The 127525-nt window shown below is 47.3% G+C and overlaps 3 protein-coding genes across 6 annotated transcripts; 1 reads left to right on the forward strand and 2 right to left on the reverse strand.

Moving 5' to 3' along the window:
- Window positions 1-17275: 17275 nt before the first annotated feature.
- Window positions 17276-51907, forward strand: Ncoa5 (nuclear receptor coactivator 5). Of its 2 annotated transcripts, XM_004858117.4 has the most exons (8): window positions 17276-17410; window positions 29791-29857; window positions 39331-39657; window positions 41076-41206; window positions 42533-42659; window positions 47549-47748; window positions 49203-49523; window positions 50007-51907. In XM_004858117.4, the coding sequence occupies exons 2-8, from the start codon at window positions 29820-29822 to the stop codon at window positions 50594-50596; spliced, it is 1734 nt and encodes a 577-aa protein (XP_004858174.1). In that variant the 5' UTR covers window positions 17276-17410; window positions 29791-29819; the 3' UTR covers window positions 50597-51907. The 2 variants fall into 2 exon arrangements, with proteins under 2 accessions (XP_004858174.1, XP_021094568.1); XM_021238909.2 differs by lacking the exon at window positions 29791-29857 and having other exon boundaries at window positions 17278-17410.
- Window positions 51908-52768: 861 nt separating this feature from the next.
- Slc12a5 (solute carrier family 12 member 5) lies at window positions 52769-90511 on the reverse strand. 3 transcript variants are annotated; one of them, XM_004858118.4, is made up of 26 exons: window positions 90326-90511; window positions 77411-77505; window positions 76936-77067; window positions 76456-76602; window positions 75607-75661; window positions 74984-75114; window positions 72565-72806; window positions 71520-71731; window positions 69734-69904; window positions 69352-69450; window positions 69115-69172; window positions 66782-66956; window positions 66075-66193; window positions 65676-65774; window positions 64631-64750; window positions 64187-64291; window positions 62865-63033; window positions 60539-60734; window positions 59421-59590; window positions 58877-59008; window positions 57882-57989; window positions 56579-56701; window positions 56291-56490; window positions 55955-55969; window positions 55570-55703; window positions 52769-55358 (listed from the first exon to the last, which is right to left on the reverse strand). In XM_004858118.4, the coding sequence occupies exons 1-26, from the start codon at window positions 90444-90446 to the stop codon at window positions 55267-55269; spliced, it is 3420 nt and encodes a 1139-aa protein (XP_004858175.2). In that variant the 5' UTR covers window positions 90447-90511; the 3' UTR covers window positions 52769-55266. The 3 variants fall into 3 exon arrangements, with proteins under 3 accessions (XP_004858175.2, XP_004858176.1, XP_087053936.1); XM_004858119.4 differs by lacking the exon at window positions 90326-90511 and adding an exon at window positions 82764-83225; XM_087197810.1 differs by lacking the exon at window positions 55955-55969.
- A 7490-nt stretch (window positions 90512-98001) lies between these two features.
- On the reverse strand, window positions 98002-105431 carry Mmp9 (matrix metallopeptidase 9). Its single transcript, XM_004858120.4, has 13 exons — window positions 105177-105431; window positions 104466-104698; window positions 103995-104143; window positions 103612-103740; window positions 103323-103496; window positions 102927-103100; window positions 102432-102608; window positions 102191-102346; window positions 101172-101427; window positions 100914-101053; window positions 100471-100621; window positions 100277-100380; window positions 98002-98310 (listed from the first exon to the last, which is right to left on the reverse strand). Exons 1-13 carry the CDS (start codon window positions 105312-105314, stop codon window positions 98192-98194), a joined length of 2100 nt encoding a protein of 699 aa, XP_004858177.2. The 5' UTR covers window positions 105315-105431; the 3' UTR covers window positions 98002-98191.
- Window positions 105432-127525: the final 22094 nt, after the last annotated feature.

Consider the following 127525-nt stretch of genomic DNA (forward strand, 5'->3'; position numbering starts at 1 on the left):
TGAAGAAGCGTTTCAAGGAAACGGCGCTCCCAATACAGTCTCGCTCTGTTTCAAAGGAAATTCCCTCTTGGGAGCCCAGCGCCTCGGCCTCTCCATCTTCTCACCCTTGGATCCCAGTCAGGTTCTATCCCATCCCGGCTCCCATCCAGCTCTTGCTTGGAGGCAGGCATTTATCGGATACACCAGCCTTTCGTGGGCTCACAGGACCCATAAAAATGTTAGCCTCGAGGCCCTTCCTTGAGCCTGCTGCTCCCGCATCCTGCCCCCTTCTCCAAGGCACTCTCAACCAGTGTTAGCCTGTGCTCTGCAGCGTGGATCGCCTGGGTTCATGTCCAGGGTCTGCCGCGAGTGCACGGAGTTGCCTTGAACCTCGTTTTTCTTCCGGGAAACCTGAGGCGCTAAAGTGCTCGGGCTGATGCCCTCAAAGCTCTGAACTTGTAGGCCAGGCTACGAGGCTAGGCTGCAAAGACGGCGGGGGGCGGGGGGGGGGGACCCACTGACCTCATCTTTATGCTGCAGAGGACACACTTACAGGTCTCATAGCTTCTACCTCTGGAATCCATGCCTTGTCTTCCATCACCTCTGCCACTGTCCTAATTCAGAAGCTCATCATTATCTCTCATCTAGACCATGCCAGTAGCTTCACTCATTCTCTCTCCCCCCCTAACACACCCCTGTGCTGATTCCGATGGGGCCTTTTCCTGTGTAAACACCTCTTTGGGCTCTCTATGCCCTCAGGATGACCCAAACCCCTTATGCTGGGGAGAAGCTATTTCCCACTCAGCCCTGCCCTCTCCAGCCACGATCACTTCCTGACATGTCCTCCCATGTATGCTGGCTCCAACCATGTTCACACTCTCCCCAATTCTCAGGCCAATGATTGGTTGTTTTTTTTTTTCTCTCTGACTTGCTAATTCCTTCCTTTCCTTGTCCTTCCGAAAAGGAGCTTTGCCTTCCCCAACACCCTGAAACAGAGGTAGTGCTCCACCCTGCCTCCTCCCCGGATGCCTGGTCCCATTTGATTGTGAGGTCCTTGAGGGTAGGGCTGGATCTATCCCAGTCCTGGGCACATAACAGAACACAAATACACCATTTTTCAATGAGTAAATATATGAGCTATTGAGTTCAGTAGCTTCTGATCTGCAGCTCAGCCTTGAACACAAAAGGAGTTAGAGGAAGGTGGACACGAAGCTGGCCGCCTCAATGCAGACTTCAAGCTTCAGTGACCCATGGATAAAAGGGATGGTGGTCAGATACAAAAAGGCCAGAAACAGGAGTTGGATCCAGGAGTCTTCATTAAAGCCACCCAATCATGCCTAGGATGAAGAGAAGATTAAAATAGCTTTTCTCTTTTTAACCCCCTTTGAAAACACAAGCACAGTTTTAATTCCTTTGGGAAGGGGGCGTTACTATAATATTTTCAGTCATTATTTATTCCTTATTTGCTTGATTCCAAAATTGGACCTTTCACGAAACTGCCTGGGGAAGCAAGTACACAGAATTAAAACATTAATTATATTTTATAAAACATATCATAGCAGCAATTAAAGCAGCTTAAATTAATGTGTGAAAGAACAAATAGTAGCCTTTGGGTTGCCCCATGGGGTGCAGACCAAACAAGACAAAGGGAAGCTATTTCAGTACATGCACATCCCAAAGAGACATGCACCGGCACCAAGGCCCAGAGAGAGCGTAGAACCTTGTTGGGCTGAGAAGAGTGTGCTGGAGGAAGAGAGCAAGGAGATGATTTAAGGGGAGGCAGCCGTAGTCAGAAGCCCATTAAAGAGGGAAACAAGGAAGGCTTCAGCAACAGAAATGGGGCAAAGGACATTCAGAAGAGCAAGGAGCCAGGACTTTGGAATCAAAGTCAATGGCTTTGGGGAAGGGGTCACAGGCCGGGTGAATGAATGAAAAACATACTTGGAAGTCAAGGGTCTACAGTGCTGCCACAATCTGGTGACCAAGGGGACCTAGCTAATATGTGAACCTGACTGTGTCCTCCCAGATCTGAAATGACCTTCAAGGGCCCTCACTTTTAAGCTCACAGGGCTGCAAGGCCTTGCTGCCTACATCTCTAACTAAACTTCCAGCCTTCCACCTAATGCTCCCGCCCCACCCTATTCCCAGATGCTTTGTGTTCCCACCCCTGCTGGAAAGCTATGCTCCTGCTCTTCCTTAATCTCGTCCTTCAAGGCTGGGCTTGGGTGACCCTCCCCAGGAAGTCCTCCCAGCAGCCAACCCAGGCTACCTCCCCAGGCTCTCAGAACCCAGTGACTGCTTACCTGAGTGAGACTACAGCTGAGCCTTATCATCTTTCAATTATTCTGTTTATTTATGGAACCAGTGTACAAAGGTGAGTCAACTCCATGGGACATAATAATGAAGCGTTTTCCCCTAAACTGCCTTTGGCCATGCTGTGTTGAATTTCCCTTTTCCATCCCTTAATGACATTGTGGGCAGATTATATTACTTTTGGATTACATTCTGCTGTTAATTAAGTGTCCATCCTATGAAGCTTTAGTCTCACCCAAAGGTTGACTGGACCCAGGACTCTGTCACTAAAAGTAAAAAGCAAGAGAAAGGAGATGGCCTAGTTGACAGATGTACCCTAGCACCCTCCCCATTGTTGAAATGGGGAGGAAGGTGTAGAAAGAGGAAATATCCCTGTAAATATGTCCATTCCTGCAAGAGCCCCGTCTCTGCTGGTCAAACCTCCTTTCCTAGAGTGGCAAGTGTCCATTTATAGTTTCTCATGGGGCACATGGATAAGTTTTATAGGGCCTACCCCACTGCACAGTTCCCTGACGGGGGGTATCCAGCTCAGGCATTAGCTCTCCTACCTGGCTGTCCCCTGTCTGGGTCCTGCCCAGCAGTCAGCCTGCTTGTGTGGGACATCAGAAAGGTGCTCTAGTGTGGCTAATTACTTCAGTGTGCACTTAACCCACAGGAACACAGGCGTCCTTGGCCGCTGCTCCACAGTGCCCTCTCTCTCTCTGTCCGTGTTCTTCCTGCTCAGATAGGCACAGCCCACTGCCAAGTCCCCATCAGGGAACACCATCCCTGTCTCATAGTCACTCTCAAACTCCTTGAAGGGCTCCCTTTGAGGTCCCCCCAACACACACACACACACACACACACACACACACACACTCACACCTTTAATTAGGAGGGAAGAAAATTGCCTCCCACTATACACACTACCCTCCTCAATAAAACCAAAACAATCCCCAGGATTGTTATATGGGCAAGGAAGAAGAAATTGGGGCTTTGGCTAGTGGACATTGGACCAGTTCTGACTCCTTTAGTAGATCCTGAAGAGAAATCATCTGTTTCCCTAGAATACAGGGTATCTAGGGCTTGTTGTCATTGGCCATGGGCCATGGTTCCAATTTCTAAGTAACAGAGCTGAACGACCTTTGGATTGGGCCATTCCTTACATCTAACTTGATTCCTAGAGAGGAGGAACAGTGTCACAGTCATCTTTGTAAACTGATGCCCAACTAGATCCCAGACATCCCAGATACTGATTGGGTTTTTGGTAAATGAATTCAGGAGGATAAAGCATAAAGTAATGAGAACTGAAGGGATCCATCAGCAGCCACCCGCTCCTTCTCCTACTGTCCTGGGTACCTGCCCATCACCACCAGATGACCAGACTCTCTAGCTGGGATTCCCAGGCTTAAAAGTGAACAAAAGTCTTTCCCTTTAGCTCAGCAGATCTACGTTGGGATTTATCAAAAGGAACTAAGAAACTTTGAAAAGAACCCCAACCAGAAACTTGGAAAATCCGAGAGCTAACAAAACATATGGTGAGGGGAGAGGTCAGAATATATTCAAAGTACAGAATTTCTTTGTTATGACCTGGTTAAAGCTACTTATTTGACTTGGTTAATTCTCATCCCTAGAGAAGGAGCCCTTGGATCTGGTCTTCGGCCTTCTCAGACTCTGATATCTGGAATAAGAGACAGCTTTAGTTCCAGCAAAGGGGATCCAGTATCTGTACTGTGACCTTAAGGTCCTATGTGACTTGGCTTCCGATGATCTCTCCCGCCAGTGTTCACTTGCTTGCTACCTCAGCCGTTCAGCCATCTGAACTCCTACCTCAGAACATTGTCTATGGCCCTCCTTCCACCCTTCCTCCACTGGCTCTTCCTTCCTGATCAGCTCTAGGGCAAACTGCACCTTCTTAGGGAGGCCTTGCCTGACCACCTGGTCTAGAAGGAGCCCCTGCCACTACTGGCTGAGGTCTACCACTGCCCTTTCTCAAGAGAAAACAGAGCTTGTGAACTTAAATAAACAAATATCATTAGAAAGGCAGCAGGCAGCTCATGGGGTTAACAGGAAAGCCTTCAGGCCAGGACCTCAAGAACCAGGCCGTAGCCAAGATTCCCAGAGAAATGTTCTTACAACCATCTTTGTGTTAGCCAGCCTCCAAGACAGCCCCTGAGGAGCACTGAGTCCTGGTCTTCACACCTGTGCCTAGTCCCTCCCTCCTTTTACAGGGTTGGTCTGTGTGCAGCCAGCAGAAACCAGCAAGAGTGATAGTAGGTTATGTCTGAATTCAGGTTATAAAAGCCCTGAAGCTTTCACACCTTCCTCCACCCTTAAGGGTGAAGTCAGCTTCCTGCCGTGGCATGGGGACATTCAAGCAGCTTATGCAGAGTCCTGTGTGTCAAAGAACCAAAAATTCCAGCCATTGGCCGCACAGGAGACCTTAGAAATGCCTTCAGCCAAGACAAGCTTGATATTGTATCAGTCCCAGCTGGTACCTTGATTACGCCTGGTACTTTGTAAATGCTTGTCGATTTTTCAAAATACTTCCACAAAAACTTGGGAAACTCACACTAAAGGTTATCATTCATTTTAATATTTGACAATTTGATGGGTAAGATATCTCATTGCTGCTTTAATTTACATGTCCTCATTTATTAGTGAAGTTGAACATCTGATCAAATGTTTATCAACCACTTGGATTTCTTCTTCTATGAACTAATTGCATTGTCCAACTGTCTTTTGAATTGTCTTTTTCATATTGACTTCATTCAACCATGTGTTCATTCGACTAATATTCATTGAGCATCTACTATATGTGACATGGTGGGGTTATAGTATTTAACTAGGCAAAAATCCCAGCACTAATTAAAAACACTTCCTCTGTTGTCCATGTTGCAAATCAGTGCAAGTGTCTAATTGTACCTCTAGGCTCTGTTATAAACATGTTGTGGCACACTGTAATCATTATGGTTGCAGCTTTTATGACGTAAAAATACTTAGCAGTAGTACCAGGCACCTGTATATCAGCCACTAATTACTTCATACAAGTCCCAATTTGTTAAATCAGAAAGATCACTTAGTCCAAGCCTCTGTATAGCTCCTTGCTGGCACCCCACCCTCACATGTTCACTCTTGAACCCTCTATGTTCACTCTTCCATTCCCTACTTCAAGCACTTGTGACTGCTCTGGCCCTTTTATGACTATACCTAATAGCATGTTTAGCCTTTGATATGGGCAGGCCAGAAGTGCCAGAGAGCAGCCTTCTACCAGTGACAGAGGAGGAGTTGGTGGGAAATGCTTTCTACCCCCCTTAGATGGGATGACTAAGAGATGTGCACCTCTCGCTGGTTCTCCACTCATGATGAAGTCCCAGTTGCCCACAGTGTAACCATGTTCATTAACTCAACCTGTAAGGACTTCCTCATGCTCCCACCAGTGGTACCTGGGGTTGTCACACAAATTACTTGCACTTATCTCTGTGTCTGTTTCTGGGAGGAACCAGCCAAGATACACTGATTTACAAATGAACTAGCCATAGGAAGCAGTGTAGCTTGGTAGATAGGAGTGTGAACTCTGACGTCAGAGATCTGGGTCCAAAATATGCTATGCTACTGACTCTGTACAGTCAGTACACATACATTCTTAACTTCTGGTTTCTCCCCTGTGACAGGAGCTCAAGAGCTCACATGGTTATTAGGTAATTTTCTCATCATAATGCCTAGTAAAAATGATATTATTAATATTAGAAAAACTGAGAACTAGAGAGTACCAGTAGCTCACCTACTGGTCACATGGGCACCTGGAACTCTTATGTCCTTTTTCAGAAGACTCAACTCTCCTGCATCCCCAATGGTAAGGGACAATATGGGTTTTCCTTTTCCTGGGCTTTACTCCTAGACATACTGATGGATTGGGGTGTTTATTGGTGCTGTTCAATAAAACATTCTGTATTTACAACATTCACTATGGTAGCCACTAGCTATATATATGCCTGGTGAATACTTGGAATCTGCTGGTGTAACCAAGGAAGTGGATTTATAATGGTATTTACTTTTAACAAATGTAAATAGCCACATATCGCTAGTCACTACCCTATTAGGCAGCTCAGGTCTAGAGAAAGGGGGTTGGGCCATGATAGAAAGAATCTTAGTTCTTTCTTCTCCCCATTCTCTCTTGCCTCCTGTTTCCTCGCTCAACCAGAGCTATTCATCCCCTCATCACAGCTCTCTGCCTTTCCCTCCTTTGTATGTGCTAAGTTCCATGGGAGGAAGCAGCAGGAACTGTGACAACCGTTGTATTTTCATACACCCAGCAAGGTGAGACAAGCTCCTTTGTGATCCTTGAGCTGAAAGACAAGACGAATACCTGCTATAAATACAGCTGAATAAAGATCTTTTTCCAGATGGCTTCCATTGTTCCCTCTTCCCTTAGTATTCACACTGAGATAATTTCCAGCTTCTTGGATTCTCCATCGTTATAAAACATACCATTACCTCATTTTCATTTCCTTAGATTTACAGGTCACAAGACTACTTTGATCCTTACCAAGTTCATCATTAATGGTTTCAAAATAGTAGTTCTTTCTGTTTCAGCATGAACCCAACACAGAACTTCCTACTTGTGAATTCTTTTATCTCCTGCTTCCTACTTTTGACTCTCTAGTCTAGACAATGGGGGCTAATGGAGCTTTCCAAATGCTAGTGTGCATTTCACTCCATGAAGACACTCCCCATACAGTTCTGTAACTCCACAGAAAAAAACAATAAAAGTAGTAATTTCTTTCCAAACCATCTAATCCTGATGAATGGCATGGAAAGTTTTGCCAAGTCACATAGATGCTCAACCATCAGCTTTCCCAGGCTACATTTCAGTGGTATCTTTAATTAACTCTGCACGGTACAGCAGACCACATGGGCTTTTGAGTCTCACAGGCATGGGGCATGGGTTTAAATCTGACTAAGTCACTTTACAATAGGGGGGAACGACCTTATCTATTTGGGTCTCAATTTCCTCATCTGTAGAATGGAGGAAAGAGGTATTGGAAAGGACTCAAGAGGATTTATACAGAAAGCAGTACACTGAAGTCATTAAGAACAAGGTCTAAGGGGCCAGGGATTTAGCTCAGTGGTTTTGCTGCCTGCTGTGCAAGCGTAAGAACCCGAGTTCAAACCCTGGTACCAAAAAAAAAAAAAAGAACAAGGACTAAGGCCGGGGATTTAGCTCAGTTGTTCCACCACCTGCCTCACAGGCACAAGGTCCCAAGTACTTTTTTTTTTTGGTACCAGGGATCAAACTCCAGACCTTGCACTTGCAAGGCAGGCGGCGGAACCACTTACCTAAATCCCCAGGCCCCCAAGTTCAATCCCTGGTACCAAAAAAAAAAAAAAAGGACTAGCCCAGCGTGGTGGTGCATGCCTATAATCCCAGTGCTCAGGAGGCTGAGGCCAAAGGATAGCTGCAAGTTCAAGGACAGCCTGGGCTATGTAGTGGGCTCAAGGCCAGCCTGAACTACATAGCAAGACCCTGTCTTGAAAAAAAAAAGAAAATGAAAAAGCAAGGACTATACCACAAGTCTATTACCCTGTGAGCTTGGATAATTTACCTATTCCAGTGAGCCTCAATTTTCTCATTATAAAATGGAAATAATAACACCTACTGTTTAGGCTTTGGGGAGGATTAGCCAAGGATAGATATAAATACATAGAGACATTGATAGACACACAAGGTGTGATCAAAACATACAGTAATTTTTTAATTTTTAGAAAAATTTATTACAGTAAATGATACACTGCCATTAATTCCCCTCAAAATACTTCAAGCTTATCCTACCAGTCTTGCCACTTTCTGAAGCAGTTCTGGACAGCCACTTTTGGGAGTGTCTTTTTGCACTGCCATGGCTGCAATTCTAAAGGTTTTGCCAAGTAAAAGCATTTCAGTGGGTCCTCACCCACCTTATTCACTGCATTTGGCACAGTGTGACTTCTGCCTCTTCCCCAAAGTCAAAAAGACCACAAAAGGTAAATGTTTCAACTTGATTAATTTTAATATTCACCATATTTATTGATCACATCACGCGCGTGTGTGTGTGTGTGTGTGTGTGTGTCTGTGTCTGTGTCTGTGTGTGTGAATTCTTTCTCCCCAGTCATTGACAACTTTCTTTAGAACAGGGTTCTTAAGTGTTTTGTGTATTGTGGACTCCTCACTAGCTATCTGGAGAGTTCTATGGGTCCTTTTCAGGAAAATACGCATGAATGGATAAAATATGATAGAGTCACAAAGAAAACCAATTATACTGAAATACAGTTATCAAAATATTAAGACAAATGTGTGATATAGCACTATATAGGCTTCTTTATTAATGGATTAAATAAGAGGAAATAGTGGCAAGTTTAAAACCTCCATAGTCTCAAACTAATGATGAGTGCAAAGAGGAATTCAAGACATCTGCAGTATCTGCACTGTGATCTGAAATAGAAACATCTGTGGTTTCTACTGGTGGCAATGTAGCAGGTCCTGCCAATCTTTTCATCTATATTGCCTTATATATGTCTTATTGCTTATATTTATAATCAAAAGAAATGCTTAATTTCAGTTAATTAAAATAAGGAAGAGAGTTTTCCCACCTAGGTTCATGAACCTCCTGGTAAAGGGCCCTTGCCTTATATTATATTTAGCAAGGCTTTGTCCTCAATTGTGGGACCAAAGTCACAGTTTAGGGAATAGCATGAAACATCTCCTTACATCCCATTACATGGCCCCTGATTAGACAAGTTATTAGCAAAGAAATCTACACAACCCAATGTATGGGTTTAGGAGATGGACAAACTACTGCTGGCTGTACTTATTGAGCACTTTGTGGCAAGCACTGTTCTAAACATAGTACCTATGGTATCTCATTATGGTTAACAATTACCATCTTTGTTTTAAAAAGGGGGAAACTGAGACACAAAGATGTTAGGTAACATGCCCAAGGTCATTCAGCTAATAAATGAGAGAGCCGGGATTTGGTGACCTGCAATTGTCTACCATGCCATATACCACCTCTCTATTCTGAAAGCCAGAGTGAGATTGAAACTAAAACCTTCAGGATGAGTAGGATTTAGTTAGATAGAGTGAAAGAGAATAGAGGATGGAGGAAGGAGAGGTCGGGAAGGAGCTGGGAAAATAGTTTAAGAAGAGGGAATGGGAGGTGATAGGGTTTAAGGAGGAAAGAACATGGTGAATGTAGGGCCTGAAAGAACTGATGGGATTGCAAATTGGAAGCAAGGAGACAGTGGCCTAAAAGTAAGCTGGAAGACAGAAAGGGGGAAGATCTTCCAAGGCCTTGAAAGTGGCTTTATCTTTATCCTGAGGACAATGGAGGAGTGACAATCAGATTCCTTTTACAAAAATATCTCTCTAGCTGTAGAAGAAAAAGAATTGGAGGGAAGAAAAAAATGGAAGCAGGAAATTTAGTTTGGAGGTGATTGAAGCAGTCCGAGCTAGGAATGACAATGGCTTGGACTAGGTAGTGGTCATGGGTACACAGAAAAGTGGAGAGACTTGAGGGAGATTTGGAGGAAAGGATCTCTCACAGTGGAGGTGGGCATGAGGGATGATCCTGCTGAGGCAGATTATACTTCCCAGCGATGGCGATAACTATACCTCTCATCCCACATACCTTTTTAAGAGTGGGACCTTGACATTTCTTCCATTCAGAGACAGAGGTTCCTGTGCTCCTCCCCTGAATCTGGCCACACTTACGTGATTTCTGGGGCTATGTCATAGAAAACAATGCAAGTCCTATCTGGTTCTTTTAGCCACTCTCTCAGAGCCCTGAGCTCCATGTAAGAGCATAATGCTTTGAGCTACCATGAAGCCCAAACTAGCCTTGTAGAGAGACTGAAACTATGTGACGAGAGATATCCAGCCAGCCTCCAGCTTCCCCAGCCACTTACTGTCCCAGAGGCAATGTCTAACTAACAAGCTAGAACTGCCCACCCAAGCTCTTCCAGAAATCCTGATTTCCAGAGACTGTGAAAAAAAAAAAGAAAAAAATTGTTGCTTTATGCCACTAAGTCATGAATCTGAAAAATTCATCTTTACATTCAGTCTCCACCAACTCTGCCAGTTAGCCAGTTGTAACTTTCATAAGGAAGATTTAATATTCTCAGTTTAGGTTGTTTATGAGGGACCCTGAAAGTTGGTGACACACGGCAAATGGCTCTGCAATATGTTATCTCTGCGATTTTAATTACCCAGCCCAGTGGTTTGCAAACCTGAGAGGGATTTTGAAAAAAAAAAATAGATTCTCAAGTTCTATCCTAGACTCACAGAACCAGAATCTTCTGGAAATGGTAATCCACTGACCTGTCCTACTCTCTGACATTATCCTTTACCTTTTTATATGATGATTATATTTATATTCTATTTATGTACCCCAACACATCAAGGCAAATTAGAAGATAGATCTTTTGAGAATTTCAAATTTCATTAATCAGACTGACTTGGTCATCTAGAGCAAAAACATTTATTAAAGATCATTCTCTTTAAATGTTCTCACAAGTATATTACACCTGGCTAAAAACAGAATGACCAAATATGATATTCCGTCAATTGTGACAATAATCAAAACAATGTGAATCTCCTAAGACAGAGTTATTATGGCAACAATGGGTAGGCCTGAATTTGATCCTCTTATAGAAAAGCATGTTATATGATAAAGTGTTCTCGAAATTGCAGGTAGAAATACACAGAGATACAGAATTCGGGTAAAATAATAAAAGTTTACTTGCAAGGAGGCGGGACCAGTCTGGTCAGTGTCCACCCTCCTGCTCTTTGTTAAATCTTCTCTTTTATACCTTTGTTAGTCATTATCTCATCCCTAGTGGTCTTTGTTAAGTAAATAAAATTCCAATTCCTGTTTAGTGGTTAGACACAGGTGGTTTCTGTTACTGATTACAGTCCTAAACACGTGACAGTTAAAGCACATATAGCACAAGTTTGCCCAAGTATTGCAACTTTGTTCTTCAGAATTAGGATGTTATCTGTAGAAAGGCTACAGATCAAAAGAGTCATATAACCTTCACTTTAAACAACCAGAGCAATGGGCTAAGGCAAGTTTTAAAGGGATACACTATCAATTTTTCTTCTATAACTACTTTAATAATTAATCTGCTAAGCTGTCTCAAACTTTTTCCCTACCAAAAGAAGAGATGCAAAATGGTTTGGAGGGGTTATATAGTATTGAGATACCTTAGGGAGAGAGGGGATCTAATTATACCTACCTTGACATCATGTGTCAAAATCAATGTTAATTAGAGATTTAATTATTAAAAAGGGAAACCATAGCCATGTTGAAACTAGATTTTAAAAAACTGTATTTGTTAAGTTTCTGCAGAGAAGAAAATACAAAGTAAAAAAAATGTCAAAAGGGCTGTGATCTTCTGAGGGCTCTAAGGAAAATCTGTTTTCTTGTATTTTCTAGCTTCTAGAGCCATGATGGCAAACCTTTTGGAGCTTTCAGTGACACTAACATCCTGTTGTGGCACATGTGCCATAGCTTCACTACCACTGCTCTAGATGCTGCTTGCTTTCCTCAGTCACCTTCAAAGCCAGTCTCCATCCTCTCCCTCTCCCTCTCCCTCTCTCTCTCTTTTCCTTTCCCCCTTCCCCCTTGCTGTTCCTCTCCCTCTTCTTCTCCCACTCCTTCTCTCTCCTTTTTTCCCTTCCCTCTCTCCCTTCCTCCATCTGTCTCTCTCCCTCCCTCCTCTGCTTCTATATCACATCTCCTTCCTACCTCCCTCTTATGAGGACTCTTGTAATTACATTGTATCTACCTGGATAATCTAGGGATGTTTACCATGGCGAGAGCAATAACATCTGTGAAGTCCTTTTTACCATGTAAGGTAGCATAGTCACAAGGTCCAGAGATTAGGACATGGACATCTTTGAGGGGTCACTATTCTAACTACTAAAATTGTACAAAGCTGTACTGACATAGGTGGGTGTGGCCAAAGGCTGAGTTCCTAAGCAGGTAACCCTGACAAAGGGGTCCCTAATGGCTGGGAGAAAATTCAGGGTGGCTATTTAGCAGTTCCCCAAGCCACTCCTTTCAACATACAACACAGCTTGCCAAGTGAGGACAGCCCCACTCTGATCCACTTTGTTTACATAATCCTGCTTCAAGGCATCATTAGCTTAGCAGGAACTACATATCATCACATGAAAGTCCCTCTCATGATTCCAACATCTGTGTGGGGCCAAGACTAAATGATTGACTTTCAGTGACATTTATTCCACCAATAGACAGAGAAGCCCATGAAGACCCATGAGGCTCTGCTTTCTTGGAATGGCCTAAAAAATAACCCAAGCAAATCTACAGAAAGTCACCAACCATGATGTCATTAAATGAACCTAGAGAAGATGAGATCTATAAGTTAATGGACCCACATGATGAGACAGGCATGATTCTAAGTTATTTCCTTTGAGATACATGCTACCACATTTTATTTACCCGACTTCATACTGAACTTACAAGCTTTACAGATGAAGAATATGAAGTGCAAAGAAGTTAAAGAATAAGCCCAAGTGGGCCGGGGATTTAGCTCAGTGGTTCCGTAGCCTGCTGCGCAAGCGCAAGGACCTGAGTTCGATCCCCGGTACCAAAATAAAATAACCCCAAGTTTGCTCAGCTATGAAGTGGTGGAGCAGAGAGCTAAATTTAGATCATTCTGATTCCCCAGCTTCAAAAATAGTCAATCCTTTAAACTTGAATGTAGAAATTTGGAACCATGGAGATTTTTTTGCTTGACTCGCTAAGTAAATTCCCTGGGGCATTACAAGCAGGTCCTGGAGGCTTGTGCAGCCTGTAAGTTCAAGCTGCAGCCCTTCTGTCCTCATTCTCTAGGCTTCTATCTTCACCTCTTTAATACAGCCCTTTTGGTCAAGGATTCCCACCAAGACCAGCAAGAAGAAATATGGAATATCTTGACTTCTGTTAGGTCATGAGAAGTGGATACAAGACGTATTAATCCCTTGAATTTATGTACATAACATCACAGGGGGTCCTAGTCAAAAGGTTTTTCAGGAAAAAAAATACTGGCTGAAAATCAAAACCACAATGAGCCACTCAAGTCAGAATGGCTATTATCAAAAAGACAAAAGATAAATGTTGGTGAGGATACAGAGAAAAGAAAATTCTCTTATACTGTTGGTGGTACTAAACTAGTACAGCCATTATAGAAAACAGTATAGAGGTTCCTCAAAAACTAGAACTACCAGAAATCCCACTATTGGGTATATATTCAAGGGAACTGAAATCAAAGCTCTGTCTGATAGAAATCAGGTAGCTTCCATAGTAGAAGACTTTCATTTTATTCACTGGTCAAACTCTGGAGTACCCAGTGAAGGGTTAGAGGCTATACACCAATCAGGAAGGAATTTGGAAGGGAATTTTTCCCCACATTTTTTATACCTTTTCTTTTGAGACAGGGTTCTCACTTTGTAGTGGAGGTTGGCCTTGAACTCCCTATGTAGCCCAGGCTGGCCTCAAACTTGTGGTGATCCTCCTGCCTCAGCTTCCCGAGTTCTGGGATTACAGGCGTATACCACACTCAGCTCCATATTTTATTAGTACATATTGGTTATACAGATTAAACCTTTTATTTTGGTAGGTTTTATATGTATATAATATACTTTAATCATTTCCCCTATCATTCTCTTACCCTGCATAACTAGTTTTACATGTTCTTGTAGGGTGCTGATGTGTAAAATGTATTTTGATCACATTCATGCCCTATTGACTGCTATTACACCCATCTTCCTCCTCCTTCTTCCCTTCCTCTTGCCTAACAGTAGTTTCCTTTCTGCTTTCTTATCTTTTTTAGATTCCACATACTAGGGAGAATATGTAATATTGGTTTTTTCTGAGTCTGGCTTATGTTGCTAGACATGATGATCTCCAGATCTATCCATTTTTCTTCAGACGACAAAACTTCATTCCAGAATAATATTCCATTGTATTCATTCCATTCATCCTAGGTGTTGATGGGCACCTAGGCTGTTTCTGTATCTTGGCTGTTGTGTATTATGCTACAATAAACATGGGTACCCAAGTATCCCTATGGAATGCCAACTTTAATTCTTTCAGATATATACCAAGGTATACCTGGATCACTAGTAGTTCTCTGTTTAGTTTTTAGCTTTTGTTTTTTAGGAAATTCCATAGTGACTATACTAATTTACATTCTCACTAGCAGTGTAAAACAATTCCTTTTCCCCCACATCTTTACCAGCATTTATTGTTTTGTGCATTCTTGCTGATAGCCAATCTGACAAGTAAGATGGAATTTCAATGTAGTTTTGATTTGCATTTCCCTAATGGCCAAAGATGTTGAACATTTTTTTCACATACTTACTGGTCACCTGTACTTCGAGAAATGTCCAATTCTTTTGTCATTTTTATTGATTAGGCTATTTGATTTTTTGGTGTTAACTTCTTTGAGTTCTTTACATATTCTAGATGTCAATCCTCTGGTGGAAGAGTAACTGGCAAAGATTTTCTCCCATTTTGTAGGCTGTCTCTTCACTCTGTTGATTGTTTCCCTTACTATGCAGAAACTTTTTCGTTTGATGTAGTCCCATTTGTTGATTCTTGCTATTATTCCCTGTGCTATTGGAGTTGGAAAGGAATTTCTTATCCCAAAGAACAACATCCATCACTCATGGAGAAAAGAGCATTTTTGAGTGCAAGTCTGCAAAAGTTTCATCTGGGGAATGGCACATACTCTCTGTAGGACTGCAAACAAAAGAATAAACTGACCTCCACTGCCACATCTGCAAAATGGGCACACTGTGCCAATATTATAGAGCTGTTGTGAGGATTAAGTGAGATTTGTAAAGGACTTAGCACCTGGTAGGCATAAAATAGAAGGTACCTATTATGTAAGGCAAATATCTAGAGGTGAAGACACAAAGTTTTGAGTACTTGCTTTCATATAAGACTCTCTTTCCTTATAGAATTAACTTGCTCCTCTATCATAAAATTACTCATACACTGTATCATTATAATTGGTTGTGACTGTCTTGAAGACAAAGATCTTGCCGAACATTCTCCATTTTCCAAAAAACCAAGCACATAGTAAACTCCTTAAATGTTTGCTAAATGGTTCAATGGATGCATCTTTTGGCTTAACTTTCCTCAAGCGTAGGATTAAGAAACTGCCATTAAGATACCTTTACATCTATAAATGTGCTGGGTGTGGTGGCGCACACCTGTAGTCCCAGCACTCGAGGCTGAAGGAGGATGGCCACAAGTTTGAGGCCAGCCTGGGCTACATAGTGAGTTCAAAGTCAACCTGAATTACATAGTGAGACCCTGTCTCAAAGAAAAAAAAAAAAAGTGCAAAGGGCTGGGAGTATAGCTCAGTGGTAAAGTGCTTGCGTAACATTCAAAAGCCCTAGATTCCATCCCTCCCACTGGAAAAAAAAACCCCCAAATTTATCAATGTTTGGCCTTAAATTTGATTATGTTAATAATCTAGTGAGCACAATACTTAAATTTTTATATTTTTAGGACCTATATTAGAGAGGAAAGACTAAGAAAGAACATCTGTGGGGTTTTTTTGGTTTTGGTTTTGGTTTTTTGAGACGGGGTCTTGCTATGTAGGTCAGCCTGGCCTTGAACTCACTGTGTGGCCCAGGGTGGCCTCAAACTCATGGTGATCCTCCTGCCTCAGCCTCCTGAGTGCTGGGATTACAGATGTGCGCCACCACACCCGGTGGGGTATCTGTTATTTTGCAAACTTTGTGCCTTTATCTCTAATTTCATATGATCTTACAAAGTAGGAACTTTAATAATTTTGTCTGTGAATAAACTAAGGTTCCAGTTATACTCTCTGAGAATCCCTATTTCTTTCCATTACAGCATTTATCACAGTTTGCAATTATACACTCAAGTGTGATTTTTTTTGGCCTAAATTCTGTCTTTCCATTACACTGTAATCTCCAAGAGAGCAGAGATGAGTCTTCATTTTCTCAGGATAATGCTAGCAAATCGGTATATAACAAGTATTTGGGCCATCTAGTAGGTGTATAGTAACATTCAATGAGTAGAAGAGTGAGGAATGAACATACCAGCAGATGCCAAAGAAACTGGGCTTTTCACAGTGTTTAAATTCCACAGCCACCACTTTTACTTAGCATGAACTCTATACAAGGAGGAAAACTAGACCCTGTGGGAGTCTGTGAAGTTTCCTATGTAATAAAAAAGCCTACCTTAGTCGTATTGCTGTGGTTATGATTAATAGAGTGTATTTACAATTGTATGAACAAATCCCATTCCCTGTGACAAATATAGTCTATAGATTAGATGGGGAAAAAATGCAACATTTTACACGCTTCACGGTTGACAGTTACATTCTTGGAAATATGCTTTTGACAATGAATGAATATTCCAAGAAGAAATAACTCAAGAAGAACCTGTGACTCCAGAAGCCTTTTGCCTTTTGTCAGTGGAATGAATAGGGTACACAACCTATTTAAATGTAAATTTAAATAAATCGTTTTCTCCGCCTCTCTGATCTCTTTGTTCCTTGGGATCCAGAGGGTGCACGCTTGTAAATACTATTCTCCAACTCACACATCTACAGGTGCTTAGGATATTTTGGATATTGTTTTGGATTTTGTTTTTAGCTTTACGCAAGCCTAAACCAAAGTATTTGGGGATTTAAATATTCTATTTTCACAACTAAGGAGGAGGGAATGCACTCTGGAAACAAAATTAAAAAGGCTTGACTGAAGTCCTTAGCAAGGAACAGGCAGGGGGCCCATCCTCAACAGAGGACGCCGTTACTAGGCAACCCCTGACGGTCTAAACTGCAGCCCAAGAGCCACTTCCCCGCCCTAGTTGCCAAGGAGAACGACGCCCCAACTCAGCACTACCGTAAACCTGCGCGCTCTTGCGACACCGCCGCGCCTGCCGCTGCGTGCGCGCCCTCTGCCCCTATCTTTACTCTCCGCCCCGGCCGCCATTGCCTCGTGCCCGCGCCGGTCGGTTGGTGGCGCCTTTGTCCTACGGCGAGCAGGTGGGCTGAAGCGGAGGCGGCGACGGGCCTGAGGCGAAGGAGCGGCCAGGAGCCCGCTGCGCGGGTAGCGGTGAGTGCCCTGAAGCGGTGGCCATCCGCCGAGGCGTAGGGCTGACGGGCAGGCGGTTGAGGGGAGGCTGAGGCGAGGGCCCACTCGACGCTCGGCCGCGGCCTCTCTCCTCGGGTGCGCGCGGGGCTGCGCATGCCCGCTGCGGGGCGCGGCCGCCTCCGGCTCTCGTCAGGCCCAGACTTGGCCGGGCGAGCGGCCGTTGGTGGGCCGGGGTCGGCAGCGCTTGCTGTCTGTGCGCGAACCGTCGAATAGAGCCCCGAGGCTTTTCTCTAGGGTAGAGTCGCGCACCCCGCGCCCCTTTCTCGAGTCGGTGAAGTTGCTGTCCTGCGGGTTCTCAGCAAGTCGGTGGCGCATTCGCGTTGGATTCGAACCCGCGCTGAGGCGGCCGGTCTCGCGGGCGATCGGGGAGGTGTACGGAGCGCTGTTCCCAGTCGCCGCTGCCTCGCGACCCCCTGACTATGTCCTCGAGATGTCCCCTGCTCCCGTGACATCCCACCCCTGTAACTGACGCGGACTCCGGGCCCAGAGGACACGGAGAGAATCCGGGTCCGAGGTTGCCTGGAAATGAGTGACCGAGCCAGCGCCCGAGTCAGCTGGCTTTCCAGGGTCCTGACGCGGCCACTTTCCGCTTCCCGGTTACGGGCCAGGAGCATTTCTTAGTGCGGCGTTTCCTCAGTTTCCAGTCGCAAGCGTTGCACCTTTATGTCCGTGGATCATGTGTACTGTTTACCAGGGTTTTTTATTTTATTTTATTTTCTGTCTCCTTAAATACATTTGTTTAAAGCGGAAGCCTCAGTCACGAGCCTTATCATGGAAAGCCAATTACTTTTCTAATGATAATAAAAAATAAATACGTATCTATTGAAATAAACTGCGTCCTTGTTCCTCCTGAAGTTATTCTGTGTTCCACACTTTGGGAAACGCTGCCCTAGGAGTACGGGGTTAAATGTCCATCTGGCTTTCACTCTGTACACAGAATTTTTCTCTGTGGCATAGCAGATCCCGTGAAATGACCTGGGATCTTCACGGGTGATAAATGCATATGTATGCTTTCTCGTGGTCGACCGTTCTCGTTATCGACTTACAAGCATTAGTCCTGGGAAACTGCAAAAACTACTCAATTGCGTCCGGTGTGCCTTCTCAGTTTTCTTATAGTTTTGTGATGTGTTATCCACCTGACAGTTCATAAAAAGATATTTCTGAAAACGCTAATGGAGCCTCTTTGGATTTTAAGAACTCTAATGTTTTCTGGTATGAGTCAGTCTGAGTGTGAAAACTACCTTTGTGCCAATTTTTTGGAACCCAGTAAAGGCCAACCTTTGCATTGTGGGGATTGATGATCACTTGGGTGTTTGCTACTGTCGATTTTTTCCTTCATTCTAGTTTCTCTGCCTTTCCTTTAACTCATGTGTTGTCCTCCAGATAGATAGTCTTTGAAACCTCTGGCATTGAGACACTGATTTTCCTTCTGGAATGTGGTAGAGAAACCATATTGCAAGGCTCAATGGAAAGAATTTTTTGAGGTACAGGTTGCTCATTGTTGCATGCCTGTAAACACCCCATGTTTAAAGGAAGCTTAATGTATTTATAAATTAGTAGTAGTCTCTTCACAAGTTCTGTTTTTTAAGTGTGAAAAGATTTACTTAATTCATTGAAAGGAAACTCAGAAAGGTCAGCTAAGGCCATTCAGGCCTCCTCACCACCACCACCACAACTAAAAACTGTAAAACAACACAAAAAATATGTTTTTTTAAAGGAATAATCTATATTCTGCCTTGGTAATATAACAGTGTAGAGCTTACTTAAGGTTTAGGTTGTTCAAATTTCTAAGCCTATGTAGAGAAGATAGGAAAATTTGATTTTACTCAGGTGTCAATTTCATAATTTCATCAAATGGAACCTCATCTACTAGTGCTCAAAGGCTAAAAATAAACATCTTTTGGAAAGATTTTAGAAGTCTCATGAGACTGATGGTTTGAAACTTCCATTTTCAAATAACTATTGCATGTCTATTCCTGTAGATGGCAGTGCCTTTGTAAGCTAGTTACTTCTCAGAATTATTGGAGTTTTGTTGTGCTTTTAGAAGTGGAAAACCTGAAGGTGGGGGATGTGGCCAGGCATGGTGGTACACACCCGTAATCCCAGCTACTCAAGATGCTGAAGCAGGAGGATTTTAAGTTTGGGGCTAGCCTAAGCAATTCAGCAAGACCCTGTCTCAAAACAAAACTGGAAAACCTTTGGAGGAAATATATTTATAACTTTGTTCTCCCTTCAGTTTACATTATTCTCATTTTTTTGAGTCCCCATAGGAACAGTGCAACATCTACTCCTAAACTCAGTGTTACTCTTAGTAGTAATGGTAATATACACCTAGCCATGCGTATGGTAAATACCAAGCCATTTCCTCCTACCAGTCATCTTGGGGGATAGGTACACTAGTATTACATGTTTTCTGCACATAAGGACCAACAGCTCAAAGAGATTAGATTTCTTGCCCATGAACATATATTTAGCTACTGTTGGAGTTAAAAGATATTTTGATCAAACAAAATTCGGAAATGTTGAGGTAAGTGGTGTCATCACTCTACAACTTCTGAAAGGCTTTTATGTGCTAAACATGTGCAGTGTAGATGCCAGAGAGGACCAGTTCTTATGCTTTCTTACGCTTTCTCACACTATCCTCTCATGAACATCTTGAGGTGATAGTATGCCCCCAAACTGACTACTCTTTCTCCTGCACTGTTTCCTCTTTGTACCATGTGTTTTATTGACAAAGTTAACTGTGAAGGAGTTAAAAGGACAGTACCGAACAGAAAATAATCCTTGTTAATGAGAGGCATTAATTAAAGGAGCTGGGTAAGGCTACTGTCCAAAGCAGCAGAACATTCGGGAAGTATGCTGACAGATAAATGTATAATACCAGCATGCCTGCTGCTTTTGAAATGATAGCTTTATTACCACTAGATATGAATATTTATAGGGATGGTCATTTTCAGTCTTTATCCTATCACTAAAAAGAGCTAATAGGCCAGCTGGACCAATTTTATGTTGAGAAAATAAATTCTTTCATAAGAATCAGAACTTTTTGAGACCATAGGACTGGACTCTTTTTTCCATTTATTTCATTTTCAAAATACTGTTGACTTATATAAAAACTAGGCAACTTTAGTCAAAAATTGTACATCTTCAGCTTTACTGTCCAAGATTTGGCTGTGGAATGCTTGAACTACTGAAGATTAGGTTGGTCCTGCAGCTAGTGGGCAAAATACTGAGAATTTCAAATTAGAAGTAATTTGATTTTGAGTACACTTAATTATGCAATTGGAGAGAGAAGTAGTAATAACATACTTAGGGTGGAGTGATGTGTTTGTTTTTAATCTTTCTTTCTAAATTACTTTTGATATCCACAAGGAAAAATTAGGAAAACAAGATTTTAATAAAACCTTAAAACTAGCTATAAATATTTTTAACTGAATCTTTTGCAGCCTTTGGGAAACTTATCCTTAGGACAGCATTTATCAATATCTGATCCCTGGATTGGACACATATCTCAGTAGTAGAACACTTGGCTAGCAATGTGTGAAGCCCTGGGTTCAAATCCTAGCACTGGAAAAAAAAATTAAAAATTCTGATCCCAAAGAAATTCAGTCAGGGTCACTAGAACAAGTTGAAGGTACAGATTCTTGGATGCAGTTCCTTATCCTTCTCTCCCAACTGTCTAGACTCTGGAGGTGGGAATCCAGGGAATCTGAATTTCAAAAGCCAGTTAGAGGGGCCAGGGATTTAGCTCAGTGGTTCTGCCGCCAGCCCTGAAAGCACAGAGACCGAAGTTCGATCCCCAGTACAGAAAAAAAAAAAAGCCAGTTGGAGAGCCGCTGATATAGTACTTTTTTAAAAACTGAATTTTCACTGTAAATAGAAAGTTAAAGCAGATTCTAGAACTAATCTAGTTGTATCTCAAATTACTGTCAATGACAGCTGTACTTTATTGTTGAATCTGCTTTGAACAAGACCTTAACTGTAAGATGTTTTTGGCTTAATTGTTTAAACTAGCTCACTTCTTGGCCTTTTAGCTAAGACCAAGTGCATAGTTTGAAGTAGAGATATTAGAAATACTTAGAATATCTGAGGAGCTTTTAATATTTTAATTCCTTCCATTCACATCATTAGAATGTTTTTACCTCTTCAGAGCAAAGAAAGCATATCTACCAAGATCCCATGATCTGCTTATTAACTTTAGATTTGTTCCACTTTGCTTTTAGTGGTGTGAATATGAAATTATGTGTAGCCATTTTTCTCTTGTGGCAAAGATTTACATTTAGATATGAAAACAAAATGGTTCAAAGAAAAAGCAAGACTTCTGCCCCTAGGAGCAAAACACTGCTAACTTTGGCAATTTGCCCTTCAAAAAACAGTGGATAGTATGCTATCAAAAAATGATAGTCTTGGGCCAGGGATTTAGCTCAGTGGTTCTGCCGCCTGCTGTGCAAGCGCAAGGACCCGAGTTTGATCCCTGGTACCAGAAAAACAAAAACAAAAACAAAAAAATGATAGTCTCATCTGACTATCACACGCTTATAATCCCAACCATCTGGGAGGCTGAGGTGGGAGGACTGAGAAACTTGGTAAATTCCTGTCTCAGAAAATAAAAAGGAGGGCCAGGGATTTAGCTCAGTGGTTCCACCACCTGCCTCGCAAGCACAAGGTCCCGAGTTTGATCCCCAGTACCAAAAATAAAAAATGCAAGGGACTAGGGATGTAGTTCAGTGGTAGAGTGCCCAGGTTTAATTCCTAACACTGCAAGAGAAGTCACAGTAGTCTTTTTCCTGTCTTTCTATAAGCAGGTAATTGAAAGAAGCTTAACTGTTTAATTTTTTAAATGCTCAAATGAAACGAAAGAGAAGTGGTAGATGGCACACTCTTCCTGTGGAAGAATAGTGACCTTAAAATTGCATATTATTATTATTAACCTTAGAGATCTGGAAACTTGGGTTGATGATTCCATTTGCTTTGGAGGTAACACTGTAGTTTTACTTTTTATATTGTTTTCAGGGATAATATTTATATTTTAGCCATTATCATGACATTTCCTTTATAACAAATTCTTTCCTCTTTAACATGGGCTTAGGAAGATTTCTAAAATGCAGGGCGTAAGTATGTGATATGTTATGATGTATGAGCTGAAGGAATAAATAGATTTAATAGAGTAGTAGGTCCCAAATATCTGCGAACAAGTTTGTTAAAATACAGATTCCTAGACTTAGTACTTATATTCTATGTGAGTTTGAGACAGACTGGAAATTTGATTTTTAACTGTCTTCTAGGTGGTATTGATATGTCTTCATTAAGGAAATATGATACACATACACACATATACATAGAAATGGGAAGTTGTTTAATGGATATAGTTTCACTTTAGTAAAATGAAAACGTGTGGAGCACTCTTGCACAGCAGTGTGGATATACTTGACACTACTGAACTGTACACTTAAAAATATTTAAGATAGCTGGAAATGTAGCTCAGTGGTAAGATGCCTGCCTAGTATTTTTGAGGCCTTGGGTTCCATCCCTAGCTCTAGAAGGAAGGAAAAGAGGGAAAATGGTGAATTTTTTGTTAGCTGTTTTTTACTACAAGAAAATGAAGAGTTTTGTTGTCTTTATTTCTGAACAGTGAATTGGATTAACAGGTTGTTGGCTATTAATTACTGACTCTTCTGGCCACCTGTCCATTTTATAGCCCTTTATTGAAGGTAAAATTATGACCTTTCTATAATTTCCTCCAACCTGTTGCTTCAGTGTCAAACCAGCGGTCGTTGAAGAGCATTACTGTAATGGGTAATATTTTCAATGTCTTAGGCTTAAATGCTTCCCCCTTTTTAGGGTAATATATATAAAGTAAAGCTTCATTAATTTGACTTTGGTTATGGCAGTTCAGTTCATAACCTCCTAACAGGTCCTCTTACCACCAATTCGTTTTCCATAGCAAAGTGTTTTGCAGTCTAGAACTAGTCTAACTCTAACTTCATCTGTCATTCCTCTCTCTTCCTCCTATCTTTCTACATTCCCAGCACTAAACTTTCTGTAGTTTTCTAACTTACTGTGTCCTTCACACCATTCTTTTACCTTTGCATGTGCTGGAATGACTTTCTCTTTCTGATAAACTACTCATCCCTCAGGTCCCAGTTTAAATGTTATTTTCAGGCCTTCCCTGCCTCCTTCTCCACCACATACATACACACACACACACACGCACGCACGCACGCACGCACGCACATATATATATTCTTCCCAGTCCGTTTTCTGTCCTGGTCCTCTCCTGTGCCACACACAAATACAAAATTATGTCTCTATTATCTCTAGCATGATCTCACTTTATGTTGTAGTTATTGTACATGTGTTGTGATCTTCTTTATTAAACAATGAATTCCTTTAAATCAGAGGCTTAATCTATCATTTCCATATATCTAAGGCCTAATACAGTATATGATACATAGGAGGCATGTGGCAAAAGGAGAGTCACTGAAACAAGGTACTAATTTTAAGCTATTTTTTTCACATTAATTAGCTTAGTTTACTCAGAAACACTAAATTCTCTATTTGTACAATTTAGTTGAAACTTTTGTAGCTCAGGTTTTACTAGTTTTGATTAGGTTAGCCTTTGTGAATCCAAATTAGTTTTTTCTCTTAGCTGATTTTCTCCTTGAATCAACACAGATAAAACAGGTAGACTATCTGTTTTATCAAGAAGGAAATATAGGTTCAGAGAAATCATAAGATTTGACTAAATTCCCCCAAAGTAGGGATACAGCTCAGATTTGCTGATCTCTACCCAAGTGTTCTTTCCTTAAAAGATGAAAAAGTGAATTGTGTTATGAGAGATAAGCCAGGCAGAGAAAGACAAAAACTGTACGTCCTCACTTATATATGGACTCTAAAGCAATAAAATTCTTAGAATTGGAGAGTAGAATGGTGATTACTAGCAGCCTGAAGGTTGGGGAAAGGATGGGCAAAGGGTAGAAAGTTGCAGTTAGACAAGAGGAATAAATGATAAGTATGTAAAATGATGGGTGGTAATTAACTTGATTTAATTATTTCACACCCAGTGTATGTATGTATTTCATAATATCACTGGGTACCTCATAATTATATATGATTATAATTTGTCAAAAATAAATTTAAAGGGCCAGGGATTTAGCTCAGTGGCACCGTGCCTGCCTCAAAAGTGCAAGGTCATGAGTTCTATCCCTGGGACCAAAAAAAAAAAATTTTTTTTTAAATAAATAAGTTTAAAAGTTGAACTAAAAAGGGGAGGGGCTGGGAGTATATCTCAGGGTGGAGTGCTTGCTTAGCATGCTCAAGGCACTGGGTTCTATCTCCTGTATAGCAAAAGAAGAACAAGCAGAAGAAAAAGAAGCAGGAAATTAAAATAAATGTTGATAAAGAATTTTTTCAAAATAATTTTTATCTGACGAGTTAAAGTGAATAGAATTTCAATAGCCAAAATCAGAAATATTGTATTTTGAGGTGATAGAATTAGAGTGGTAATTGAATTAGTAGATCTACTCTTATTGGGTTATCTGTGAGCCATTTACTATTGAAGTGTCTAGCTTAGAGTGGCTCTTTTCCATGTTCTACGAGCATTTGGTTAGAGTCTTAGCAAGAATGTTTTGAATGGAAATCATGGCTTTGCACTCCCTGATGGAGACAACGTAGCATAATTACTTTATGTGAGAAGGACTGGGTTTGAGTACCAGCTCTCTCTCCTGGTGATAGTGTGGCCTCACTTAATTTACCTGTCAGATTTCATCATTAACAAAATACTCATAATCATACTTAACTCAGAGAGTTGTATAGTTTGGGTGAAATAACACACATAATGTTCTTAGGCCCAGGAACAGAGAAAGCATTTTGTAAATGTAAGTTATTGTCCCTCCATCCCTATTCCCAGGAATATTATTCTCATGCAGTTAAAGTTATAGTAAACATTTTATTAGAGAACTAAAGAGATAATCAAATATGAGAGAATGTGTAGCATTCAAAGTGAGTTAAGTTAAAAGGTTGATTTAGAAACCAAGCAAGCATAACATTTTCCTATCCCTGACTTGTTACAATATAATTAATTGCAATATTCTTGGCATTACGGTGTATCATCCAAGTCATCTTTATGAATATGGTTTGAGAAGTCCTGTCATCCCCCCTCATAAGTTGGGGGATTTAATTTGTGGTAGCTGCTGTCTTGTCAGGATTTTCCAAGTGACATTATCTTTATCTTCATTTAATTTCAATTTAGTCATTCCTAGGAGTTGTTTTCAGCTAAGGCTTTTGAGTGGTTTTATTTTATTTGTAAGCATTTACTGATATTGTATAGGCTTCTGGATTCCTTGAGCACTCAGTAGTGATGCTGTCACTAAGAATTGTGGTTCATAATACTTTTCTCATCCTCATTGTTTTCTATTGCTATAACAATAGAAAATTGCTGTAGCCTGTAAAGTGTAAAATCTGGTTTTAAAATGAAAAAGAGTTGTTTTATGGTGGCACACTTAAAAAAAAATAGGTAAAGCAAAGCAGTTCTTGCTACTATGAATGAAACATGTATTTTTATTTATAACATTATTCAAGGACCATTGTGTGAACCCTGTCTGGCATACTAAAATAAAATTGTAGATTAGGTACTCTGTCTGTTTGGGAGTTCTTCACCCCATTCTTTTAAGGTTTAAAAATGGCTCTGCCACTTGCTGTATTACACCATGCTTTCTAGATGACTGTATGTTCCCGGTTTTTCTCCTTGTATGTAAAATCCCTTGAGTTGATGCTATTTTACTTGATTTAAAAATCTTTAATTGGGGCCGGGGATTTAGCTCAGTGGTTCCACTGCCTGCCTTGCAAGCAGAAGGACCCGAGTTCGATCCCCGGTACCAAAAAACAAACAAACAAACAAAAATCTTTAATTGAGGTCCGGGGATTTATCTCAGTGGTTCTGCCGCCTGCCTCACAAGCGCAAGGACCCGAGTTTGATCCCCAGTACCAAAAAAAATCCTTAATTGAAAGTGCTTTTAACTTGAAGTTTTCAGAAGACCACTTAGAAATAAAAAATTTTCAGACCATGGTTAAGCATCTCATGATGGTGATGGTGATTTTGAATGGCATTCATGGGCCGGGGATTTAGTGCAGTGGTTCCACTGCCTGGCCCACAAGCGCAGGGTCCCGAGTTCTATCCCCAGTACCAAAAAAAAAAAAAAAAAAGCTAGAATGGCATTCACATCACCAGTATAATTACCAAAGTATAGAAATGCCAACGAAGTTAAAATTGAAAAGACACTGAGACTGTCTTTGGGTCTTAGAGGTAGTTGACCAGGATAAGGTCTACCAGAAGGAGAAAGAAGTACCATTTCCCCTTTATATGCAAAGGAAATATTACATCTCTTCTTGGAAAGACTCCCAAGTTGCCACTGACTTGTTGATTAACTTCTCTCCAATTACAATTCTCTATCTGATGTCCAGAAAGATCTTCAAATTGCACTCTGAAGGAAAAACTTACTCCTACCTTCAGTTAACAGGAACTCAGAGGTTCTCCAAAAGTTCTGTGTGTAGATATATTAGGATATTTTTATGTACGGGAATTTGTGGTAATGTTGGTGATTGTATGTTCACAACTCTTACTGAAAAACCCTAGGGAAGTCCTCTTGGATAAAGATGAAATTGTTAAAAATTTCCAGGTCTTGGGCTGGAGAAGTAGCTCAGTGGTAGAATGCCTACCTAGCATGTACAAGCCTGGGTTCAATCCCTAGCATTACCAAAAAAGGGCAAGGGGACCCAAGTCTCATTTTCTCCCATACCTGAGCCAAGTTTAAGGAGCTCGTAAATAAAAATAAATGGACACTCAACATACCATACTAAAAGTATGCTGATCTCTAAAATGAAGAAAATGGTCTGAAAATTCTCTTTTTTTGCATAAGAAACATAAGCCACACAATCCAAATATATAATTGTTTTAGGCTACCCAATGAAAATATGCAATCAAGTTTAGTTTACAGTACAATCTTAAATGTTCTTTAAGCTTTCAAGTAATTGCAAACATTTTTTAACCAAATTCGAAGTAAAATATTTACCTCCTACATTCTTTCTGGAACCAGTTTTATCTCAGTGGTACATAATATATGGACACTGTGATCTCTTCAGTCTTATAGGTGGGCACTCACAAAACTGGATACAATGTAATACTCTTTTTCATATACTGAAGACAAATTATAGCATTGACGTATACTTACCAATTAAAGTAGTACCATATATTCTCTATTCTTATTTAAATGCTTGCCAAATCTAGTCAGTGTTTAGTTGAGCTTTTATTCACAAGACTATTTAATAATATATGGAATCTTGCTGACAATATGATACTTATTTAAAAGAAATCTTTATACACCACACCAGTGTATTCTAGTGATACTTTTACATCACCTCTCTGAATTGCACCTATCCTATATTAGAAAGAAGTGCAAAGTAAATGGGCAGACTAGATCAGTAATGTCTTCCAAACTTGAACTGATATTCTTCATGATTATGTATAAAAGAATTAGATATTAGCAATAAGGCCTGTCATTATATAATGTATAATTCAGATATTTGTGAACTTTTAAGAGTTGTAAATGTTAAAGGCCATGTGCAAGTATTATTGGCCAAGTCTTATATAGAAAATATTTCTGGATTTTTTTAATAGGGGGATTATATTCTGTGTCTGCTTAATTGAAAAAGTAAAACATAATTTAAGTAGACTATATTTTTCTGACCTTAGATTTATGTTATCTTCAGTTTTGTCAGAGCCACCCTTCTGTGCAAGGAGCAGGAACTCAAAATTTAACAGAACAGGGTAAAGACTATGCCAGACTCTTCTAAGTTTCTTGTTATTGCTGTGGTCTTTGACATGATAGAAAATTGCTTGGGATTTTAAAAATACATAATTACTATTTTCAAGCACTCTAATTATGTGAATGTTTAATACCATCTAAGTTAGTAAATATGCTATTAATTGCTTAATATGGAACAAGAAAAACAAAAATATACTGCAGCAGGAAGCAGTTTATTTCTCCATCTAAATATGAAATTTTGATGCATGTATTTATAAGGCATATACAGATTATCAGGTAGAACTGGGTGTGATGCTACACACCTATCATCCTAGCACTTTGAGATGCTGGGGCACAAGTATGGCGAATAAGCTCAGCTTGGGCAACTGAGTGATTTAGTGAGACCCTGGTATCAAAATAAAGGGGGAAGGGGATGTAATTCAGTGCAGAGCCCCTGGGTTCAGTCCCCAGTACTGAAAAAAAAAGCCCAGTGTTATTTTGGGGCATAAGTCGGTATATTTCTTTAAATATTTCATCTCTTCTTAAAACATATCTTTTTGTTTATTTTCTGTAAGGCAGGTATGTTTTGTTTTTAGCAAAGCAGAATTTACCTGCATAAATTGGCTTTTCTGTAAGCTTGTAAGATTCCACTATGCCAGCCTTCTCTAATGAATACATCTTATGAAGAGTGTTTCATTACCTAGCCCTACTATAGCAAATGCCAATTCTTATTCTTAGGTACTTATTTATGAAGGTTATAGATATTAGCAGGTCATGTTCTTTGCAATAAAAAATTAACATTCTTTCCTACATGTCATTCTGAAAGAGTCTATACAATAGAATCCAATACAAGGCACACTAAAAGGAAGCCCCGTCTGTCCACTGTGGCACACACTTGTTAGTCTAGCTACTCAGGAGACTGAGGCAGGAGTATCACAAGTTTGAGTTCAGCCTGAGCAACATCAGAGAGACCCTAAGATAAATAAAAAGGCTGTTGATGTAGCTTAATGGTAGAGGGCCCCTGGGTGTATTCTCAAGTAGCCTCCCCCTCCAAAAGGAGGCCCTGCTTCATGGAATAATTTAGTTTTAAGACAATGGAGTCTAGCTAGTATTTCTTTGTAATATAAAATAGAATTGCCTTTAATCTCCCTCCACCAAGTCTCCTTGTCTTTCCTCTACTTCCCTTCCCACCAAAGAGGGTGGAAATCTTACAGCTGGCTCTTGTGTAGAAAACAATGTTGTCCTCCTTTTGGAGGGGGGGTATTAGGTTTAGGGTTTGGCAGAATGTTAGCATTGACAAAATCAGTTTTAAACTATGTGTTAGCTAGAAAACTGAGGGTTCTTACCCAGCTATGACAATGTATTATCTTATTTTAATAATAAAAATTGCCCAAGTGACCATGTGTCTCTGCTGAATGGATTTTCTTACACCATCTGGTTATCACTGTAATTTTTTTGTTGTTGCTTTCATTTAAAATGTGCTGATGATCTTGTTTTTATTCCATAGCATTGAACAGATGGGTTGATTATTCTTTACAGATATTAATAAGGCAGCGGAAAGAAGAAATATGAATACGGCTCCATCAAGACCCAGCCCCACACGAAGGTAAAGTACCCTGAAGCAGTGAGTTACCTTGGGAGAGTTGGGCTCTGGGGAGTTAAGCCCAACTTCATGCATCAAAGGTCTTTTCTTCCCCCCCAACAAATCAGAAACGCTCAAGCAAACAATAAGAACATGAACCTTGTATGAAGGGCCTTGCTGCTTTTTTAAAACATACATCAGGAGATGCAGAGGAAGCTTTGTGTTTTCGGTGACAAACCCAGCAAGTTCAGTTTGCAACATGAGTTGCAGGCAATTGAAGAGGATAAACCTCTGTCTTTCCCCAGCTCACGTGTCACTGGGAGCCTCCAGAGCAGAAGGAGCGCCCCAGGGTCGTTGGTGTGTGCCATACTTCATTGCAGCAGGCAGCAGAGATTCGACTCTTCATTCCAAATGGCTGCTGGTCCAGATGTTAACCCAGGTTTACGGAAAGAGCTGCTTGAGAGATTGCTGCTGTGCCTGTGCTGCAGATCCCCTGTTTGCTCGCATGCTTGGGTTTCTGTTTGAGGGTAAATAAAAAGGGCAAAACACTTCACTTCTCAAAAGTCTCCCTTTTTCTTAGCTTTCTTGGAAATAGAGGGCATTTTCCCAGTATTTTTCCTTTCACTGTCTACAAAAGAGCTAGTCCTGATGTACACCCTCAAGACGCAAATTAAATTGGTCCATTCTCTCAATGAAGAGCATTACTAATGTTACCATTTACAACAAAGATGAGGATTTTATATCCAAACTTTCTGGTTCCATAATAGCACACACGTGGATGCAGTGTGTCCAGTTTTGTCTGGAATGTGGACAGATAAGATACATTTCATATCTGGTGTCTGTTCAAAGCTCATGTGGATCCTCTATGGATTTTGCCTTTGCCTCAAGGTAAAATCCCCTATTTTCACAGAAACCACTTACCTAAACTACATCCCAAGTAAACTACATTTCCTACAGTGAACTGAACACTGCAGAGATTTCTAATTTGTATTGATAATTCCACGGGACCTGAGGATACACCCAAGTAACTGAACAATTGCGCATAACGTATAGCTATCCTGCTTTCAAACATAATTACAGGAAAGAATAGCTTCTGTGTGTTGGATTCTTTGTCCATTCTGCCTATACAGAGGAGTTGAATCCAACACCACAGCTACAGCTGCACCACGGGTCAGGCAGATGCCATGGCCATCCATTAGTTTCATTGCAGAAAAGGGTATGTACATTATTATTCTCTCTAACATCATAAAGAATGCCTGCAGTTTCCAGGTAAACACCATGTTGATTGGTTTGTTGGTATCTGTGTAGCCTGAACACAAGCAAATTCATAGAACTTCAACAGTTCCATATAACATCTGTTTCCATTCGTCTACATCTAACTATGGTGCAGATATTGGGCAGTCCCATCTGTATTGTTTTCCTAATTGTCCCAGTAAATATAACATAGGAATGACAGATTATATCTAATGGTCAGAAATATGAGGCTCCCATTGGAAGCAGTAGTTGCTAAATAGCTTGAAAAGAGACAGTGTGTGTGTCTGATTTCCAGAGAATACTAGTGTATATGTTTCTCAACCAGTTGGCTTTACCAGAAGGAGCATGGAATTTAACTGTAAAGACTTTGGACTCAACTTCTAAAACCCTCCCCATTTTCTATTATCTCGGTGATGCTTGTGATCTCTAGATAATAGCATCTGTGTTTTTGAAGGTTTAAGCACACACACACATATTGCAGAATATAAAATAGTTCTTATTTCTCTTACACATTGAGGGGTTTTTATATCATCCTAATAATGATACTTAACCAGATGAGTTAACATTTCCAGTTGATTGTAAATACTCAAGCTTTGCCGTTTTGGAGAAATCACCAGCTTCCTTGGTTAGAATCCTGTATAGCTATTGCCAGGGTATTAAAGAGGTTAATTTCATCCCAAAGTAAAATGCAGTTCCATAGTGTCATCTATAAAGGAAGAAATAGCTTTATGCTTTCTTTATAACACCCCTGTCATAAAGAGACATATAAACTGTACAAGAGAGAGCTTTTTAAAATGAACTTTTTGGGCCAGGGATTTAGCTCGGTGGCACTGTGCCTGTCTTGCAAGCGCAAGGTCCTGAGTTCGATCCCCAGTACCAAAAAAAACCCCTCTTTGCCAGATACATAAATGTACAAGTCACCTTCATATACCTCTTAAAAATATCACCTTCCTCAGAACTAAGTTCTAAAATGAGGTCGTTTGGATTTGGATAGGGTTGTGGCTTCCTGCTTTATTTACAATCAATAGAAGGGATAACTAGGTTAATTTAGTCCATCAACACTCAGTTTTCACTTTGGTAATGTGTGCCTAACTGGGTTCCTTAGCATGTTTTTTAGATGGTAAAGTCATGTTTCTTTGCTTCAGGGAAGAAGGGTGGTCATATTTAATAAATTTGTTCTAAATTCCACCTAAAATCTGAACAGAGTTGCAGATTTTTACTTTAAAAAAGAGAGGAGGGTCCAGGGAATGATTCAAAGTGAGTGCTAACATTTCAGTCATTGACCTGATCATGTCTTATCTCTTAAGATTCACCAGTAGAACAGAAGTAAAATACAAAGAGTGAGCAAGTGGTTAACCTGTCAGGGACTAATGATTTCTCTCGGGCTGAACACTGGATATCACTTTGGGTGCATGCACATCCAGTCAAAACCTTGAGGTAATTCCAAATGTATGAGTATATTGACAATTTGTGTGGCCCCAGGCACGGGAATACATTGTTCACTGGAATGATACTGTAACAAGTATTTCCTTAAGATATGCCTTTATGTCTTCAGTGCTATCTACTTTTAATAAGAAAATTGTTTTTAACCATGTTGGCAAGACCTTCATAACACTGTTTTGCTGAACGTTAACCTTGAGTGTCAAAACACCCAAGTGTCATTGGGAGTTTTCACAGGATTATCACCTCTGCAAATGTCTCTGTAAACCCCAATTTTGCTGGCTTTGTGCTGTGTTCAGTAATGTGTCTCCCCAGTGACTCTAGCTGTCAATGTATAATTCTGACAATATTGGCTCAGCCAAGCACAGAACTCTGCATGAGAGAGCCCTGCTCTGGATCACATTTCAGCCTAAATTCTTATCATTTAACCCTTGGGCCACTTCATTGGACCCTTTTAAGTACATTGCACAGTTGCCATATAAATTGTATATCATTGATACTAGGCAATGTTCCTTCTTTAAAGACTGGGTCACTGTTCTGGGTGTGCCCTAATTCTCAGTTCAGTACACCACCTTGGCAAACCAAGCCATTGAGCATACCCCTATGCAAACTATTGATCCCTGTGTTATAAAGAAGAATGTATTTTCTAAACTTTACCTTATGACCTTAAGAAGAACAAATAGAATCAACTTGTCTATGTCAAGTCTTCTTCAGAGAATTTTCCTCATATTTGTGAAGGCTGTTAAGTGTTTGGTACCACTTTGGTGAAAGTCACTGGGAATTGGCTCATCGGAAATAACCTGGCTTGGGAGATTGGCTTATCAGACATAACCTGGCTGTGGACAAGTTTCCTGTATGACCTGCAAGGCCTTCTACTTGTCCTCAAGACCTTAATTCTTTTGATAACTGCTTGCTCCTTGTGTATGAAACAGCCTCAGCTTGTGTTGGGCCTCACAATTAAAAATTACCAAGCTATGATTGCCTCTGCACTAACACCTGGAGAAGAGTCATCAGTTCTCAGCAAGTATCACCTCTACCCACAGCGAAGTCATCTTTGTGCTTGAGAAAATCATCAGCTTGCTTCCTTGGGAGAAGCATGGACACTTAGAAAATTTGGATCTGTGAGTGTGAATCTCATTGCACCCCATATTCTTCCTACATCTGATGGCAAAAGTCTGCACAACCCTTTTATTTCTAACAGTAGCATGGAGCTATCATGATGGGGGATCAACACAGCACCAAGCCATTTAGATACTATTTGTGGACAATATCTGTGACCGAAGTTTGAACTGATGAAGGATTTTCTTAGGGTCAAAAAGAGGGGGGGCCTGGCCCTCCCAAGAAATATTCCAGTGAACAGAAAGAAGATACCTCTTCAGAAAAGAAAAAGTCAGGGGCCTTTCTCCCTGACCTTCTCTACAGCTAAGGCCAAAGAACACCGTCCTGGATCTGAGATTTCATTCTCTAGCCAAAGAACAGCTCAAGGTCCATCACAGTCTACTAGGCTGATCATCATCTATTAGTTCTTGGTCTGTAGGCTTTTTGATGCCTGTTACCCTAAAGCTCCTTTAGACCTCAGCAAGAAAAGCACTTCTACCAGAAGCGTATTACTTGCCATTTGAGCCATGATTTTTCCCCTCACCTATCCCTCCCTTACCGCTTAAATGTTTTCCAATGGTATGACCTGGTTTCTCTCGAGGCAGAGAGCATTTTACCTCCCCCACATACACATCCTGGCTGAACAGATAAGAAGCTTACCGTGCAGTTTTAGTTGTGTTTGCCATGTGCTTCAGTTTGTGTACTGTAGTGGTGAAATTTGTGTAACCACTGTTCAGTTTCTTTTTAGCCTCTAGTGACATGGTACATGAGGATGTAATGCATTGGTTCTCCTTAGTAAAACATCTCTGGTGCCACGCAGTGATATTGTGAATCTTATTATGCTCCAGAAACTTACTTACCACCTAAGGTCAAGCTTCTTGTGCAGGAGGCTTTGTCCTCTTGATATTCCAAATCCTGTACACTGTACCACCCTTTTCTTAACTGTATTCTTGCTTTGAGAAAACTGGTGGGGCCAGCAACAGGAGATCTTTTGCTTGGAGGAGTTCTTTGTTTGGGTCCTAAAGTGACCCTAAAGGGTTTTTTGTTTTGTTTTTCTCTCCAAAAGAACAGCAGTCTGCCATAATGTTTATCTTATAGAGAAAGGGGGAAAAAAGCTTTGCCTTTTCATTTTGGAGAATTATTATCTTCTCTCTTCATACTTCCACTGCTCTTTTGATTCTCTTACCCCTTCTACATTTTTACCCTGAAGGAAATTGAGAGGAGATAGGTAGTTTTGTTATAGATGGACTTTAGATTCTTTGAGGAAAGAGACTTAAACTAGAAACACAGACCCAGACTTTCCTGTAAGAAGGGTAATAGTCCACCTAGAGGAATAGATTTTTACAGGTAAGTAAGGTTGTTCAGTGGATTTAAAAGAATGAGAACCATTGGGGTTGGGCGTGTAGCTCGGCAGTAGAGTGCTTTCCTAGCATGCATGAAGCTCTGGGTTCAATCCCTAGCACCACAAAAAAAGTGAGAACCAAATGTGACATTTATAATTATCCTAAGGCTGTGAATAACGTGCTGGGACATGGTGTTTTATCTACGTCCCCTGGCCCCATTTCCACCAGCCCAAGGCTTTTTGTGTGGTCTGTGGTCTGTCAGGTTCATGATATTTCAGCCCTGATTGCCAAGAACACTTGAAATCTGACTCCACCTCTTATAACTACTTTTGACTGCTCCCCAAGACAGCTTTATCCACTGATCATTAATAATCTAAAAATACTTTTGCAGTTGTCGCTTCCTATTGGGTCCTGAATGTTTGCCCACATTGTATACCACGTCAGATGTAACATATGTTAGGAGGATTATATGACATAATAGGAAAGTTGAAAAACTCATGATTAATCTGCACCTTTTTCTGATAAAGAACTAATATCTGTCTGTCCTCATTTAAATTCCCTGATTTATCATGTATTTGCTTCTACAAATCAAGAGTGCTAGTGAACCTTGAAATATATGACAAAAGTGTGCCTATAGTCCCAGCTACTCAGGAGAATGAGGTAGGAAGATCACTTGAGCCCAGGAGTTCCTCTTCAGCAATATAATGTGAGATTTCTTTTCTTTTTTTTTAAGTGTGTGTGTTTGTGTGAGAGGGGGAGGCTTTTTCATAGGAGGAAAATTGACGTTTATTTTTTGCTATATCCATGAGAATGAAATGAAATTGAGGTTTTCTATTTTCCACCAAGCTGATGGCGTAATAAAAAATGCCTGTACGTACAATCAAGGTAAAGGACCAAAATATAAACAAAACATGGTGCCAGCTCTTAAAAGGCTTGCAGTTTAGTAGAATAACTCAACTCATTAAACATTTACTGAACTCAGTACTGTGTTCTAAGGATATAAAGCCTTCAAGAGAGCGGTTTGGAATAATTTTTTTTTTTTTTTTTTTTTTGTACCGGGGATCGAATTCGGATCCTTTCAGTTGCAGGACAGGTAGCAGAACCACTGAACTAAATCCACGGCCCCTGGAATAAATTTTTTTTTTTAAGTTTTTTGATAGGGAAGCCATGTAGACAAATACAGTCATACATTGCATAACAAAGGAGATACATCCTAAGAAATGTGTTATTAGGCAGTTTTGTTTTGTAAACATCATAGAGTGTACTTACACAAGATACAACATCACTGGGCAATATAAACTTATGGGACCACTGTTGTATATGCAGTCCATCATTGGACCATTATTATGTAGCACATGACTATAATCACAGAACAGTTTGATAAGTACAGTAGTAGTATGTATGAAAGCAAGACTCATTCAGCATATTTATAGAGCATCTGCTATATGCCAGACATTGTTTTACATAGTGAATTTATAATGCAGAATCAAATTGGCATAGTCCTTGTCTTTGTGGAGCTTGCAGATTAGTATGGCAGGTATTAAACAAGTAAATATGGGGCTGGGGATTTAGCTCAGTGGTAACGCCGCCTGCCTCACAAGTGCAGGGACCTGAGTTCGATCCCTGGTACCAAAAAAACCCAAACAAACAAGTAAATATGTACTGTCAATTTCTGATAAATGACATAAGTAAAAACCACATATGAAGGCCAGGCATGGTGGTACACACTTGTAATCTCAGCACTCGGGAGGCTTAGGGAGGAGGATTGCCATGAGTTCAAGGCTGGCTTGGACTACAAAATGAGACGCTGTCTCAAAAAAAAAAAAGTACATGAGGGGTTGAGAATGTAGCTCACTGGTAGAGCATCTGCTTACCATGTTTGAGGTCTTAAGTCAGTTTGATGGTGAACCTTTTAGAGCTTTTAATCACAACAAACAGGCCACTGCTGCACACATGCCATAGGTTCTCCATCACTGCCTTGGTACCAGCACTGTAACACCAAACTGAGAATTTAGGAGCAAAAGATACAAACTTTTAAACTAACAGAATTAGGGAGTAAGGGATATTTCTGTGCTAAGACCTGGAAAACAACCATGGGTCCATTCCTGCTGCTCAAGTAAAGAGATCAGGAAAGGCCTGAGCTAATTACAGTTGAAAGACCAGTATGGCACAAAAGTGGTGAACTAGGGAGAAAGTGGAATAAGATTGGAAAAGATAGGAGCCAGCCAAGATTATGCAGGATCTTCCTAGCCTTGGTAGAGATTTTGGATTTGGATTGAATTCTAAATACTATGGGAGGGCTGGGGATTTAGCTCAGTTGCACAGCATCTACCTAGCAAGTGCAAGGTCCTGAGTTCAATCCCCGGTACCAATAAATAAATACATACATACATACATACATACATACATACATACACACACACTATAGAAAATCGGTGAAGGGTTTTACATATTTAAATGATTACTTAGAGCAGTAATGATAAACCTTTTAGAGCTTTCAGTGATACCAACAGCGTGCTACACCACATGTGCCATAGTTTCACCACCTCTAGAGTAATCTTTCTGGAGAAAGATTAAACACACATACACACAAACAAAAAATGGGCAGGTTACTTCAGAAGCCTCTTGCTGTGGGTTAGGTCTGCAGTGATTATGGGATGACCTTCAATAGTACGAGTGGATGTAAAGTGAGCAAAACCAATACCAGTTTCAGAGAAAGAATGAACAGAATTTGGAAATATGGTTGGAAGAGTGGATGAGGCTGTGAGAGAAGAATGCCATCTAATTTCCTGGCTTGAACCACTGTTAGATATGTCATTAACTGAAATGGAAGGGACTAGAGGAAGAGCCTGTTTGTTGGGGAAGATCATGAGTTCAGGGCATGTTTTATGGAGGATATAACTCTTAAAGCAAGTCAGACGTGAGACTATGTAGGAAGATAAATATCAAGTCAAGATAAGAAATAGTGCTCTGAGAGTTAAGTAGGAGAGATCCACAGTTAATGAAGGATTGGGAAGGTTTCTTTTGTGACACAGGACGTGAACTTGCTTATGAGGATTCAGTCGCAAGTACAGAAACATGAACAAAAATATTGAGACAGAGATATATGAATTAAATCATAAGGATAGCTTAAATAGAGCTGAGAAGGTTTAAGCAGGGAAGAGATAATAGGAAGGGACCTGATTTGTTAGAGGTGCCCAGGGCCATTAGAATCGATCTTAGACTGGTAACAGGTGAAAATTGATATCATAGGAAGATATTTATCTGTTGAATGAATTGAAATACAGATTGATTTGATTGTGATTTTTGGAAATTCTTACTGGCGCCAGTATAGAAATAAGGATTTACAGCTCTAGACTAGAGAATGGAAAAGAAAATGAATAGAACACATTACTTAATGGAGCTCGGGTAAGACGAATTAGAGTTAACATTCAAGAACTTAAACTTTGGTAATTAGGTGACTTTTTTGCAAAAATGAAAAAGTCAGGAATGGGACTGATAGGATTAAAAGAGGAAGTTTTGATTTTAAATATGTTAAGAGTTGAGTTTCCAGTTGGGTGAACTGTCTCGTGTAAGAACATTGAGCCAGTGTATAGATCAAGCATATCTGTGACTTCACTACTCAAAAGAAAAATAAAACCTTGGGCAAAATAAATCAAATTCTTCATAAACCCTTAGATTAAGAGAGACAACTACTCAGATAGCTCTGCAAGACAGAAACTGTTCTTGATTTTTTTATTGTGTGCATCATATGTGTTTGCTTTCTTTTTCTTGTTTTGGGGGGGACTGGGGCTCGAACTCGGGACTTTGTGCTTGTGAGGCAGGCGGCGGCACCACTGAGCTAAATCCCCAGCCCTGCTTTCATTTTTTCAACGTAATTTGGTTATCCTCACAGATATTTAAGTGATGTTTTCTACACTTTAAAGGTAGTTCCTGAAATTATGCTCTTTGCTCTTTTTTTCTTCCTGAGTATTGATTCTTACTGTGTTCTCACTACTTTCTCCACCTTGTAAAGTTTCAGACAAGTGTGATGGGAGAAAATATATTTTAAGAGAAAGGCACTCTCACATTGAAAACCTATGAAAATTGAGATGACAGTTTGGCATGTCCAAGGAATACTGAATTACTCCCTGAAGCCTGATGCATACTGTTAATCCATTCAAAACTTTTGATCATGATGTCCTAATCTTTGAGAGTCTGAAACCTTGTAGTCAGTATTTAATTGTCCTTAAAATATTAGTCATGTTCTGTTTGTCACTTTTAGAGAAAAGTAATTGGAGGGTGGGGCTTTCTCCTATAAAAAGCTGAGGGTCGGCTACCTTCAGTTTTTTTGTCTTAGCATCTCCTTGCTACCTCCCACAGGGATCCATATGGCTTTGGAGACAGTCGAGATACAAGGCGTGAACGATCTCCAATTCGAGGAAGCCCAAGGAGAGAATCCAGAGATGGCAGAAATGGTCGAGATTCCCGGGACAGCAGAGACATTCGAGACCCCCGAGACTTGCGGGAACACAGAGACAGCAGAGACATGCGAGATCACAGAGACAGCAGAAGTATTCGAGATACTCGAGACCTGAGGGATCTTAGAGACTTCCGTGACCTGAGAGACTCCAGGGATTTTCGAGATCACCGAGACCCCATGTATGACAGATACAGAGACATAAGGGACTCCCGAGACTCTATATACAGGTATGTACACAGCCATCCTGCTTGCTTTTTTTGTTAACAGCCTTTATGTGTTTTGTTGAGCTAATTGAAAGCTCCATAAGGGCAATGATTTGATTGAGCTTGTATTTCCAATGTCAAGTAGTAGATACGGTGCTCAATAAATTTTGCAAAAGGTATGAATGATTGATTAAATCATGCCTAGCAAATGAACCTGGATCAGTCTTCCCTCCTCCATGAAAAACAACATTGTCCAAACAAAAACATAAATGGAGTACAAATTATTTTGGCAATGCAAAACCACAGGAAGATAGACTAATAACCAATTAATAAATGAATAGATGCTCAATATCATTAGTCATCAGGGAAATACAAATGAAAGGTACAATGAGATACCATTTCATACCTAGTAGAATAGTTATAATTTTTTTTAAAAAACACAGAAAATAAGTTGTCTTGACAAAGTGTGGAAAAATTGGAACCCTCTTATATTGCTGGTGGAAAATGCTATATAACCATTGTGGAAAACAGTTCGGCAGTTCCTCAGAAAGTTAAAGATAGAATTATATGTGACTCATCAGTTCCACTCCTGAGTATATATCCAACAGAATCAAAAAGAGGAATTTAGATAGTTATACATGAATGTGCATAGCAACACTTACTTGTACAAGCTAAAAGGTAGATACCACCTGCGTCGCAAGCGCAAGATCCCAAGTTTGATCCCTGGTACAATAAATAAATAAAATGTAGGAACAATCCAATGACCACCAACCAAGGAATGGATTAAAAAATGTTATATATCCATACAGTGGAATATTATTCACCCATAAAACCAAGTGTAGTTTTGATGTATTTTAAAACCTGGGTAAAACTTGAAAGCATTATGCTAAGTGAAATAAGCCACACTTAAACAAATATTGTATGACTCTGCTTATATGAAATACCTGGAATAGGCAAATTCATAAAGACAGAAAATAAAGATTACCAGGGACTGGGTAGAAGAGAGAATAGAGAGTTAATGTTTCATGAGTACAATTTCTGTTAGAGGTGATAAAGTTTTTTGGAAATTGCTAACTGGCTCCTGAAATATAAATAATTACCACTAGTTATTTTGCACTTACTACATGCCAGGGACTTTCTATACATCATCTCTGTCTACACAGACACACACACATACACACCCTATGTCATTGTATGAGACAAGTTAACTCAGTCACAGAGATGATAAGTAATAAGTCCCAGATATGCTCCCAAAATCCCATGCCTTACTCAGAAGAATTCTCTATATCTGGTTTTTGCAGAACAGTGGTGGTTTTTTTGGGGGGGCGGGGGGTACCAGGGATCAAACTCAGGACCTTGCGCTTACGAGGCAGATGCCAGCACCACTGAGCTAAATCCCCGCCCAGGACAAAGTTTTAACACTCTGAAAATTTCCTTGTCAGGAGAGAAGGCTCTTATGACCGATACCTGCGGATGGATGACTATTGCAGGAGAAAGGATGACTCTTACTTTGACCGTTACAGAGATAGCTTTGATGGGCGAGGCCCACATGGCCCAGAAAGTCGTGCAAAAGGTAAAGTAGAAGAAACAGCCTATTCCTGTTACTGGTAGAATATTTTAAGAAAAAAGCGGAGCTAGACAGGTATCACATGCCTATAATCACAGCTTTTCAGGAGGCTGACACAGAAGGACTGCAAGTTTGAGGCCAGCCTGGGCAACTAGCAAAATCCTTTGTCTCAAAATAAAAAATAAGAAGAGCTGAGGGTGTAGCTCAAGGTAAAATACTCCTGAGTTTCCATCCCTAGTACTGCACAAAAAAGAAGAAAGAAGATACTATAATGCCTTATTTGAAAAGGAGCTAATGATTTAGCCAAGAAGCTTAAAAGCCCACTAATGTGTAGGGAACATTGAACTTGGAAATAATTTTTAAATGCAAATTGTCGCCATCATCTGGTTTAGTCATCCAGCAAGAAATAAATTCCAACAATGAAAAATAAAAGATTGAAGCTGAAGGCATTAAATGCTTGTATTTTTGCCCATTGATCTGATGACTATGACTAGCTACATGTACAGGGTAAGTGCTCACTTCAGCAGCACATATACATATACAGTGTAGGCTTTTGTTTGTCATTTTTCCCTAATAGCATCTCTTTTTTAGGTAAAGAGACATTGTTTGTTTGTTTGTTTATTGGTACTGGGGATCAAACTCGGGACCTTGCGCTTGTGAGGCAGGTGGCAGAACCACTGAGCTAAATCCCCAGCTCCATAGTTTATTTTAAAGCCTGATTTTTCTCAATACATGTTGGGTTTTGGGGGTTTTTTTGCTTGTTTGTTTTTGAGACAAGGTCTTGCTATGTACTCCAGGCTGGCCTTGAACTCACTGTGTAGCTGAGGTTAGCCTTGAACTTATGGCAATCCTCCTGCCTCAGCCTCCTAAGTGCTGGGATTACAGATGTGTGCCACTATGCCTGGCTTTCAGTACATCTTTAAAGAGTTTTTAATTGTTTCATACCTAGCAATTATGGCTTGACTTTTTGGCTAAGATCAAGTGGGTATTATAAAACTTTGCTACTTGATTTTTTTTTTCCAAAAAAGTTTCCAGAATCCAAATTAAACTAATAATGAAATACCACCTGTCAAGTTGGCAGAAATTAAGAGAATAATCATACCCAATGTTGACTAAGGTGCAGAGAAATGAGCCCTGGAGGTTCCACCTTTGTGGAGGTGTAGATTAGCATCAGCCTTTCTAGAGGGTAATTTGGTAGTACATATCAGGCAAAGCATTAAAATGTCCGTACCCTTTATTTTTAGGAAGTAGATTTGAGGATTGATTCATCATTCTATAGTTGGTTTTTATAAGGCAGTCCATATTTCAGTTTTCCCTGGTGGTATCTTGCAGAGCGTTTGAAACGTGAGGAACGGCGTAGAGAAGAGCTTTATCGTCAATATTTTGAGGAAATCCAGAAGCGCTTTGATGCTGAAAGACCTGTGGATTGTTCTGTAATTGTGGTCAACAAGCAGACCAAGTAAGTAAAAATCTGTCAGATATTTCTCCCTAAACCTGAACTGGCAGCTGAACATTGCTTGGGGCTGTGTTTTTGTTTTTAAGCAGTGGCCAAGTTTATTCGAAAAAGTAAAAGTGAATAATGAGGGAGAAACTGGCTCTGTAGAGTGAGCTTTGGCCAAGTAAAAGGAGAAAAAACAATAAAAGGACACCCTGGAGAAAGCAGTGCAGGCTGCTGTGAAGATAGCAAGTTCTTCTTGGCATCTGTGTCTTTTATGCAGTCCAAATCTCAAGGAAACCTTCAAAAACTTCTACATACAGGTCCTGAGAGGCAGTGCTAGGATCTCATGCCTCAGGCTGACGTCAGGTCTAGGCCATCCTATTGAAAACCTGTTCGAGTTCTCGAGAAGTCCATGTCCAGGGCTTTGGAAACTTTTCTGCTCATGTGTTCTGGTGTCTTGTAATGAACAGGTCACATCTGCTTCCCCAGCCAACTTTGCCACACCCTAATTTCCTATCTCATTTCCCCGAGAAACACAAACCCCCATAATTCCTTATGTGGTGCTGAGGGAGTGGAGGTCTGTGTCTTCTATAGCTTCTTCACGTTGGAAGGGGCTGTAGACCTTACATACTGGGGATTATGTGCTCTCTAACTATGTTGGGGTGCTGTGGCTCACTGGGTAGGTTGAAGAAAACTATTAGGAAACGAGAGTTAATGACCATTCACTCTTAGTCCAAATATGAGGAGCAGATCAGATTTCTACACTTCCTGTAGCAGCACTGAAGTCTTGCTTTTTGGGGTTTTTTGGGTTTTTTTGGTACCGGGGATGGAACTCGGGACCTTATGCTTGCGAGGCAGGCGTCAGAACCACTGAGCTAAATCCCTGGCCCAGCCTTGCTTTTTTTTTTTTTTTTTTTTTTTTAGTTCTTTTATTGGTACATTTTAGGTATACAATTCGTTTACATTTATCATTGGGTGTTTGTACCTGTACATGATATATCTGTATTCTTATTTTTTTCCCCATTACCTGTGCACCCTTCACCCCCTCCGCCCTTCCCTATTTACATAGATTTTGTTTCCATTTTTTTGTTTTCTTTTCTCATAGTTTTTCCTTTCCCTCTTTTCCTTTCCCCTTCCCCTCCCTTCACTCCTTCATCTTTGGACCTTTTTTCCTATTTCAAATTATTAATTATTCATTTTAATCATTTTGTTTGTTTGTTTGTTTTGGTACCAGGGATCGAACTCGGGACCTTGCGCTTTTGAGACATGCACTGGAACCACTGAGCTAAATCCCCAGCCCCATTTTAATCATTTTAACCCTTGTTTACACTATTAGTTTCTCACACTAGAGAAACTATTCGGTATTTACACATGTGTGTCCTGTTCATTTCACTTAAGAGTATGGCCTCAATATGCATCCATTTAGCTATAAATGACTCTAGTTTTTCATTCTTTATGGCTGAGTAGTACTCCATTTTATTTAAAAACCACATTTTCTTTATCCAGTTTCCAGTTGATGGGCACTTGGGCTGCTTCCAAGCTTTAGCTATTACAAACTGTGCCGGTATGAATGTGGGTGCACATATCAGTCTTGCTTTTTGAAGAGAATTTTCAAGTCTTCAAAGGCTCGCAGGAGTAACTTTCTCCTTTTAGGTGATCTTGTTCTTCAGACAGTTCAGATGGGACTGGTTTTATTCTAGAAAGATGAATCCAGCTGGGCATGGTAGCACACACCTGTAATTCTACCACTCAGGAGGCTGAGGCAGGAGGGAGGATAGCTATGAGTTTGAGGCCAGCGTGAGCTACATAGTAGTGAGTTCAAGGGCCAGCCTGAACTGCATAACAAGACCTTGTCTCAAAAAAAACATGAATCTAGTTATCTATTTCTGGCACCTTTGCTACAGTGGATGTGGCAAGAATCCTGAGCAAAAAGGTGAGGACTGTCAAAGTATATTGCTGTTTTTCTCTTGAAATGGGATTTTTCCATTCAAAGGCAAACAGAAATTGGGAGTCTGGGGCCAGGGATTTAGCTCAGTGGTTCTGCTGCCTGCCTCGAAAGTGCAAGGCCTTGAGTTCAATCCCTGGTACCAAAAAACAAAACAAAACAAAAACAACAAGAAATTGGGAGTCTGGGTACAAGAGGGTGGAGAAAAATGGGTCTTTTAAATCTAAGAGTAAGAACCAATTAGTGTCCCCTGGAATTTTGAGAGAGAATTGTTTATGGATCTGCCACTAGAGGATGGATTGGAATGACAGCCTTGTTAATGAGGCAGGGTTCTTCTACCACCTTGTATTCCTGAGGACTTTTCTACGGGGAGAAGGGGGACTGACAAGGTTTCAGAAGGGCATATTTAAGAAATTTGTCTATGAGGCTGAAGGCCTTTACCTGCCTCTTCCTTGACTGGATATTGCTTTTAGTTAGGAAACTGGCTGGGGTCTTTTAGTCTTATTAACTACTGACATAGCAGAATTTGCCCTACCAGGTATTCCATTATTCCATGCAGCAGGATCGATCCACTTGTTGGCTGATTTGGTCAGGGAGACCTGGTATAGTTCCAACAAGTAAAATCCATTTTGGCCTTAGCTGGAATTTGAGAATTTCCCCCAGTTTTGCTAATAAATCTGTTCCTAACAAGGGAGCAGAACACTGTGGGACAATTAGAAACTCCTGGTTAAACATTCGGCCTTCAAAGTGGCTCATCAGAGCAGGAGTAAAAAATCTCCACCTAGGGGTTCCCTTAACTCCAACTATCGCTGTAGACCTAGAGGAGAGTTTTCCAGAGAAGTCAAAACAGAATGAGCTGCCCCTGTATCAATAAGCAGTCAAGGGGCTGGGGGTTTAGCTCAGTGGCACCACTCCTGCCTTGCAAGCAAAAGGTCCTGAGTTCGATCCCCAGCACCAAAAATAAGTAAATAAATAAATAAGCAGTCAAATTGCCTCACCCATGGTGTCTAAGTTTACCCAGGGTTCCTCAGAGGAGCTGGTGATGTCTGTGGGCAGGGGCATTGCAAGTTCCCCTGGGCCTCTTTAGTCGTCAGAGCAGGAAATGAGGGTTCCGGCTGGCCTAGTCCTTCTCTGGGAGTGGAGACAGTCAAACCTCCTATGTGGAGCTCTGTATTCTGGTATTGCTATGAGTGTAGGTAATAGAAAACCTTGCTACATTGGTTTAAGCCACAAAGAGAAATTTTCATTTAGCTTAACTGGAATGCTGAGACATAGCTAGCCATATCCAGGTTCAGGCTGTGCCATCAAGATGTGGTCTGTGTTGGTTTCTCAGCACTGCTTTCCTTGGTGTTGTCCTCATGTTCATGCAGATTTTTTGCTTAAAAAGGCAGATGACAGTGGCCCTAAACGGGTCTCCATGGTAAGTCCACTGGAAAGAGAGCTTATCTTTCCCAGTGCTTCCACCTAAAATCCTAAAAGTATTTTCATTGAACTGACCTGGCTCATTTTCCCACCCCAATCCTGTTACTTTGACCAGGGATGCTAGAACATTCTGATTGTCCAGGACTGTGTTTCATGCCCAGCCATAGAGCTAGAGGTGTGATTAGCCCTGTGCAACTATGTGGACTGCAAGTAGGAAAGGGAATAGCTACTAGTCAGGCAAAGCAAGACAACCCTGAATCCCTAGTACTTTGAGAAGCACATGTCTCTGCGTTTGTCAGCCAAGAGCCAAGCCTTTGTGAAAGGCCCTGGTCTTGCACAACTGTTAGATGACCATGCTAGCCAAGCCAGAGTTCATAGCACTATTCTGTCCTACCTCTGTTTGAATGCTCTCCTTGAAGAGGCAGAGCAGAGAAGCACAAGGGAGGATAACAGCTTAAAGGCTTAAAAGTAGCTGTTTTCCCTTTCCCTAGGTAGTTAGTAAGTAACTTTATGCTATTTTCTAGCAGTTTGAGGTTAAAGAGCTAATTTCAAGGCAGTGACTAGGGAAATAGGTGTTGAGACACCAAGCAACAGCAGAGGTCATAGAGTCTAGGCTGTCTTGTTCAGAGATAGATGTTACTTTAACTGTAGATAGCTTTTTCTGGACACATGATAATAGCTAGCATTTTAATCTTCACAGTAATCATATTACATGTTTATTCATTGAGCAAGTTTTCTGTGTGTATGGTAGATACTAGGTACTGGGACTGTAATAATAAGCAAACACACACAGCCCCTTCTCTTATGGATCTAACAGCCTAGTTGGAATGATGACAAAAATAAGTATAAGTATATAGTTCTGTGAGAAGAGAATATAGGGGATCTAATTTAGATTGGAGGGAAAGTCCAAGAAGTGACATAAGAGCTGGGCCATATGTTGTAGGAACTGAGGCATATTATTTGTTTTATTGGTTTAAAAAATAATAATAAAAGAAATTGGGGTTGATAAGAGGTAAATGGACTTGCTTAAAAAGCTCCACAGCCAGGGATCTAGCTCTGGTTCTGCCGCCTGCCTCGCAAGCGCAAGGACCCGAGTTTGATCCCTGGTACCAAAAAAAAAACAAAACAAAACAAAAAAAAGCTTCACAACTTGGGAGACAAATGTTATGGCTGGGATCCAAACCCATTTTTCTAGCATCAAAGCCTTTACTTTTCCCACTGTATAATGCAGCCTCCTCAAAGACAGATAAATGCCACAAGTCTTAGGCAGCAGGATAGTATTAAGAAAGGACAGTTGAACTGGAGAAAAAAGAGAAAGGTATCAAATACTGTGCTACTGGCAACTTCTTTTGTGATCTCAGGCAAGTCACAGCCATTCTAGAAGAGCCAGTGTAAAAAGAGGGAATTGATCTAGATCCTTGGCACTAAGGTGGGCTAGATTCTGAGTTCTCTGTAGGAGCACACACACCTGGCTGAGACACAACAGTCTGCACAATGAGAGTTGATCAGGGAGTGCTCAGCTGGATCCTCTTTGTTCTTACAGAGATTATGCTGAATCTGTGGGACGGAAGGTCCGGGACCTAGGCATGGTTGTGGACTTGATATTCCTCAACACAGAGGTGTCACTATCACAAGCTTTGGAGGATGTTAGCAGAGGAGGGTCTCCTTTTGCTATTGTCATCACCCAGCAACACCAGATTCACCGTTCCTGTACAGTCAACATCATGTTTGGAACTCCACAAGGTACGGAGACCCAAGTAGACCACAATCTCAGTAGTCAGTAACATATTAATTATTCTATCCCCAAGGGGTAGGTTTTGGGCAGATGACTCATATCTCAGGTTAAATATGGTAGGGCCCTTCTTTTTTTTTTTTCTTTTTTGGTACCAGGGATCAAACGTGGGACCTTGTGCTTGCGAGGCAGGCGACAGAACCACTGAGCTAAATCCCCAGCCCAGTAGGGCCTTTCTAAATTTAGTGCTCTGGAGACTTGGGTAGCCATGTATTTGTCTGGATATTCTCTCAGTGATACAGTTCTGATCCTGCTATCTACTCACTTATTAGGTGTACACAGTAAGTGCTGGCAAATAACAACTAGTTCTGGGGCAGTGAGGGGAAGAGAGGGGTCAGCAGGTGCTGATTACTGAATTATACGTACTCCCACTGTTACATTTCAAGCCACTAATACAAAGTCACTCATGAGAGTTGGAATAAAATATGAACTGTCAGCTCTCAGTAGTGAGATCTAGCTCTGTCCAGCAGACTTCTAGCACAAACTGCACTGACTGCAGTAGAATCCTTGCTTTCACTCAGCTATTTAAATGGGGGACAGATAATATCACAGGCATTTAGGATGCTGTTCCTCAGTGTGCTGGAGAAGTAAGCAGATAAGCTATGAAAATAGCGAGGAAGTTCTAACCCCCTAGAGGGCCAAGCCATGTTCCTTTAAGTCCTTATCCAAAGTAGTTTTTAGAGCTCTGAGTCCTGAGTGTTGAGACTTAACTAGCTGATGCCCTATTCATGACTTTTATAGCCCAGACTTTCCCTTTCCCACCACACTCAAGATCTCTATTGGCCTAACACCCATAGCCATAGAATACATAAGAATCTCCAGTGAATCATTTGTCTTTGAGGAACAAGCCTTAAGATATGTGAGGACATTTATATAAAATTCTCAGAAGTCTTCTCATCACCCTGCAAAACCCTGTTGCCCACCAGTGAGGATAGAATGTTATTTAGGGTCACAGTTTGTTCTTAATTCATGACTTTTGAACTGATGAATTCAAAATCAGTAGTCCAGCTCTGTCCTGATGAGCACAGTGGAGAGCTAGGCTTTACAGAGGGCTTGTTGGCCTCCTGCTGCTGGTCTAGAGGCTGCTGGTCTTACCTCCCATGGTTATTCCCTACGTGGTCTCTTTGAATCTGTGGGCGGCTGTCATGTTTCTTTGGTTTTTACTACAAGTCTGTGATCCAGGAATTCCCTCAAAGAAATAGCTCTATACAAGGTGCGTGTTCCCCACCAAATATACTTATTCACCTCTCATCTCCCTGCCCTTCCCCACTCCCAGTCTCAAGGCTTTTTGTCACCAAAATTGTTTCCTTGCTGGTTTGAGATTAGAAAAGGCTGAGTAGAATACAGCAGGTGGGCACTCAAGTCTGTCATGGGAGAAAATAACTCATGTCATTCCCTCCTCCAGAGCATCGCAACATGCCCCAGGCAGATGCCATGGTGCTGGTGGCCAGAAATTATGAACGTTACAAAAATGAGTGCCGAGAGAAGGAACGTGAGGAGATTGCCAGACAGGCAGCCAAGATGGCTGATGAAGCCATCCTACAGGAAAGAGAGCGAGGAGGTCCTGAGGACGGAGTGCGTGGGGGTCACCCTCCGGCCATACAGAGCCTCATCAACCTGCTGGCAGATAACCGGTATCTCACTGCTGAGGAGACGGACAAGATCATCAACTACCTGCGAGAGCGAAAGGAGCGGCTTATGAGGAGCAGCACCGATTCTCTGCCTGGTGAGCTACGTGGCAGGGCCGAGGTGAAGTTCTGACTCTGCATTTCTCTAATCCCCAGGCTCTGTTGGGAGGGTGGCAGGCCCAGGCTCTTTGGGGTGGGTAAGGGAAATGAGCCCGTCTCTTGGGTTCTCCTATGGGCCATCGTGCTGATAGAATTAATGATAATGATAACTTATGGTTCAAGTACTGAATTCTGATCCCTAAAGTTACCGTGGTGGTGGTGGGTGGGCTAGTGTTGCAGGGCCCCCCACACGCACACACACACAGACACGCACGCACACCTTGTTTTAGCAGTTCTCTTGGGAACCAGGCTGTTTTCTATAAACAGCACATACCATGAAGTGGCCCCTTTGGAAGTTGATGTTACTGTCAGTGTACTGTCTGATTGATGTGACTCAGTGATTATTGTGCTTCCCTGGGCTACTAGGCCTGTTGCCCTTGGAAGGTACTTTGAACCAGATGCCTCCCTCTTCTGTCTTCCAGGCCCAATTTCCCGCCAACCACTTGGGGCGACCTCGGGTGCCTCACTGAAGACACAGTCAAGCTCCCAACCGCTCCAGAGTGGCCAAGTGCTCTCCTCTGCTACACCCACTCCAGCTGTACCCCCCACCTCCCAGCAAGAGCTTCAGGCCAAAATCCTCAGCCTCTTCAATAGTGGCACTGTTGTGGCCAACAGCAGCTCTGCATCACCCCCAACTGCTGCTGGAAGCACCCAGAACCAGAATTTTTCCACAGCAGCAAACAGCCAGCCTCAGCAAAGATCACAGGCCTCTGGGAGTCAGCCTCCAAATATTTTGGGACCGGGAGGATCTGCTCGGAACCTGGGCCCCAGGCCTGGGGCTCCTTCCCAAGGGCTGTTTGGCCAGCCTTCCAGTTGCCTGGCACCTGCTAGCAACATAGCTAGCCAGAGGCCCGTGTCTTCCACAGGTATTAACTTTGACAATCCAAGTGTACAGAAGGCTCTGGACACCCTGATCCAGAGTGGCCCTGCTCTCTCCCACCTGGTTAGCCAAACCACAGCACAGGTGGGGCGACCTCAGGCCCCCATGGGATCTTACCAGAGGCATTACTGAGGCTAAATCGTTCAACTATTCCCAGTGCCCTCATCCCCTGGCCTCCTTCCACTTCATTCTAAATAGAGTTGTTTGGAGGATGTGCTTTGCACTCTCCGGGTCGACATCAAATGTTGTAAGTTTCTACCACCTGCTCTCCTCCCTGCCCAAGGCTGTATTGCTTGTTCCATACAGATTCAGAGTTTATACTGCATTTGGGGGAGTCTTTTGTTTTGTTTTGTTTTTTGGTAGAAAATAATTATCTCTGGGGTCACTCAGGCAGTTACAAGCATCTGGGCTCAGTTTATATTTGATGGGGTTCCTCTGGTCCCTCTGTCTGCTGGATTTGGGGGAGGAAAGAAAAGCCACGTCCCAGTTGGCTGAGTTTGGAATAGCATTTTACATGTCAGTAGCTATCACCTTTGTTCATTATGGGCCTACCAAGGCTTTCCCACTTCACTCACGTCTACCAGAGCTTGAGCTTCTGACTGGGTTCACAGAGGAGTAGCCTGGGCATGGCAGGCACAGTGTCACCATGTCCCTGTCCCTTGAGCATGGCTCTCTGCTCAAGGAGTCAGATGAGCTATGATAAGTTGCTGAAGAATGACCATGGTGGCCAGGAAGGAGAAACACATTTGCCTGCATCAGAGCTGTGATTTGTTGGAATTTGTTTTCTTCCATTTCACTGGATGATCTCCGGTGGACTGAACAACTCCAGTCACCAGCAGTTTGGAACCAACTGTGAATCTGGGCCCTGCCACTCTTCCCTCATAGCATTTCTGTCAGCACCTCCCCCTAGCAGGCAGGAGTCAGAAAGCAGCCCTATACTCTTGACAGTACACACTCATCTTTTCAGTGATTTGTTTGGCGTTTTTGGCTCAAAAACCCAGGCTTTTGTTTTCATCTAGATTCTTGTTCTGTTTCCTTAGCAGCAGGAGGTAGGAAGGATTTGATGTCAGACTTTTGGTAGCTGAACATGTTCTCGATAGTCAGTGTTCATAACTTCTGAGCCAGAGTGAGATTATTGGAGGGCTTGTGACTGCTGCTTTGAATGGAGCCAAAGGAATCTTCCCTCTCCCTAGGTACTGTGCTTGTTAGAGCCCTGTGGATCAGGTCTCAAGGAGCCTCTAGCAGGGCAGGGGAGAGCATTGACTTCAACTGAGTCCCTGCCAGTGGCTGAGCAAACAATGGTTTGAAAACGGAAGGTCCCCAAATGGCAGCAGTTTACGTTCTGAGCTATTTGTGTTATATAGTGGGTTTTTCCCCCTCTTTGGAACTCCTGTGTTGTTAAAACAAAATGATTACTTTTTAATTAAAATGAAAAAGTCAGAACTGTGTTCATCTTCTTGGGTATGAATATCTGCAGCACCTGTTTGCAGGACACTTTTTCCTAGGGTCATGGGGATTCCTGCCTTGAGGACCAGGGTCTGCCCCTTCTTATCTACAACTAGGGGTCAGGCCTCACACTCTCTTAAGCCTACCTTGAGTGGCTCACCTAGGGAGAAGCATTAGCCAGGCATGGTAGTACACATCTGTAATCCCAGCACTCTGGGAGGCTGAGGCCGGAAGGGCACAAGTTCAAGCCCAGCCTGGGCAACTTAGTAAAGCCCTGTCTCAAAATAAAAAATGGGCTGGGGATGTATATCACTGCAAAGGCCTTGGGTTCAATCCCCAGTGCAAAAGCCTGCTGATGAGTTATAATGCTGTTCAACATGCTACTTCTGTTAGACCACAGTGTGTCAGCAGGTGTGTCCTCTTGTTCTAGGAATGGAAGAACCATTGTGAAGGCCTCTTTTGGCTGATTGGGGGGGTTCCTGTATTTCACCTCAGTTGCTACCCTCTGTTCTACCCATTGTGCCAGCAGTTGGCAGAATCTACAGTAAGAATCTGAAAAAAACTTTAGAGAGCCTTTAATAAATTCGGGGTGAGTAGCATGAGCTTCCTGTGGGTGAGGCCAGCACACCAGCAGGGCTGAGCCTCCCTCCCACAGAGAAGGTTTATGGGCTTGTAGGGGGTGTCCACGCAGCCGGTCTCAGGAGCTGGTCTTAGTGCTGTCTGTACACAAACAGGACAGCCAGTCCTGGGCCATCAGCTCGGCTCAGAATTTTGTCAGAGTTGAATGTTTCTGACTGAGAATCTGGATTCCTCCAGGATGGCCCCCCAGAGTATCCCAGTAGCATTTTTCAGGCCATGAAGGGCATAATAAAATTATTTTTATTGCATTTTGTGCAGACGGGAGTCTAAAAAATACAGTAAAAGCCTTAAAGCATTAAATGGGAGCATTCAACAATAAAGGAAAGAACCCTCTCCTTTTCATATTGGCACAAAAAACACAAGATCAATACTGAGGCAGGATGCGGAATACTGAAACACTGAAAATTAAATGCAGGCCTAATAGTAATAGTAAGAATAGTAATAAATACTCTTGATTTGGTTTGCAACCTCTCCTATTTACAAGGGTTTTCAACTTCATTGCATTGCCCTGCACAGAGATCTAAAACAGAAGCAACACTAGTTTTCACTACAAGGCTATTGAAATATTGCACTCAGAATAAAAGTCACTTGAATGGACGTGAAACATCTAGCTACAGTGATTATAAAGATAATTTGATGAATGACGTGACATTCATAACAAATATTGCACATGTAGCACAGGAAACTTGGGTTTTTGTTGTGGGATGTTTGTTTCATCAACGGAAACTGCTCTTGCCAACCAGACAGTCTGGGCCCAGATAGTGCAACTTTGGTTCCCTAACTGGTGTTGATACAGCCCCCTTTCCCTTCTGCCTCAGCTACCACTCCAGCCCAGGACATTCGGGTACCCAGCAGGAAGGACCCAGGGTCTCTGCGGTCTTTTGAAGCGTGCAGGGGGCTGGTGTCTGACACTTCCACCTTTCTATTACCTGAAAGAATCTGTCCGGGCCCCCTGATCAAACCTCAGGGTCCTTGGCCTAACCTGCAGACTCCCAGACCTGCCCTTGCCCACACCGGACCCGCTGGATCGCACCAGCTTCGGCTCTGCCCTGGGCTCAAAGGAGAGGAGGTGGTGAGGTCAGGCATACCCAGTGGCCCCAGCGCTGTGAGTGGGCAGGATGCCTAACTAGGTGCGCAGGTCAGGGCCCCGGGGGAGGTACTGTACCCAGTCCCAGAGGACGCTGGGATGAGCATGCGGTGCCTGTGTCGCCCCCCACCCCGAAACGTGCCCTGGGGGAAGGGAACCCGCCCAACGCCTTTTCGAGGGGCGGAGGACACCTCCGACCGACCGGGCCGGTGGAGCGGAAGCGCCGAGGACTAGAGTTGGGGAAAGCTGGAGGCCTCGGTTTCTAGTTAGAGGAGGGCAGAGAGGCACTAAGAACAACGTGCTCGTGACTCCCGCCCTCCCCTGGGCCAGGACGCCCGGGAGACACTGCTAGAGGCCGCTGCCTAGCAGCGAGACCGGCCTCTGAGCACGCAGTAGGCAGCTGGGTCCCCGGGGCCAGGGGAGGGGACATCAGGGGCGGTGCTAGGGCCTCCCCGTGGGTCTGGCCCCTAAACTAGAACTGCCCCCTTCTCCCTCACCTGTCCCAAGGAGGAAACGCTGGGGAGGGGGCGCCCTCCAGCTCTACGATTTCAGTCTTTGGCGAGGAGCCGTGGGATGGGGGAGCAGGCGACAAGCCAACTGAGGAGAGACGCCTGCTTCCCAGCGAAGGCACGGAGCGGGGCTTCGTCGGCGGGGCGTGAGCCTCCCTGGGTTTCTCCCCCTTAAGGAGCGCCCCTCCCCGCTCCTGGCCCCAACTTGCATAAGAGCCGAGGAGCAGAGGTTGCGCGCGTCTCTGCAGCCGCAGTGGAAGCTGACATCCGCTGGGAGGAGAATCCAGGAGACGCCGGACGCCGGCCTCACCTCGTCTCCGAGGAGAACTGGAGGGAAGGGAGGGAAGCCAAGGGCGCGTGGAGAGAGCGCGGAGGCGAGAGCAGGCGGGGGTGTCGAGGGACCAGGACCCCGACCCTGCCTGGGCCTGACGCACTTTCGCTCTCAGTCTCTCGGACGTCGAGGAAAACCCAGCTTCCCGAGGCCTCCCCTCCCCTGGGCGCCCCCAGCCGGAGAGCTTGACTGTGGCCAGAAGTCCGCTGCGCCTCTAGTTACATAAATATGGGGACGTTAAAAATACACGCGATGTCTCCTGTACACTATGTATAGGCTCAGCCGCGCCCGCGGCTCAGCGACTAGGGGTGGTGCAGACCAGGAGCGCGACCTTCGCCCCCGCTCGCCTCCCGGCGTCGCCAGGCCGGGCAGCTGCGCCGAGGGACGCGGGAGGGACGCGGGAGCTACGGCCGCGGCGGGACGAGGGCGGGGAGGGGGCCGCGTGGACTGCCTGGGGGTCCTCAAGGCCCCAGCCCCTCTCCTCTTCGCGCCAGCTCCCGACGTTTATTGCAGCGTCTCCTCCCGCGGCGCGAGGCCGGGTTTAGAAAAAGAGCAACGCAACGGGGCCGCAGACCCCCGGGACGCCGGAGGCTCGGGGCTCGGGGCTCTGAGCTCCGCTCCGGCGTCCTCTCCTAGTCGTCCCCGACGGGCGTGGCCTCCAGACTTCAGGCAGCGGGGGAAGGGGTCGAGGTTCGGACGCAGGGTCTGTATGTAAACGGTGACGGCGGCGGGGGGCGCGGCAAGGGGCTCCGGGGCGGGCGCTCGGGGCCGGGTGGGCAGATCCTGGCGCTCAGGAGTAAATGGTGATGACTTCGCGGCCGCCGCCGCGGACCAACATCACCCGGTCCAGGTGCTCTGTGAGGACCTCCAGGAACTCCATGTCTGAGCACCAGTCAAGGAGAAAATGCCTGCCCCTTGCCTCCCGACCGAACTGCGGTCACGCGCTCTCCGCCGCCAGGGACCTCTCGCGCCCGCGTCCCGGTCCTGGGTGCTGATCCTGACGCAGGACCGGCTCAGCCCTTTCATTCCAGAGCCAGGAGCCAGGTTCCCCGAAGTCTACCCCCCTCTTCCCCCAGTCTGACATCCAGGATACAGTTTTCGTCACCATTACGGTTGCGAGGAGGCCCGGGCATGTTGAGCAAAACAAGCTTGGCATCCCGGGATTTATTCACGATGACCTCGTTCAGCCGCACAGCCGTGTGCATGCGCCGCACGTTGGACTGGTTCCTGCGGGAGGAAGCCGGGGAGGAGAGCGCATGTGGCTGTGGAAGAGGCGCGTTCAGCCGCCCTCACAGCCAGAGCTCGGCTGTTGAGGCCTGGTCCTTGCCAACCAGGAACCGCCAACCCCCTAGACCTCTCCAAGCTGGGCTATTCAGAGACCCGGGAGGTCAGGGGCGGCCCTGGGGGGTTCATGAGAGAGGCGAGTAGAGACCCTGGCCAACCTAGGAGAGAAAACGAAAAAATGCGGAAGCACTTACAAGTTCTCCCACTCCCTTCAGGAAACACAACAGAAGCCGAGAGAAAGAAAAAGAGAGAGGTCAGGAAGGGGAAGGGGCTGCAGTATGAACCACCACTATCTGCCCTGTGGATGCTGGTCCTGCTCTCCCAACCCCTACGCCTTTCACCCTCCTACTGCCTGAACCCAGGAGTTCAGGCCCAGCCCCCTAAGTCCTCAGAGGAAGAAAGCAAAGACGGCACCTGGGCTGGGTTTTCAGACTGCCAGGCCAGGACCCCTTCTCATTCTTTCTGCTATGGTGAGCAAGACCCTCCAAGACCCAGCCCAGCCCAGCCTGGCCCAGCCCCCAGGTCCGTACGGCTTCATGCTGAAGAAGTCCTTTATGCCCTCGGAGGAGACAGGACTGGGACCCTTATTCTTTTCTGCCGCCGACTTGTCCTTGGTCCAGGTGAGATGCACCTTCTCGGGATCTGTCTCACCCTCCACCTCTGGCTCTTCCCCTGGGGACGGTGAGCTGCTGGGGCAGCTGGGAGCGCTCTGGTCATGGATCAGCTGCACCTGAGGGATGAATGGAGACCAGATGACTCCTTTGGTGGCCAAACGTTCTCCTCCCACTGGCTAGAACCAAACATCCCCCGGTGCACACCTCCTCCTCTGGCTTCTCCTCGCTGTCACCAGCTGTCTCTTCTGGGACGTTGAGGTGGAGCCGGGTGTTGGCTGGATTCTTTCTCCGGATCGAGCCTCGAGACTCATCTGTGATACTCTGGATCTAAGGAGTGACACAGGTTGCCAGCTCTGCTGGGAGTCACCACCCATGCCCTGCCAAGAGCTACCACACAGCTGATGTTCAGCCAGGATGTGCACTTTCTGGAAATGCATCAGTTGTTAAAGCAGTGCAGTGCTACAAGGTCAAATAGCTGCTGCACCACTGATGTGGCCACCCTTCTCCAGAGCCCCAGCCCTCCCTGCCACCTGGCAACCAGAGGGTAAACACACAATGCACATGCCATTTACTATCATATTTACTATTGTCTACGGCCATACCACCCTGAACGTGCCCGATCTCCTCTGATCTCGGAAGCTAAGCAGGGTCGGGCCTGGTTAGTACTTGGATGGGAGATCATATTTACTATCACCCCACCCCTAGGTAACACCCCCATCCTTGGGCATCCTCCCCAGCTCAAAGGAGTACCCACCATTCCTTTCCTTGAGGTTCCATCAACTACATTAGGAGAAATATACTATCCACTCCTGGGAAACACATAAGCCATGACTCTGTCATCGTTCTCTGTAGGGTCTGCCACCCACTCCCCAAATGACAGAGCACCCACCTCCAGCAGCTATTCTGTCTCCACCTTTGGGGACCATCACTCATTTGCCCCCTAGAATGCCACTCCCTGGTGTGGGTCTTTCATCCGTCCTCCAGAGGACCAGTGATCCACACGGAGATCTTACATCCATACCGCATGGGGGCCCATCATCATTACCCCTGAGAATCCATCAACCACACCCCGGGAAGTTTGCCCCTCACTCCTACTCATCAGCTATATCTCTAAATAGCCATCTGTTACCCACTTTCTGAGAGCCTATTCCATGAACATGTCTCCCACACTGGCAGCCCACAGCCCTCAGGAATTGTCATCCATACATACTTAGCATCCACTATTCTCCCCCTGGGCCCCTAAAATCCCATACAGAAGGGAATATCTGTCCCACATGCTAAGGTCCCTCTGCCTTGTTGGTGGGGGCCTGGGCAGGTACAACAGCAGTGTGGACTCCCACTCCTGAGGTGCCGAGGGCTGGAGGTAGGGTGGAGGGAATAAAGGTGACTGGGGTGAAGGCAGCAGTGCCAGTAGCCAGAGGTGTCAGACCTGGGCCAGCCTACATCTGAGCAGACCCAGAGTGGGCAGCAGTTTAAGGTTCTGGGAACCCCAGCAAGGGGACCTCACCTCCCGCTCCCGCTCATTCTTAGTCAAATGCATCTGTTTGAGGATCTGGGAACGCTGCTCCATCACCAGCGTCTTCTCATAAGTGTAAGCCGAGATGTCGCTCTCATGCTGTGGGCAGGCAGGGAGGAAAGCATGGGTTCAGCTCAGGTGCAAGGCCAAGGGACAAGAGGCGGACCCTCCTCCTGCCAGCTCAGCGCGTTCCTGTCGCACACCCTAACTTCACCAGTTCTTATCGGAGGTAAATAGGGAACAGAGAGGGCAATAACCTGGAAAAGCAGGCGGCTCATTCTGTTCAGCCCAGCATCGGACAGGGCATGTGAATGGATGAACTGATGGATGAGTGTATGAACTAATTACCTGAGTGAAGGAAGGAGAAGAAGGAGAAGGAGAAGAGGAAGAGGAAGAAGAAGAGGAAGGAAGGAAGGAGAACAAAGGGATGAATGGACACACAGGAGATGAATGAAGGGGTGAGTGAGTGAATGGGTACATCAGTGAATATATGGGTAGATTCATGAGCATACAGAGGGATGGGTGGACAGATGAATCAGCTGGAGGGGTGCATGGGCAAGAGGCTGCATGGTGTAACCACTAGGAACACGGACTCTAAAGCCAGCCTGCCTGGTTGTGAATTCTGCTCCACCACTTGCTGCATGTTGTGGAGTAAATGACTTAACCTTTCTGTGCCTCAACATTCTAATCTGTGAGGGGGAATTCTGGTGATCCTATCTACCTCATTTGTTGTTATGAGAATTATTGCATAGGAAGTGCATAGAACAGTGACTGGCATAGAAAGAGCACTATTGGACATGTCTGTTCTTATAAGAGCAAGGGATGCACGGACGACCTCTCGGCTGTGAGAAGCTAAGCAGCGGGTGAGAGGGAAAGGATGCCACATCATCTGTGGATGGTGTTGGGGTTGCAATGACCTGTGCTGGCACCAAGGGGAAAGAAGCATGGGGTGCTCCAGAACTTCGGAGGGGCTCCTGCAGACTCACCATCTCCACCACCTCCACCTCCGCGGTGATACGTAAGTGGTACAGAAATGTGGTCAGGTCCTTCTTCATCTGGATGCTGTTATCGTCCATCTGGGCCACAGTGAAGATTCGCATCTTGCACTTGCGCCATACCTGCAGGGAGTGGAGCAGATCCAAGAGTGTTCAACCCCAGTGCAGCCAGAAGATCCATGGTCAGAGGCCCATGTCCGCTCACCTTGCCCCCTGCTCCTCTCACACACGTGCAGATCTGAAACCTTTTATCTCAGGGGCCACTCCCCACCAAGGCTTTCCTGAAGCCTGAGGTCCCCCTGCCCCCCCGTTAGAGTACCGCGGCTTGGTCTCAGCATTGCTTACCTTTACAGCAATGCACCTGTAAGTAGACACAATCAGTTCCTAACATCCTGGAACACAGGAGGTGACCAGATCCCCGTCCCAGGAGCTCACAAGAGAGGAAGGGCGTGAAGGCTGACTGTGGCCAGGCCCAGGAGCCTCGCCCATAGGTGCACACTCACGCACACACATGCATGCACTCACACACACTCACCTTGTGGTGGCGCAGCAGGAAGGGCAGCAGCATGAGCATGCCTCCATCATGCACAATCCACCAGACATCAATGCTGCCCTCAGAGAAGCGCTCAGGGTTCCCAGGAAACATGGAAACGTTCTTGGTGACCAGCAGGGCCAGGTGGCCAGCTGTGGTTTCCCGGACCAGTTCTGAGGAGACCACGGAGAGGATCAAAAGGGGAAAGGCAATTCTCATCTCTCCAATGCCCAGCAGTGCTCTCAAAGGCCCCTGGCACCTAGCACCCTACCCCCACCCTGGCCTTGGTCTGGCGCTAAGTAGTCAGGAAACCAGCATCTGCCTGAGCTTTGTACAATATATGTTTGGATCTGGGAAAGGCCCTCAGCCTCTCTGGACCTTAGTTTTCCCATTTGTCAAGTGGCAATAACACCGCCTGCTCTTTCTGTTTATTAAGAATCCACCATGTAGGGCTGGGGATTTAGCTCGGTGGTTTCACTGCCTGCTTCGCAGGCACAAGGACCTGAGTTTAATCCCCGGTACAAAAAAAAAAAGAATCCACCATGTATGGCTTTGCAGTGTCCTTAAAGGAGATGGAATCAGAGTTAAGAGTGCACCCTCTGGGCTGGGTCAAACCAGCTTCCTAGCTGTGTGACTTGGGGTAAATTGCTTAATCTATCTATGCCTCATTTGCGCACCAATAAAATGGCGGTGACAGTAGTAGCCCTCATAGGACTGATGAAAGAAATAGGCAGACCCTAAACTTGTCAGGTGCACAGAACACATTCTATAAATGTTAGTTTTTATATTGCTATTCCTGACTATTCCCAAGGAGTCTGATGCTCGGACAGGGTGAGTCATTTGGGCACAATCCCATAGGCAGGAAGGACAGAGCTGAGATGTAGACCCAGCCACCACGACTTCAAGGCTATGACTCTTGCCCCTCTCTACCTCCCTGGTCCTGTGAGCCGTGCAAGAGCCAGGACTGTCCCATCACAGCTGAATCTCCAGCACCTAGCCCAGTGGCCCGCACATGGCCAGCTTTGAGCACGTCAAACCCACGTGTGTGCTATGCCTGGGAAAATCATCAGGCCCAAAGAAGCCCACCACCACCCTCCTCCGCACGCGAACCAAGGTGTTACCAATGAAGTTCCTCCAGGTCTGGTGGTCTTCCTTCTGCCGCCAGTTGCGGGGCCAGCCGACCAGCACAGTGTTGTGCTGCAGCCCCCCGAGGCCCCCGGACTGAATCAGGTGGGACACACCATCGCGCAGGTTGGAGGAGATCACCACCTGGCAGAAGCCTTTCACCTTCTCTGCCTCCATCAGGCGCCGGATAGACTGGGGGCAAGGTGTGGTGAGAACCCCCTCCAGGCCCCCGCCCTCCCTCCTGTCTCCCTTTAGTCATCCCCATCTTCCCACAGCTAAGCTATGACACACAGGGCCCTGGTCTCAGAAGGACGCCTGGCTCCCTCTCCCTCTCACTGAGGGGCCCCTTTCCTGCTCATCCATCTTGGTCTGCCCCCCCCCACCACCTTGCCTCCACCTCCGTTCACACAGTCCCCTGCCTGACAACTTTGCATCGCCATCCCGACACCCCCCTGCCACTGTGCTGAACCCTGCCTCCCCCAACTCAAATGCCACCTTCTCCGGACACCCCTCCACCCAGACCAGTGCGAGACTGGGCTTCTCTGCATGGCCGATTTGTCTTAACAATTTTTAAAGTAGAACAGTGAAAAGCTTTTTTTTTTTGAGACAGGGTCTTGCTATATAGCCCAGGTTGGCCTCAAACTTGTGGAGATGCTTCTGCCTCAGCGGAGTGCTGGGATTAAAGATGTGCATCACCACACTGGGATATGATAAGCGTTTTAGTTTGGGGGTTTTTTTGGTTTTTTTTTTTTGGTACCAGGGATCAAACTGAGGTCCTTGCACTTGCGAGGCAGGCGACAGAACCACTGGGCTAAATCCCCAGCCCGATAAGCATTTTAAATGCACACTTAACCCGCCCTGAAGGAAGTGTTCTTATTACTCCCACTTTATCAATGAGGAAATTGAGGCTCTGAGAGAATAGACTTGCTCAAGGATACACAGCTAGTTGCTAGGATTCAAATCCTGAGAATCTCACTCCGGCCACCACTCCCCAACCCCTGCCCTGCTGTCAAACAGATAGAGGTCAATTTCCATCTCTGCCACCTCTTGGCCATGACCTTGAGCAAGTCATCTAACCTCTGTGCTTATCTGTCAAACAGGGCTCATGAAGCCACCTCAGTTAGGAATAAGGAAGATTACAGGACCCAGCAGCCATGTGAAGGCGGAGTAGACTGCCTAGCCTATGGTAAACACAAACCCATTGTGTTGCTCTGCTGTCCCTAAGCCTAACCCAGCATTCAGCAGCACCAAGAGTTTGCAGCCTTCTGTGTAGATAGGTTCTGTCTCCCCGACGAGCAAGCTGGAGCTTGCTCTTAAATATCTCCATCTGCCTCGTGCCTAGGCCAGTGCCTGGTCCAGAGAACGTTCGCAGCCACAGTGTGTTGAATTACACTGACTAGTCCCAGCCTCCAGCTCTGGGTTCTGACAGATTGGTGTGAATGGCTCAGTGAGGCAGAAACAGCGACTGTCACAAGCCATTAGGGATGCCCCTCCCCTGCCTCACCTCGACTCCCTCAGGCCCCTTTTTCTGACTCCACTCCCAGCCACAGCCATGAGAGGAGAAAGGCCTGATTCATCAGTTCCATCTACTTCCTCTACTGCCCATAGGTTCAAACTCCTCTTAGGCACTTAATGCAGGCATGGGCTGCCCTAGCCCACACAAGCCTGGTGTGCTGCTCTGCAGGTGTAGACCTGGGATGGAGCCAGAACCAGGTGACACAGAGCCAGGGACCTGACTAGGCTTCTGGCCACCCTTGTGACTCCACAAGCTGCTTTCCCTTTCGGTACCTCGGTTTCTTCCTCGGTCAACTGTGGGTACTCACCCTGCCAATTTCACCCAGTGTGAGTGTTGAAAGAGGCCATGAACGTGAAAACACTCGGAAATGTTTATACTTTGGCAGGAAGACGTCTGGAGTGGGTGTCAAGCAGCCCTAATTTGAATCTCACTTTTTGTCCTTAGGCGACCTGACTTCTCTAAGCCTCAGTTTCCTTATCCATAAAATGGTCCTTTTGGCTCTGATGCCCTTTGGTTCTGTGGGTTGAATTTTAAGGAACTCATTCCCTGGGCACTCAGGCTCCTCTTTTAAGAAAGGAGACAAAAAAAAAGAAAGGAGACAGAGCCGGGGATTTTGCTCCTTGGCACCATGCCTGCCTCACAAGCACAAGGTCCCGAGTTCGATCCCCCAGTACCAAAACACAAAAAGAAAAAAAACAGAAAAACTGAGCCCCCTTTGGTCCAAAGGTACAAGGAAGGAAAGTACAGAGGGGCTGAGACTGACTTCCTGAGTGTCCTGGCCTCCCCACCCCCAATACTCTGCTCACCTCCTCTGCCCTCTGGGCCTGGGGGTGGTTGTCCAGAAAGGTTCCCTCGAGGACAGAGCCCACAATGGTCAGGCCCTTCCCTGCCTTGAGCTGGGAGGTCAGTGAGAGCAGCTGTGGGTGCACCACATTCTGGTCCTGATCCACGCGCACCAGCACCAGCAGCTGGGGCCTGAAGAGGGTGCAGAGCCACGTGACCCCCACCATCCACCCATCATCCCTCACCTGGCCACTGTCCTCTGTACCCACCCACCTATGCCCCATCACCCACACATCTGGCTTAACGTCCATCCAGAGCCACACATTTCTTTGGATAACAAGGCCTTCATCCATCTTTCCACATACCCATCCATCCACCCAGCCACCTCTCCATCCACCTACACCCCTCATCTGTCTGTCCATCCTACCATGCCCTCATCCTTTTTATCCTTCAGTCATCTGCTCACATCCTTATTAGTTTATCTACACATACGTTATTGTCTCAGTTGCCCACACATTCACGTACCTGCTATCCATTCACACGTCCATCTATTCAACCAACTACCCTCCTATGTGGATATATGTTTATCCATCCTACCATCTAGTTATCCACTCATTTCCTTCTTCACTTAGCCATCTTATTCATTCATCCAACCCACCCTTCCAAGCACCTGCTCTGGGCTAGGTGCTGATCATTGGAGAATTCACAGACAAGTAATACAAAGCTCTGGTGTCTGGAAGCCCTGGCTTAGTCACCATCAACAAGGACAAGCCAGCAGTGTCCTAGGTGTATTTCAGAGTTGCAGCCTTACTCCTGCCAAAGTGGGACCTGAGGGGATGGGGAAGGGGATGGACAGGCCAGGCAGCCAGGTAGGAGGCACCTAGGCTGAGAGGCAGGAGGGGAGAATTCTGACTCCAGTTCCTCCTGTGACTCCTGAGACCTTCTCTGGCTCCTGACTTCACGTGAATAAAATTTAGAGATTCCTAAGAGATGCCACTGCTGTCAAAGTGAGACAGTAAACTCTACAGATACGATGTTTACCTGTCTCTGTGTGCCATCTCCTCAGAACTGTGACCTCACTACATCCCCAGAGACTGGGCGGCAGATTGCCACATTTTATGCATTCACAAGTTTTTTGTATAAATAGATGAGTAGGTGGTCAGGTGGATGGCACGGTAGGCAGGTTTGGGAGAACAAATGTCTAAGACTCATGTCAGCTGTGGTGTCAGACAAGGCCAGGCTTGTCTGGTGCCGCTCAGCAAAATGAAGCAAGTGGATGAGTCTGGCCCCTGCTCCTCTCCTGTCCCAGCCCTGAGCCCCTTGCACCTGTGCCCTCTTCACTCACCTCCAGTTCTTGGTGTGCGGGGGCCCTTCCTCTAGGCGCAAGAGGGCATAGCGGGCGGCGCTGAGAGACAGGCCTCGGATCCCATCACCCCACTCCTTCTCCGCCCTGGGGGCCAGGAAGGGGACAGCATGAGGCCAGAGAGTGACAGGGGGAGCCATCCACCCAGAACTGGCTGCCCAGGGGCATGGCCATCTAGCTCCGGCTCAGCAGCCACAGGCCTGTCACCCCTGCCTCCTGGCTCCATCAAGCCTGGGCTGCCTCCTTGGAAGCTCGTTTCTGAACCTCTTCTTTCCCTTTTCCGTCCGTCTCCCAAAGCCTTGGTCCCCGTCTCCCAAGCCCACCCTGCATCACCCTTCCCTCCTCTCCGGCCGTGTCCTCCCCTCCCTGCCTCCTCCCCACGCCCATGGCCGCCCCTGCCCCTCAGCCCCTCCCATCTCCACTCACCCACGATACTCAATGTACTTGTAGATGAGTCCGGCAATAAGCATGGCCACCAGCGCGTAATACCAGGAGCAGATGAACATGAGGGCCAGGCACAGGCTCATGCCCAGGAAGGACAGGGTCCTGAACAGTGGAGAGAGACCCGGTCTCTCAGCCCTGGCAGGGATGTCAGTGGAGCTGGGGCTTCCAGCGAGAGTCGAGTGGGACAGAATCTGAGCGAGATGTGGGCAACCGCAGCCAGGTCTAAGGGCACTCGTTCTACTGTCACCATGAGCACCACGGGGTTAGGGAACTTTGTGGACGAACAGCAGCCAGGCAGGGCACCATGCCCAGCCAGCTCCTGAGTCACACCTCCCTGTCCCTGCGCCTTTGAGCCAGCCAGCCAGTCCTAGCCAGATGGTTCTAGGGTAGGGATCTCTAGCAGAGTGGGTAGCAGAAGCTCCTGGGAAGAGACCCCAACAAAGCAGGTGCTAGTCCTGTTATGCCATCATCCCCCTGGGTGGCCTTGGGCCAGTCCCTTTCTCTGTTTGAGCTCAAGTTATTCCTGCAGTTCCATGGTGGGCATGAAAAGCTCTACAGAGATATGATAGGAAGAACTGCAGCCTCCTTGGAGTGAGCCTCTCCCCTGCATCAGCACTATGATCCTTACCCGAGCCCCAGGAGAGGGGTGCGGCTACCACACCCATATCACAGATGGGGAAACTGAAGTGCTGAGATGCTACATCACCAGCCCAAGACCTGACAGCCAGGAAGTGCAGTCATATTTTGAATTCAGCTTGGGCCGACTCTAACCTCCATGCTATATTGTAAGATGCCTAGCACAGGGGAGGGGTTACAGTGGGCTGTTTCGTGTTGTGTTATATTATTAATCATGGCTGTAAGACTTTCTCCAGGTCTTTCCTCATACTAGTTGGGCTACAAAACTAGAGAAAATGAGATATCGTCCTCAGGTGTGGGGTCTTTAGACCTGGAGGGAATGGGCTGGGGGTGGGGCTGGGCGGAAGTGAGTGATGGTTTAGTGGGGTGGGTGGCAGGACAGGGCACTCACCAATGGTAATAGCGAAAGCGTGGCCTCCAGTTGGGTGTCCTCAGCAGCGTCTGCACTGCACAGGCCAGGTTCACAAACATGTAGCACATCAGGAAGAACCTAGAATACAGAAAGACCCCAAAAGAAAGAGAGATGCAGAAACAGAAACAAGGCATAGGGACAGAAACGGGAAACTCATACTCTGGTGCTTAGGAAGGGGTTCAAAGATCAAGTCTCCTGTAACATATCCAGACCCATAAGGGGATAAATCCCTATGTGACAGAGGGTGGGCTTCCCTGACCAGTGAGAAACTTCCTGGAGTTGTTAAAGTGCATGCGTGCGTTGTCACAGTCACAACTGGAGGACCCAGGTAGAGAGGCACGTGCAGCTAATGAGGAGGACACGAAGCCAGACACGCACATGGAAAGGATGGGGGCAACCTCGTCGAGGGAGGCAATGAGGATGCCGATCTCACAGATGCCAGCAGTCAACAGCAGGGCCCAGGTTGGTTCTCCATTGGCTTTGCCATGGCCAAAGACCTGGGGACAAAGCAACCATAATGGGGGACCAAGACCTTGAGGACTTCTTGTCTCTCCCCCAGCCTTGGGAACCAGTGGAGTACAAGCAGGAATCCTACAACCTGTGAAGATGTATTCTCATCCACTAGGAAACCCACCGGGCCAGCAGGCTTCTGCTGCCTGATATTGGCACCCCAGTTTAGTAAAGTTCAAATGACCCCTGAAGGGAAGACGCTCCGGTAGTACAGATGGCCGAGGAGCCATCAGGAGGCTGGCAAGCAGCCGTGACTATGTGCTCCATAAATCTTTGTTTTAAGCATCATGGAAAGAACCCCCCTCTTCCTGCACTCTGACTCTCTCTCTAAGTCCCTGACCAACCTCTAGGGTCAGAAGAAGGACGCTTATTTTTCCCCTGAGAGTAGAAAATGCACAGAGAGAAGGACTGACCATGGGCCAAATCCCAAATAAAGACTGCCCATTCCTCTCCGAGCAGTGCTAGGCAGAAGTGCCCAGGAGGCAGCTCAGCGGCCCTCATTCACCGTGTGGCCTCTGGGCCAGGGCCTGGCCAGTTGAGCTACTGGGTTAGGCTGCCCTCCAGCCCACACTGACCTGCAGGAAGGGCACTATGCCATCACGGGAGATGGCCTGCAGCAGACGGGGGGCCCCCGTGAGGCTCTGCAGCCCAGCCCCACAGGTGGAAAAGAAAGATCCGATGACAATGACCCAAGGTGACGGCCAGGCCAGCGTGCCCACCACCAGGTTGCCATTCACAGCTTCACCGAACCTGGAGTAAAGCAGTAAAGGGGACAGGAGATGCTGGGTGAGCACTGCAACCTGGATTTCCAGGGTGGGTCTCCCACACCAACTGCAGGACTAACTCTGCTGACCACAGGGTTGGGCTCTGTGGGGTCAGATGAGAGAAAAGCTCCAAATATCCTGGGCGCTTCCTGTCCGAGTGGTCTTGAGCAAGTCATTGAACCTCTCTGAGCCTCAGTTTTCTTAGCTGGAAAACAAGACTTACTATAAGCCTACCTCATACAATTGGTGATGGGGTGGGGGAAGGAGGTACAACATGTAACATACTTATACCATGCCCAGAACATGGTGCCAATGTGATTCTAGTAAATGGCCAAGTGTTAGTATCACATTACCCTGAGATTTTTAGGATATGTGTCCCCATGTGAAAAATGGGGCTCTGGGCTCCCGGTGTAGTGATGTTATAAGAACCAAAGAAAAGAATTTTCTGACAACAGCACTGTCTCAAAAAAGAAGATGCAAATTGGACACCGTGGACCACACACACTATAGTGCCAGGTACTTAGGAGGCTGAGGCAGGAGGATGGCTTGAGCCCAGGAGTTTGAGACCAGCCTGGGCAACATAGTGAGACTGATTAATTAAAAGAAAAGAAAAGAAAAGGAGAGAAGGAAGAAAGAATGGAAAGAAAAGAAAAAATGAAAGATGCTGCCTCCGTAGGTGAAGAACTCTGTGCCTAGAGATGTGCATAAAGGGACCATTGGTGAAAGACTCCAAAAATCAGAGGAAGAGCCACCGTGCATGGTCTGCTGCCTCCCTTGCCATTTTGTGGGTGGTCCGTGATTAAATGAAGTAGAGGTCAGACTGCCCTAGAACTAACAGGTGTAATATATGCAAGCTGCCCATTTGACCGGGTCATTACTCTGTTTAAAACCTTTCCGGTGGGCTGGGGATTTAGCTCAGTGCTTCCGCTGCCTGACTTGCAAGTGCAAGGACCGGAGTTTGATCCCCGGTACCAAAAAAAAAAAACCTTTCCGGGTTTCCTCCATTTGAATAATAATAATAATAAAGCTGCAGTGTTGCCTCCATCCTGGCTCCAGCCTAGGTCTCCAAGCCTCACTCCCCCATTACATCACCTTATAGATGCCAGGGGTGCTGGGGGAAGAGATTCTGGGCCAAGACCTCCCTTCCCCTCCCTGTAGTGAGCATACTTGCCCTTCAGAAGGGAGGGCTTGGGGGCACTGAACTGTTCATAGCCACATGCATGCACATGAGCGCACACATATGCAGAAACACACTTCCTGTGGTCCCCCCATCCTAGTTGCCTAATCTCTACTCAACACTGAAAATGGAAAGGATAAATGAGATACAACCATCCCTCGGTATTCAGGGAGGCTGGTTGCAGGACCCCCTGGAGGATACCAAAATCCGTGATGTTCAAGTGTCTTCTGTAAAATGGTATAATATTTGCGCATAACCTATGCACATTCTCCCATATACTTTAAATCATCCTGGGATTACTTACAGCATCTAATATAATGTAAGTGCTATGTAAATAGCTGTAATGCTATATTTTTTAGGGAATAATGGCAAAGAAAAAGTCTGTATGTGTGCATTACAGAAGTAATTTTCTTTTCAAATATTCTCTATTCATGGTTCGGAGAAGTCCGACTTTAAGGTGCATAAGACCCTCCCAACCCCACCTCATCTGAGAAGCCTTTCTCAGTCCCCTGAGGACCGGACTGCAGCCCTCTATGGGCTCCCATAGGCCCGTGGTCTTATTTCTGGCCACCCTCACTGCTCTGCATTTAAAGTCTTTTGCAAGTGTGAGCACCATCCCCAAAGAACTCCTGCAGGACAAAAACTGTGTGTTATTTATCTTTGCTCCCCCTAGAACCTTAGACAGTGACCAGTCTATAAACATCCAGTAAATGTTGATGCATTAATAAGATTTTAAATAAAAGAAAAAGGAAGTATCCCTATCCTGAAGGAAATGAGACATCATTCAAGCTTTCTGACCTGGAATAACGTAAGAAAGATAAAATATAATGATAAGGTGAGTTTGCAAATGGCCCTAGGGGTCTCACTCCCACAACCCCAGCACCCCTGCCAGGCCTGTTTCCCAGAACTCAGCCTCGTGTGCCTGCCCCTCCCTCAGAACAGGAGCAACCCTAATTCTCTGACTTACTTGTCCCGTAGGACAACTCCCTCAATGCAGGCCCCAAACAGAACAACGGAGCTGATATCTGCAGCATGGGATGAAGGAGAAACCCCAAAGTAGAGCAATCCTACACACACACACACACACACACACGCGCGCGCGCGCCCGCGAAACTTCTCCTGGACCAGCCAGGTAGGCCGGAACCTCAGCTGCCCCCAAAGCTCTCCCCATCCAGGGTGCTCCCCGCCCCACAGCACAGGATACAGACAGCAGAGGTGGTGGCGATGGCCAGGATGGTGCCGGTGGGGATGGACTTCTGAGCATCCCTCAGGTCTCCAGAGCGGTTAGAGCCAGCCATGATCCCTGGGAACAGAGGAGCAGCTCAGGCAGGAACCAGGCCACAGGACCCCGGCAGAGAGAGGATTAAGGCAGACCTCGGAGCCAGGGAGCCTGGGACCTAGTCCTGGCATACTGACGCGCGTAAGATCTTAGGCATGTTCCAGCCTTCGTTTCCTCACCTGTCCAACTGAACTGTTGGCTCCTGCTTACTTGGGGGATTATTAGGTCAGAATTCCCAACCTCATCATTGTCTCTCTCCTGCCCATCACTCCCAGAAAGAGTCCCCCCTCTCCGAGCTCCCCTTCACCTGTGACTGAGGGGAAGTAGATGCCAACCAGCAGGGTGAAGTAGGAGGTCATATCGCTGAAGACGTAGGGGTGGTCCATGTCAATGGGGGTGCCATCTGGCAGGCCCACGGAGGGCATCCCACGTCTCTCCACAATCACCCCCTTGGTCAGGTAGGAGCTCCACAGGTTCTCTGTGGGGAGACAGAATGCTCAGGAGGAAGACCAGAAGTCAGAGAACCAGAGCTGTGGTGGCAGGAGGTGGGGTGAGCAAAAAGTAAGGGTGAAGGCCAACCACATCTCACTCCCCCGGTTGTATTTTATTTCCACCAACACTTCTTCAGCTTCTGCTTTGGGCCAGAGATTTCACAGATAAATCAGACTCAATGCTTGCCCTCAAATAGTCCAATTTAGTAAGGTAGACACATAAAGACCTACCTCAGAGTGACTCAGTATATCCCAAATTGATCTTATCATTCCCTCCAACCTTTTCTGCATCTCTTCTCTCAGTAATAGCATCCCCATCCATTCAGATACCTTGGCATGGCTCTCAAAGGCTCCTGTACCCCTTCCCTCACCTCAAAACATCTCCAGCTTCTGCCCATTACCTCTCCTTAATATTTCAAGGACACCTCTTCTCTCCATTCCAGTGTGCCTTCCCCTTGGCACTAGCGACGCATTGGGCTAGATGGTTCTTCACTATGGAAGGCTGTTTAATAGCACTGTAAGTGTAGACTATTTAGCAGCATCTTGGCCTCTTCCCACTAAAGGCAGTAACACCCCAATTTTGACAACCAAAACTACCAGATACCTCCCAGGTGACAAAGTAGCCCTGTCCCATTCCCACTGACATTTCTCCATCACTCTAGTTAAGGCAAATGTCATCTATTTCCTGGGCTCACAGCACCAGGCTCCTCTTGGGCTCCAACTGCCTTCGGGATGCAGCCTAAATTCTTCAGCACAGCTTCCAAGGCCTGCCACAATGTGGCTTCTGCAGGCTCTCCAACATCATTTTTTGCCCTCCCTCCTTTGCACTTTATGCCCCAGTGGGCATAGGTAATCACCATTACCTGTGATTGGGAGCACACAATATGCTGTTCTCTGTCTGTATGCACTAAACCAGCTGTTCTTTGATTTGTGATTCCCTTATTTCCCTATATAACTGACAATCTCTTATGTTTCCTTCAAAAGTCTTTTCGAGTGAGTATAGGAAGCCTAGTCTTGTCACCTGATACACAAAAGCACTCTCTCCCCTGAGGGTTCTCTGTTCATTGAGTACACATCTACTTGTGTCATAATTTATTTGCTAATACATCTGTCTCTGTCACTAGACTCCTTGAGGCCAAGGACTGTGACTTAGTTTATGTTCCTACTACTTATCATAGTACTAAGTACTTAGTAGGTGCTTATTGAATACTTATTAAATTGATGACTTTCTTTTCTACTAGTGATGAAATACTCTCCCCCACACCCTTTTTAATTTTTATTTTGAGACAAGTTCTCACTATGTAGTTCAGGCTGACTTTAAACTCACTGTGTAGCCCAGGCTGGCCTCAAACTCATGGTGATCCTCTTGCCTCTGCCTCCCAAGTGCTGGGATTACAAACGTCCACCACCATGCCCAGTTCTCCTCCTTTTTAATCTCTAGCCCTCCATGATGCCGAGAACAGAACATGACCCAAAGCAGATGATCAATTAAAGCTGACTGAATTTAACTGCTGTCCCACAGAGGGCCTCTTAACCCTGACCACTTAACCTACAATCCCTCTGGTTCCTCCCTGGATGCCAGCCCTCTTTCCTCCCCCAGACCTTTGATGAGGCCACTGGCAGCACCAGGAATGCCCTGGATCTCCGTGACATTGTTTCGGGTGAAGTACTCATCACAGGTGGCATTGAGGAAGCGGGAGGAGCAGAAAAGGCCCCAGAGCTGCGTGGTCACCGTCTCATTTCCTTCCCAAGCCAGCTTGGCACAGACATCAAAGCCATGGCGAGACAGTGTGCGGTTCCCCAGAAGGCAGATCCTAGGGAAATAAATAAGCAAGGAAGATGGGGAGGGACATGATTTTGCCCTGACTTCAAAACAAAAAAACTTTTGGGGGACCTTTAAAAACACAGATACCAGGGACCCACATCCAGAGAGTCTGTTTTAATTTGGATGGAGCCCAGCAGAGGTCTTCAAATGATTCTGATGTGGCGCCACGGTGGAGAACCACTACATTAGCAAGATGCCCTTTCAGCACCATGGACAACGGTCTCCAGGAGCTGGTCTCTTGGCCCGTGGAATGGAGGGGACGCTGCCCTAGGAAAAGTGGCAGAACCAACAGGGATCTGAGCCCTGAACCCTCTCTTCTCTGTCCGTTCCCATCCTGGAGAAGTTTTCCGACACTAAGCTTGTTCCATTCCAAGAGATTATCCCATCCAGGAAATTTACCCCTACCCCTTCAGAAGTTATTTTCATTAAGTTGTTGTTGTTGTTGTTGTTGTTGTTGTTGTTGTTGTTGTTGTTGTTACTGGGGATTGAACTCAGGACCTTGTCCTTGCGAGGCAGGCAGCAGAACCACTGAGCTAGATCCCCAGTCCATTTTTATTAAGTTCTTAAGGCCACCCCACTAGCAAGCTGTTGACACTCACAAGGAAAATTGTCCCTGCCCCCAGAAAAGTTATTCCACTCTGAAGAAATTGCCCTCAAACCAGGGGAGATTTTCCCTCCTAAGGCAGGTGGCTCCCATGACCCACATCACTCAGACTCTGAGAGGTGGGGATAGAGGGCTTGGTGGAGACCGGTATAGAGACCCTGAAATGGAGCCAGGGAGAGAAGAGGATAATGCCTTGGGCTCAGAGAGGCGGCACTCACGGGAAGTTGGGTGGGTCAAAGGCAGACTTGATGACCCCAGCATAGATGGCCAAGATGGAGAGGATGACACAACCCAGGAAGACCAGGGCAAACTTGTTGACATACTTGACGCCCACAAACACCACGGTGGCCATACAGGTGAGCACACAGGTGCCATACACACGCATGTTGTTCAGCATGGCTGCTGCCTCCCCGCTAGCATCTTCTGCCTTGAAGATGGCCATAGCTGGGAAGAGATAAGCCTGCGGGAAACAGACAAGAAGGTCAGGCAAGTGGCCCACCAAGGACCAGCTGAGGACATAGTCTAAAATTTGGGGAGGGCTTCAGGGAAAACGGAATACTTGTCACAGCACATCACATAGTGTAGTATGGGAAGTGACACTCAGTAATGGGGGAAGGGCTAAGTGAGGCCTGGCCTGGCCTAAAGGGCTATGGTGCAATTTTTTAACAATGGCAGTGAAAAGATGTTAGGAGCAATTATTTATTTGTATTCTTTCATTCTGAATTATTATTAATGATTATTTATTGTTTTATTATTTCTAATAGAAAGATGGAAAAAAGTTAAATGTTCGTTACTTGAGGTTGGGTAAAGAAATTATTTTATTCCCACACAAGCTGGGAAGCTGTCAAAAATAATGGCACAGGGCTGGGATGTATCTTAATGATAGATTGGATACTTAGCATACACATAAGATCTGGGTTTGATTCCCAGCACCAAAAATAGAAAACTTTGTTATGTTACATTAGGTGGACAAAATCAAGTTTTTTTTTTTTTTTTTGGTACCGGGGATCGACCTCGGGACCTTGCGCTTGCGAGGCAGGCAGAGGCACCACTGAGCTAAATCCCCAGCCCTCAGTTCTTTTAAAATATCTTATTTTCTCATGTTTATAAATTTATGTGTGAAAATATTTATATACTGTGCATTGTATCTGTGTGTGTGTTTGTAGGAACATCAAAATGTTAACAGTGCTTTTCCCTGTATAATTGAACTGTGGATAATATTTACTCTTTTTGTACATCTGTATTTTCTAAAATTTCTATACTAAATTTCATGTTTATGTTGATACAAAAGTTATTTTCACTTACAAATGATATTCATAGAGAGCATTTTCAATAATTTGGGAAATTTTTAGGGTATGAAGTTTTACTTTACAAAGACAGATACCATATCACATAGAAAAATAAAAACTCAAAGGAAATATACCAAAATGTTCAATGGTGATTTTCTTTGGGTGATTGTTTTTCTCTCTTACATTTTTCTTTACTTTGATATTTTTCCAATTCTATGCAATAATATAACTGCTATTTATTTATTTTCAGTGCTGGGTACCAAACTCAAGACCCTGCGCCTGCTAAGCAAGTGCTCTATCACTCAGCTACATACGGTGCCCCAAATTTCTTTTATAACACATTTTAAAATATTTAATTTCTTAAAAGTCACAGGGGGCTTATTATTCTTCCCTCACCATTTGGTCCCTCAGACCTTTGACTTCCCATTCATTCTTTCCACCCTTGCTTCCTTCTGTCTTTCCTTGAAACGAGGTGCTTCTGCACTTCCATTCTACTTCTCCAAGGCAGTGTGGTGCTCAGACACAGGCTTTGGCATCAGAAAGACACAGGTTTGTGTCCTTCCAGATGTTCCTTAAGTTCTGTGAGCCTTGCTTTCCTCATCTGTAAAATGGCTACCTTCTAACTCATGAGAGGGTTATCTGGGTAAAACTAAATGATATACCACAAGCCTTGGGGCTTGCAGAGAGTAAGCCCCTCTATAAACCAGAGAACTCTCACCAGCACCCACCCTACAGAAAAGCAGGAAGAACAGAGACCTAAGTCAGCATCTCTGTCCTTCCAGCACAGCCTATCAGTTGCTGCTCCTCACAGATCTCCCTGGACAGGTCCTTGCATGACTTTGCCTGTTTGCAGCCCCGTAGCTATCAGTCCTCTACAGTTCACATCCTTGGAGTACTCAGCACAGCCCCTGTGTGTGGCAGGCAATCACAAAATGGCAACTACTGCGTGGCTCTACTATTATTATTTCTACCATTATTTCAACCCACCTTCTGCCACCTCCCGGATAGCCGAGTGACCTTCAGCAAATCGTCCCATGTCTCTGAGCTTGTCATTTGCAAAATGGCCATCATAATACTTAAACTTTGGAAGGATTCAAGATAATGACTGTAAAGCACTTGGAACTGTGCTGAGAGCTCAGTGGGTGCCTGATAAACGACAGCTGTCTGTGTTACATAATTATTGTATCTTGTCTCCCCAACTAGACTGGGGACTTTTTCAAGACAGAACCACATCCGATTCTTCTTTGGCCTTACTGAGTGGCCTGCCCTACAGGAGGTGCCCATAGAGTGTTGGTTAATTGGCTGACAGCCTGGGACCCCACACCTCCTCCTCCTCCACCCCTCTCACCAGCAGGATTTCGATGGTGCCCAGGATGTACATGGCCCCAGCAAAGGTAGTGCCCAGGTAGAAGCAGAGGCCCACGGCGCCCCCAAACTCTGGGCCCAGAGATCTGGAAATCATGTAGTAGGAGCCACCAGCTGCAGAAAAAGCCTAGTATCAGCAAGAGGGTGGTGAGGCACTGGGATGCTCTAGGGGGTGATGGGGGCTCAGTGACAGAAAATAAAAGAGGGCTGCTCTGGGCTTCAGGCTGCAGCCCCCAGAAAGGGGACTGTTGGGAGACCCAGCCAGCCTCTCTGCATGGATTTTGCAGTGCTAATTTTCATGGTGCTAATTACCCCTGTAAGGAGGTCATGGCTCAGAAAATGGAATGGTGGAGAGGAGGGTCTCGGGCTGAGGGTGGAGGGCTGCCGTTCCCTATTCAACACCAGCCACTGCCTCCCTTGCCCACCCAAATGAGCTCCTCCTCCCAACCCTAAACACCCACAGCCCAGTCCCCCGGTCTGCAGTATTGCTTCTCTTGGGTCTTGATGACCCTCAAAGCCCAGGGCCCTGTCCCTTCCTCCAACCGTCAGGTCCCTTCCTCCAACCGTCAGGTCCCTTCCTCCTCCCCAGAGACCCCAGTCACATACCAGGCACAACGCCATTGGTTGCAATTGCACTCATTGAGATGGCTGTGAGCATCGTCTGTGAGGAAAGAGGTCATCAGAGCAGCAGCTGCTGGGGGCCACGGTGGCCTGGGTAGAGGCCAAACTGTGTACCCCATAAACACCAGCCAAACCCGCAAGTTCTCTTCTCTGAGCTTCTTCCTGGGCCTGTTCCAACTTTGACTCCTGTCAAGTCCTTCTTCTCATGAAAACCTCTTATTCACCTCGTGAATGGAAGGGGCAGAAGCTACAGCACCAGAGAGCTCTGGAAACCCCAGCTTGGCCCCTGACAAGCTGCATGGCCTGAGGCTTCACTTCTCTCGTCCTCATCTCTTCATCTACAGAATAGCAGAACAGCTTCTCACTGGCTACCTCACACGCAGAGCTGTCTGAAGGTTACGTGCGAGGACACCTACATGTGTCAAGAAAGTGGTATTTTCGAGAGGATGGGAAGGATCCAGTTAGAGTGTTATTTGTGATACATAATCTCATTCTTTGTATGAAATGGGGCCTACCAGAAGGTGACTAATATGGGATTATAGGTGAATTTGTTTTCCCTACACATATCATTTTCATGAATTAATCTGCATTGCTTGTGTCATTAAACACACACACACACACACACACACACACACACACACAGATCCAGGTGAAACCTAGTTAGTAGCCATCAGGACCAAGCCTCTGAGAGGCAGGAGGGGCCAGTCAGACCTAACTCACTCTAAAGATCATAAGCAGTGGTTCCTACAAAACACTTAGGGCTCATGCTGCCCCCTCCCCCCTCCCATGCCCAGGCCTCTGCCAAACCCCAGGTGTTGGGACGGGGTCACTCACACAGGAGCAGCAGATGAAGACCATGCAGAAGGACTCCATGATGCCTGCAATGCCCACCACCCAAGTGAGCCGCAGGAAGAGGATGACACCAAAGATGTTCTGCAGGCATGGGAGGTACACGCCCATGAAGGTGCCCATGCGTGGGGCCTGCCAGGGAAGCCAACATCAGTCTCTGCAGTCCCTATTCGTTACCAACACCTCAGCCCACTCCTCCTCCATGTTCCTCCCTCCACGCTCCCTCCTCGGCCCTTCATCCCTCTTCCCTCTGATCTTTGTACCCTTTCCTTCCTCTCCCTCTGCCTCCACTATCCATCTTCAAGCCATGTCCCCCCTCCGCCCCTCCATCTCCACCCTTCACCTCTCATGCCTTCTCCTCCCCCAGGCCCCAGTCCCACCCCTTTGCCTCCATCGCCCATCCCTCCGTTTGGATACTGTTTCTCTCCCATCTTTCCTCCCCCATCCCTTCTCCTCAGGCCCCACCTGCACGGGCTTCTTTTTTCCACCCTCATTGTTTTCTGCCTCTTCGTGCTCCCTACTTCCCTGGGGCAAGTTGGTGTAGTTGGCCAGGCCACTGAGCAGGGAAGAGACCATGGGGCTGGTGTCCATCTCCTCCTACAGAGGAAGGGTGTCAGTGTGTTAGGAGGCTGGGGGTCCACAAGAGGGGTGGGGTGAGCTGGATGGTAGCGGGCAGAGGGTGGGGACAAAAGGGTCAAACCACTGAAGTTAGAAGACGGGAAAGGAAGAGGAATAGGCAGGGGGGACAGGAAAGAGGACATGGTGGGATGAGGAGAGTGGAGCAGGGAGCAGAGCGGGTAAAGCCAGAGAGGAAGAAGGAGGGACAGGGGAGGGCGAAGGAAGAAGGCGAACATAGGGAGGGATGGAGAGGGAAGGAAGGAGCAGCTGGTGGACTGGGAGGATCAGTCCTGGGGGGGGTCCAACAGCCCTAGCAGCCCACCTCAAACAGGGCCATGTTCTTCCCATCATACTCCTTTCCTTTCTCTGTGTCCGTGCTGTTGATGAAGGGACTGCTTTCCTTGGGGTTGCCATCACCTGAGAAGGCAGAGGAGTCAGGAGTCTGGCACAAACTATTTGTCCTCCATCCACTCTGGCACATAGTTGTACAGCCACTTTAACTCTCTGAACCTTGGTTTGCACAGTGGGAAAAATGGGGCTTATACTACCTTCTTTGCAGGATTTTAGCAGACAGCATGAGCATAGAGCCCAATACGCTGCCTGGCATGTACTGCATATTTAATGGACATGTGAGTGCTTCCTTCCTCTGGAGAGAACCCTACTTCATTCACCAGGGAAGCCCAAGACTCTAGAGTGCCACTGTGGAACACAACTAGGTCCATCCTGGAGGGGTAGGGTGGATACGTGTTCTTTCTTGAGGAGCAAGACAGAGAACACTGCGGCCTGAGACTCCACCTGAGGATACTCCACCACTCAGAAAAACACCCCTTGTGCCATATCTTATACCTCTCACTCATCTCAAACAGTTGAATGCCCCCCAACTGCCATTACTGGCATGGGCAGAGAGGGAGCAGAGAACAGAATAAGACATCATCCCTGCCCTTAAGGAATCAACTAAGGCCAGAGGAGACAAAGCAGCAACCAGGAATTTCCAAACCAGATTGCTAGAGACTAGGAGATGAGATGAACACGGCACTGGGAACACAAGAGCCTGGCCTGGGAGGCCACAGAAGGCTTCCCAGAGGAAGTGACGTGTCAGCTGTGAACTGAAGGATGAGTAAGAGCTAGGCGGGGAGGGAGGCAGGGAGGGCATTCCAGGCAGAGAGATCAGCAGAACATCGTGTTCGATGGCCCAGAAGTGAGAGTGAACAGAGTGGGGTAGAGAAGCTCAAGTCTGATCCGGCTGGAATCTGAGGAAGGAGCGAACTGGAGGCTGCAGAATGAAGAGTGGTGTGGGGAAAGATGAACCTTGGAAGGTAAGTGTGGACAGGGTCCTTAAGCAATTAGCAGGCCATCTTAAAAACCTGGTCCTCACCCAGAGGGCAATGGACAGCCAGTGAAGTTTCAGGCAAAGAAGTGCCATGAGCAGACTTGTGTTTTAGAACAATCATTCTGGCAGGAAATGTAAAAATTAGAAACTTTCAATAATGCAAGCACAGGCTGATAAATACCCAGACCAGAGCAATACGGAGCAATTACGGGCACATTTCTGTGCCGGATAAGTGGGGAAAGGGGCAAGAATCTAGCATAATGCCTAGAGTTGCTAGCAGGGATGAGGACGTGGGTGGTGGTATTTCCTAATAAATTTGGAGAGTAGATTAGCAGGAGTCTGGAGGTAGGACAGGTACTGTATTTAGTTAAGGGTGAGGTACGGTAGGGAATTCACATAGATACATCCAGAAGTCACCTGGATATATGTATGGATCGGGACTGAGGCTGGGTGGGAGAAAGGGAGAATCCTATGTAAATGTGTGTGGTAAGTGTGTCAAGCCACGTGCCTCCGGGAGATCACTCAAGGAGAAAGTCTCTTGGCATCAAGGGAAGAGTCCTTTAAGAAGACATAAAAGGCCTCCATGGCTGTGGTGGCCCGCACCTGTAATCCCAGCACACTGGGGCCTGAGGCAGGAGGATTACAAGTTCAAGGCCAGCCTGGGCATCTCAGCAAGACATTGTCACCAAAAAAAGAGGCCTCCACAGGCACATTCCCTTGTTCCCAGCCATCAGCCTTCCAGAGCAGGACCTCTCCCTGTTTTAAACACAATGCCGTCCTAAAGACTGGGGCAGAGGGAAGTAATCCCTGAAATCCGCCACCAGCCAGTCTCCTGCCACTACCTCCACCTCAAATGTGAGTTCCTGGGAATCCCATCCTTCTCTTGGGCACCCAGCACACAATAGATGCTCAGGAAACGGTCTTCTGAGGTAAATTCCCCAGGGTCTCCCTCTCTGACCCCAAAGTTTCCCTTTCTGACCCCAAGGTTTCAAAATAGCTGTCTGGGGCTGGAGAACAGGAAAAGTAAAAGTGAGATGAGTACCCCTCCCTTCCCTTTTAAAATGTTGAAAAGATGCTTTCTGTTCTCCCACTATTGTGGGGACCACAGAGGCTGATAGGACATAATGGTTAAGGAAAAGAGCAGGGGTAGGAGAGACCGAGGTTCCAGGCCCAGCTGTGTCTTCCCCTTGAGCAAACCCCTTTTAAGCTTGTTTTCTCCTTTGCAAAGCGATACTAAAACCACGCTTAACTTATAGAGTGCTTGTGGGAATTAATTGGAATAATGCATATTGTGAGCCATGCACATGAATGTAGCTATAGCTGCTATTCTTACAATTATGATTATTAGCATACCTGGTGCCCGCCCAGCCCAGGCTGCTCTTCCCACACCCCTCCCTCAGCTGCAGGATTTAGGTGTCCTCTGTCTCCTGTGAGGCTGGAGCCCCTCCCAGAAGCATCCCGGTTAGGACCAGGACCAGCAGAAAGGGAGCCCTTCTGCTCGGCCTTTCTTGCCCCCTCCTAAGCCCCTCCTCCTTTGCGGGGTCAGTACCGCGTAGGGGACAGGAAGGGGGCCTTCGGCCTGGAGACCCTGAGCAACTAGGCAGCCCTGCGCCGGTCTCCATGGTGACCGCGCGGGCCTCGAGCGCAGCGCAGAGCCCAGCCTAGCCGGCCACGCGCCCGCAGTCGCTTATGTAACGCGGCGCGCAGCGCGGAGCCAGACTACAGGCCGGATCCCGGCCAGGAGATGAGGGCAGGGGAGGGGGCGGCTCGGGAGGCTTGTCGTGGGTCCCGCCTTTCCACCCGCCGCCTGGGCCGGCCGCCAGGCTCCCGGCCTTGTCAGCCAAGGGCTGATTTCGTCCCCTCCCTGGAACACTGGGCACACTAGTTGAGGGGGATGGGAAGGGAGCTTCTGAGTTCTCAGAGGAATAGGACAGCTAGGGGGAAACTCGTCCTGATTCCCCAGAGCCGGGAGCCAGGCTGATGGGGAAGCGCCCCGCAGCGCAGCGCGGGCCGAGAGAGGCAGGGCCAGACCCAGGCTGAGCCCTCCTGCCCCGCCTGGCCCCGCCCCCGCCCCCTGGGAGCTCTCAGCCCGAAACGGCTTTCAATTAAACTGCGGCGGCCAGAGCTCCCGGGGAGGAAATAGGGTAGCGGCTAGGGCTAAGGAGCCTCCCCTGAGGCCTGGGCCTGGGCCTAAGGGAATCCCTAGGCCAGCTTGGGAAGGGAGAGGGGCCTCAGACTCCCCGGGAAGGAGATCTGCACGCCAGGAATAACATCTTTGAGTTCTTCAGTCCAGAGGAGCCTTCCAGTCAGGCCACCTCCTGGAGGTCAGCATGCAGGTCTTTCCCTACAGCCCCAAGAATCTAGAGTCAGAGATCCTAGGGGCTTTCAGTCCCTCTTTCTTCAGGCCCAGAAAGTCCTCATCATCTTCTACCACCTCCTCCGGGTGCCCTGGAGAGGCCTTCTCCCTCTGGGACCCGGAAGAACTGCTGACTGAGATCTGGTCTCTCGACCCAGGTCCTGGACCCTACGTATGGAAAGACAATCTCCCGATGGCCCTGTTACCTCACTGTCGAACAACTAATGGGGAGGGGCAAGAATCCAAGAGTTCCTAGTTCAACTCCTGTTTCAAACACACAGATGTCTCTTTACAAGGCCTCCGGAGACCCCGTGGGAAGCCCGAGGCCCAGTGAAGTGTTGGGAGAGAGTGGGTCCTGGATGTTTGGGCCATATCCTCTCTGGAAGAACAGAGAGATTACTTCTCAGGCTGAGCCCCTGTCTTAGTGTAGAGGTATCTAAAGGACAGAAGGGAATCCCAGATGGAAATACCCCCTCCTTGGGCACCGCATTGCCTGGCACTGCCACAGACTCGACTTTGCCAACCCCCTCCCCCTGCAGCCAAAGCACGTGGTAGAGGGGCCAGCTGCCCATGAGGTGACCCCAGGGTCACTAGAGAGATGGATGAGCTGGCCAGCTGATAGTTCTGGTTCCTGTATACCACTCAGTCCCAGAGACTAATTGGGAAGAGGGTGGCTCAGTCAAAGGATTGAGGACCCTGATGTCCCCAGCCTCCCCAGCGGCCACCTGGCACTGACTGGGATCCAGGACTGAGAACCTCAGAGCCAAAGCTGCCAGTGTCTGGAAGACTCAGTTCTTTCAGCCCCTGTGGCCCTTTGGCCAACCTCTGGAGAGGTCTGCGGGAGTCTCAGCCCAGAGGGTCAAGCAATGCCCAGGGGAGCGTTCGAAGGCACTGAGCACAGACAGCAGGCGCGGGAGGCGCGCTAGTGCGCAAGGGACGCAGCGCCGCTGGAGGGTGGGGGTGGGGGCGGCTGACATCCGTGATGGATGGCCAAGACCGCTGGGGGCGGCGGGGGGCCTGGGAGCCGAAGGGGGTGGCTGGCCCCGAGGCCTCGCAGCAGGGGAACCGCGGAGGAGGGCGGGGGCAGCAGGAGCAGCAAAAGGACTTGCTCTGAGCCCCTCGGCTTCTGGCGAGTCTCCGCACCCACCGCAGCGCGTCCGCAGTGCCAGCGCTGCTGCGCCCGCCGGGGATTCAGTCACTGGGACCCCATTTCCGAGGCCTCACTAGGAAAGCTGGCAGAGCTAACTAGGAAGACCCCCCTGCCCCGCCCCGGAAACCACACTACCGCCTAGAGGAGCAAGGGGAGGGGGAAGGAGGGAAGAAAGGAGGGTGGTCTTGCTTCCCGTCCTGAATAAGAACCCACGGGAGAGCTAATGAGTGAGGGTGACCCCATAAAGTGGAGCCAGGAATCCACGGAGGAGGGGGCTCCAGCCTGAGGTCGGACCTCGAGAAGCCTTGGGGCAGGGGCCCGGACCGCACCAAGGGGACACCGCAGTTCCGACGAGGGCGGTCATATACCCCCGAGCCCTGTGGCCACCTGTCCCCCCACTTTCCAGCTGGAAGTCTCAAAGCGAGGGACTGCAGCAGACTGCGCCTCCCGGTGCCGCCGGTCCCCTCTCCGCGCCAGGACGCCCGGGTCCCCTCTCGGTGGAAGGAGCCCTGCTCCCGCACGTCGAGCTGCGCGTCAGCCCCTACTACCTCTTGGACCCCCTGCCCACTGCTTCCTCGGCGTAGCCCACTCAAGTCCACCCCCAGCCCGCGGGGAACGACGATCCCTCGGCCTCGGTCCTGCCCGCGGGCGCGGCGCGTTCCAGAACCTCGGACAGCGCCCAGCGCATTCCAATAGAGCGGAGCTCCAGGCCCCGCCGCGGCTGCCGCCGGCCAGTCCTCGGCCCTTCTCGAAGGAGGCGGCCCCCGCTCTGCCTCTCACCCCAGAGCCGACTCCTCTCCCCGCCGCCCCCTCCCCCGCCGCGCCGGACCGCTGCTTACCAGGGTTGGCGCCCCCGTCGCCGTCCTCGCAGTCCGTCAGGTTGTTGAGCATGGTGGCGGCGCGGCGCCGGGCCGGGGATGGCTGCGCAGCTTCGCCCGCGCCCCTCGGCCCGCCTTCGCCGCTCTCGCTCGCTCGAGCTGTCTCGCTCGCTCTCCGCTCCACAGAGGAAGGAGCTGCAGTGCCCGGCGCACACACACTCGCACACGGACACACGCTCACACCCGCGCGCGCCCCCTCTCAGCAGCGGCGCTGCTCACCTCATCCCGTATGCAGGAGGCGTGAGCCGCTGGCGGGGATTTGGGGGGGGCGGGCTGGAGGGAGGGAGGCGAGGGGACAGGGGCGGGTAGAGCGCGCTCGGTGGCCCCCTCACCGGAAAACGGGGGGCTTGCGCGGGTGGGGTGAAGGGGGCGCTGCGGGGGACGGGGCCCTCGCCTCCCTTGAGCAGACGCAGCTCCCCCACCACCACCACTCTCCGGCGCAGGCGGGGCCCGGCACGTGGGCAGGTGCCATCCCGCGCCCTAAAAATAACGGCAGGGAACTAGGTCGCGGCCGCGGGGAGGCGGCCCCGCAGCGGCTGCCTGACTGGGGGGTCTGAGTGACCCCCAGAGGGAAGATGAGGGGGACTAGGGCGGCGCGGGGAGGTGGGGCGCCGTGGACCGTGGGGCCCTGGGGAGCCTGTCTGCAAGGCTACAGAGGCTGGCCCTGAAGGGAGGAGAGCCAGACCTTTCCCCATATATCTGTTCGAGGGCTAGAGCCGGAGACGTGTAGACCCCAGGCCCTGTGAGCAAAGCCCAGGGCCACTCCCTGAGGGTCTCGGGTCGCCCATCTGACTGTTGGGCCCATTCCATCCTAAAATGGGTGGAGTGGGACCTGCTGAGTTCCAGCGAACTCTCCTACTATGCTTAGACGGTCAGAAGGCTCACACCCCAGCCCCAGCACAAGTCCCTGAAGCCCACAGAGGGACTTTCCGACATAGAGTGACCCATGGATGTGGTGCGGGAAGGGAAGGAGGCAGCCTCGAGGCTCCAGGGAGCGCTGACTTTCCACTGGGGATGGTGCGGCCTCCAGGGAGGGTGGGCTGGGCCGGGCTGGCCAGGGGGAGGCTGGGGGAGGGGAGATGAGACCGCCTGTCGGTTGGGAACCAGATTTTCTCCTGGGGCGGGAGTGTCTAATCCGCTGATCCAGGATTGCTTTCTGAGGCTTCCAGAGCTGACAAGCTCTCCATGTTCCTCCCCCTCCGCTGACACTGGCCCCCCAGGAGCTTGATTATACGGGGACACCTCAGCACGGGTGGGGTGAAGGGCTAGCCGCCAGGATGGGGGACATTTCAGGAAGTGGCATTAGAGGTTTCACTCTGAAGCTCTGGAAGACGGGAGGGTAGGAGTAAATTTAGGAGAAGGGTCCTCAGAGTCATCCTAGCTCCCAACGCTGGTCTTCTAAATTCCAGGAGAGTTGTAGGACTGGAGAGGGATCTATTATCTAATTTGAGCTTTCATTTTATAGAGGAAAAACGACGGCACATGGACACAATGCCAGTGAACTGCAGAATCCAGTCTAGAATCCAGTTGTCTTTACTCCAATGTAGGAATCTCCTCAACAGGACTTTTTTTCAATTTGAGACATAATTTTGCTATGCAGTTCAGGCTGGCCTTGAACTCACTTTGTAGCCCAGGCCAGCCACAAACTCACAGCGATCCTCTTGCCTCAGCCTCCTGAGTGCTGAGATTACAGGTGTGTGCCACCATACCCGGCCTCAGAACCTCTTTGCAGTCTAGCTTTGCCTCCAGTAGAAGAAACAAGGATACAGTCATATTCTTGGCTCAGAAAGTCAGAAAGAAGTCTGAGATAGGCGTTCTCCTTTTTATGCTCATGCTCCCGAGGTGCAGGGGTGGAGTGGCCACTGGGCTTGGCTCTGAAGGGGAACCCAGAAGACCTACAAGGGTCCTAAAGGGCCATCCATGTCCGTGGAAACCTCATTTTGACACGGGTTTCAGAACCATGGACAGTGACCGACGCTCACTTGTACACTTTCGTGATGGGTTGGTTGGGTCAACCATGGAGTCTTTGGCAGCTGACTCAAAGGTATTTCTGAGGGATCCACAAAAGTATCAGTCATTTGGTTATGTGGACTCTTCATTGACCCTTTAGGGTAGAGAGCCATTCAGACAAAGTGTGAGCATTGGTACTCTTGACTCCCAGAGAGAAAACCACCAGAGAAAGGGGGGGGGGGGATTATTCTGACTGGTGACAAGGGTTAAAATGTTAAGAAGGTAAGAAGGCCACTTTCCAGGAATTTCTCAGCACTCCACTGCGAATATATACCACCACCATCACCACCAGTGCTATAGTTTTCTACTACTCTGTAGAGATGGGCAGCATAGTAAAACATGCAAGGTGCACTCCTGCCAATCCAAAGTTTATGGTAATCCCAAGTCTAGGTTGTTCTCCTGAGGGTATTCTCATTCATTTGTGGCCAGAGCTAGTGCCACTGTGACCACTCAGGAAATGAGCCTAACCATGGGGAAACCTATATCCCTAGGGATATGGATGAGGTAAGAGTGATTCCTCTTCCCCTGGCTCCCGTGTCTGTCCACCTTTACCAGAGTTCTGACCTTGGGAGTCACCTGCAATAGCGGACAGAGTGGTTCTGTCTTCTGCCCCAGAATTCTATGGATTTCTGGGCAAAATCAAGTTTCTGTCTCTGGACCTCAGTATCTCTATTTATAAACTGTAAACATTAGGCTACATAAAGGTATTTATTCCTGCTCCCTGTTACTCTCATATTAAAACCACAGAGGGGGCCAGCGATTTAGCTCAGTGGTTCTGCCACCTGCCTCGAAAGCCCAAGGACCCGAGTTCGATCCCCGGTACCAAAAATAAATAAATAAAGCCACAGAGCACTTCCTGAGAAGCCCAGACTAAGTTAGGAGACAGTTCCAAGAGGAGACCTCAGCCCTTCAGTTACTCCTCACCTCAAGGAGACTGGGCTCTGGCCTCAGGCCAACCCTCTATCAGAGGCTTTGAGAAAGCCCACTGCAAGTACCTCTATACTGCCACTGGTCTGTAAGAGGGGGTCTTCAGCTCTGACTTCCAAGGACCCAGCTACCTGATCAGCATCCCTTCCCCACCTAGAGCCCCAGGGAGATAGAATGCTGGAGGGCCTCAAAAGCAACACAAGTTGCAGAGCTGGGCAGGGTCCTATTTTTGAACTCTGAGTTTCTAAAACTCATACCCCCTCCCACCTTATGTTTCTATGAGAGGAAAAAGCTCAGAGAAGCTGCCTCCAGGGTATCAGGATTGGAGAACTGAAGGAGACTTTATGAATTTTTTCCCACTCATCACTTATGGTGAAATTAGAGTCTAGAAATGGAAATGGAATAGCAAGAATTTTCTTCATGGGGTAAACTTGTGACACTGGGGACTAGAACCCGACTCCTTGACTTCTTCTATCCCAGGCCTCCATTCACTGAATCATGACAGGGTCGTTCAGAAGGAAGCTGGACCCACCTGACTAGTCCTTCCTCCCCAGGAAGCAGGCAAGATGTTCACCCTGTTCCATCCTCATCTCCACAGCATTGCCCCCACACCCTACCCATCTGCCCTCAGCTGTGGCCTCACAGAACCAAGGCCCTGAGTTCTCTCCCTCACTCTTCTTCTCCTCTACCCACATCCCCCACTCTCCAGATCGAAAACCCTTGCAATGGGTTGAGAAGTCCAGCACACAGCACCCCGCACACACAGGGCTCACCACAGAGCACAGCAACCACCACTGTCTCCGTGGCAACCGGGGGCTTAATTAACAAGCTGCAGCCCTGTCACTATGGCAACAGCACCCCAACAGCCCCCCATTCCCCTGCAGACTCAGTCCATCTTCCCTCTTTCCCAATCCAGATCCCTTCTTGCTGCACCCACCCCCACCCCCACCCCACCTGGAGAGCTGAGGCCTGCAGATAGCTCTGGTTCATTGAGAAGAGAGGAAAGGAGAGGAGGGGGATGAGAGAGAGAGAGAGAGAGAGAGAGGCCTGTCACCATGGCAACTGCAGCCCTGTTCATAACCAGTTTGTTGCCATGGAGATTCCTAGGGCTCACCTTGGGCTGAGGTACTGGGCAGTGAGGTTCTGAGTCCTGGCTTGAGGATGAAGCAACTAGAGAACTCCTTGGACAGAGGAGCTCTCCAGAGAAGATAGATATAAACCAGTAGCAGCATCATTCTTCCCAATTTACAGATGGAGAGACTGAAATATGAGGTTTGCGTCTGAGTGAGGCAGATAGTTCTGCCCTTCTATATCTTAAGTAACTAGCATTCTTAAGGCTGAAAGGACCCTCACTCAGCTTCTGGTCAACTCATCAATGCTAAATATGAGTAAACTGAGCCTGGAGAGGGGGAAGCAATGAGCCCAAGGCCACACCATAGCACCTGAGCTAGAGCATGGATGGACCGTATTGTAGTCTGGCTCCAACCTCCTATCATAAGTTAGCTCCCTCTCCCTCCATGGGGACACATCCCAACTCCTCACCAGGCCCAGTGCTCTGCCCAGTGTCCTGGGGCATGGTGGGGGTGAGTAAAAAAATGGGGACAAGGGGCCAGGGATTTAGTTCAGTGGTTCTGCCTCCTGCCTCACAAGCGCAAGGTCCTGAGTTCAATCCCCGGTACCAAAAAAAAAAAATGGGGGACTAGCTCAGAGTTCTAACAACTGATGCTACGTCCAGTTCTATCCAACCAAGGCACCATCAACCTTCCCATGGTATAGGTGTGGGCTGTAGGATAAGGTTAATGGTAGAGTTGAGGCTCAACCTGTGACTTGCTTCTTCCACCCCTTGCAGGTTGTGTTCCCAAGGATACCTGATCTCCTGGCAGCAGGAAACACTCAAGGGCAAACAGCATTCTCTTGGCCTAGAGTAAAAGATCATGCTCACACATACGTGTGCCCTGAAAATCTCCCCCAACTCTTCCCAATCTTACATAGGTCCCCTCCCTCCCTTTGGATCTCAGGAAAAGAAGTGGGGAGAGGATCTCTTTGGGGGCAGAAGACTGACCCAGAACAGCTGTAGAAAAGACACTACCAGATACTGAGCTACTCTGGAGAGACTTTCTCTAGTTCCCCACGCAAGGGCCTTCAAAGAGGAAGTGCCTGAGGCTGTCTCAGATTAAGAAGTTAAAAGTCACCCAACTCCTTCTTAAGATAGAATTCAAATGCATTCATGCCCACAGGTGCCCACTGCACAGATAAACACAGAAATATGCACACCAGCGTGTCCATCAACACAAAGGCAGTACAGCAACACACATAAGTTCTGACTCATGAGGACCCCACAGGACATCAGAGCTAGTGTGGGATGCTCTCTCAAGACTCACACACTCACCCTCTGCCACCAGCACACAGCATTCTAGACTCACATCCATTTTGTATGCACACCTGCACACCTAAAATCTGGGGGCTGTGTATTACTCTGACTGTGCAGAAGCTGGGCAGTCTGAATGGGAAGACTGAGCCATTACCCTGGGACACAGAGGAGCCATCTAATACCCAGGCCAGGATTTAGGAAATGGGAGGAGAAAAGCCAGAGGAGGAAAAGCAGGAGCATAGAGCCACACACTCTTTTACTTTATGACCATTAAAAACTCACTAAATGCCATGCTCTGGGCCTGGAATCAGACACCAAGGCAAAACATGGTCCCTATATGTGAGATGCTCTAATGGAGAAGACATGCAAGTAAAGAACGGTATGTCCACATGTGCTTCAGTGGGTGGGCCGAAGAGGAACGAATACCTTTGCCAAAGGGAAAAGGATTCTCAGAAGAGGTGAGATGAGCTATGATTTACAGAATGAGTAGGCATTTTCCTGGTTTATGGTGTTGGGGGATGAACACAGATAGACCAGGAGCACTTAAGGAAAGAGTTTGAATGACAGACGAAAGGGTTTGGCCTTTATCTACAACAGTGGGCACGTTTTGTGTGCGATGGTTAGAGCATGACTGGAAGTAGGGAGACCAGGGAGAAGGATGCGGCTGTGGCCACATAAGACACAAGGGCTTGGGACCAGAACGTCGGTGATGGACGAGAACAGATGTAACTGGACTCAAGAGCAACTTGGGAGATCGCTATCCAGAACAGGACCAAGAAAGAGAAAAAAGAAAGTGTTGAGAATGGATCCGGATTTCTGATGTTTGAATCTGGAGTCTGTAAGGCCATTGGTGAAAATGAGAAAAGGGGCGCCGGGGATTTGGTTCAGTGGTTCCGGCCCGAGATCCCCGGTACCGAGAGAGAGAGAGAGAGAGAGAGAGAGAGAGAGAGAGAGAGAGAGAGAGAGAGAGAGAGAGAGAGAGAGAGAGAAAAGGGGCAAATTATGGGAAAGATGTAGAGTGGAAGAAGCTCGAAAAATCCGAATGGCCACCTCCAGGAGGTGGTAGGTTCGTGAGGCTGGATCCTGGAAGAAGTCCAGGCCTCGATTTGATTCATTTATCTATACCACCAGGAGATTCGCCAAAGAAACCCCCGGGAACCACTCTAGGGTTTGTGGAGCTTGAATTCGCTCTGGTAAGGGTGAGCTTACCTGCGGCTCAGCAGCGACCCCTGGCGACCCGGGGGGCTACTTCTCCTCCCCGCGCTGGGGTCACTGCAAGCCGACGCCACGCTCCTTCCAGACCTGAAGGGCGCAAAGCTAAGGACAAGTGTCCCCCGCAGGGCAGACCTCGTACGCAATCGAGATCCCACCTCTTTACTGAAGGCCAGAAAGATCCTTCCACTCCTCTCTCCCCTATATCTGGCAGGTAACTTCCATTAAAGAGCCCTGGGCCCGCAAGGACTCCCTAATCCCACCAGAGCTGGCTCCTCTCACCCCTTCCGGAGCTAGAACAGAGAAGTGAGCTGAGTGAGTCCCCGACAGTGGGACTGCCATCCTCTTGGGATCCTTCCTGGATCTAGCTGCCTAGGATCAAACTAACTTTCCTGTTTCCAAACTCGTTCTAGAGATCCCCAGGCGACCGAGACGCCTGCCTGCAGGGAGGCTGAGGACTGGAGGGTCCGCCAGACACTAATGACCCGCTGACCTGGCATCTGGCTCAGGGACTCTGACCCAAGTTCCCTTCCGCCCTTGACCCCACCCCGGACCCTGACCCAATCCTACCCTCCTGGCCCAACCCCTTCCCGCTGGTCCTTCTCTTTCCAGGCCCCCACATCAACCCAGTCCCTCCTCCACCCCTCGGCTCTGGTCCCACCCCTTAATCGTACAGCCCGCCCCTTCCCCAGGTCCGCGCTCTGGGGTCCCCCTGCCTGGTATCCCCCGCCCGCCTGTTGCCCTGAGTCTATTCCCGGCCTTCCTCTAGCCCCTGCATCACTAAGTCATCCCCTCCTTGGCTTCTGGCCCCACCTTCCTCTCTATGGCCCCGCCCACCTCGAGCCTGGCCCCTCCCCTTCACATTCCAGTGCGGGAGCCCCTCTCCCCGCCCTCCCTGGGGGACCCCCGGCACCTAGCCCAGGCCCCGCCCCTTTTCAGCTGCAGGCCTTGGTCCCGCCCACCCTCCCGCCCCTCTCCGCAGCCCCGCCCCCTGCGGCCCTACCTTTGACGTCCTCCCCCGGGAGGTAACGGGGGTCGGCGACCGAATGCCGGCGGGACTCGGGGTCACGGGTTCTTGCGGGCGCCGCTGGGGGCAGCGAGGTGACGGTGAACCTGCGGCTCATGGCGTGGAGAGGGGCCAGCGGCGCGGTGCGGCCCGGCTCGCACAAGTGGCCGCTGCCGGCTCCGGGAGGGAGGAACAGCGGATCCCCCACCCCACCCCCTGCCCGCCGCGCCGCATCGCGCAGGGTCCTAGTGCCCGCTGTGCCCAGCCTCCCTAGACGTGGCCACCTTGCTCCCAGGCCCTGGGCCCTCAGTTCCACTTCAGCGCTGGTGAAGCCCACCCAGCTAAGAGTCATCCTTCACGGGGGGCCTAATGTGTGGTTCCTGCCATCCAGGCCCGCCTTTGCCGGGGTCCTCCTAAACCCTAAACACCTGCAGGAGCTCATGAGAGGAGTATTAGTGAGCAAACACAAAGATAAGATCTCATTTGAGACTGTGGTATATGTTAAGAAGAAAAAATAGTTCCGTGGGGTAATGATTAGGAGGAAGAACTATTATGAGGGGTAGCCTAAGAAAGCCTCCCAGAAGATGTGATATTTGAGTTGAGAACTTACTGATGAGAAGAGCTAGCTATGCAAAAAATGTGGAGGAAAATTCTGTTAGAAGAAAGGGCAAATGCAAAGGCCCTGAAGTGAGCAGGAACCCTAACTATTCAAGAAGCAGCAAGATGGCCATTGTGTCTGGAACAGATGAGTGGGGAAGAGAGTGATAGAAGAGAAGGGAGGAGAGCAGAAAGCAGAGCAAATGTTCTTTCGAAGTCTCTGGGAATTCTTCGGGATTTTTTTTTTTTATTGGTACCGGGGATCAAAGTCGGGACCTTGCGCTTTTGAGGCACTGAGCTAAATCCCCGGCCCTCTTCGGGATTTTTTTTTTTTAATCCACACAGGGAAACTATTGGAAATTTTTTTTTTTTTTTGTACCGGGGATCGAACTCAGGTCCTTGCGCTTGCACAGCAGGCGGCGAAACCACTGAGCTAAATCCCCGGCCCTACTTTTGGAATTTTTTGAATAAGGGAATAATGTGATCTGCTTTATATTTTAAAAAGACCAATCACTCTGGCTGTTGGGTGAACACTGAACTAAAGAAGAGCAGGAGTGGAACCTGGGAATCTAATTAGGAGCCCTCTGCAAACCCCCAGGTGAGAGGTGATGATAAACACCTGGAGTGGTGACAGTCATGTGATTCCAGATAAGTTACAGAACGGCACCTAGCAGGACCTCCTGCTGGTTGCATATGGCATGTGATGGAAGGAACGGCGTACAAAAGAAGCCCTGGTGGGAGTGTAGACAGGCAGAACTACTATGAGTCACATCTACTAAAGCTGGACAAATGCATATATAGATTTTTTTTTTTGGTACTGGGGATCGAACTCAGGACCTTGCACTGCGAGGCAGACACGGTGCCACTGAGCTAAATCCCTGGCCCTCATACATAGATTTTGATACAGAAATTTTACTCCTAGGTATACAGTGGCTCCCCATGTACACTGAAAGATGTTTATGAGTCTTCATAGTGGCTGGGGGTGTGGCTCCATGGTAGAGTCCTTGCCTAGCACGTGCAAGACCCTGGGTTCCATCCCCAGTACCACACACACACACACACACACACACACACACACACACATTTTCACAGGTGTGGCATACACCATAATCCCAACACCTGGAAACCTGAGACAGGAGAATCATGAGTTCAAAGCCAACCTGGGACACATAGTGAGCTCAAGCCCATCCTGAACTGCATAGCAAGACTCTGTCTCAAAAAAAAAAAAAAAATCTTCATTCTGGGTATCTTCCCAAAAGAACTAAAAGAATCATACCACAGCGATATATGTGCACCCATGTTTATAGCACCACAGTTTGTAATAGCTAAAGCTTGGAAACAGCCCAAGTGCCCATCAACTGGAGACTGGAGAAAGAAGATGTGTGCCACAGACCAGCTGCAGTCGATGCAGGGTAGGAAGGGGAGAGGTCTCGGGCCGGCGAGTGAGAAAAGAACCTTCGCAAGCAGTGTGCAGGTTCCCTCTGAGAAGTCTCAGGGTCTGATTTATTTTTATATCTTTAAGCAATGGCTAGGAGGCATTGGGCGGAACATATTTACATTTTAGGTTGCCTTAGCAATTTCTATAGAAATAAAGGTTATTTTTTACTAAACAAAGTATATTTTTCCTAAGCTGATTCATTTCATTGAACATCATAAATACATTTAAAAATTACAATTGTCCCCTTATTTACCCACACCTAAGCAGAACAGAAGGTAACTTAATCAAAATCTCTATATCAGCAGGGATACAAGCAAGATTTAGTTAATTAAATGTCAAACTTGTGGTCGTCAGCTGGCCCTTGAGAAACTGCACAATGGTTAATATAGTTTGCTATTAGCTCTCTATTTTTCTATACCTCTATTCATCTTGCTTAAATGTTATTTGGGTTCATGGTCCGTGAGCAGGAAATGTTTACAGTACTTTGAGAAAAACTGAGTAACTTGCCTCCTTAGTGTATTTATCTGTCTTAACTTTCTTTCTATTTCCCATTTCCCACTGTGTCTTACATCTAAAATCTGTCCTTTCAATCTCTTTATAAGACCCCTTTACTAAAAAGAAAGTCATCAATAGAAGAAAGGAGTTACAGTGTCAGGAAAACAGAGGGAGTTTTAGGAGGGGTTTCTTTAGAAGTGGGTGTGACAACAGAACTGAGAGAAACAGGAATTTGGGACTTTTGAGCCAGATCAGATTTCAATACAACATTGCCAATTTGCCTCATGGAGAATATGTTGTTAGTCACAAATACAATGATTCCTGTGACCAGAGTAACAATTGTAAACATTAGGGCAAGAAAAAATAAAACATGAGGGTACGATGTGTTCCACCCTCCTTTTCCCCCAGCTGGAACTTTGTCAAGCAGCATTGGAGGTTGGTCGGGCTTCGCCAGATGTGGTTTTTTGTTTGTTGTTTGTTTGTTTGCTGTTTGTTTTTTGGTTTTGGTTTTGGTTTTTGGTACTGGGGATCGAACTCGGGACCTTGCACTTGCAAAGCAGGCGACAGAATCACTGAGCTAACTCCCTGGCCCAAAATGTGGGTTTTTTTATAAAATGGAGTACTGCTCAGCCATAAAGAACAAGAAACTAGAGACATTTATAGCTAAATGGATGCATATTGAGACCATACCCTTAAGTGAAATAAATAGGACACATGTGAAAATACCGAATAGTTTCTCTAGTGTGAGAAACGGAAAGTGTAAATAAGGATTAAAATTATTAAAATGAATAATTGATAATTTGAAATAGGAAGAAAAGCTCCAAAAGGGTAGGGGAAATGGGAGGGGTAGGGGAAAGGAAAGAAGGGAAAGGGAAAATTATGAGAAAAAGAAAATATGGAAACAAAGTCTTTGTAAATAAGGAAGGGTGGAGGGTGTGAAGGGAGCAGAGGGAATGGGGAAAAAATAAGAACCAAGATACATCATGTACAGGTACGAGCACCCAAAGATAAAAGTAAATGTATTGTATACCTAAATTGTACCAATACAAAAATTTAAGGAAAAAAAAAATCTTCATAGTGGCATTATTCATAGCAGCCCTAATTTGGAAACCACTCAAATATCTATCAGTAATAAACTAGATAAATTGTAGTGACTTCACACAATGGAACACCACATGGCACTAAGAATAAACAATTCATAATTTATAGAACACATGGATGAATCTCACAAATATAACATTTCACCAAAAAATCTAGATACAAAAGAGTACTGCAGACCTTATAACACTATTTAAATAACATAAAAATAGTCAAAGTCTATTTGAATTTAGAAGTAAGGTAGTAGTGACTGATGGGGAGAAGCAGTAATTGCAAGGGGGCTTCTAAAGTGCTGATAATGTTTCGTTCCTAGTCTAGGTGCTGGTTACACAGTTGCATTGTCTGTGAAATATATATATTGCAATGTACACTTGTAGTAGCTGCACTTGTCTGTATGCTTATGATATTAAAGTAACATTTCTCCACTGGGGGGCCATGTCACTCATCGGGATATTTGGCAATGCTCAGAAAGGTTTTCAGTTGTCACGACTAGAGAGGGGGTGATCCTGGCATCTTGTGGCTAAAGATCACTGGTATCATCTAGCTTGCACCAAGGGTGCCCGACCACGAGCCACAAGTTCACCATCACCTACCTCACTGTATCCTACCCCTATGGTCAGATTTGTGGCAGGACCCTGAATGGGCCTGGCATCTGGCTATGGGTTCTGCTGTCTCTTAGAGAAAGACGTAAAACCTCCTACAATCTACAGCAAAGAATTATCCAGCCTCAAATCTCAGTCATGCTGAAGTTGAAAAACCCTATACTAGAATAAGAAGTTTAAATAATAATTAGTTCCTGGATGTTAGGGTGATCGGGTTTTAGGCTTGACCGAGGATAGATGATAGTTTTATTAAGATGGTAGGGACTGAAGGAGACACAAGTTTGGAAGGCGGTGCCCAAGAGTTGGGTTTGGGCATGTTAGGGCGAGATGCTTATTAATCATTAAAGGAGCAATTGTAGTAGGCAGGTGAGTATATAATGGAGTTCAGAGGAGAAGGTAAGGCTGGCATTATAAGCTTTGGGATCTTTAGCAGAGAGATGGTATTTAAAGCTGTGGGAACTGGGTGTGGTGGCACATGCCTATAATCCAAGCACTCAAGAGGCAAAAGGATTGACAGCTCAAGCCCAGCTTAGGCATCTTAGCGAGACCCCTGTCTCAATATAAAAATGTAAAAGGGTCAGTCAGGGATGTAGCTCAGTGTGAAAGGCCTGGGGTTCAATCTCTAGTAATCGCCCCTGCCCCCCCCCAAAAAGCTATGGGGCGAGCTGAGATCACAGGCAATGAGTGTACAGAATTAAGAGGTTGGAAAGAGGACAGTTCAACCAGTGAGGTGACAGGAGGACCAGAACTCAAGGAGTCCCAGGGACCAAGTGAAGAAGGAAGTTTAGGAAGACGGGCAGGTCAATTCTGACACATATGTGGAGTGATGGGATAGGATGAGCAGAGGTGCTGCTGTGACGTCGGCTGCAGGAGGTCATGAGTGGCTTAGAGACAAGGATTCTGGTGGTGTAGTAGCTGAGAGACAGGTTGAGTGGGTGAGGGGAGAATGGGAGTTGAGGAAATGGAGACGGTGCTCAGAGGCCACACAGGCAGAGGTTTCTTGTGAATGGGCATGGGGGGCAGAACGGTGGAAGACCATCTAGAGGCTGATTAGGAGGGATTTTTTTTTTTTTTTTGGTACCGGGGATCGAACTCAGGTCCTTGCACTTGCACAGCAGGCGGCGGAAACCACGGAGCTAAATCCCCGGCTAGGAGGGATTTTAAAGAAGCACATAAGGAATATTTGTATGTCAGTGAGAGTGGATCCCTGTGGGCAAAAGACAGATGAGCTAAGAGAGGGATTCCACAAGGAATCCCTGAACTCCCCCTTAAACTCCACAAAAGATGATCCAAAAGTTCCAAAAGATGATCAGACCCAACCAAGCCCATCACCTCTGCTCACTCACTCCAACTCACTGTCTTGTGATGTCAAATCTGTACCCCCAGCTCGGAGCGCTGACCTGCCTACATCTAGCCCAGGCCTCCTCCCCTACCTCAACCATTCCAGAATCCTCCCTGCGCCCCCCATCCACCCACTCCCACCACATCCTTGAGTAGCCCTGAGCCATTTGCCCTTCTCCCAAATACCCCCTGCTTTTTCTCTTCTCCTGGCATCTGCAGCAAGAGCCCATTTTCAGATCCTGCAGCCACTGCTCACCAGCTGTGGGACGTTGGGTGAGCCGTCATTCTCAGTGCCTTAGATTCTCCTCTGGAAAGAGGGTGCTGGCGATAACCACAGTGGCGCAGGCCATGGTCACCATCTCGCTGCTTGACACAGCTCCAGTGAAACCGAGACTGTGGCTGAAACCAGGACTCCGTCCGTCCTTTGCTTTCGCTTTCCGCGGTAGTGGTCACCTCGGTGCTGTGCTCCCCGGGAGATCACTGAGAGGATAAAAGTCAGTGCTTTGGAAATGGTTACTAGGCCGGGATTGCGGGAAGAAGTTGTAAATGCATTTACAGAAAAGCCCCTCGCTCCTACCTCCGTGAGTAGTGGGGACGTGACCTCCACAGGCCCTGACTGTACAGAGGGAGATCGGGACATCAACAAACTCATGATGCAGGCGCCCCGCCCCACTGTCCGGCACCCGGTCAGCCTTGGCCAACACCTATGTAACCGCAGGGCACACAACAGTGAGATCTGACGAAACCTGGCCTAATGAAGTAGCCTGACCTTGCTAAGATGCTTTTTGTTCCTTAAAAATAAATTTGGTAAGTTAGCGAGAGTTCACGTAGCACCGGGAAGAGTATCTAGAACTGGGTGGTCCAAAATAGTTTTTAGATGATTTCAGCTTGCTCTTTAACTCTGTTTGAGAACACACTGTGTATGGGCCCACGTGCTTACCAAAGCCTTGTGTAATCAAAACATACATAAGTAAAGTGATTTCGTTATAACTCAGACGGGCAAGCTGAGCTGCCCACCCTCCACTCAGTGTCTCTCATTCTCTCGTCGCCGACTCCACACCTCCTCTCAGGACCTGAACCCGCTGGAGCTGGACTCCGGCACCATAGTACTGGTGCGGGTAAGGTAACAGTAGTGCCTACCCCATAGGATTGTTTTGACTCACGTAAGGACACAGAGCGGGGCCTGCCACGTGGTGCTGTTCGAGGTAGCTACTGGCACATCTGTGTCCACTCCATCTACCCACTACCTTACTCTGGGGGACTGAGTCGCTCCCACCTTCTCACCAGGTGAAAAATGCTGTGCTCAGTATCCTTGCATATGCCCTTTCGTGCACACACATGTGAGTGGTTATGGTTCCCGGTGCCTGCCCCTTAAGGAAACTGTCCTACTTGCACAGGAACCCACTCTTGCCCATCCATCCTTCCTGCATCAGTTCCACTTGAGAGTTCATTTGGCCTGGGAAATGTTCTCTGACTTCAACCACAATGCGCGCACATGCACGCGCACGCACGGACACGCGCGCACACACACACGCGCGCACACACACCATTATCAACAATAAAGGATCCACCCAATTTGTTGCTTTTTGGGTTTTCTTTCCCAGTACAGGAATTCGAACTCAGGACCTTACACTTGCCAGACAGGCACAGTGCCACTGAGCTACTTTTTCGGCCCAGGATTACCTGTTTTTAACTCAAGTGTGACCCCACACCCAGGAGCCACAGAATGGCCCTTGTAACTGGGTTGATCTCTCTGAGGCAGAGCCTGGTGGCTAGTTTTAAGCAGGAGGCTATTATGTGCTGTAAAGTCTGGGAACACTGAGAGGTCCTTGATGGCAGGACTCTAATCCAATTCATTCCTATCTCCAGTGTCCAGCACAGAGCCTGGCTCCACGTAGAGGCTCAATAAATAGTTGATAGATGAATAAATAGCTTAGTCATTACTTCATCTGTAAAATAGAAATAATCACATAATACCTTCCTAATAGGAAGAACTGAATATGCTAATATTTATGAAGAGCCCAAAACATTGCCTGGCATATAAAAGTGTTCTGCCAGTTACATATGAATATGGATATGTAAATAAAAGCTTTTCCTAGAAGTTAGGGAATCCAAGTTTATTAGAAACATTCTGACAAAAAAGGAAGGTGTGAAGAGAGGGCCCAGCCCGATTCCACTCCTTCTCATCCCCCAGAATAGACCACCAGTTTGTATCCCGCAAACTGGCTCCTTCTCCCTTGGGGTGGGTCCCCAGGGGGACCCACACTGCACTGTTGAAGCAGGATGGATACCCTAGTTCTCAGGACACTGCAGGATGTCATAGGTCACATAGCCCACTTCGTCCACCTGGTTCATTTCATTCCGGAAACTCACTCGCCAGTAGAAGCGGTCCTGGCAGAAGTAGGCTTTCTCTGCAGGGGAGAGGCAGGCATGAAAGAGGTGACTCCTATCCTCCCACATACATCTACAGAGTCAGGAGCAAGACTTTTGCAATCATTCCTCCTGGCTTTTCTGGATCTTTCCAATGTTTTTCACATGACTCTCCACCTCCCCACCTTCCTGTGAGATGCTGGAGGGCACAGAACCTGGCACACAGTAGGTGCTGTGAATACATTTTATGAATGAATCTGCAAATAAATGAATGGATGGTCTATCTTAATGCTCAGAACAATTCATTCAACATTCATTCATTGAGAAAATTTATGTATTCATTCAAAAATTTTACTAGGACTAGGAGTGTAGCTCAGAGGTAGAGTATTTTTCCCTAACATGCACAAGGCCCTGGGTTTGATCTCCAGAAAACCACAAAAAAAAATTGCTGAGTGCCTACTATGTGTCAAGCACATTAGAGGCACTAGAAATACAACAGAGAAAAATGCAGGCATGATCTCAATTCTTTTGGTGCTAACTCTAGTGAGGCAAGACATACAATTAACCAAGCAAACATGAAAATAAATGAGATTGATTCTGACAACCCAGACAGAGCTGGAGGAAATAAAAAAGTGAATAGAAAATGATGGACAAGGAAGGCCTTTCTGAAATGGTGGCCTTAGCACTGGGATCTGAAGGATGATTGAAAGGCAGCCTGGTGACAGTTTAAGGGGAAAAGCCTTCCAGATAAAGGGAACAACTGGCACAAAGGCCCTAAGCTATGAATGACCTTGATCTGTTCAAAGCTGGCGGTGTAGGTGGAGCATAGTGAATGACAGGAGTAGCCTGAATGACAGGAGTAGCTGGAGCAGATGAGAACACAGACATAAAGAGGAAGGGGAGGATGGACCCTGTTAGTTTCTCTGACCTTGGAATAGATTTGGAGTCACCCCCGGGACCACTGCCCTGCACTCCTAACCTCTCCCTGCTCTCAGGGAATACATTAAAGGAATTGGACCTACACATGGTGGCACACACCTGTCATCCCAGCACTCTGGGAGGCTGAGGCAGGATCACAAAAGCCCAGCCTAGGCTACTTAATGACCTAGCAAGCCCCTTTCTCAAAAAATAAAAATATAAGGGCTAGGGATGTAGTTCTGTGTGAAAGTCCTGGGTTCAATCCCCAGTACCACAGAAAAATAAAAATAAAAAATTAAGTTGAGCTTGGTGGCATACATCTGTAATCCCAGCACTCTGGGAAAAAGGAAGAGTACAAGTTCAAACCAAGCCTGGGCAACTTAGCAATTTATTGAGACCCTGTCTCAAAAAATAAACAAACAAATAAATAAATAAATAAACCAAAGGACTGGGAATATAGTTCAGTGTGATAGCCCTGAGTTCAATTCCCAGTGCCATAAACAAACAAACGAATATATTAGATAACCAGTGCAGAGTGGACTGGGGTGTTTGCAAAGGAAACAGTGAAAAATTATAGCTTCAAAAGAAGGCTTTGGTGGTAGTGTCAACAGACCTTGCCAATTGATGGGAGGTAAGCAGTGAAAAAGTAAAAGTAAATGTAGCTATCTTCTCCAGTTTACAGTTGGGGAGGCCACGCTCTGAGTGTGACAGGATTTGCCCAAAGACACACAGCTGTGCGCTGTTTTAATCTCTCACTGTATTCCTGGGGCAGCAGTGTTTGGCCCAGTATAGGCACTTGTTAAAGATTATCTAATAAAGGATGCTCCTCCTTGCAAACCACATGCCCTGTGGCAGCCTCCAGCTGGGGAGGCCAGAAATCTGGGTCCCAGTCCTGGCTGTGCCCCTTGAGTCCCTGTATGACCTGGGAAGGTCTCTGTCTCTAGCGGAGCTGGGACGTTTGCCTCCATCTCCAAGGGCTTTTTCTCTTGCTTGCATGGAATTTGGCCAATCATGGAGGCAGGGCAGGCTGGCGTGGGAGGTATCTCACAGAGAGACCCTCCCCCACCCGCATCTGCAGCCAGCCCTCACCTCGGTACTGGAAGACGTTGTGCATGTCCAAGGGCACCCCCGGGAACATATGGTCCACCGGAGTGACGCTCCGGGAATCCACCCTCTGCGTCTTCACGTCAAACCTGCAGGAAGTGGCGAGCAGACAGGTGCTGAGCCAGCGGCGGGCGGGCGGCGCCCGGGCTCCCCCTGGCGGCGGCCGCGGTGGCTCTCACCTCCAGAAGCGCTCCCTGCTGAAGAGCAGCGCCTTTCCGCCTCCGCGCGAGATCACCCCGGTGACCTGGGTCACCTCCGAGCCCAGGCCCAGTTTGTCCAGACGCCTTGGGCCCAGCACCGACGCGCCTGTGTACACCCACACTTGGCGCCCTGCAGGGGAGAAGGGTCAAGGTCACGTCGACCTGGAGGCGCTGTGGAGCCTTTTCCTAGTCCGCCGTGCCCGCAGTCTCTGTGCCCAAGGGGCAGAGCCACTGGGTACGATTGTGCAAGGGCGCTGCGAGGTGCAAGACTAGAAATTCAGCCCGGATAAACGTGTTAAATTGCGTCCGCCAGGAGGGGGCGCCCTTTTCTAATTCTCGTCGGATTCTCAGGTTATCCTGGATTGATCCTCCCTGACTGGTGGGGGATGAAGGGTAGTGAAGGGAGAGAGGAGGATACTAACCCGAGAAGAAGAAAATCTTCTTGGAAAGTGGCTCCTCAAAGGCAGAGTCCAGTCTGGCGGGCAGCGCGGGCCACGTGTCGGCGATAAGGAACGGGCCCTGCAGCTGACGCCTTCGGCCTTCAGAAAACCTCCAGTACCGCCTGGGAACGGGACGGAGACAGGGCACTGACTCTTGAGGGAGGGCCAGTGGACGGGGAGGGAGGGACAGCCCGGGCCTCCTCCAACACCTTCCCTCGTCCACACATCCCGGCAGCTCACCCATCCTTGAAGAAATGCAGATAGTTCCCGATCTCCGCGATGGCATCAAAAATGTTCACGTTGCAGGGATTGTCCACCGGATCCGGAGGGGGGCCCGCAGTGGGGGGGCCTGTCGGGCCAGCTGCAGGAGGGCCTGTAGGGCCAGCTGTGGGGTGAGCAGTGGGGGGCAGGGTAGGGCAGACAGTGGAGGGCGCCGTGGGCTGTGGTTCACGCGTGGTGGTGACTGGAGGTCTCGGTTCAGGTTCAGGGCCAGGTCCTGAAAAGAGGTCCTGGATGAGACACTTGTAGGGTGCATAGCTCTTCCCCCAGGTGAGCACAGCCCTGTGCTGGCGCGCTCTCCTCACTTAGACGCTGAAGTCATTCCCCCAGCCGTGGATGGGGAGCTGCCCCACACTTGGCTCTTATTCAAGCCATGTTCATTCATCCCTGGGCTGCTTTAGGCCCTGGGTCGAGCTCTGTGGATTGAAAATAGGTAGCTCTGTCCCCGGCCCAGGCCAGTGGGAGTATCTTTTGAATGTCACCATGACAAACCTAGTGCTGAGAGCTTTATAAACTCACAGAATCGGCTGGTTTGATCTTCAGAGAAACACTATGAATTTGATTCTTCAATATGCCTTTTCCTCTCTCTCCTCTGTGGTGCTGGGGATAGAACCCAGCTCCTCACGCATGCCAGGCAAGGGCTCGACTGCTAAGCCACACACCCAAGTCCTAGGGATTGAGCCCAAGGCCTTCCCACTGAGCTACACCCCTGGCGTTCTGGGGGGTTTGTTTTTGTGTTGTGTTGCGTTGTGACTTTTGGAGACAGGGGCTCACTAAGTTGTTAAATTGCCCAGGCTGGGTTTGAAGTTGCCATCCAGCTTAGAGCCTCAGTTCTTCAGCACCATCTCCAAGCACTGACAGGGGGTAACTGGTCCCTGGTCCTGTCCCAGAGGGATGTCGAGGTCCCATCCCATTCTCTGGCCCTGCGGCTAAGCCACACCCCGACCTCTGCTTCTCCTATCGCTGTCCTGCAACCTCACCATAGAGATGTTGGATGCCCTTCACATCATCCTCGTGCAGCGGGGAGCCCTCGAGGAAACGGTACATGGGGTACATGAGCGCCTCTGGCACAGAGGAGTGATCTAAGCCCAGCGCGTGGCCAAACTCGTGTGCTGCCACAAGGAATAGGCTGTATCCTGGAGGGAAAGGAGAGCCTGAGACCGAGCGCCAGGCCAAGCCCCCTCCGCGGCCACAGCCCACGAGCCACGGCACCCCGCGCACCTTGGTCTGCGCAGAAGCCCCACTTCCTGTCAGTGTCGAAGTTCGAGGTGGTGGCGCACCACAGGCGCCCATCGCGGCGACCCTCACCGGTGCAGGACGAGTACTCCTTGCCCAGGAAGACGAAGGGGAAGACGCACAGCTCCCCGGCCGCGTTGCCGCCAATCACAGTCGCGTCGGCTGAGGAGACCCGGGGCCTCGGGTGAGCCCGGCGTTGGGTCCAATCAGGTGCCGGGGGGGGGGGGGGACAGACACAGGCCCTAGAGTCCCAGTGACCTATTTTTTTAACGCCTAGGGGGCGCTGTGCAGCCACTGAGACCAGGAAACTTGTGGGGAGAGCCTGAGGCCCCAAAGCCTCGGAGGTGCAGGCACCGCTGGAAACGGTGGATGTGATGGTGGTGGGCGCAGGAGCAGTGGAGGGACAAAATGCCACTGTGGTTTCAGGGACCAGCGCGCCATAGGAGAGCGGGGCTGAAACTGGCGGCGGGGCGGCGGTACCTCGAGTGGGGCAGAAGCCGTAGAGCTTGTCCTGGTCGAAGTTGGCGGTGGTGGCGCACCAGCGGTAGCCGTCGGAGCGACCCTCGGTGGTGCAAGCGGAGTAGGAGCGGCCCTCGAAGGTGAAGGGAAACACGCAGGGCTGGCCGTCTCCGTTGCCATGCTGGGTGTAAAGTCCTGGGGGACCCAGAGCGTTACTCCCAAGGGCCTCGCGCTGTTGGCCCCTGGACCGGCCGCAGCCCATCCCTCCTGTCTTCCTCTCCCAGGAAAGGAAACGGCCCAGAGGGCGGCGGAGCACTGCAGGCCGCACAGCGCACGAGGGGCAGGGGGTTTAGAACCAAAGCCCCGCCCGCCCGGCGGAGGCGCCCGCCCGCGCTTGCGCCGCGACCCCACACTCACTCTCGCTGGGGCAGAACCCGTACTGGCGGTCGGTGTCGTAGTCGGCCGTGGTGCTGCACCAAGGCTTGTCGTCAGTGCGGCCGTCGGTGGTGCAGGCGGAGTAGGAGCGGCCGGCGAAGGTGAAGGGGAAGTGGCAGGGGGCGCCGTCCGCGTTTCCAAAGTAAGTGGGAACCACTGCAGGAAGAGGGGACTGGAGTGGGGTGGCTGGGGATGGGTGTGGGGGAGAAAGGGACGTGGGGAGGGAGGAGAGGGGCCGGGGTGGCTTAGGATCTCGGGTCTCGGGTCTCACCGACGCCCTTGCCCAAAGTCCACAACTCTTCATCGTCAAAGTGGGCATCTCCCTGAATGCCGGGGCCCGGGGGAAAGGCGTGGGCCAGAAGCCCGTCCTTCCCATCGAATGGATACCCGTCTCCGTGCTCTGTAAAAGCGGGTGGAGTGGAAGGCGCTCAGCCGCTCAGCCGCCGCCACTGTCCAGGGGCGCGGAATTCCCCGCGCGGCTCTCCGAGCCTTGCGCTCCGGAGGAGGGGGCGACAAAGGGCGAGCGGTGGCCCAGGCTGCCGAGCGGTCTCAGTCAGGAGACAGCTGGTCCGCCCCCCCCAGACTCTCCGCGCTCCTCCCTCGCAGACCCCCGCCCCCACCCCCGGCCAGCAGTCCTGGCTTTCCGGTTCTGACCCGCGACACCAAACTGGATGACGATGTCTGCGTCGCGGCCGTACACACGAGTGAAGGTGAGTGGCGTCACTGCGCTCCACACCGCGAAGGCGCGCGCAAAGGCGTCGTCGATCAAGGCGCGCGGCAAGTCTTCTGAGTAGTTCTGGATCCTGTAGGGGAAAAGCAAGGGGAACGAGGTTAGAGTGCGAAACGGGCGGGGCGGCGGCGGGAGTCCAGGTCTCAGAGCCGTCTGGGGACGGTGCTTCCTGCTGTCCGTGCCTTCGTCTGTACGGCGCACCCCAAACCCCGTGTGCGCTCACAGATGGCCCTGACGGGAGGACTTGGACTGCTACGACCACTTCCCCAAAGGGGAAACTGAGGCTCGGAGGGGCAGCCACTCGCCCCAGACCGTATATTAACCAGTGAAACCCCGACCGTCTGAGGCTATTTCATTCGCCCTACAGCGGCACTGCCTCTCCTCGAGCTGCTCACCAGTATGTGATGTTGCGATGGTGCCACCGGAGGTCGCCCTCGAAGGTTTGGAATTTGCCCACATCCGGGACACCGCAGCGTGGGGTGCGGATGGCCTCCAGCGTGGCGCTGTCCAGCTCGCCGGTCTCGGGTAGGGACAGCTGCTTCTGAAGCAGCAGCAGTGAGGCCCGAAGGGACTTGTTCCCCTGGTGCATATTGGCCACACGAGTGTACCCATAGCGGAACAGGTATTCCTGTGGATGGAGGGCAGATGTCTCAGAGCCCTGACCCCCTTCTCTGTCCTTCTAGGCCAGGACTATCCCTCTGGCACTCAGGGATGATCGATAAGACGTTAATCCCAGAACACCAGTGCTTTCTTCCCTCCTGCAGACACCCTCAGCCCCTTCCTATCCCTGTGCCTCCCGCTCAAGCCTACTAGAGGACCCCCTAGTTTGTCCCTGTTCATTCCCAACCTGTGCTCACCCAGAACCTTCCAGGCCCCACCCCTACTATTTCCCATTGCCCACCTAGGACACCTGCATTGCCCATCCTGTCCATCACTGCCCAGAGCCTTCACAGGACACCCAGTGCCTTACCCTGGGCACCCCTGTTCCCCAGACATGCCCACCACCCCACACATCCTAAAGCATCTCTGAGGCCCCATGGCCTCTCTGGCACATGGACACCTTCCTGGCCAGCCCTCCCCATCTCTCCACCATGGCATCTGCCTACCTCTGCCAGCTGTTTGTCAGTAAGATTGGAGCTTCTCAAGTCTCTGGGGAAGATCACAAGGGTAGGCTGGGGCCTTTGAGGGGCGGCAGAGCAGCAGCCCAGTACCAGGAGCACCACCAGGGGCTGCCAGGGACTCATGGTGAGGGTGGCAGTGTCGCTGCAGTGGCCCTCCCAGGGGCTTTAAGAAGGCACTTCTACTGAATCAGTGACCCCGCCCTCCCCTCCTGGCGGGTGCTGACTCAGGGTATGGGGGTGTGTGCGTGTGTACCATGCATGCGTTCGTGTATGTGGGTGTGTGTGTGTTGGACAGCCACAGCATGAAAAGGCAAAGAAACAGCTTACACCACCTCCTCCTCTCCCCACTGTGTGCAGTGACCACTGCCTAGTCGGGCAGGACCCCAGACCTGCAGGAAACCACAGGTGCCCAGAGGCGGGCCTGGTTTTGCAAACTGCAGAGTTTGTGGAAGAGGGAGGGAGGGGAATGAGGCTAAAGGACTCCCTCAGCCCTCCATCTGAAGGCCCCAAGTGCTCAGCCAAGGAAAGGCTGGCAGGGGCCGGGGATTTAGCTCTGTGGTTCTGCTGCCTGCTGTGCAAGTGCAAGGACCCAAGTTCGATCCCCGGTATCAAAAAAAAAAAAAAAAAGAAAGGCTAGCAGATGCCCTGAGTCCTCTTTCCAGGGACTCCCTGAGATCCCTGGCCCTGTCCTTGTCCTTCTTCATCGCCCTCTCCCTGCCCAGACCCCACCACACCCCTGCCCACAATCCAGGCCCATCCCCACTCTCCTCCCTGGCAGCCTTCTTTGACTCAGCTTCCTCTCCCATTCCATCTGGGGTGGAAGGAGTAGGTTCTTCAAGGCAGGAATTGGGGAATTCCCCCTGGGCAAGCCCCCAATGTGGCTTAGTGAAGCATCTGGAAACATCTGCAGCATCTACAAACCAGCAGAGGCGGCTCTGTGCTCTTCCTTAAAGGCCTCAGAGACATGTCCTCATCACTCTGGATTTGTTTCCTCAGCTGTAAAAATGGGCCTTTTACCCCTAAATTAATGTGGGGATAAAAATGAGATCAAGCACATAAACTGCTTAGTACAGTGCATGTTGTAAGCCCTCAATAGATGGTGGTGATTGTTTTTAATTACTAAGGCCAAGATGAGGATGGTCCCCTAGTTTCAGATGACTGGGGTCTGGGGCTCTAAGCTGCCATGTGACCTGGAAGAAGTGCCTTCTTTGGGGGCTCTGGATTTTTTAACTGCCCTTCCCCTCCTCCAGCTCTGCTCTAGCCAGCGAAAGCTTCAATGCCAGTTATTACCACTTCTGCCAATAACCAGCAGCCTCCCTCCCTCCCTTCCAGCCAGCTTGCCAGTTTATGACAGGGCAGATATTTGCCTTCATCAAGGCTTTGTTTGGGAAGAACAATAATAATTCAAGCTGTATGTAAAGGGCCTACTATGTGCCAGGCACTTTATACACTTATCTGGTAAGTGAGTCTGAGATGAAGACAATTATTTCCCTTATAGGAAAATAGATGCTCTGAAGTTTCCTAGTTAATGAACATCTGCTTTGTAGTCACCCAGTCCTGAATTTCAGTACCAGAGCTGTCCCCTCCATTAAATGGTAAATGCTTAAATAAAATTTTTTCAAATGTATTACAGTAAAAGAGACACTCTCATTAACCTTCCTCAAAATACCCACCCACACTTCAAAAACACTAATCCCATCATTCTTGCCTTTTTCTGAAACAGTTCTGGAAGTTCTCCTTCATGAATGTCATTAGCTACCTTGATGTCCTGAATGGATTCAAAACATATATGGCAATTTCTGTCAAGATGATGTGTCCTAATCCACTTTATTCAGCAGATCTGGCACCATGTGACTTCTGACTCTTCCCCAAAGTCGAAATGACCATGAAAGGTAAATGTGTTGGATTGACTCAAGACATCAAGGCGGCCATGACAGTACAACTAAAGACACAAAAGAGGACTTCCCAAACTGCTTCAGAAAGTGGCAAGAACAATGGGGAAAAAATGTGTTTGAAGCACGGAGGAATATTTTGAGGGGTAAAGGGCAATGTGTCTTTCATTATAATACATTTTTTAAAATTTAAACATTCACTATGTATTTTGATCATTCTTCATATATGACCTTAGGGCAAGTCACTTCACTTCTGACCCATAATAATGATGCATTTTTTGAGATTTACTGTGTTGAGCACTGTTGTGATTGGTATGCAAGATGACCCACAAAAGGCTTACTGCATTGAAGTCTTGGTTGCTATGGACTTTGGAAAGTGATTGGGTTGATCCACTGATGAGATCGTAGTTTGATTGCATGATTGGGCAGTGATGAACACAGGAGATGGGTCTAGCTGAAGGAAAAAGGTCACAAGAGAGTAAGTTTGGGAACTGTATCTGATCCCCAGTCCCTTCCCTTCTGGCTCTTTCCCTTTCTCTGCCTTCTGGCTGCCATGATGTGAGCAGCTTTTCCCTACCATGCCTTTCCACCATGATGTTTCTGCTTTGGAACCAGCCAACCATAGACTGAATCCTCCAACATCATGAGCCAAAATAAATCCTTCCCCTTTATAAGTTGTTGTTCTTAACTGACCAATACAAGTACTGTGATAAACTTTTTATAAGCTTCTCATTTCATCCTCACCATCTACGAGGTAGGTCTGGTGAGTAACCCTTTCCTTTTCAGAAGAAGAAACTGAGTCTCAGAGCAGTTAAGGAACTTGCCTCTGATCACATAGTGAATCAATGTGTAGAACCAGGATTCAAGCCTCCCACTGCCTGTTTATTTTTTTAATCTTTATTATTCACAAGGATCTGAGAGAAAGATGTGTATCTAGATGGTTGGGAGAATTTAAAGCCTGGACCCTTTTCCTCTGATCCCCTGCTACTGCCAAAGATAAGAGAGGCGGCTGAGGCATTTGGGGAATCACACACTAAGACAGGGGACAGGGGAACCTGTGGGACTATATTTCAGACTTGAGAGTATTGGGTCAAAGAACAGTATGATTTTAGAGATGGAAACACCCTAAGAGATCCTGCAGTCCAGGAGATCTTCATCTGCATGGCAGATATGGGATTTAGGTGAATCCACGAACTACAGTCACCTTGCCCCCAACTGTATAGAATATATCATACCTGTGCATGTATGTCACATTTCTCAAACTTGATACTCTTGATATTTGAGCCTGAATCGCCCTCTGTTTTGAGGAACCATCCTGCACATCGCAGTATATCTAGCAGCGTCCTCTGCCACTCTTCACACTAGATGCCAGTAATTCCTCCTCCTGCCCATTATGACAGCCAGAAATGTTGCCAAACATTGCCAAATGTCCTCTGGGTGAGTGGAAGAGGGAAAAAAACACTGGTAATGTTGATTTTTTCTTTGTAATGGCTCCAATACTCTCATCAGACATGATGATGATCCTCTGAGGATCATCTTTAAAGATTATTTACTCAACAAATATTTATTGAGTTTTATGAGCCAGGCATCTAGCTAAAAATTGTGACTATAGTAGTGACCAAGATAGCCTTTGTCCCCTTATCCATGGAACTGAGTATCCAAGAATGGAGAAAATGAATGAGTGATTGATTAATTACTAGAGACAAACACCATGAAAAGAAGGTGTACTTATCTACTCCATTTTGAAGCTGAGGAAACAGAGCAAGCAGGGACAGCACGTAGGTGTCTACATTCAAATCTGAGCTCTTCCCCTGACTTGCTGTGGGCCTGAGCAACTGACATAACCCATCAGCACCTCAGTTTCCTCATCTTTAAAATGGAGGTAATTTTAGGGCTTTCCTCATGGGGCTGTTATAAGCATCAAGGGTTAACAGATGTAAAGGGCCTGGTACAGGGTAATAAGTGTTTGCTGATGATGATGGTGACTCCCTTGGGATACCTGACTGTTCTTAGCACTGGGGAGCTGGGAGACAGCACCCAGCTGGGACCCCCAGGACTTGATTCCTGGAGTCCACCTAAGTAAGAACCCTCCTTTTTCCACCCCCAACTTCCTTCTTTACCCACTTTGCTTCCAACCCCCATCAAGGGGAACTTGGGGGAAGCTTGGCTTTCAACAGGGCAATGGCAGGAAGTGGTTCTTGTTACCACATCCCCTTCCCCCCTTCCCCAGCCCCTCCTTCCAATGCCACATAGAGTTTAGTCAAGGCCCCAGGAGAGGAGGCAGATATCAAGATACACCCCCAGCAGGCCCCTCCAACAACCATGACCCCCTGACCAGGGCTCTAAACCCCTCATGCAGGTGGAAGTTCCATCAGGATGGGGAGGGGACTGACTCTAGAGCCCTGAGTCACCAGCTGGATGACACAGCCCTGCAGGTGGCTATTAATAACTCCAGGCCCTCAGACAGATGGGGGTCAGCCTCATGAGATGAGGAACCTCATCCTCTCCCAGGATGGGGGAACTCCAAGCCTGATTCTCCCAAACCTCCCAGGGAAAGGAAGCCTGAGAGGCCCAGGCAGGATGTGGGAGAGACACTCTGCCAGTCTGGGATGCAGCAGAAAGATGTTAATAGTGTAAGACATTGCCCCAGGGGACAGCATCACTCAGTATGGGCCCCTCCCCCAGCCACAAACACACCTACCACCTCTAGCCCCAGGGGTGGTAATTCCCACAGTGACTCCTACAGTCCTTAAAGATACTAAGTCATGTCTCCTGTTTAATCTTTGTTGAGCACCTTCAATAGAGAAGTCAGAGTATAGGCTTTGGAATTGAACATTTTGGGTTCAAATTCCAGCTTCTAAAATTTACTAGTTATGTGCCCTGAGGCAAAGCAGTTTACCTCTCTGAGCCTCCTTTTCCTCATCTGTAAAATGGGAGAAAGGCTGGCTCAGTGTACCTCAGTGATAGAGCATGTGTTTAGCATGTACCAAGCCCTGGGTTTGATCCTGGTGCCAGAAAAATACCCCAATAAAATGAAATGGGGAAAAGAAACAGTCCTCATTTCAAGGAGTTGTAGTGGGAATTGGATCATGACTTGCCAGTCGTTTGTATTACTATCTGTTGTTGTTTTGGTTTGGTTTGGCTTTTTGATTAGACTTCTTCTTTTATTTTATTATTATTATTTTTTGGTACCGGGGATCGAACTCAGGTCCTTGCGCTTGCAAGGCAGGCGGCGAAACCCCTGAGCTAAATCCCCAGAACCTTGGTTTGGCTTTTTGAGACAGGGTCTTGCTATGTACCCCAGGCTATCCTTGAACTTTCAATTTACGGCCCAGATTTGTCCCTCACTTTTTCTCCCTTAGCCCCCCCAAGTGCTGGGATTACAGGTGCCTGCCACCATACATGCTGCATTGCAGGTTTTTAGCACAATGTCTGGCACATAGCAGGTATGCAAAAGAGAAAAGAAAAAGACAATTAGCTATGGCAGTTCCATTAGTACTCTCACTTCACCTGTACAAGTTAGCATTCATGATTCCATTTTACTGGTGAGGAAACTATGAGCTCAAGGATTTGCCCAACTGTATATACCTAGTAAGGGACACACCTGGGACTCAACTCAGATTCGTCACCAGTACCCTGATCTTTCCATCACATATTCTGTGTCCCCAGCTACCTCAATCTGCAATAATCTTAGACCAGTGCATGGCATGGCAGGGGATGGGGGACACACTTGACAGTTTTTCCAGCACTGTCCTGGACCTTATAACATTGGGTTTGCACCACATGGTGAATCCTCATAAGGTCCTATTTGAATCTGAGGTTTCAGAACCCTATTCATGGAATGCAGAGATTACAAACCATTTTCAAGGAGATGGACCCAAAGCTAGAATGTTTTAATTTGTTCACTGTTACACAGCTGGCAAATGACAGAGCTCTTCCTAGGCCTTCTGACTCCAAATCCCGTGCTAAGACCAGGTCATGACTCTGGCAAGAAGGAAGTCAGTGGAGGAAGCAACTGGGGGTGGGGAGGGGTGGCTGCTCCAAAGCCAGGCTAGGCAGGGCTAAGCCTGGGAACCAACAGTGGGAACCAACGTGGGGCATTTGGCTGGGCTCTGAAGAAAAAAAGAAAAAAGGTTGAGGATTTTTTTTTTTTAAGAAAGGAAAATAAAAGAGTAAGGTAGGGCCAGGGGTTTAGCTCAGTGGTTCCGCTGCCTGCCTTGCAAGCAAAAGGTCCCAAGTTTGATCCCAGTACCAAAAAAAGAGTAAGGTAGCTGGAAGGATCAGAGAACAGTCAGGTGAAGTTTCCTTTGAGGCCACAGGGTATTGTGGCCAGGAAAGGATGGTGGAGTGCAGAGACGGTGGAATGGAGGAAGTACGGAGAGGGTGGGGGACCCGTTCCTTTGGCATCCGATTGCCCACTGGCAGGTAAGAATATACTTGGGGTCCCAGCCAAACAGGTGCAGTCCCAAAATACACATTTCAAAGGTTGTTTCTGAGATTTGAAAAATAAAAACTCAAAGTGGCTGTTAGGAAAAAGAAGGAAAAACAAAAGTACAAACTCAACAAGACGGGTTTATTTCAGAACAAACTTGCGAGGAGCCACCTTGGCAGGTTGAGCAGACCTGTAACTCAGGCTATGAGGTCTTTGATAGGGTCATGCATATAAAGGGTTTGTGGTGGAAAGAAAAGGTTAAAATGGGCCTTTCAGGGCCGGGGATTTAGCTCAGTAGTTTCGCTGCCTGCTTCACAAGCACAAGGACCTGAGTTCGATCCCCGGTACCAAATAAATAAATAAATAAAATGGGCCTTTCAAGGGGGGAGAGTTCAGTGAAAAGGGCTTGAGAAACTACAGGGAGTGGCAGTTGCCTGTCAAGAGCAGGGCTGAACAACGATGGGAGTTACGGGTTGTAGCTGTAGTTGCTGGGCCTTATTAATCTATGATCATACATCTTTACCAGGTGCAAAAGCATAGCAGGGCGGAAGAGGCTTAAAGTGGTCTCTGGTCAGCCTAGGATGGTGGCGGCCAGTGTGCAAATAAATCCGCCCTTGCCACCGACTGCCTCCCAAGCACAAGGTCCTGAGTTCGATCCCAGGTGCCAAAAAAAAAAAAAAAAAAATCAACCTTCAGTTGGACTCCCTTATATGGTCATTTCAGGGTTTAGCGTTGTTTTACCCTGGAAGAAGGGCACCACCTTTTCAATGATCACAGTCCCTAAAGGTCTAAATCTGGTTCCATCTGCAGGAAGTAGAGAGGCCTTAATTGTCAGGAAATCCAAGGTTGCCCCATTCTGTGCACTGGGGAATGAATGGGAAGAGCCCTGGGGAATGGCTCAGGAGGGAGGGGTCCACAAAGCACTGGGGCAACTGGAAACAGATTTTGATCCTTTTACAAGCCTGGCTTGTACCCCTGCTCTAGGCCTGGCATATTTCTTATACTTCTTTCAGTTCAGTGTTTCTCAAACTGGTCCCAGCAGTGGCCTCTCCTGGGAATTTACCAGAAACATGAATTTTTAGCTAGGTGTGGTGGTGCAGGCCTGTAATCCCAGCACTCTGGGAGGCTGGGGCAGGTGGATCGCAAGTTCAAGCTAAGCCTGGACAACTTACCCATTTGGTGAGGCCCTGCCACAAAATAAAAAAGTATTTAAAAGGCTGAGGATATAACGCAATGTGAAGGTCCTAATTTCAGTCTCTAGCAAAAAAAGAATTCAAATTTTCACCTGTCAGCCCCACCCAGAAGCAGCTCTGGGTCCCAGCAGTCTCCGGCTTCCCAAGCCTGCCAAGTGATTCTGGTGCGGGCTCACCTTGGAAACCTGCTTTAGTGCCGCCTCCTCCCTAAACTGAGAGGGTGGAGTTTGGACCTCATTTTTTTTCTCCATTTCCAGACAAGGAAACCAGGGCTCAGACAAATGAAGCCACTTGCCCATAGTCACACAGCTAGTACCAAAATCTGGTGCCAATCCAGGCCTTCCTGACTACACCGCTGGGACTCCTCACCACTGTATTAGAGCTGGGAGTGACATTCAAATATTTTAACACCTAGGATCTCTGGAACCCTGACCATTCAGAACTGATCTAATTCAGGAGTCCAGGGATGTGACTGTGCTAGGTCACTGGGCACTGAGTTTCAACCGGCACCTCAATGAGCATGGCGGCTCAGGCCTGTAACCCCAGCACTTGGGAGACTGAGGCAGGAGGATTGCTGCAAGTTTGAGGCCAGCCTGGGTTACATAGTGAGTTCAAGGTCAGCCTGAATTGCACAGCAAGACCCTGTCTCAAAAAAAAAAAAAAAAAGCAGCACTTGTTACAAATGGGTAGAGGGACCTGTGTATGATGGATGGCATATGCCATCCTAGGTACTCAGGAGGCTGAACCAGGATTGCACAAACACACACAAACACCAAGTGGGTTTTAAGAATATTTCAATATTTTCATAATGGCTGCTGCTGTACTAGTACATGCCAGCTGTGCACTAAACCTTATTCTAGGGGATTTCAGAAGCCTTTACAGAGCAGGGGGGCCTGGAGTTCATATAGCCCCAGAGAACATAGGTATAGCAAGCATTTTATGGGAGGAAATACCTGTCCAACGATGCATTTCAAATTGGAATCATCTGGGATTTTCTTTTCATTTGTAGCAATGCTAGGGATAGGACCCAAGGCCACATTGAGCTAGACAAGTGCTCTGCCATTGAGCTATACCCATAGCCCACCACCTAGGATTTGCTTTTGACTGGTGTTGCCCGAATTTCACCCTGCTTCCCTTTAGATTCTAACTTCACTGGTCTGCAGTGCAACCTGAGCATTGGGATTTTTTTTTTTTTTTTTTTTTTGTAAAGCTCCAGTGATTCTAATATGCAGCCAGGATTGACAACACAGCTATGCTGGCACCCTTGGAAACTGTAAGGGACTTCATATTAAAACCCCTAGTTGGGGTCAGTATTTGCCAACGCTGGAGATATAAGAAGAAAAAAAAAAAGATTCTCAAGAGATTGTGATTTGTAATCAGTGGGGTCCGGAAGTGTTAGCAAGATCCCCTGGTTTAGAAATCAGAACCGGCAGCCCCTGCTGGTGAGGTAACCCAGAGAGCCTCAGAGATTCTGTGCCCTCTCCTCTCCCCTCCCCACCCCCTGTACAGCCGAAGCAATTGAGAACATTTGGCCCGGAAATATCCAGAACCAATTTCCGCAGCTCTTCCTTCCCCTCTGCTTCGGGGACATTGCTTCAAAGAACAAGCTCTGAAAGACAGCTCCAGACACCCTCACCGAGAGCCATTTCCAACTGTGTCACTGCAGAGCCCGGGGGGCTGTGGCCCAGCTGGGCCTGCTCCGATTTCCTGCTCCGTCCATTAATCCTGGGACACTCTCATTAAGATGAGATCTGCATACATTTGCATATTAAACTCCTAGAGCTCCCTCCCTTCCCTCCACCCCTGTGGCAGGTTAGCAGAAAATAAAACTAATGTATTCACAAAGTCTGCTGGGACTTGTTAGGATCTGAATGTCATGCAGTGCTGGGACTTTGATACACCGGAAGCCGGGGTGCTGGGGTGAAGGGGAGTGGCGCTGTTCCTGCGAAGGAAGCCAGTAGCTCCGGCCCCGCTCCTGCTGAGGGATGTGGGATTTCTCCAGTGGAAAAATTCCCCGGGCACCAGTAGAAGGGGTGCGGGGGCCTGCCTTTTTAAGGCATAGGTGAGATTCCTGCCAGGGCCTGGCTTGGAGACCGCCCAAAGGCTCCACTGCTCCAGCCAAAGGCTCCAGGAAGAAGCCAGCTGGTAACAGCTGGTACAGTAGAAGGGCTGGGCCCTGGATACCGCCAGCTGACTTGGATTTGAACAGTGTGACCTTGGGTTAAATAAGGACTCCCTGAACCTCAGTTTCTTCTTTATATATAAAGGGGGTGATAAGCCTTTTACGTGACGAGGGGAGCCGAGGGTTTATTTGGAGGTGGGCGCTCCTGTAATCTACACCTTCTGGACAAATTGGCTCTAAACCATGGCTCACACCTATGGTCCCAGCTACTTGGCAGCCTGAGGCAGGAAGATCATTTGAACCCAGGAGTTTGAGCCCAGTCACCAACCAACCTCCCACCCCACTACCCAAAACACCAGAAAAATGTAATGGCTCTAAAACAACCCTTTGTTCTACCTGTATCTCGGTGTTCTGTGGGTCGGGAATTTGCATAGAATAGGGGAGGCCTGTGCTTCCTCCTTCAGGATGCTAGGTAATCAGCTGGTGGCTGAGGGTAGACTGGAAGGTCCAACACAGTTTCCTTGGGGTGTGAATCATGTTTGGTTTTGTTTTCTATATTTTAGAATGCTTTGACATCCTGGGCCCTTGCAGACCCAGAAAGGGACTGTCTCTCCCAGGGTTACCTAGTTAGCTCCTATGAAGAAAAACAACTTGCCTCTAAGCACCCCTTTGATCTGCAAGCCCCCAGCTCAGTGAATGTCCACATCATTGCACAAGGCCTTTGCCTTTTATCCAGAATATCAGCCCCCATCCTGAATCATCCAGGCCCAGGTACTGGAAACCAAGACCACTCGTATGAACCAGAGCCCAACAAAATTATTCAGACTAGCCAATCCTAAACCTGCTCCAATTCTCTGCCTGCCCTATCTGTTCCCCACCAAAACCACACCAAAGGCTCTGGCCTCTACTCTTCTTACCCTCCGTCTGCCTCCTGACTGACAGTGGTGCTTCCCCATGTGGCAGGATGTGGCCTGCTGTGCCCCTCCCCCATTTTGGGAACTGAGTAACAACCCTCCTGGATGCAAGCTCTACCACTGAGCCCAGCTACATCCTGGCCACCCGAGCTCTCTTTTCAGTGGCAATTGTCTCTTGGACTCTTGGCCTCACCAAACCTGAATAAACCCAAAATCCTAGGTATGGTTTAAACACTGGGGCTTGGTAGGGCCAGCTGGAGGACTGGGCTTCCCGGGCCTCCTCCTCCTCCTCCCCGTGCTCTCAGCCCTCTGCATGTGGTGTCTCCCATCAGCCTTCTCAGAGCAGCTCAGGGCTCTCAGTCCAAGGAAGAAGCTGCTAGTTCTCTTCAAGTCCAGGCCTGGAGCAGGCAGTGTTGCTTCCACTGAATTCTATTGGCCAAAGCAGTCACAGGTAACAGGGGAAGCGGAGCACGGAAAGAGCATCTCAGAGCCTGCAGCCATCTTTCATCTCCCGAGAAGGTGTGGGACTGCATAACCTTTGTTGCTTTTTCCCAGCCTCATTGTGATTAAAATGTAAGTTAATGGATGGAGATGCTTGTTAGTCTAGGGACTCTAGATAGGGATCTGTAACAGACCTAGAGTCCCAGAGCAAACTACTCAACTCTTTGTTTACCCGGAACTGATATTCCAGGCACCACAATTGTTAGAACAAGCTGCAGATGTCTGCTAACCATCAATATGTGACAGTCGACCACTAACCTTTGTCCCCTTTTCTTTAATATGTTAACTTCCCCCTCAACCCCCTATAAAAACAGCCTCAGATTCTGAGCCAGTTGCCTCTCTAAGCTATTTTGCTTCCGGAGTGCCATCTGGCCAGACTAATAAAGGTCTGTTTTCCAACTTGGCCAGTGTGTTCCTTCCCGGGTGTTCTTCGCTGTAGTAGTCAGCTCCTTGGAGCGTTTGGTAAGGCTCTTGGTCTTACATTCTGAAGGCACCACTGGGATTCCTGGGTGTGCTTGACTAGTCAGCTCCTCGGAGCGTTTGGTAAGGCCCTCGGTCTTACAAAGGGAGAGGCAGCTTTCCCCAGGGCATCTCCAATGGACACGTAGGATGTACGTTTTACTAGATTTGGGCCACGGGATCCCCCCACCCACGGCTTTGAATCTTAGGAGACTGCTGCAGTGATTCATGAGCAAGAGGTGGCCCTGAGATGAGAGCTCAGCAGCCCCGAGTGTCCCTCCTGTCCCACCAGCACACTTCCAACCATGAGCACTACTAGCCAGTCTGTCTGGGCTCCTGCTCACTACCCACGTCTGGCCATAGCTTCGAATGGCTGCTGGGAGCCACCAGAAACCTTCGCACATTCCTTACTGCTTAAGGTAGCTGGAGCCAGTTTTGATTACTATACCCATGGGCCCCAACTGACACAAGAACCATTCCTTCTGGTCAGTCCCTCAGTGCCTGGTTATTTATTTCTCCTCAAGGAATCAAACCCAGGATCTTTGTGCTGAATTACACTCCCAGCCCTTTTTTAAAGTTTTGGGGTTTTTTATTTGTTTGTTTGTTTTTGGTACTGGGGATTGAACTCAGGAACTTGTGCTTGTGAGGCAGGCACCAGAACCACTGAGCTAAATTCCCAGCCCAATTTTGGGTTTTTTTGTTTTGTTTTGGGACCGGGGATCAAACTCAGATCCTTGAGCTCTTTTTTAGTTTTGAGATAGATGGTACCTCAGGCTGGGCTCAAACTTACGATCCTCCTGCCTCATCCTCCCAAGTAGCTGGGATTACAGGTGTGTGCCACCATGCCCAGAGAGTGCCTGTCTTTGATTTCAAGTATCATCCTACTGTAGATAGCTAAGTTAATTAGTTATCTTGTAGGCAGTTAGACAGGGCTGCCCTCAAGGTGCCAACACAGCAAGGAGCCAACATGGAGAACAATTGAGGCACATTCACTGGGTAACATTACAAAAAAAGAGGCACTACTTCCCCTAGAGATAGACAGCAGTGACTGAGAGTCTAAATGGGAAATTCCTTGTGATTGTTTTCCCATTTGATCCCCACTTAATATTTCTTGGGTGAATATTTCCTGGGTGTCTGTATTTGTAATCTTATTGATTGGTCGTGTGTAAGGAACAGGAAAAGGGGACATTACTAGAACCTCTGCAGTAAATCCTAGTCTCCTGGAAGCCATGGCAGCACAAGGTGAATTAACTTACTATACAGGAAAGGTAGGAAAAATGAGACTTGGAGAAGAAGCTGAGCTTTGGGCCTGATCAGTGCTGCTCTGGGCAGCAAAGACCAAGACCCCTAGCTTGCAGCACCTTTTATTCAGTACCTTGAGAGAAACAAATGTAAGGAATGAAATGCAGAGAGTTTAGTACCTCACAATGGGATAAACAAGGTGTAACAAATGACTGGGGGGCAGCTGGAAATCCAAGAACAATGAGGAACTATGCAGATGAAGATTTGGTTCCTCCCAAGGTGTCTCCCTCTCCCGCAGGTGTGGTCTTGCCCTGGAGCATCACAGCATCAGGGGATCATTGAGGTCTCAGTTGTGACTGGTGGCCAAAATGGAATTATGTCTCGGAATGCCATAGCTGGGCTGTAGGCAGGAGAACTAGGCCTAATTAAATGATTTTTCCCTAAAATTATGTAGCATTGCTCCCGACAGTTGTGGTTTTGTCCCACCTCATGCCCACCTTGTAAATTTCCACTGGGTCTTATAGTTTTGTCCCACTTTGTACCTGCCTCACCACACGGTTTTGCTGTATAAAACATTTTTGAAAAGTGGGGTGGGAGGGCAACCCACTTTCCGGTCCCCCTTCTGTCTCTCTTAGGCAGAAGCTTTCTTTCTCTCAATAAATTTTCCTACTCTTTACCTCCATTGTTCCTAGAAATCATTGATTTTAGAGAACACTAACTCACATTTTGGATACCTAGTAGGTTGGGAGTTACATCTCTTCCCCTATATCAATCCCATCCAGCGCCCTGAGGAGCACCCCTTGAAGGTCCCAGCAGCACTGCCAATGTGACTCATGTCCAAATCCACTCCTCTCTCTGGACATCTACTCTTTCTTTATTCATACAGCCCTTCTTCCTTGGTCTTCCCAAACTCTATCAACCCAGAGTTTCCCTCCTTCTCATGTTATGGAAATAATCAACAACCTGAACAATCCTCTTAAGTCCATCCCTCTGAATTTATTCCTTTGCTAAAGCCAGCATAACAAAGAACCAAGACTACGTGACTCAAAGTGCAGAAAGTTATTTCCTCACAGTGCTGGAAGCTAGAAGACCATGATCAAGGTGCTGACTGAGGTTAGTTTCTTCTGAAGCCTCTTTCCTTGGTTTGTAGGTGAGTGTCCCCTCCCTGTGTCTTGAAGTGGTGCTCCCTCTGTGCATCTATCTGGGTCTTAATTTCATCTTTTTTTTTTTTTTTTTGGTACCGGGGATCAAACTCGGGTCCTTCTGCTTTCGAGGCAGGCGGTGGAACCACTGAGCTAAATCCCCGGCCCCAAATTTCATCTTCTTAAAGACATCAGTCATATTGGTTTAATGACCAGCCCCAGTGACCTCATTTTAACTTAATTACCTTTTTTTTATGGTACCGGGGATCGAACTTGGGACCTTGCGCTTTCGAGGCAAGTGCCAGAACCACTGAGCTAAATCCCCGGCCCCTTAATTACCTTTTTAAAGACCCTATCTCTAAATGCAGTCTTATTCTGAGGAGCTAGGGGTTAAGTCTTCAACCTATTAATTTGGAGGGAACATGACCACCTCCCTCTTCTGGATTCTCAGTGTCTGCCTGAGCTCAGTCCTACCACCTCTCTCCTGCTACTGGCATAGCTCAGCCCCCTTTAGTGCCTAACACCCAGACTCCCAGATTCATCTCCTTAGACAGCTCCCCCTGGGCTTTGAGAGCTTCCACAGGCCCCTAGTGTCTCCAAAATAAAGTCTGAATTCCTTAGGCCATCCAAGGGAATTCACTGCTTTTGGAATCATCATTGCCATTAGGACCAGGAAAATGGCAATGCTGGGTAGTGCCTTGCTGCTCAAAGGGTAGTTCATGAACCTGCAGCATCAGCACTGCCTGTGAGCCTGTTTGAAATGCAAGTCCTGGTCCAAATCCCAGACCTGCTGAATTAGAACCTGTGTCACCTGCACAAGACCGCAGGAGATGGATAGATATCACATGGAAGTTGGGAAGTTTACAGATACCAGTGGTATCCAGAGAGGGACTCCTAGAAGCAGGACTTACCTTGCTGGGCCTGAAACTTGACTTTGTCCAGAAGGAACCACTAATTCCTGGAGTCCAAGATGTATACCATCCTGAACAAATGAACTAGACTTCCTAAGGCCATTGAGAATTCTAACTCACAGGGCCAGGGATTTAGCTCAGTGGCACTGGACCTGCCTCACAAGCGCAAGGTCCTGAGTTCAATCCCCGGTACTGGAAAAAAAATTATTAAAAAAGGAATTCTAACTCACAAGCATGAGTAAGTGAAAAGATTGCCTGAGATAATCCCTGATGGGAAAGGTAAGGTCCTTTCTTGTTTCCATTCAACAACATTTATACAGTACCTGGCTTGGTGCTCAGTGCTGAGTTTGTGGAGTTAAAGGACATGTGAGCCTTGTCCTGTAGAAAGAAGCCCACAACCCAAGAAGGGAAACAGAGCACAGAGAGATGTGAAGAATAACTGGGGTGCAAGCCAAGGGCACCCACTCAACACTCCAGCCCCCCAGAGCATATCAGGACCGCTGGTGGCTGAGCTTTGGAACTCTACATGCCCTGCCTCACATACTTCCCAGGCCTCCCCTCTCTGCCCTCCCCGTTTGGCCTGGCTAAATCTTATTTACCCATCAGGTTTCAGCTGAGACATCATCTTGCAGGAAATTGATGCTGACCACCCAACCCGGGAAGGGGGCCTTGCTCATGCTCCCATGACATCGCTCAGCCAGCCACTTCCCTTGTTGTAGCAGTTTTCATAATTCACACCGAATTTCCTGTTTATCCACCTTACTCCCAGGCTGAGAACATCACCAGGGCAGGAACTTTAACAGCTGTGTTCATTGTATTCCCCAGTCAGTCTTTCTTTTATTCTCCCCCCAAACCCCGGCCAAGTACTTGGGATTGAACCCAGAGCCTTTGCATTGAGCTACATCCCTAGCTCTTTTTCATTTTTTATTCTGAGACAGGATCTCACTAAGTGGCTAAGTTGCCCTGGCTGGGCTCAAACTTGTGATCCTCCTGCCTCAGCCTCCTAGAGTGCTGGGATGACAGATATGTACCATCATGCCTCTCAGGTATTTCTTAAATATAGAAAAATAATAGTAATAGCTTTTTTGCGCTCATACTATATGTCAGGCACTGTTTTAAACATCCATATATAATAAATCATTTAACCCTCACAACTACTCAGTAAAGTGGATACTGGTTTTTTTTCCATTTCCCAGACAGAAATACAGGCACAGAGAAGTTAACGACTTGCCTAAGGTCACACCGCTAGTAAATGGCAGAGTAGGGATTCAAACCCAAGCAGTCTGACTTCAGACCTCCCTAATATTGAAGGAGGAGGTGATTAATTTCACGGAGGAGAGCTTATACGTCAGGAAGCTTCAACAGGAAAACACCTGAACCAGGATTTGGAGTGTGAATATAAGTTTGCCATGTGCAAAGGAGAGTTGGGGATTTGCAGATTTAGCAATCTCCCGCCACTCAGTACAACAGCATTTTCCTGAAGGGCAGACAAAGGCAGCTGACAACATCCAGACACTGGCAGAGGAGGCGTAGACGGCCGATGCCTCAGGGTGGATGCCCGGTCCAGTTTCAGCCTGAGTCACCACACAGCAGGGCAGGGCAGGCTGCACACACCTGGGATGAGAACTCCACTGCCCTGCCCTCTTGCCCCAGAGCCCAGGATCGCTTCTGAACCACCACTCCTTCCTCACGGGGATGTCACCTCCCCAGGGAAGGGCCCAGGAGACACAGCTTCAGACAGGTGTGGGTTCACAACAGCCTGGGTCCTGTGAGGTTAGCGTGGATTCCCTCTCTGCCCGGCAAAGCCCCAGCCTCACCACCGCTGTCCTCAGCCTGACCCTACAGACTCTGGGGGCCCATCCAACTCGTGAAACCCCAGAGCCCCTTCAAGAAACTGGATCTCAGAGCCAGGGATGTAGCTCAGTGGCACTGCGCCTGCCTGGGAAGTGCAAGGTCCTGAGTTTAATCCGTGGTACCAAGAAAAAAAGAAAGAAAGAAAGAAAGAAACTGGATCCCAGCTGGGCATAACCCCAGCACTCTGAAGGCTGAGGCAGAAGGGACACAAGTTGGAGCCTAGCCTGGGCAAATTAGTGAGACACAGCTTCAGAAACTAAAAAAGAAAATTAGGGGTTGGGGGCATAGTTCAGTGCAACAGTCCTGGGTTCAATTCCCAGTATAGGAAAGGATCTTGAGGGAACCTCATACTATAACCAGATTAGGAAGAGTGCTATCCCGCTGCCTGTCCCTGACAGCACCTTGGAGCCCCAATCTAACCCAATCACCCCATTCACTATATACTGGGAAAGTTGATGCCAAGAGGAGGAAAAGCACCTGGAAAGAGCACAGAGCGCTCAGGGCCGGTGCGGGACAGACAGACACTCCTGCGTCTGATGGACGAGTGCTCTCCTCACCATCCAGCACCATCTCTCCTGCCCGCTCTGTCCTGTCCTCTCGAATGCAGTCCCAGACACTGCCACCGCATTCATTCAGCAAACCTTTACAAGCTTCCTCCTGCATATCTGCGCTCCTGACGTCAGAGGACAGCAAGCTGATGTATAGGACGGCGCATTCACAGACTTGCACAGTGCAATCCGCAGAGCCTTGGCAGAACCCGTATCTGTTTTGTTCCTCCCCATATTCCCAGGGCCTGGTGCTCAACAAATCCTTGTGGCGCCCTAAGGAAGGAGTGGTTTGTGCTTTGTGTGCCTGCAAGGTGGGCGGGCAAGTCTGGGGCTCAGGCCTCCCCCACCAGGCCCCTCAGCCTCTCCCTTTCTCCAACTCCTCAGCGACCCTGGGTGAGGAAACTGAGGACTCAGCCCCAAGCTCTGCCCCAGTGCGCAGCACCGTCCTCTGATCTCAACCTAGGTTGTCTGACACCGTGGCCCTGAGGGACAAGTAGCCATTTCAATTTAAATTAGGGCCGGGAGGGCCGGGGATTTAGCTCTGGTTTCGCCGCTTAGGTGCAAGGACCGGAGTTCAATCCCAGTACCACAAAAAAAAAAAGAAAAAAATTAGGGCCAGGAATTTAGCTCAGTGGTGCTTCTGCCTGCCTCGGAAGCACAAGGTCCCAAGTTCAATCCACGGTACATAAAAAAACCCTCTCTATCCAGAAGAGGAAGACATCAATTTAAATTAAAGTTGAGTATGGCCTGGAGTACAGGCTGCATGCCTGTAATCCCAGCACTCAGGAGGCTGAGGCAGGAGGATTGCTGTGAGTTCGAGGCCAGCCTGGACTACAAAGTCAGTTCAAGGCCAGCCTGAACTGCATAGCAAAACCCTGTCTCAAAAAGACAAAAAAAAAAAAAAAAAAGTTGAATAAAATTAAAATTCCTAAAGCTGGGTGCATAGCTCAGTGGTAGAGAACCTTCCTAGTACATGTGAGGCCCTGGGTTGGATCCCCAGCACCACACAAAAAATTAAATAAAAATTCACTGGACACAGTGGTACATGTCTGTAATCCCAGGACTTGGGAAACCGAAGTAGGAAGATTGTGAGTTTAAGGCCAGCCTGGGGTACATAGTGAAAATTTGTCTGGAAAAAAACAATAAATAAATAAAATTCTATTCCTCAGTCTCACTGGCCACATATCAAAGGCTCAGAAGCCACATATGGCTGGTGATGGCCCCACTGAGCGGCATAGATGATAGAATACCTGCATCAGCTCAGCACTGCTAGTCTAGAACAGCCAATCTCAGGTACTGAATTTCCAGAACCAGAACATTTTCAGAAATATCTGACAATCAATGTTTGCCAACTCTTCATTTTGCAAGGAAGTCTTGAAAAAGAATAATAATGACAAAAAGAAGAGAGAACCGGTGAATCAAGGTGAAGGTTATGACTACTTGTAGCCAGGCATGATGGTACACATCTGTGACCCCAGCACTTAGGAGGCTGAGGCAGGAGGATTGCCCTGAGTTTGAAGCCACCCTGGGCTACCTAGTGAGTTCAAGACCAGACTGGAATACATAGTAAGACCTTGTCTCAAATAAAGAAAAGAATGCTAGTCGTAGCCAAGTGTGTTGGCACTGGCCTGCAGTCTCAGCATTCAGGAGGCTGAAGCAGGATGACTACAAGTTCAGGGCCAGCCTGGACTACATAGCAAGACTCTTCTCAAAAAAAGCTCCTTAAAGAATTCCTGCAACTTCTCTGAAGTTTGTGAGAATGAGAATTATTTCAAAATAAAAATTTGGAATAAAATAAGAAGTCAAGATAGTAGTTTCTCTACTTCCAGACAGAGCAGAAGGGAGGCTTCTGGGGCTATATTACATCCCATTTCTGTGTGTGTGTGTGTGTGTGTGTGTGTGTGTGTGTGTGTGTGTACACCCCCTTTCTTGATGCAGCATGTTGTTCACATGAGTGGCACTGCAGATTGACCCCATTTCTAATGCTGCCTCCATTCCCAATCTTACCCCCGTACTCTAAGATATCCTGCTGGAATCTGTGAATGTGGCCTTATTTGGAAAAATAATCTTTACAGATATAATTAAGGATCTCAAGACGAAGTCCTTCTCGATTAGGGTAGACCACAAATCTATAATGACTGATTATCCTGTTAAAAGAAAGACAGAGATTTGAGACAGACAAAGAAAAGAAAGTCATGAACATGGCAACTGAGAGACTGGCATGAGCTCCACAGCCAAAGAACCCCTGAGCCCACAGGTCCTATGGGAGGGCAGCAAAGATCCCCCCCAGAGCCTTTAGGGAGTGTGGCCCTGTGGGTACCTTGGTCTTGGACATCCAGCCACCAAACCATGAGAGAATAAACTTCTGTTACTTTAAACCACAGATTTGTGGTCATTTGTAACAGCAGCTGCAGGAAATGAATACAGGTGTTTTCAATTAGTGAAAAGTCATCAGGGGGCTGGGATTTAGCTCAGTGGTGCTGCCACCTGCCTTGCAAGTGCAAGGTCTCAAGTTGGATCCCCAGTACCAAAAAAAAGAAAAGTCATCAGGCTGCACACTTAGGAGTGTGCATATCTCTCCTTGTACTAAAAAGCTACTAAAAAATGCTGGGTGTGGTGGTACATGCCTGTAATCCCAGCACTCAGGAGGCTGAGGCAGGAGGAGCACTATAAGAGTTTGAGGCTAGCTTGGGCTACATAGTGAGTTCGAGGTCAGCCTGAACTACATAGCAAGACCGTATTTCAAAAAAAAAAAGTACTAAAAAATAAAGAAACCACAATGATCATTCACTATGGACATTAATGTATTTAAAATTTTTAAAATTGGGGCTGGGGACTTAGCTCAGTGGTTCTGCCGCCTACCTTGAAAGTGCAAGGTCCTGAGTTTGATTCCCAGTACCAAAACAAAAAAAACCCAAAATTTTTAAAATTATAAAGTATAATAGGTACCTAATCTCAGGGTAAAAGATGCACCCATGTAATGAAATTCAATTTTATAGTACTTTCTTTTTTCCTTCATTGCTAAGAATCCACAAAAATATCTCATCATAGATAAGCACCATCTGGAGACTGGCTACATCAGAATCACCTAGGGAGCTTAAAAAAATATATATAGCATCCCAGACAGAGTGATCACCAGGACAAGATAGGAAATCCAGAAATAGACCCAAATACATGTGGGAATTTGATATATGCTAAAGGTGGCATTTGGAATCAGTGCAGGGAAGACAAGATTATTCAATATGGTGTTGGTCCAACTGGTTAATCACTCAGGAAAAATAAAACCGTATCTCTATTTCACTCCAATCACCAAAATAAATTCCAGATGGATGAAAAACATAAGTAAGAAAAATATTCTAGCCAGGTATGGTGGCACATGCCTGTAATCCCAGCAATCAGGAGGCTGAGGTAGGAGGATTGCCACAAGTTCAGGGCCAGCCTGGACAACATAGTGAGTTTGAGGTCAGCCTGAACTGCAGGGCAAGACTCTGTCTCAAAAAACAAAATAACAACAACAAAAACCTAAGAGGATGACAAGAATACGAACTGTTTTACGGCCTTGAAGTAGGACCTGCTTTTAACTGTCTTAATCACTTTTTCTCATTGCTGAGATAAAATACCTGACACCCAAAGTGAAAGGAGGAAAGGTTTATTTTGGCTCACAGTTTGTAGAGGTATCAGTCCATAGCTGGCTGGATTGGAGGCAGGGCGGCATGGCAGAGGGGTATTGCAGAGGAGAAACAGTTCATGGAAGGCAGAAGGCAGAAGGTAGCAAACTAGTAGCAACAATAGCAACTTCTTTCTGCCCCACTTATATTCTATCTAGGCTACCTGGCTTAGGGCAGATGCCAAACCAATCAGTGGACTAATTTAGGAATCATATACCCTTAATTCCAGTGCCCTTAATCTTCGCATTGGACCATGAATTAATCCCAGCATCACACACTCTAGATCCAGCCACTTCTGAAAAGCCCCCACTTATGACCACATGAGGCTTTGGGGGGACACCAACATAACACCAACATTTACTAAATATTTTCTCTCTCCCTAACTTTGTGTTAGGTCTGCAAGTGGAGGGACAAATAGAGATTCTGGCCCTCCAGGAACGCATGTCATACAGGGGCTGATCCAGAACAGTGGCTCCCAGGTTTTAAGATTTCATTAACCATAAATAATCATTTTTAAATCTTTTGCTTTTTAATAATCATAGAATAGGGAAAGCATTCCTATACATAATATAAAACCTCAAAGTCATTGGAAAAGATCAATACATTTTTTGTGGCCCTGGGAATTGAACCCAGAGTCTTCCCACTGAGCTATATCCCTACTTCTTTTTTTATATTTTGAGACAGGATCTCACTAAGTGGCTAAGTTTCCAGGCTTGGGCTTGAACCTGTGATCCTCCTGCATCTCAACCTCCTAGAGTGGTGCAGAGTAGTGTTTGTGCAGAGTGAAGCTGAGGTAGCATCAAAAAGCTGATTATAGGCATGTGCCACCATGCCCAGCTTGGCTAGTTTATGTGGTCTAATTTATTAATCTTTTGTAGCTGGCCATGGTGGTGCATACCTATAATCACAGCACTTTGGAAGGCTAGGGCAGAAGGATCAAAAGTTTGAGTCCAGCCTGTAAAACTTAGCCACTTAGTGAGACTCTATTTCCAAAAAAGGAAATTAAAAAGGGATTTGGATGTAGCTCAGTGTAAAGGCCCTGGGTTCAGTTCCTAGTAACACACACACACACCCCATACATATTAGTTCCGTGTGCAACAACAAACAACATACTGTTTTGCATATTTTATCCCTTCTATAAATAGTGCTGATCACCAGGCATGGTGGCACATGCCTCTAGTGGCAGGACTCAGGAGGTTGAGTCAGGAGGATCGGTATGAGTTCAAGGCCAGCCTGGGCTAGGTAGTGAGTTCAAGGCCAGCCTGAACTATTCCATGAGACACTGTCTCAAAAAACCAAACAAATAAATAAAATATTTAATAAATAAAAGTGTTGACCCATATAGTACAGCTCTGACACCTGGGCAAGCCAGGCTGTGGACTTGAGTTTTAGAGGGTCTCTTCCTGGCCCTCCACAGGCCAAGAGGTCGGGGGGGGAGGGGGTTGTGTGCACAGGT

The sequence above is a fragment of the Heterocephalus glaber genome, unplaced genomic scaffold (genome assembly GCF_053883595.1).
Source record: "Heterocephalus glaber isolate CG9 unplaced genomic scaffold, H.glaber_assembly_v1.0 deba00001673, whole genome shotgun sequence".
NCBI lineage: Eukaryota > Metazoa > Chordata > Mammalia > Rodentia > Bathyergidae > Heterocephalus > Heterocephalus glaber.

Coding starts and splice junctions, on each gene's coding strand:
- Mmp9 (XM_004858120.4), bottom strand. CDS start 105,314: ATGAGTCCCTGGCAGCCCCTGGTGGTGCTCCTGGTACTGGGCTGCTGC. Junction 102,609..102,926: donor CGGCTTCTGCCCCACTCGAG/GTACCGCCGCCC, acceptor GGGTCTCCTCAG/CCGACGCGACTGTGATTGGC. Junction 101,054..101,171: donor CTGCATTTCTTCAAGGATGG/GTGAGCTGCCGG, acceptor TCCCGTTCCCAG/GCGGTACTGGAGGTTTTCTG.
- Ncoa5 (XM_004858117.4), top strand. CDS start 29,820: ATGAATACGGCTCCATCAAGACCCAGCCCCACACGAAG. Junction 29,858..39,330: donor AGACCCAGCCCCACACGAAG/GTAAAGTACCCT, acceptor TACCTCCCACAG/GGATCCATATGGCTTTGGAG. Junction 49,524..50,006: donor CAGCACCGATTCTCTGCCTG/GTGAGCTACGTG, acceptor TCTGTCTTCCAG/GCCCAATTTCCCGCCAACCA.
- Slc12a5 (XM_004858118.4), bottom strand. CDS start 90,446: ATGAGCCGCAGGTTCACCGTCACCTCGCTGCCCCCAGCGGCGCCCGCA. Junction 77,506..90,325: donor CCCGGGGGAGGACGTCAAAG/GTAGGGCCGCAG, acceptor CTGCCTTCTCAG/GTGATGGCAACCCCAAGGAA. Junction 76,603..76,935: donor GAAAAAAGAAGCCCGTGCAG/GTGGGGCCTGAG, acceptor CTTCCCTGGCAG/GCCCCACGCATGGGCACCTT.